The 144,179-nt window shown below is 47.9% G+C and overlaps 1 protein-coding gene across 1 annotated transcript; it reads right to left on the reverse strand.

Annotated features, from left to right (window-relative positions):
- Nucleotides 1-30,481: 30,481 nt before the first annotated feature.
- On the reverse strand, nucleotides 30,482-93,365 carry LOC123067588 (putative cyclin-dependent kinase F-2). The gene is made up of 3 exons (XM_044490325.1): nucleotides 93,354-93,365; nucleotides 93,187-93,245; nucleotides 30,482-31,642 (listed from the first exon to the last, which is right to left on the reverse strand). Exons 1-3 carry the CDS (start codon nucleotides 93,363-93,365, stop codon nucleotides 30,655-30,657), a joined length of 1,059 nt encoding a protein of 352 aa, XP_044346260.1. The 3' UTR covers nucleotides 30,482-30,654.
- Nucleotides 93,366-144,179: the final 50,814 nt, after the last annotated feature.

Consider the following 144,179-nt stretch of genomic DNA (forward strand, 5'->3'; position numbering starts at 1 on the left):
TCAATGTCTTCTATTTCAGCAGGTGCTGTTTCATCTCTAAATTCTTCATATAAGGAGTGGGGAACGGCACTCACACTAGCACCCATGTCACATAAACCATGATAACAATGATCTCCTATTTTAACTGAAACAACAGGCATGCCAACAACTGGTCTATGTTTATCTTTCCCCTCAGTTTAACAATTCTAGCAGCTTCTTCACAGAAGTAAATAACATGCACATCCATATCTTCTTCCAAGAGATTTTTAACCATAGCAATGCTAGGTTCTACTTTAATTTGTTCATCAGGTTTAGATATTCTAATATAGCTTTTGTTAACCATAGTTGAAACTTTAGCATGTTCTTTTATCCTAACAGGGAAAGGTGGTTTCACAATATAAGCAGAAGGAACAACTGGATCAACATTATAAAGTATAGTTTCTTCTTCTTCTTTTTTGTGAGGGAAGTATAGTTTCTTCTTTAGCTGGTACTGGTTCTTTAATTTCATCTTTAATAGGTGGGTGATATTTAACCCACTTCTCTTTAGGAAGTTCAACATGAGTAGCAAATGATTCACAAAAAGAGGCTACTATTTCAGAGTCAAGTCCATATGTGGTGCTAAACTTTTGAAAAGCATCGGTATCCATAAAAGATTTAACACAATCATACTTAAGCTTTATACCCGACTCTTTACCTTCATCAAGTTCCCAATCTTCAGAGTTGCATTTAATTCTTTCCAAAAGATCCCACCAAAATTCAATAGTTTTCTTCATAAAAGAACCAGCACAAGAAGTATTCAGCATGGTTTGATCATTACGAGAAAGCCGAGCATAAAAATTCTGAATAATAAATTCTCTTGAGAGCTCATGATTGGGGCATGAATATAACATCGACTTAAGCCTCCCCGAAGCTAGAGCGATACTTTCTCCTTCACGAGGCCAAAAATTATATATATAATTACGATCACGATGAACTCGATGCATAGGATAAATGTTTTGATGGAACTCCAATTTCAAACGATTCCAATTCCATGATCCAATATCATCGCATAGCCTATACCATGCCAATGCTTTTCTCTTCAAAGATAAAGGGAAAACCTTTTTCATCACTTCATTGCTGGGTAAACCTGCAAGCTTAAACAATCCACAAATTTGTTCCACATGTATCAAGTGCATATCAGGATGTTCAGTTCCATCTCTTGCATAAGGATTAACTAGCAGTTATTCTATCATACCCAAAGGGATTTCATATTCAATATTTTCAGTAGGTGCAGTAGGTTGAGGGGTAACTAATTGCGGTTCCGGACAGGGTGAAGATACCCTGAACAAACCCCTCAAAGGATTATTTTCCATAGTAACAAGTGACAATAAATTTCAGCACACTATATAAATGTTTCCTTACCAAATTTCACTTACCAAAGGCGCTTCACTCCCCGGAAATGGCGCCAGAAAATAGACTTGATGACCCACAAGTATAGGGGATCAATTGTAGCTCTTTTCGATAAGTAAGAGTGTCGAACCCAACAAGGAGTAGAAGGAAATGACAAGTAGTTTCCAATAAGGTGATGTCTGCAAGCGCTGAAACTGTAAGTAGCGAGTAGTTTGATAGCAAGATAATTTGTAATGAGCAAGTAATGATAGAAACAATAAGTATGCAGCAAGATAGCCTAATACTTTTTAGACAAAGGATAGGCCAAAATGGTCTCTTATAACAAGCAAAGTGTTCTTGAGGGTACACGGGAATTTCATCTAGTTACTTTCATCATGTTGGTTTGATTTGTGTTCGCTACTTTGATAATTTGATATGTGGGTGGACCGGTGCTTAGGTGCTAGCTGTTCTTACTTGAACAAACCTCCTACTTATGGTTAACCCTCCCGCAAGCATCTGCAACTACGAGAAAAGTATTAAGAATAAATTCTAACCATAGCATTAAACTCTAGGATCCAATCGGTCCCTTATGAAATAGTGCATAAACTGGGGTTTAAGTTTCTATCACTCTCGCAACCACCATCTATTTACTACTCCACAATGCATTCCCTTAAGCCCAAATATGGTGAGGTGTCATGTAGTCAACATTCACATGACACCACTAAGGGAATCACAACATACATACTATCAAAATATCGAACACATATCAAATTCACATGATTACTTGCAACATGATTTCTCCCGTGACCTCAAGAACAAAAGTACCTACTCACAAATGATAAACATGCTCAAGATCAGAGGGGTATTGAATAATGGATCTGAACATATAATCTTCCACCAAATAAACCATATAGTAATCAACTACAAGATGTAATCAACACTACTAGTCACCCCCTGTCGGTGTCAAAACCGGCGGATCTCGGGTAGGGGGTCCCGAACTGTGCGTCTAGGCGGATGGTAACAGGAGACAAGGGACACGATGTTTTTACCCAGGTTTGGGCCCTCTCGGTGGAGGTAAAACCCTACTCCTGCTTGATTGATATTGATGATATGGGTAGTACAAGAGTAGATCTACCACGAGATCGAAGAGGCTAAACCCTAGAAGCTAGCCTATGGTATGATTGTTGTTCGTCCTATGGACTAAAACCCTCCAGTTTATATAGACACCGGAGAGGGCTAGGGTTACACAGAGTCGGTTACAATGGTAGGAGATCTACATATCCGTATCGCCAAGCTTGCCTTCCACGCCAAGGAAAGTCCCATCCGGACACGGGACGGAGTCTTCAATCTTGTATCCTCATAGTCTTGGAGTCCGACCGACGGTGATAGTTCGGCTATCCGGACACCCCCATAGTCCAGGACTCCCTCAGTAGCCCCTGAACCAGGCTTCAATGACGATGAGTCCGGAGCGCATATTGTCTTCGGCATTGCAAGGCAGGTTCCTCCTTCGAATACTTCATAGAAGATTTTGAACACTAGGATAGTGTCCAGCTCTGCAAAATAAGTTCCACATACCACCGTAGAGAGAATAATATTTACACAAGTTCAATCTGCTGACGTATTTCGTGGCGTGACATCACACCATGGCCAGGCCTTTATTCGAATCGTACCGCGTTTAGCGAAGCGGTTTCCTTGGCATGTCTTGTCAAAGCAGAGATCGTGTCCCCTTATTCCGGGATTCTCATCAATACGGGCGTGGGTAACCCAACTGCGCCATTGATTATGGCGCTTCGGAGATAAGCGAGTTTTACCAGGCTAGTGGGGACACATAGTTTCGTCCGCCCATATAAGGGGATAAGGATCCACCTTTGTACCTATGCCTTCTTCCTCCTTTGCTTATCCATTTCCGCGCACTCGAGCTCCAGCGCCCAAGTCCGCACATCTCGCCTCAACCTTCCCCAGCCATGTCCGGAGCGGGAGGCAAGTGGATGGTTTCCTCCGTAACAGAGGAACAAGTCAAAAAGCTGCGGAAGGCCGGATACTTATCCAGCGACATCGCGCATCGGCTCCCCGACAAGGGGCAGCTCCTTCCTACCCCCAGGCCCCATGAGAGGGTGGTGTTCCTTACCCACTTCCTCCGCGGACTAGGTTTTCCACTTCACCCATTTGTCCGGGGGCTCATGTTCTACTATGGCCTAGATTTCCACGATCTGGCCCCGAACTTCATCCTCAACATCTCGGCGTTCATCATCGTGTGCGAGGCCTTCCTCTGCATCCAGCCCCACTTCGGCTTATGGCTGAAGATTTTTAATGTCAATCCGAAGGTAGTGGGCGGCCGCCAAGCGGAGTGCAGAGGTGCCATGGCGGGCCAGATGGCCAACGTCCTATGGCTCGAGGGCTCCTTCGTGGAGACAATAAAGGGGTGGCAATCGGGGTGGTTCTACATCACCGAGCCGTGTGACCCCAAATGGGCGGCGGCCCCCGAATTCCGATCTAGTTTCCCCACACGACTCACCTCCTGGAAAGAGACGGGCTTAACGTGGGGAGATTTGGAAGAGCTGACCGAACTTCAAGCCTGCGTCCAAAAGCTGGTGAACAAGAATCTCAAGCTTGTCAACGTAGTCCAGGTCATGCTCATACGCCGGATCCTCCCATGCCAACAATGGGCCTTCAAATTGTGGGAGTTTGATCCGGCATAGCACCGAACCTTGAGCAGGCTCTTCGACACTACGTACGAAGATGCCTAGAAGGTGCTGTTCAAGGGCGCCGAGGCTCCCGCATCCCCTACCGAAGATCGCGGATTCAGCTCACAGCGTCAAGCCGGCGAGGTAAGCTATTTTACCCTTTACAGGACACTTTTTTCATAGTCTGACTCTATGTGGGATCTAAACTCCCTTACCATTAACAGGACTGGCTGAGGAAGTCCGAGCAGGTTAACTGTCCAGCTCCTTTGCCAGAAGACCCAGTGGACGCCCGCTTAACGGGGCTGCTAGTTCCGGCACCGCACGTGGTGCCGGAGAAGAAGGACAAGAAGAAGGCCACGGGAACTCGAAAGAGTTCCCGGCGTCAGGTGTTATCAGACTCATCATCCAGCGACTCCGAGGTGGACTCCTCCCGCGAAGACGAGGAGGAGAAGAAAGAGGCTTCTCCCCCAGCAGGGGGAGAGAAGAAAAGGAAGGTCTCCCCCACTGGGGAGGTCGAAGGGTCCAAGAAGGGAAGGACCCTTCCTCCGGACTACTCCACCAACGCCGACGACGGCGAAGAGGAGTGGCCCTCGAGGGCCAAGCCCCTGGCGAGATCGTAAGTGTCCGGATTCCAGAATAACTCATGATTTTTCATTTGTTGCATAGTGTCTTTTAACGCCGAATACAACCATGTAGCCCACCCAAGGATGAGCTTCCCGCTTCGTCAAGCGGCTCCCTGGGTTCGTCGGATATGAATAGCACTTCACTTCCGACGGCCTCCTCCCCTCGCGACGCAGAAGACACTGCGGTGGGGTCCCAAAAGGGGCCCAACCAGGAGGAGGTGGTCCTGGAGGTGCCGCAAGGCGACTTCCCGGACTTTGGGCACGAGGGGGATCAACCCCCAAAGGGTTTTGAGTTCGGCCCTGGGCCGGACTCCGCACCGGAACCCTTAGTGGTTCCGGAGTCCGGCGGGTGGCCCCTTCATAATAAGGGCGAGACTGCGACGCCGGTGACCTCCGTCCAATCACAAGCGCCGGATAATTTGTTGGAGGCGCTCAACGGCGCCTCCATCGACGAGGAGCACCGCACTGTTATGAGTTCGGTGATCCAGAAAGTTCGGTCCGCCAAGAGCGGGCTGACTGAAGCCTGTACCAACCTTCTAACAGGCTTTGAGGTAAGTGTTTTAAGATATGTAAGAATATTACCGCATAGACAGTATCCCCTGATGCTTAGTTCGGTGTTCGGGAAGAAAAGCCGAGCTGAGGATCTAAAAAGATATACGCAGGAGTCTAACATAAATATGTCAATATGGGAATGCAGGCTACGCTGGTGACCTCTGCCACACTCACTGCGGAGGTCAATATATTGAAGCAGAGCCTCGAGCAGTCTGAGAACGAGCTTGGTCGTGCCAAGAAGCAGCTCGAGGACAAGGAAGGTAAGTAATACCTTATTAAAGTAGTACCTTATAAAAAGGATTTGGTTGCAAAAAATGACAGGAATAACATGGGCATTGCAGGGGCCACGAACAAGGTGGCGACCCTGAAGGAGGCGGTGTCCAAGGCCGAAAAAGGTGCGGCCGCGGAGCGCGCCGAGTGAGAGAAGCATGAGGTGCGGGTGGCGGAGGTGCGGCAAGAGCTCCAGGCTCTCGTGGAAAAACACGAGAGTTTGGAGCGTGACTCGAAGACTCGAGAGTCCGAGATCGCCCTGGCTCTTGAGAGTGCCAAAGCCACTAAGGCCGAAGCCCAAAAAGCCCTCCAAGAAATTAAGGCAATAAAGAAGATAGCAGCGGGTAAGACATTCTTCATGCAAAGCAAGCACGTGAAAGTGAATTACTTGGTACTTACTGTTGGGGAACGTAGCAGAAATTCAAAATTTTCCTACGAGTCACCAAGATCTATCTATGGAGAGACTAGCAACGAGGGGAAGGAGAGTGCATCTACATACCCTTGTAGATCGCTAAGCGGAAGCGTTCAAGAGAACGGGGTTGAAGGAGTCGTACTCGTCGTGATCCAAATCACCGGAGATCCTAGTGCCGAACGGACGGCACCTCCGCGTTCAACACACGTACAGCCCGGTGACGTCTCCCATGCCTTGATCCAGCAAGGAGAGAGGGAGAGGTTGAGGAAGACTCCATCCAGCAGCAGCACAACGGCATGATGGTGATGGAGGAGCGTGGCAATCCTGCAGGGCTTCGCCAAGCACCGCGAGAGAGGAGGAGGACTTGGGAGAGGGGGAGGGCTGCACCAGAACTTGGGTAAAGCTCCCATGCGCCTCCCCACTATATATAGGGGTGGAGGGGGCTGGTTTCTTGCCCTCCAAGTCCATTGGGGCGTTGGCAAATGTGGGAGGAAAGAAATCTCATCATTTCCTTCCCCACCGATTGTTATCCCCCTTTTTTAGGGATCTTGATCTTATCCCTTTGGGATATGATCTTATTCCTTCTAAGGGGGAATCTTGGTGCGCATTGACCAGGGGTGTGGGGCCTTGCCCCCACTACCCACGTTCATGTGGGTCCCCCCATGTAGGTGGGCCCCACTCCAGAACCTTCTAGAACCTTCCCGGTACAATACCGAAAAATCCCGAACATTTTCCGGTGGCCAAAATAGGACTTCCCATATATAAATCTTTACCTCTGGACCATTCCGGAACTCCTCGTGACGTCTGGGATCTCATCCGGGACTCCGAACAACATTCGGTAACCACATACAAACTTCCTTTATAACCCTAGCATCATCGAACCTTAAGTGTGTAGACCCTACAGGTTTGGGAACCATGCAGACATGACCGAGACGTTCTCTGGTCAATAACCAACAGCGGGATCTGGATACCCATGTTGGCTCCCACATGTTCCACGATGATCTCATCGGATGAACCACGATGTCAAGGACTCAATCGATCCCATATACAATTCCCTTTGTCTAACGGTATTGTACTTGCCTGAGATTCGATCGTCGGTATACCGATACCTTGTTCAATCTCGTTACCGGCAAGTCTCTTTACTCGTTCCGTAACACATCTTCCCGTGATCAACCCCTTGGTCACATATTGTGCACATTATGATGATGTCCTACCGAGTGGGCCCAGAGATACCTCTCCGTCACACGGAGTGACAAATCCCAGTCTCGATTCGTGCCAACCCAACAGACACTTTCGGAGATACCTGTAGTGCACCTTTATAGCCACCCAGTTACGTTGTGACGTTTGGTACACCCAAAGCATTCCTACGGTATCCGGGAGTTGCACAATCTCATGGTCTAAGGAAATGATACTTGACATTAGAAAAGCTTTAGCATACGAACTACGATCTTTGTGCTAGGCTTAGGATTGTGTCTTGTCCATCACATCATTCTTCTAATGATGTGATCCCGTTATTAATGACATCCAATGTCCATGGTCAGGAAACCGTAACCATCTGTTGATCAACGAGCTAGTCAACTAGAGGCTTACTAGGGACATGGTGTTGTCTATGTACCCACACATGTATCTGAGTTTCCTATCAGTACAATTATAGCATGGATAATAAATGATTATCATGACTAAGGAAATATAATAATAACTAATTTATTATTGCCTCTAGGGCATATTTCCAACAGCCTCCCACTTGCACTAGAGTCAATAATCTAGTTCACATCGCCATGTGATTAACACTCACATGTCACATCGCCATGTGACCAACATCCAAAGAGTTTACTAGTGTCTAAACTAGTTCACATCATCATGTGATTAAGACTCAATGAGTTCTGGGGTTTGATCATGTTTTGCTTGTGAGAGAGGTTTTAGTCAACGGGTCTGCAACATTCAGATCCGTATTTACTTTGCAAATCTCTAGGTCATATTGTAAATGTTGCTTCCACGCTCCACTTGGAGCTATTCCAAATGGTTGTTCCACTATACGTATCCGGTTTGCTACTCAGAGTCATTCAGATAGGTGTTAAAGCTTGCATCAACATAACCCTTTACGTCGAACTCTTTATCACCTCCATAATCGAGCAACATATCCTTATTCCTCTAAGGATAATTTTGACCGCTATCTGGTGATCCACTCCTTGATCACCTTTGTACCCTCTTGCCAGATATGTAGCAAGGCACACATCAGGTGCGGTACACAACATAGCATACTGTAGAGCCTACGTCCAAAGCATAGGGGACGACCTTCGTCCTTTCTCTCTTTTCTGCCCTGGTCTAGCATTAAGTCTTAACTTCATACCTTACAACTCAGGCAAGAACTCCTTCTTTGACTGATCCTATCTTGAACACCTTCAAGATCATGTCAAGGTATGTGCTCATTTGAAAGTATTATTAAGCATTTTGATCTATTCTTATAGATCTTGATGCTCAATGTTCAAGTAGCTTAATCCAGGTTTTCTATTGAAAAACACCTTTCAAATAACCCTATATGCTTTCCAGAAATTCTACATCATTTCTGATCAACAATATGTCAACAACATATACTCATCAGAAATTCTATAGTGCTCCCACTCACTTCTTTGGAAATACAAGTTTCTCATAAACTTTGTATAAACCCAAAATCTTTGATCATCTTATCAAAGTGCATAACCAACTCCGAGATGCTTACTCCAGTCCATGGAAGGATCGCTGGAGCTAGCATACCTTTTAGCATCCTTAGGATCGACAAAACCTTTCTGATTGTATCACATACAACCTTTCCTTACGAAAACTGGTAAGGAAACTCGTTTTTGACATCCATCTGCCAGATTTCATAAATGCAGCTAATGCTAACATGATTCCGACGGACTTAAGCATCGCTATGGATGAGAAAATCTCATCGTAGTCAACTCCTTGAACTTGTGAAAAACTCTTCGCCACATGTCGAGCTTCATAGATGGTGACATTACCGTCCACGTCCGTCTTCTTCTTAAAGATCCATTTATCTTAATGGCTTGCCGATCATCAGGCAAGTCCACCAAAGTCCATGCTTTGTTCTGATACATGGATCCTATCTCGGATTTCATGGCTTCTAACCATTTGTCAGAATTTGGGCTCATCATCGCTTCTCCATAGCTCGTAGGTTCATTGTTGTCTAGCAACATGACCTTCAAGACAGGATTATTGTACCACTCTGAAGTAGTACGCATCCTTGTCACCCTACGAGGTACGGTAGTGACCTGATCCAAAACTTCATGATCACTATCATAAGCTTCTACTTCAATTGGTGTAGGCGCCACAGGAACAACTTCCTGTGCCCTGCTACACACTTGCTGAAGTGAAGGTTCAATAACCTCATCAAGTCTCCACCATCCTCCCACTCAATTCTTGAGACAAACCTTTCCTCGAGAAAGGACCCGATTCAAGAAACAATCCCTATTGCTTTTGGATCTGAATTAGGAGGTATACCCAACTGTTTTGGGTGTCCTATGAAGATGCATTTTATCCGCTTTGGGTTCGAGCTTATCAACCTGAAACTTTCCCACATAAGCGTCGCAGCCCCAAACTTTTAAGAAAACAACTTAGGTTTCTCCAAACCATAGTTCAAACGGTGTCATCTCAACGGAATTACGTGGTGCCCTATTTTAAAGTGAATGCATTTTTCTCTAATGCCTAACCCATGAACAATAGTGGTAATTCGATAAGAGACATCATGGTACGCACCATATCCAATAGGGTGCATTTATGATGTTCGGACACACCATCACACTATGGTGTTCCAGGCGGTATTAATTGTGAAACAATTTCCACAATGTCTTAATTGCGTGCCAAAGCTCGTAACTCAAATACTCGTCTCTATGATCATATCATAGACATTTTATCCTCTTGTCGCGATGATCTTCAACTTCACTCTGAAATTACTTGAACCATTCAATAATTCAGACTTGCGTTTCATCAAGTAAATATACAGTATCTACTCAAATTATCCGTGAAGTAAGAACACAACGATATCCACTGCGTGCCTTAGCACTCATTGGACTGCCACACATCAAAATGTATTACTTCCAACAAGTTGCTTTCTTGTTCCATTTTACTGAAAACGAGGCTTTCAGTCATCTTGCCCATGTGGTATGATTTGCATGTCTCAAGTGATTCAAAATCAAGTGAGTCCAAACGGTCCATTTGCATGGAGTTTCTTCATGCATATACACCAATAGACATGGTTCGCATGTCTCAAACTTTTCAAAAACGAGTGAGTCCAAAGATCCATCAACATGGAGCTTCTTCATGCGTTTTATACCAATATGACTTACATGGGAGTGCCACAAGTAGGTGGTACTATCATTACTATCTTATATCTTTTGGCATGAACATGTGTATCACTACGATCGAGATTCAATAAACCATTCCTTTTAGGTGCAAGACCATTGAAGGTATTATTCAAATAAGCAGAGTAACCATTATTCTCCTTAAAATGAATAGCCGTATTGCGATAGACATAATCCAATCATGTCTATGCTCAACACAAACACCAAATAACAATTATTTAGGTTTAACACCAATCTCGATGGTAGAGGGAGCATGCGATGCTTGATCACATCAAGATTCGAAAACACTTCCAACACATATCGGCAGCTCACCTTTAGCTAGTCTCCGTTTATTCCGTAGCCTTTTATTTCGAGTTACTAACACTTAGCAACCGAACCGGTATCTAATACCCTGGTGCTACTAGGAGTACTAGTAAAGTACACATTAACATAATGTATATCCAATATACTTCTATCGACCTTGTCAGCCTTCTCATCTACCAAGTATCTAGGGTGATTCTGCTCCAGTGGTTGTTCCCCTTATTACAGAAGCACTTAGTCTCGGGTTTGGGTTCAACCTTGGGTTTCTTCACTAGAGAAGTAGCTGATTTGTCGTTTCATGAAGTATCCCTTCTTGCCCTTGCCCTTTTTGAAACTAGTGGTTTTACTAACCATCAACAATTGATGCTCCTACTTGACTTCTACTTTCGCGGTGTCAAACATCGCGAATATTTCAAGGATCATCATATCTATCCCTGATATTTTATAGTTCATCATGAAGCTCTAGTAGCTTGGTGTAATGACTTTGGAGAAACATCACTATCTCATCTGGAAGATTAACTCCCACTCGATTCAAGTGATTGTTGTACCCATACAATCTGAGTACAAACTCAACGATTGAGCTTTTCTCCCTTAATTTGTAGGCTAAGAAACTCGTCGGAAGTCTCATACCTCTTGACGTGGGCACGAGCCTGAAATCCCAATTTCAGCCCTCGAAACATCTCATATGTTCCGCGATGTTTCGAAAACGTCTTTGGTGCCTGTACTCTAAACCATTTAACTGAACTATCATGTAGTTATCAAAATGTGTATGTCAGATGTTCGCAACATCCACAGACTACGTTCGAGGTCCAGCACACCGAGCGGTGCATTAAGGACATAAGCCTTCTACGAAGCAACAAGGACAATCCTCAGTTCACGGACCCAGTCCGCATAATTGCTACTATCAACTTTCAACTATGTTTTCTCTAGGAACATATCTAAACAGTGGAACTAAAGCGCGAGCTTACGACATAATTTGCAAAGATCTTTTGACTATGTTCAGGATAATTAAGTTCATCTCATGAACTCCCACTCAGATAGACATCCCTCTAGTCATCTAAGTGATTACATGATCCGAGTCAACTAGGCCGTGTCCGATCATCACGTGAGACGGACTAGTCATCATCGGTGAACATCTTCATGTTGATCGTATCCTCCATACGACTCATGCTCGACCTTTCGGTCTCTTGTGTTCCGAGGCCATGTCTGTACATGCTAGGCTAGTCAATTTAACCTAAGTGTTTCGTGTGTGTAAATCTGGCTTACACCCGTTGTATGTGAACGTAAGAATCTATCACACCCGATCATCACGTGGTGCTTCGAAACGACGAACTTTCGCAACGGTGCACAGTTAGGGGGAACACTTTCTTGAAATTTTAATGAGGGATCATCTTATTTACTACCGTCATTCTAAGCAAATAAGATGTATAAACATGATAAACATCACATGCAATCAAATAGTGACATGATATGGCCAATATCATATTGCTCCTTTTGATCTCCATCTTCGGGGCTCCATGATCATCGTCGTCACCGGCATGACACCATGATCTCCATCATCATGATCTCCATCATCGTGTCTTCATGAAGTTGTCTCACCAACTATTACTTCTACTATGGCTAACGGTTTAGCAATAAAGTAAAGTAATTACATGGCGTTGTTCAATGACACGCAGGTCATACAATAAATTAAGACAACTCCTATGGCTCCTGCCGGTTGTCATATTCATCGACATGCAAGTCGTGATTCCTATTACAAGAACATGATCAATCTCATACATCACATATCATTCATCACATTCCTTTTTGGCCATATCACATCACATAGCATACCCTGCAAAAACAAGCTAGACGTCCTCTAATTGTTGTTTGCATGTTTTACGTGGCTGCTATGGGTTTCTAGCAAGAACGTTTCTTACCTACGCAAAACCACAACGTGATATGCCAATTGCTATTTACCCTTCATAAGGACCCTTTTCATCGAATCCGTTCCGACTAAAGTGGGAGAGACTAGCACCTGCTAGCCACCTTATGCACCAAGTGCATGTCAGTCGGTGGAACCTGTCTCACGTAAGTGTACGTGTAAGGTCGGTCCGGGCCGCTTCATCCCACAATGCCATCGAAACAAGATTGGACTAGTAACGGTAAGCATATTGACCAAAATCAACACCCACAACAACTTTGTGTTCTACTCGTGCAAAGAATCTACGCAATAGACCTAGCTCATGATGCCATTGTTGGGGAACGTAGCAGAAATTCAAAATTTTCCTACGAGTCACCAAGATCTATCTATGGAGAGACTAGCAACGAGGGGAAGGAGAGTGCATCTACATACCCTTGTAGATCGCTAAGCGGAAGCGTTCAAGAGAACGGGGTTGAAGGAGTCGTACTCGTCGTGATCCAAATCACCGGAGATCCTAGTGCCGAACGGACGGCACCTCCGCGTTCAACACACGTACAGCCCGATGACGTCTCCCATGCCTTGATCCAGCAAGGAGAGAGGGAGAGGTTGAGGAGGACTCCATCCAGCAGCAGCATAACAGCATGGTGGTGATGGAGGAGCGTGGCAATCCTGCAGGGCTTCGCCAAGCACCGCGGGAGAGGAGGAGGACTTGGGAGAGGGGGAGGGCTGCACCAGAACTTGGGTAAAGCTCCCATGCGCCTCCCCACTATATATAGGGGTGGAGGGGGCTGGTTTCTTGCCCTCCAAGTCCATTGGGGCGTTGGCAAAGGTGGGAGGAAAGAAATCTCATCATTTCCTTCCCCACCGATTGTTATCCCCCTTTTTTAGGGATCTTGATCTTATCCCTTTGGGATATGATCTTATTCCTTCTAAGAGGGGATCTTGGTGCGCATTGACCAGGGGTGTGGGGCCTTGCCCCCACTACCCACGTTCATGTGGGTCCCCCCATGCAGGTGGGCCCCGCTTCGGAACCTTCTAGAACCTTCTCGGTACAATACCGAAAAATCCCGAACATTTTCCGGTGGCCAAAATAGGACTTCCCATATATAAATCTTTACCTCCGGACCATTCCGGAACTCCTCGTGATGTTCGGGATCTCATCCGGGACTCTGAACAACATTCGGTAACCACATACAAACTTCCTTTATAACCCTAGCATCATCGAACCTTAAGTGTGTAGACCCTACTGGTTCGGGAACCATGCAGACATGACCGAGACGTTCTCCGGTCAATAACCAACAGCGGGATCTGGATACCCATGTTGGCTCCCACATGTTCCACGATGATCTCATTGGATGAACCACGATGTCAAGGACTCAATCGATCCCGTATACAATTCCCTTTGTCTAACGGTATTGTACTTGCCCGAGATTCGATCGTCGGTATACCGATACCTTGTTCAATCTCGTTACCGGCAAGTCTCTTTACTCGTTCCGTAACACATCATCCCGTGATCAACCCCTTGGTCACATATTGTGCACATTATGATGATGTCCTATCGAGTGGGCCCAGAGATACCTCTCCGTCACACGGAGTGACAAATCCCAGTCTCGATTCGTGCCAACCCAACAGACACTTTCGGAGATACCTGTAGTGCACCTTTATAGCCACCCAGTTACGTTGTGACGTTTGGTACACCCAAAGCATTCCTACGGTATCTGGGAGTTGCACAATCTCATGGTCTAAGGAAATGATACTTGACATTAGAAAAGCTTTAGCATACGAACTACGATCTTTGTGCTAGGCTTAGGATTGTGTCTTGTCCATCACATCATTCTTCTAATGATGTGATCCCGTTATCAACGACATCCAATGTCCATGGTTAGGAAACCGTAACCATCTGTTGATCAACAAGCTAGTCAACTAGAGGCTTACTAGGGACATGGTGTTGTCTATGTACCCACACATGTATCTGAGTTTCCTAGCAGTACAATTATAGCATGGATAATAAACGACTATCATGAACAAGGAAATATAACAATAACTAATTTATTATTGCCTCTAGGGCATATTTCCAACACTTACCCGAATCCGGAGCTCTCCAGGAGCATTCGTAGATCTGCCCCACAGCGTGTGCGACGCTGCCGCATTCTACCGAGCTGAGGAAGGGAGCTCGACGGAGAAGGTATTCTGGTCTTAGTATGCTGAGGCCGGACATCCGGTGCCCCTGAGCGACCAGCTGAAGCAGCTGGTCGAGCTCCACAAGGTGGCCGAACAGGCCATGAAGGGCCTCGTAGTTCGGCTATGGCCCAAACTAGCCATGCCTGGGAGCTACTTCGGTCTGGTGCGGCGGCTGGTGGACGCCTGTCCATGGATTGAAGTCATCAAGCATTCCGTCTGCATTGAAGGTGCCCGTCGGGCCCTTGCCCGAGCTGAAGTGCACTGGGGCAAGATGGACGCCGAGAAGCTTGTGACGGACGCGCCACCGCCGGACAAGGAGTATCGCACGCCCGAGATGTATTATAAGGGTGTCCTGAAGGGTGCCCGCCTTATAGCGGGTGAATGCTCCAAAGATGTAATTTTTTAGTAGACTCGCATTTGTTATTATGTATGCTGAAAACTTTGTTCATATGCACTAAGAAACGCTAGTTAATTTAAAATATTACCTTCTGTGCGCCCGTTTATCAAATTTGAGAGATGGCAAGTCGTTGGCTTCAGCCCCTATGCCTCTAGTGCTGGGGTGTTCGGGATAAACTTGAGCGCTCTTGTTCCCATTCTTGGGTCCTTCGAGGGAGGCGCTCAACACAACGAACAAGGCAACCGGACTTATAATGCTTGAACACTCCCACTTAGCCATAGAATTCTATAATTTTAAATTTCGGCAAAGCCCCTAGTGTTCGGAAGACCGAATTCGGGGCGCTATCCACGCCTGGGCCGGACAAAAGCCAACTCATCGCTCTAAGCGGCATAAGTCTTTAGGGACTCGAAAAAACCTCTCAAACAGCGACCGGCTCTCACCCTATCATGACGGTCAGTTTTAGCTTTCTCCACTGAGGTGCTCAACCTAGCTCAACTGGGGCACAATTGCAGTGGTTCTCCCAGCGCTACCTTAGCCGATATAACGGAACGTAAGGTACCAAAACATGGGAGTCAGGCAAACCCAACTATTGACCCAAGACATGATTCGGAGCCGATGCATATAATGCTATAAGTTCGGGGTGCCGCACTTGTGAAAGTGTTCGGACTTATCACACCATATTTTGGGGAACTTAAGCCCCTGGTGTATTTGGTCGTACCAAAGCGTACGGATGCAACATGTCATAAGTGAACGTGTATAGATAGAAAAAGGAATGCAATAATAGGCAAAAAGCGATGCATTGTTTATTTAAAAAATACTGTAATGAAAGCAGAACGATACAAATAGTGCGATAAGCAAGGGATGGGACTATTTAAAATGTCCCCCTCCAGGGGTAGGCTACGGGATGGTATGTAAAACAGGTATACTGCTCGTAATAGAGACCACCTGGATACTCGACGTAGCTTTTCTGCTTCCCTGGCTGTCGCATCGTGAGTTCGACAATTCTACTGCTGGACAGGGCTTCTGGAAAACGGAGTCCTGAGAATAAGAAAAAAAAAGAATGACACAATTGGGAGCCCCTGGTGTGGTTGAGCCGCACTCTGGGCATGCCGTGGTCGTGCCCCTCCCCCTATGCCCATGGTATCTCGAGAGCGTAATTATGTACGCGTGGTACTAGTCTCGTGATTTCGCGAGGGATGGGGTTGGGGCCGCATTGCTACGCGTGCTCGGAACGTGCCAGGTGGTCTTGTTGTAGGTTACTCTGGGCGCGCTTGACGGTGTACGGCCGCTTAATAGCCGGGCTCGAGAATTGCCTTAAGAGGCTGTTTTGTACTTCCGCCGCGAGAACCGCTGTATGCTCCTCCGTTTGGAGAGAGCGTTCGGTGTTTCCGTTGACCGTAATGACTCCTCGAGGGCCTGGCATCTTGAGCTTGAGGTATGCATAGTGCGGCACCGCATTGAACTTTGCAAATGCAGTTCGTCCGAGCAGTGCATGATAGCCGCTACGGAATGGGACTATGTCAAAGATTGACTCTTCGCTTTGGAAGTTATCCGGGGATCCAAAGACCACTTCAAGTGTGACTGAGCCTATACAGTTGTCCTCTACACCTGGTATGACGCCTTTGAAGGTCGTCTTTGTGGGTTTAATCCTTGAGGGGTCTATGCCCATCTTGCGCACTGTATCCTGATAAAGCAGGTTCAGGCTGCTGCCGCCGTCCATCAGGACTCTAGTGAGGTGAAATCCGTCGATGATTGGGTCTAGAACCAATGCGGTGAATCCGCCATGGAGGATGCTAGTGGGGTTGTCCCTTTGATCGAAAGTGATCGGGCAGGAGGACCACGAATTGAACTTTGGGGCGACTGGCTCCACCACATATACGTCCCTGAGTGCACGCTTCCGCTCCCTTTTGGGTATGTGGGTTGCGTATATCATGTTCACCGTTCGCACTTGTGGGGGGGAACTCTTCTGTCCTCTATTGTTCGGCGATCGGGTCTCCTCCTCGTCATCGCTATGCAGCCCCTTGTCATTGTTTTCAGCAGTTAACTTGCCTGCCTGCTTGAACACCCAACAATCCCTATTGGTGTGATTGGCTGGCTTTTCGGAGGTGTCGTGTATCTGGCACGAGCGATCGAGTATTCGGTCCAAATTGGACGGGCCCGGAGTATTTCTTTTGAATGGCTTTTTCCGCTGACCGGGTTTAGAGCCTCTGAATCCGGCATTGACTGTCGTATCCTTAGTATTGTCGCCATTAATGTGGCGCTTGTGCTTGTTACGACGCGACCTGCCATTGGTGTCCTTGTTTTCCGAATTACCAGGGCTCTTAGTCAGGTTGTTACTGCAAGCTAGCCAGCTGTCCTCTCCCGCGCAAAATCGGGTCATGAGTGATGTGAGGGCTGCCATGGATTTTGGCTTTTCCTGTCCTAGGTGCCGGGCAAGCCACTCGTCGTGGATGTTATGTTTGAAGGCTGCAAGGGCCTCTGCATCCGGACAGTCGACGATTTGATTTTTCTTGGTTAAGAATCATGTCTAGAATTGTCTGGCCGATTCATCTGGCTGCTAAATTATGTGGCTTAGGTCATCAGCGTCTGGTGGTCGCACAAATGTGCCCTGGAAGTTATCAAGGAATGCGGCTTCCAGGTCTTCCCAACAACCAATTGATTCTGCTGGCAAGCTGTTGAGCCAATGTCGAGCTGGTCCTTTAAGCTTGAGTGGGAGGTATTTGATGGCATGTAGATCATCACCGCGGGGCCATGTGGATGTGAAGGAGATAGTCCTCGATCCAAACCACAGGATCTGTTGTACCGTCGTATGATTCAATGTTTACGGGTTTGAAACCTTCGGGGATTTGATGATCCATTACTTCGTCTGTGAAGCATAGTGGGTGTGCGGCGCCTCTGTATTGGGCTATATCATGACGCAGCTCGAATGAGCTTTGTCTACTATGTTCGGCCCGGCCGGAATTGCTGTATCCGGCGTGACGGTTGTCATCACGTATCATGGGGTGCCCACGCGATCCGTAGATCGATCTTGTTTGCCTTGCCTTGTCCTCGAGTATATCCCGCAGGTCTGGCGCATTTTCCCGTGCGTTGGTATTTTTTGAGCGGTGCCGGGGTGCGGCTTGAGTGTAGGGCCGAGAGGCCTCTCTGTCGCGGACACGAGGTGGCCGGTCGGCCATATTATGCGCTGGTGATGTAGGTTTAGGTGCTTCCTCCTCTAATCGGGGTAGCAGCCTACGTTTTGGGTAGCTCTTGGAGGGGCGTTCGAGTTCATACTCTTCGGCCGCAAGGACTTCCGTCCATCTGTTGGCTAGCAAGTCTTGGTCAGCTCTAAGCTGTTGCTACTTTTTCTTGAGGCTTCTTGCCATGGCCATAAGCTTGCGTTTGAAACGCTCTTGTTCGACGGGATCCTCAGGTACGACAAATTCGTCGTCGTCGAGGCTTGCCTTGTCTTCGGAAGGAGGCATATAATTATCGTCCTCTACCTCTCTGTCTGCCGCTCTCTCATGAGGGCTGGTTTCTCCATCCTCCTGCGCTGAATCCTGCTGGAGGGGGTTGTCTTCGGCGTTGTCCGGGGTGTTATTGTCTCCGGTGCCGGAATCTCCATTTTTGTTGTGGCAGGATTTAGAGCGGTGCCGCTGACGTCGGCGCTTAGGCTGTTTCTTGGAGGGGTCGTCCTCCGTTGTTCCATCGCCATTCCCATCCTTTGGGATGTCCACCATGTAAATGTCGTATGACGAGGTGGCCTTCCAGTGCCCTGTAGGTGTTGGTTCTTGGTCGTCTCCTGCATCGTCGTCCATATCGTCGATGTCTTCGGAGTCGAAGTCTAGCATGTCGGTTAAGTCATCGACAGTGGCTACAAAGTGGGTGGTGGGTGGGCGTTGAATTTCTTCGTCATCCGCATCCCAACCTTTCTGACCATAGTCCGGCCAGAGCTCTCCTAATAAAGAGAGAGACTTTAGTGAATTCAGGATGTTGCCAAAGGGCGAGTGCTGAAAGATGTCCGCAACGGTGAACTCCATGATTGGCGCCCGATCGGATTCGATTGGCAGGGGCATGGAAGGTTCGGAGTCCGGAGATGAGTCCGGCACCTTGGGGTCACATGCTTCACAAAGGACAGGGTGGGTATTCGGCTCTATCACCGTAGAGGTAGCAGCCCCCGAGGCGGTGTCTAGCCACCCGTCCTCGATCGGCGCAGTCAGCTCCGAGCTAAGGGTCGGAGTGGACACTTGTGCAGCCTCCAGGGCACTATCCGGCAGCAGATCTAGATCATGCCCATCGTGAAAGTGTAGCACGCTTGGCTGTGGCTCGAACCCATCGAAGATCGAGTCCCCGCGGACGTCAGCCGTATAGTTCAAACTTCCAAATCTGACCTGATGGCCAGGGGCGTAGCTTTCAATCTGCTCCAGATGGCCAAGCGAGTTGGCCCGCAGTGCAAAGCCGCCGAATACGAAGATCTGTCCGGGGAGAAAAGTCTCACCCTGGACCGCGTCGTTGTTGATGATCGAAGGAGCCATCGGGCCTAAAGGTGACGACATAGAGGAACTCTCAATGAAAGCACCAATGTCGGTGTCAAAACCGGCGGATCTCGGGTAGGGGGTCCCGAACTGTGCGTCTAGGCGGATGGTAACAGGAGACAAGGGACACGATGTTTTTACCCAGGTTCGGGCCCTCTCGGTGGAGGTAAAACCCTACTCCTGCTTGATTGATATTGATGATATGGGTAGTACAAGAGTAGATCTACCACGAGATCGAAGAGGCTAAACCCTAGAAGCTAGCCTATGTATGATAGTTGTTCGTCCTACGGACTAAAACCCTCCGGTTTATATAGACACCGGAGAGGGCTAGGGTTACACAGAGTCGGTTACAATGGTAGGAGATCTACATATCTGTATCCCAAGCTTGCCTTCCACGCCAAGGAAAGTCCCATCCGGACACGGGACAGAGTCTTCAATCTTGTATCTTCATAGTCTTGGAGTCCGGCCGACGGTGATAGTTCGGCTATCCGGACACCCCCTAGTCCAGGACTCCCTCACCCCCTAGCACCAATCTATAGTTTCTGTAGCAAGATTGAATACAAGAGATGAACTAGGGTTTGAGATGAGATGGTGCTGGTGAATATGTTGATGGAGATTGCCCTCCCCAAGATGGGAGAGTTGTTGGTGATGATGATGACGATATTTCCCCCTCCGGGAGGGAAGTTCCCCTGGCGGAATCGCTCCGCCAGAGGGCAAAAGTGCTCCTGCCCAAGTTCCGCCTCGAGACGGCGGCGCTTCATCCCGAATGTCCTCTCCTTATTTTTTCTAGGTCAAAATGACTTATATACCAGAAGATGGGCACTGGAGGTGGGCCGAGGAGGGCACAACCCACCAGGGCACGCCTAGGTGGGTTGTGCCCACCTGGTGGGCCCCCTCTGGTAGTTATTTGCTCTAATATTCCTTAAATATTCCATTAAAATTCTCTGTGAAGGCTCAGCTTGTTTGAGTTGTGCAGAATAGGTAGCCTGACATAGCTTTTCCAGGTCCAGATATCCAGCTGCTAGAATTCTCCCTCTTGGTGTGTACCTTGCAAATTATGAGAGAAAAGGAATTAGAATTACTCCAAAAATCATGTTTATGGATAAAAACATTATAAATAACAGTAAGAAAACATGATGCAAAATGGACGTATCAACTAGTTCCCCATCTGGTTGATGGTGGGGTGTCCATCTTACAATATGCTGACGATACTATCATATTCATGGAACATGATATTGCAAAGGCTAGGAGTATGAAACTAGTGCTTTGCCTATTCAAACAAATGTCGGGGCTTAAGATTAATTTTCACAAGAGCGAATTGTTCTACTTTGGTAGGGCCAAAGAGGAGCAAGAGGAGTATAGACATTTGATTGGGTGTGAAATGGGATCATTACCTTTCAGTTATCTAGGGATTCCTATTCACCATCGTGGACTTACTAATAAAGAATGGAAATGCATCGAAGACCGATTTGAGAAAAAACAAAGTTGCTGGAAGGGTAAGCTTATGTCCTATGGAGGTCGGCTAGTGCTGATTAACTCAGTACTTACCAGTATGTCGATGTTCCTATTATCTTTCTTTGAAGTACCCAAAGGGGTGCGGAAGAGGTTAGATTTTTATCGGTGTTGATTCTTCTGGCAATCTGATGAAGTTAAATCAAAATACCGCTTGGCAAGATGGGATATTATTTGCAGACCCAAGGACCAGGGGGACATGGGATCGAGAACCTGGAGGTTAAAAACAAATGCCTACTGAGCAAATGGGTATATAGGTTATCAGCAGAGACTGGTGGTATGTGGGCACAGATTTTGTGCAACAAATATTTACATTTTAAATCTCTAGCCCAGGTTACCATAAGATCTAATGACTCGCCATTCTGGAAGGGGCTAATGAGGGTAAAAGACACCTTCTTTCATAGAGCAGAATTCGTTGTTGGTAGTGGCACCACAACAAGATTTTAGAAGGAAACATGGTTAGGGGAGACGCCGCTAGCCTTACAATATCCCACCTTGTATAATATTGTGCAACTTAAGGATGATTACGTTGCTATGGTACTACAAGTGGTCCCGTTAAATATCCAGTTCAGGAGGTCCTTAGTTAGGGGCCGTTGGAATTCCTGGCTTCACCTTATGCGGAGATTGATGGATGTTCAACTCTCTGACCAGCCTGATTCTTTCCAGCAGAAGTTAACTGGAAGCAGGGTGTTCAAGGTCAAATCTTTATACTTGGATCTAATCAACTCTAGACCAATCCCAAAATTGATTCATATTTGAAAGATTAAGGTTCCCTTGCGAATTAAATTTTTCATGTGGTTAGTCCACAAGCAAGTGATCCTTACCAAAGATAATTTGCTTAACTGAAGATGGGTAGGAAGTGCTCGTTCTTGTTTTTGTGACCGAGATGAAACGATACAACACCTTTTCATTGAGTGCCCTCACGCGAAGTTGCTTTGGTGCACCATTCATATAGCCTTCAATATTACTCCTCCAGATAGCATTGACACGTTATTTGGGACGTGGTTAACTGGAGTAGACTCAGCTATTGTGACACGTATTCGGGTAGGAATATGTGCTCTATTGTTGGCTATATGGAACTGTAGGAATGATATTATCTTTAATAGACAAAACATTTTGAATTTCTTGCAGATCATCTTCTGAGCTACGACATGGATCCGTACGTGGTCGTTACTCACTCCTACAGACTCCAGGGAGGCTTTGGTTACTGGGTGCAACCATTGGGAGATGGTAACGCGGGGTATCTTCAACCGGTTGGGATGACGATCCATTAATAGGATAGGTGTTTAGTCATCTCATCCTATTTTTTATGCCGGTTGTGCCTTTATTTTTTGAGACATTTTGTTTTCTTTTGCTCCGTTTGCGAGCTGAACTAGTTTGCAGACTTTGTATTTTGTTGGCACCTTTTAATAATATGGCCACATGCATCTGTCGGATGCAGAAGCCGGAGATGACCCTCCTTCTCAAAAAAAAGAAAAGAAAAAAGCGCCAATTTGTCAAATAACATTTCTCTTGGACGCGTAGTAGTAGTTGTTACTCAATCCAGTACAATAAAGCTGTTGCAAATGAGGAAAGATAATACACCAAATGTAAATGAGGGCATGCAATCACGAAAAAACAACAACATGAGACCACACATAATCCTTTGAACCAAATAAGGAGAGACTATTAGTAGAACTAAGGGCAACCGTCCAGACCGTGGAAGCCATCCAACGCGGTCTTGTATTGGTCCGCGTCATGGTCCGAACGCGTTTTCTCCCGCAAATCAGACCGTTGTCACGCTCGCTACTGACCGCCTTGGCCCACCCAAAACCCCTCCCCCCGCCCGCACGCTCTTCCCGCCCGTCGCCCAGTTGCCTGGATATATGCCTCTATAGAGCGTGCCGCTCCACATCAAAGGCGGCTCAGGGCGGACGTGACCTCTCATTGCCTCCACCAATGAAGTGGTGCGCCGGCCGAGGGCACCGCCCGCTGCACGCCCGGCTAAACACGTCTCCTCGCCGCATTCAAACACCTCCATTAAACCTGCCTGGAAGTCAAGAAACCTATTCCGGGCACACGTCCGTTCATGAGCAGGCCGACATTAAAGGCAATGCCGACCGAGCTCCTCCCGTCCGCCCTCTATTTAAATGAGGCCAGACACCGGGCAAGACTCACATCACTCCACCGCTCCCCATCTCCTTCTTTACCATTTTCTCCACTCTTTTGATGGCATCCGACGAGTCAGAAGAGTAGTTCTCCGTCATAAAAGCCATCCGGGTGGCCCGCCGAGCCCGCCGGATACGAGCGAAGCCTAGCCCGATGTAGCCAATTGCCGCCTCAAGCCGACGCATGGTTCAGCAACTCGCCGCTCGAAGCCAGCTCGCAGAGGAGTGGTGAGTTGCTCCATCCCGGCACAGCGGCATGGGCATCGCCTCCTCCAGTGCCTGTGATCGCGCCATCCGTTGTCGACGTGCGCGTAGCCGCACCACCGGCTACCATCATCAAGGAGAAGTAGAACACGGGAGGCCGCCACCGCTTGTATCCCATGGAGGCCACCGCCGGCGCGTCGCCAGCATGTACAACCAGTGACCTGTCCTGTCTTTATCTCAGACCATCCTGGGCACACCCGTCTGGGCTTCACGAAAGCATCTTCCCCTCCGGCTGAAGCATCCTCTTTGCCACTCCGATGAGCGGCATAGCCGGACATAGGGAAGATACAGGGGAAGAATATGCCTCCGGGGCTCCCGGCAGTCCGGTTAGTGGGCCGCCGAACATGGGGAAGACAAAGGGATCCGTCGCGGCCGGCTGTAGACTAGTGATCCGTGTCATGGGAGTGGAGCTCCACGCTACTATACATGCACATAGCTTTACCTTTTTAGTTAAAACATGTCCAAAATGTAACCATTCTCGTCCGATTTACATCGAATCCGTCATGTTTATATGAAATCTGGCTGTGTTTGCATGCATTTCATCCGGTTTGTTGAAAAAGAGTTTGAAATGTATGCGGCTAGCGTTGGATCCCCCCCCCCCCTCCCGCGTCCGCGGATGGATACGGGAGGAAATTTGTGGGTTGCCGTTGGAGATGCCAACGGTGTTTAATAGTAAATGGACCAATGCTAACACTAAGGTATTTTTGCTTCTTGCAATGAAAATAATAATACATAAAAGTATTGGAATAGTAATGGCCACAGGGGATGATCAGGTAGCATGTGCTCTTTCCAGAGCAAATGCCATTTAGGCGATACTGTGTGCTCAATTTTTTTCCCTATGGAGTCTCAGGCTGTGTCTACTTACTCAAATTCAGAACATTCTCATGTGCAGTCTTTGTGGATTTACCAGGCCCACTAAGAAATAATGGGAGCAACAAATATTTATAAATTATTACCAGTTCATTTGAAAAGTTGTTTGGATAATCATTCTCAGATTCATATTTGGCATCCCAATTTTCCCAAGCACTAATAGTGAAGGGTCATATGGTGTTTGACAGACCCAAAAGCTGCAAATAGACAGAAGCGAGGACCATTCATGGTTTTAAACCAACTACTCCCTCCGTTCCTAAATATAAGTCTTTGTAGAGATTGTACGACAAACTACATACGGATGTATATAGACATATTTTAGAGTGTAGATTCACACATTTTGATTCGTATGTAGTCCATAGTGGAATCTCTAAAAAGACTTACATTTAGAAACGGAGGAAGTATTATGCATGGTCGTGCACAGACAAAATCAAACATCTTCTTGTGTCACACATGTTTAATCAGTTTTTTACGATTTCTAGAAAACACAAAGTTCTAACATTTTGAAGGGAGAAACATACAAATTCTTCTGATAGTTCTACATGAGTAATTCTGGTCAAAAGACATGCACAATGAACTTTGTGTGCGTTCTTTCCCACATCAAGGATGACGAAAGGGATATTACTCTTTTCTTTTGTTTCAATGAAGCCATCTGCTTTAAGATTATTTAGTGTCAGAGGAAGCAGAACTTCTTTGAATACTTCTTCTGGTATCTACAAAACAGAGCCATCTAATGAGGGAACATTTCAGAGTGGACAACAACACAAGTGGATGAACAAACATTCAGGGTTGTATAGACAATGCCTCCAGTCCTGTTCGTGTCACCATAAGTTCCTTCACCAAGCTTCACTATGATGTCTAACTTACTGTTTCACAAATGTCTTTGTCAACTGATAAATAAAAGCAACAATGCAGGTAAATAAAAGTAAATAAACTCCCTTTCAAATGTTATGACAAACCGATCTTCTATCTGCTCAAGGCCTCAAGCCCAAACAACAGAGTACCAATACACAGAGAGATTGTATAATTGTTAAGCCTACTTCACAAATTAATATAGGAAGGAACTAAACTATACATCGGTTGAATGCGAGCAAAGGATCATCCACTAATACTCCAAATGAACTCCATCCATTCTCATCTCTAGTACTGTATTATAATGGACAAAGAGGCACACTCATGACAATCAAGTGTTCCTACGCCTGCAAGGCACAAGGTAGATTGCATATACATTTCTGCATCACACACAGTACAATTGCTGCCTTCAACTAAAACTTTGGCCCGTACAGCCATGCACCAAAATAGGTGAAGATTCAGTCGCCATCATTATCATAAGATTTAGTCATGATTTGTAATTCACAACCAATTCGAGAGCAGCATAGGATAAAATGATGTAACAACAAGAGCTAGCAAATAGTATATGTTCTTCAGTAGTACAGCAAAGGCTAGACTGCAGAAAATAAGACCCAAACTGTTCGTGTTGCCCACAAACGATTCAATTGCCGAGTATACTTACTTTGAGAAAAATACAGACTTGGATTCGAATTAATTCACCCTAGTGCCTCCAAATAAGCATGACAAGGTCTTCCCTGATTTCAATGAATCATCCCAAAATAAACCCCCAACCATCCAGAAGAAGAAAAGAATTATTGAGTACACAAAAAAAATACTTAAATAAGATTTATATGTTCAACCATTGGCCCTGTTGCCATGAATTTTCTAGGCAGTATGATGTTTCGGCAAAGATCAAGTCCATTTTTTCTCCTCTCTTTTTCCCAAAAGGAAATGCAAGCATCCGTTCTCAACTTAACAATTCAAGACAATTATTGAAGAAGGAGCGGATAGCAAGAAGATGAAGATGGGTTGGGGGCTCCTCCCCCCTTTTTCCATTTATAGACGAAGGAAGGCTAACCGGCAGCCTCTCATGTTCCAAGCAATGATGGCCTCGCTGCATGCACCAGGCAGTTGTCAAGTCGGGCAGTTGCCGAGGCGACGTGGGGAAGCGGGGGCGTCCGCGCCCCATCGAGCGCCACGCGTCCAGCCTGGCCCGCAGGCGGTTGGGGCTTGCGGAGCTTCGCCCTTGCCCTTTGGCTTCGCCTTGAAGCCAAGCCCGAGCACGCCTTGGGCCTGGGGGCTACTGTTGGTGTTCTAGGAACTAGGGTACCCAGACTTGCCTGCCTGCGGCCCACGGCGTGGCTCTCTTGGTGGCCTGGTACGGCCCATCTACAAGACCGCCAAGACAAGACCCTCGTGAGGGCTATCAGTGTCAAAACCGGCGGATCTCGGGTAGGGGGTCCCGATCTGTGCGTCTTAGGCTGATGGTAACAGGAAGCAAGGGACACAATGTTTACCCAGGTTCGGGCCCTCTCGATGGAGGTAAAACCCTACTTCCTGCTTGATTAATATTGAAGATATAAGTAGTACAAGAGTAGATCTACCACGAGATCGTAGAGGTTAAACCCTAGGAGCTAGCGTATGATGGTATGATTGTAATTGTGATCGGTTTTCTAAGGACCATCCTCTCCGGTTTATATAGACACCGGAGAGGGCTAGGGTTTACATGGAGTCGGTTACAAGGAAGGAAATATAATATCCGGATCGCCAAGCTTGTCTTCCACGCAAAGGAGAGTCCCATCCGGACACGAGCCGGAGTCTTGAGTCTTGTATCTTCACGCTTCAATAGTCCGGACGATGTATATAGTCCGGCTGTCCGGATACCCCCTAATCCAAGACTCCCTCAAGGCCCCCCTGGCCTCACGAGGCGGACGACACCAAGACCTCTAGAGGGGGCGGCCTCCCCAGTATGCCTCCGGAGGAGCGGAGATTTCTATGCAGGTACCAGCCTCATGAGGCTGCGATGACACAAGCCATGACGACCAAGGCCAGGCGGGCGCCAGCGGGCGCAGAGGGGGCAGTTTTGTCTTCGGTGCTAAGGAGGCAAGGACAGGCGTGGGTTCCCGAGGAATCTACCAAAGGTTTCCATTCCGGTGCTACAAGACCAAGACCACGCTCGGCAGGACGGATGTCATTGCCGAGCCCACCGATGCGTCACGACCAAGAGCTTTGCAGGCGAAGACCACCTTTCGTCAGGATAAGATGTACTACTTGTCCCCTTTCAAATTGGCCACTATGGGATCCCTTCCCGCCTATATTTTTGGGGAAGAGGACCAAGGCCACTATAAGTATAGGTTAGCCGCCACCGTAGAGAGGGATCAGATCCTTTCCATCCTCACCAACATAGCCATCGCGAGGCTGTTCATCCACTGTACTAGTTCATCCTCAGCCCCTCGTGAGGCCAATCCACCACAAAGCAGGAGTAGGGTTTTACACCGTAAGGTGGCCCGAACCTGGGTAAACTGTTGTGTTCATCTTCTTCCCCGCTCACGCGAGTCCGGCTAGGCTAGGCCGTGGGGCGATGATTTGGTAGGCTTGAGAGGTTGAGTTCTTCGCACACGCCCCAGAGTTCGAACCTTCTTGACTCTACGGAGCCCTAAATCCGACACCCTCTTCCTGCTCGGTGGCCAGGCGATTCGCGGCGATCCGGTGGCCAGGACGGTGGATCCGGTGGGTGGCTCCTCTGGTAGTTCTCTGGCTCCGGTCGTTGCTTGAGGGACGGCCCCCATGGCTCCCTGTGGTCTGGCGTGTGGCTCTGCTTCGCGTCTCAGATCTGGCCGGCTTGGTTTGGTTGGGGTGGCGGCCCTCCCACCACTGCTCGTAGGCGACGCACTTCTTGCGTGCAGGTCGCGGCCGGGGTCGTGCTCCTCTTCTGGCTGCCCTGCGGAGGAGGGCTACTGGGTCTGGCTGTCGACCAGATCTGGCACGCCGCTGGTGCTGCTGGGCAGCTTCAATGGCAGCAAGGTGTGGTGGTGGTCCTGTTCGGTGATGGTGCTGTCGCTATGCAGGGTGTGTGGGTTAGTGGAGGCTCGGGCGATGGAGGTACTGGCTGGCGTCGCCAACTGCGTCGGAGTGAGGTTGTGCTGTTCCAGGCGAAAGTCTGGCCTAGGTTACCGACGGGCGGCGGCGACACCTGTGGGCATCGTCATCCTTCTTGGAGGCGCCGCTGGGGAGATCCGCGCAGCCTCATCTCCTAGATCAAGCTCTTCGGGTGAAAGCCAAGATCGTCTTGTAGGATCGGGCGGCGGTGGCATCTCCAACACCGCTTGCCCTCTTGAGGGCGCCGCCTTGAAGATCGTGATCCCTCTCACTCTTCCTTGAGGCTGGACGTGCACGACATCGTGGTCGGCAGCTGCCCGGCTGGTGGTGCGGTTGTTGCGTTGCGACTTGTGTGGCGATGATGATGGTTGCAAGATGAGCAGGGGCGCGGCTTGCCTTCGTCATCGACCGTCTGGCATGTTCCTGAGGTTGAAGTCGGAGCTGCGGTATTGCAGGGCGACACTGCGACAACGATGCCAAGCAATGGGCAAATTGGACTCTGTCGGTGCAAGGCGTGCTCCTTTTCTCCTGCGAGGCTCGTCATCAAAGTCGGAGCTGCCTCGTCCTCGACGCGTGCGGTCGATTGTTTGGCCTAGGCCGGCAGGGTTCCGTGTACCATTCGTTCGGAGGGGTCTTGACGGGTCGTCAACGACGAAGTCGGAGTCGCTTGCTCGGGCAGAGGTGATGACGATGACATTGCGGGCAGCCTCGACGTTGTCCTTTCCTCGGCGGTGTGTGTGGGTCTCGTGGGTGCCAGGTCGGCCGTGTGCCTTCTCTGTGGGCATGTTGTAACGGTTTTCTCCCATGTTTCAAAAAAGCATGACAAGGTAAATGAACTCCATCCATTCTCATCTGGGCAACTCTCTTCGACCTTTCTTAATGAATTGGGCCCTAAGGCCGCGTTTCAAAAAAATGAACTCCATCCATTCTCATCCCTAGTACTGTATTATAATAGACCAAGAGGCACACTCATGACAATCAAGTGTTCCTATGCCTGCAAGGCACAAGGTAGATTGCATGTACATTTCTGCAGCACACACTCGTATAGTTGCTGCCTTTAAACTAAAACTTTAGCCCGTACAGCCATGCATTAAGATTCAGTTCTGATGAGCCATATATTACCTAAAGTACCAATAGTCGCCATCATTATCATAAGATTTAGTCCGATTCGAGAGTGGCATAGGGTAAAAATGAGGTAACAATAAAAGCTAGCAAATAGTATATGTTCAGCCAGTAGTACAGCAAACGCTAGACTGACTTACTTTGAGAAAAATATAGACTGGGATCAGAATTAATTCACCCTAGTGCCTCCAAATAAGCATGACAAGGTCTTCCCCGATTTCAATGAATCATCCCAAAATAAACCCCAAACCACCCAGAAGAAGAAAAGAAAATTATTGAGTACACAAAATAATACTTAAAAAGATTTATATGTTCAACCATTGGCCCTGTTGCCATGAATTTTCTAGACAGTATCATGTTTCGGCAAAGCTGAAATCCATTATTTGCTCCTCTCTTTTTTTCCCAAAAGGAAATGCAAGCATCCATTCTCAACTTAATAATTTGAGACAATAAAAATAAAAAATGCATGAATAATTCTGAATAATTAGAAAACCTTGCCAAAGGACCAGAAAACTTATGTATGAAGCACATTTGTTGCCATCTTTTCTATCCTTGTATTATCTGTTGCCATCTTATTTTAGTGGAATCGGTTACCACCAGACAAGCTTTGACTGTTGAACAGAAGTAGGCTTTCAAGAATTATCTAGCAACAGATCAAACTGTTCACAGTTCACAGCAGAGAATTTAAGTTTTCATTGGTTATAGAAAAAACTTGATTGCCTGTTTACTGTTGTGCTAATTTCATGTGCGTTGCTCTGAACCGATGAAATTCAACCAGATTTATTGGACTTCACATCTGTTACTCACAACCATATTTTTTTCAACGAGATTCAGAAGCTTAGCAGATTCAGACCAGTTATAGAAAGCCCAACCAGATTCAGAAGCCTAGCAGCAATCACCGTTACATCAAGATCAATTTTTTCAACCAGATTCAGAAGCTTATCATATTCAGACAGGTTATAGAAAAGCTCAACCAGATTCAGACGCACACCCAGACCGGTTATTCAGACGCGTAAAATGGAGCCATTTTAGCCAACTGCATTTCTAGCACGCCATCAGGATAGACATTGTTCGTCCATCAAGTAATTTCCATGCTAGAGTAACTGAATCACTGATTGCTCAAGTCAAAGAATTACATGACCAGGAACACATAACTAAGTTTCCTGCAACTGATTACATAGTAACTTAATAGTTAAGCTAAGTCAGTGCCACTGCAATGAAATAATTAACCAGTGGCACTCCATCTATCAGATGCTACATCAAGCTAATTAACTTATCAGCGACACAAAGCCAGGGTGCTCTGCTCCTTTGGGCTTTCTGAACCACCGGTGCTCGAGCGCTTCTGCCGCCGTGATCCTCTCGGCGGGGTTGAAAGCAAGCAGGCCGGTGAGGACCTCACGCCCGGCTTCCGAAAGCTCCTCGAAGAACTCCAAGTCGAGCTTCCCCGTAGAAGTGATCTGATCTCGCAACTTGTAAATCTCGGCGAGCAGCTCCTCCTCTGTCTCCACCACGAAGAGGGTCCCGCCGGCCAACATCTCCGCCATGATGCACCCAAGCGCCCACATGTCCACGGCCTGGCTGTAGTATCGGTTGCCTTCCAACTGCTCCGGCGATGTGTAAATCAGGGTGCCGACACAGCACTCCTCATAGGGCACTCCGGCCGGCTTCGCCCGGATCGCCGACCCAAAGTCACCAACCTTGAGCCCGCCGAAGAAGCCGACCATGACGTTCTCCAGCTTGAAGTCCCGATGGATGATGCCGGCTCCATGTATCTTCTTTGCAGCATCCAGGAGCTGCTCCATCATCACGCGGGTCACGTCCTCGGATACAGGCCTCCAGAGTGACTCGCGGAGGGTGCGGCCGTCGGCCACGAGCTCCATGACGAGGAACACGTCCCCTGTCTCGGCATCCGTCGCCACATCCAAGATCTCGATAATCGACTCGTGACTCCGGCACGCGCCGAGGCAGCCGGCCTCGCGGGTGATCGCGCGGATGTCGGGCGGGCCGTGTCCGCCGGCCCTGTTGCCGTGGACCCACTTGACGGCGACTTTCTTGCCGGTGCGGCGGTCGCGCGCCTTGAGCACCTGGCCGTAGGTGCCTTCTCCAAGCACCTCAAGCTTCTCGTAGTCGGAGATGCTCCCGAACGCATATCGGGGCTTCTTGCCGCCATGGACGCGCGGTTCCTGTCCCGCCGCTGTTAGAAGGGAGAGGGAGGGATTGTTGCGGAATATGAATACGATGGATGCATTATTGAGCCTTAAGGGCGAGTATATATTGAGTACAAAACTTGGAGGACAAGATGCCTATCCGGGAGATAAGGTAGGAGACGGATTACAAATCCTAGACTACCAAATACATGTATCCTAAATATATCTCTAACATCTCCCGCAGTCGTAGCGGTAGCGTTGCGAACAACAGGAGCGTCGCGGACGGTCAGACTGGAGAGAGTAGCAGCCGACAGGCTGACATCCCCCCGCAGTCGTAGCGGGATCGTCGTGGACAGTGTCGCGTTGCGGACGCGTTAACTGTAGTGGAAGCCGACGAGTTACTCAAGCGGATGATAACCCTTTGTGATGTTGACATAGCCGAGAGCGTAGGGCGGTGTAGCCGTGGTCGAGGTAGTCGTGCGAAGAACGCCGTGGTCGATGTCGAGTCGGGGTAGCCGGTGTCGAGGGAGTCGCCGTGGAGCCGTGGGCGCAAGGAGTCGCCGAGTTTGTCATGGGCGCAGTGGTGTCGAAGAAGTGGTGTGCCGGGAAGGAGAATCGTGTTGACGACGCGTCGCGCCGGGGTTGCCAACCCCGAGGACACATCGTAGATGAAGGCATGCGCCGGTGTTGCCAGCACAAGGCATTCGTAGACGGACGAAGACGAAGTTGACGAAGCGTCGCACCAGGCTTGCCGGGCCCGGTGACACGTCGTGGACGAAGGCACGCAACGGTGTTGCCGGCACCGGGCATGCGTAGACTGGGACCTGCACGAGCTGTATGCCATGTCGAAGAAGTCGGAGAGGCCAGCAGAGAAGGACTCGACGACGGTTGCGGCGCCAATCGGCGCGGAGCCAATGTCACCCGCGGTTGTCGGAGTAGATGAAGCGATCAGGGTAGATGACGGCGACGCTGGCGACGGGCTGGTGCTGGACGAAGACGAAGGGGGTGGACGGGCGGCGATGGAGGCTACGGAGGTAGCGGCGGCAGCGGCCAAAGAAGAGTGGCGGCGGCCTGACGGAGGCAGCGGCGGCTAGGTTAGGAGTGCGGCGGCGATGCTCAAAATAGGCGAAGAACCCTGACAGCATGACGAAGACCGACGCGGACGGTGGCGTTCCCGCGCCAAGGGAGATGGCGCGGCGCATACCACAGGAGGTCGACGCGCGGTGACAGCGAAGTGGACCGCATGTCGCGACGCTACGGCCCGAAGGGACGACGTAGTGGCGGCGGGCAGGTCGGGGCGACGGCGGGAAGACCTCGGGGCGGCGGTGGGGACCGCGGGCCGCGACGCTGCGGCCCGAAGGGGCGACGCAATGGCGGTTCGCGAGTCGGTGCAGCCGCGGGGACGGCCTCGGGGCGGCGGTGGGGACCGCGTATCGCGACACTGCGGCTCGAAGGGGCGACGGAGCGGCGACGCACGAGTCAATGAAGCCGCGAGGAGAACCACGGGGCGGCGGCGCTGCGGCCCGACGGGGCGACGCAGCGGCAGCCCGATGCTCGATCGATGAAGAGGCGCGCTGAACTCGGGGACGATCTTCACGGGACCTGCGGAGGCGCGCGTAACCGACGGGCCAGGTCGGTCGCGCGGCGTAGACGAGGCGGATCGCGGCGGCGAGTGGGTGATCAAGCCGATCGCGCGCGAGGTCGGGGACGCCGCTCGGTGGAGGAGTGGTGGCGGCGGAGTCCGGGATGAGGCCGGCGATGGCGGGCGGCAGGGCAGCTATGATTGGCCGCATCATGACGCGAGGCCGCCGGGTCGTGGTGATGCAGGAGTCCCGGTCGGAGTAGGGCGGTGATAGCCGGCGTAGATCGACGGGCGGGCCGACGCGCAAACGGCGGCTATGATTGGCCGCCGCATGACGCGAGGCCGCCGGGTCGGGGCGACCGGCGGGCAGACGCGCGGACGACGCGCGAGGCCGCCGGGTCGGGGCGACCGGCGGGCAGACGCGCGGACGACGCGCGAGGCCGCCGGGTCGGTGAAGACGCCGGTGTAGTCGATGCCGAAGTCGGAGTAGAGGCGCACGGGGTCGACGGCGGCGGCGGGCGACGCAAACCGATCAAGCAGATCGGAAAACCGAAAAGAAAAACGCCGATCAAAGCGACCGGCGAGAGAAATCCGGATCAAAGGATCGGGAAAAAAGACTCTTTAGGGCAGTCGGCCAACACGGCCGGCGGACGAACCCTAGGTACGGGCAACGCGCCCCCCGGCGGTGGTCATGGAGGCCGACCGCCCCGGGGGCGGCGCGCGGGTGCGGAAGCGGCGGCGGCTAGGGTTTGGATCGTGATTAGGCTGATACCATGTTAGAAGGGAGAGAGAGGGATTGTTGCGGAATATGACGGATGTATTATTGAGCCTCGAGGACGAGTATATATTGAGTACAAGACTTGGAAGGCAAGATGCCTCTCCGGGAGATAAGGTAGGAGACGGATGACGAATCCTAGACTACCAAATACATGTATCCCAAATATATCTCTAACAACCGCCAGGCGCTTGCGGATGGCCGCCGGCATGATCTGAGCTTAGAACGCACGCCGAGAGCAGATCAGAGCAGAGGGGCGGGGATTCGCGTGCGTCGGGAGCAGAGGAGATCGATGTGGATGAGAAGAAGGATCGAGGATGAGGATTGAGGAGGATAAGGATCGAGGACGGGAAGGATCGAGGCTGTTTTATGGGCTGGCGCTGGCAGCGCGCGTCTCCGAGTTGGCGCGGGATTCAGACAGATTTCGTACGCGTCGCGTTTACGCGCGTGACGCTCGCAGTCGCAGGGACAGCTAATACAGGTTTTTTCCCTCAAAAACAAAACTAATTTAGGTTTTTCTTTCCGATCTATCCAGCCGTTCATCATTTATTTTTATTTTTTATTTTCGCGTTTTCTCTCCCTTTTTTGTTCCCTTTTACTTATTTTTTATTTTCTATCGTAACAAATACAAGATTGAAAGAAAATGTTGAAACACTTCTTAAAATTCAAGAATTATTTTAACTGTGTGAACACTTCCTAAAAATTAGTACATGAATATTTCTATAATATACATCAACACTTTTTTCCCATCAAGTCAAGGTTTTTCAAATGTGTGAACACTTCTTTCCCCCTTTTCTATATGAAAATATATGAATATTTTTTAAACATGTGAAAAGTTTTTTTTATGTAATACATGAAAATTTATTTCAAAGGCATGAACACTTTTTAAATTACATGAAGATTTCTAAATGTGAGGATACTTCTTTTAATTATAGAAACATTTTTAAGTACATAATGATTAAACAATAATACATGATAAACATTTTTTTAGTTATACTATGAACATATGAAAATGTGATCAATATTTTCTTAATGCATGCTTGAACATTTTTAATACATGATAAAACATTTTCATGAAATACACTATGAACATTTTCTTAGTACGTGATGACCATTATTTTAGTACTAGTTGAACAACTTTCAATACATTGTAAAAAATATTTTACAAATATATAGTTTGTAGAACATTTCAACAATATATATAAAAAAGGTGAATGAAAGAACAAAGAGTAAATAACCAGGAAAATGTACAAAGCATAGCATGTACCTGTAAACGGTAACGACGAGGTGTTGTTCATAGGCTTGGCCCAACTCCTCACATGTTCAGGGACAAATCACATTGAAATTGCTAGGTCACCCGCAACCCATCTTGGGAGCTCCTACTCGCCGCTCTTTGCGGCAAAGCGACGTAGTTTTACACAGGCGGTCTACGACTGGGCCAGCCCGTGACCGCAAGCGAACCTCTCTAGCTCCAAAAAATAAATACAACATCGCTAGGAATCAAACCAGCGATCTGTTCCTACAGAGCTCAAGCCGCGACCAGCTGACCTAGCTAGTTTATACGCTTAGGCAGCAGCGTCAAGCATTAAATAAACAATAGGCATCGCATATCCGAATTATTTTCAAAATTTTGAAAGCAATTTTTTTTAAAAAGCTGAGTGTTTTCTGAAATGCAAACACTGTTCAAATTTGCTAATTGTTTTACAAAACTGATACATTTCTCGAAATCACATTTTTCGAAAACACGAACACTTTTTCTGAAATTGGGAACATTTTTCGAAATTCCAAATGAAAATTAAGCAAACACGAACATTTTTTAAAACTCTCCACCAGAAATTGAAAACACAAACACTTTTTTGAAAATTTTGAACAATTTTTCAAAAAGATGAACATGAAATATTTATTTGAAATTGTGAACATATTTTGAAAACTATAAATTTTTTTCAAATTACTAGCAATTTACTGAAATTGTACAAAAGAACATTTTAAAATTCCAGAATTCAAATTTTGAAAACATTTTTCTCAAATTTTGAACATGAAAACATTTTTTTAATATGAGAACAAATATTTGAATTTTTCAAACAAAAGAAACACGAAAAATAACAAAAAAAAAGGAAAGAAAAAATAAAAACGAAAAAGAAACAGAGAACATATTTTGAAAATGCGAACATTTTTCAAAATTACGAACAATTTTTCAAAACAAGAAATTTTATTAAATTCCCTGATTTTTTTATTATTTATGAACAATTTTTGAAAACACGAACACTTTTTCATTTTTTCATTTTTTTTTAAAAACAGGAACATTTCGCAAAACTTTGAACAAAATTTCAAAAAACTATAACATTTTCATAAACAGGATCATGTATTCTTTATGTCCGGCTGCGCAGCTCATCGGAGTGGCCATGCTTAAGCCGGTGGGGAAGAGTGTCTACTCCGCTTCCTTATGTTGAATGTTACCTAGCATGTTCTTTGATTATGTAATTCATTTGCTGTATAAATATTGGGAAACGAGTGATTTAAAAAAATAGTCTATCAATTTGACATCAAACAATAATACACCAGAATACTAATAAACAATCATTGCCTTTCAAAATAAAAATGCTAAAGAATGTTATCCCTACACAGTTAATCATGTAAGTATGGCATAGCTCGGTCTTCCTAACACAAAGATATCTATCATGAACACACCGGTGCCAAACCAAGCAATTGAATCAATATTTTTTCTCGCTTCAGTTTTTTCAACTCCCACACAACACTTGAGCTTGAGCCATGGACGTAGCACTTTTGATGGCAAAGAGAATGATGATTGGGGTTTATATGGGAAGACAAAAGTATAAGAAAGTCTCGCATCAACTCGGTGGATCGTTAGGCAATGGAGAGGCCTTACAATCAATGTCGATGCGAGGAGTAGGGATTTCTGCAATGACGCGTGCAATCCCTAGAGAGGCCACGATTTCTTTCTTCAATTCGAGGGATCATTCGTGAACGGTGAGGGAGTCCTGGATTAGGGGGTCCTCGGGCTGCTTACTTATTGCCTATGGGCCGCATTGATGGGCTCCTATGGAGTCGAACTAGGGCGTATAACCGTAACCAGATAGGGGATCTTCGGAGCCATGGTGTGCCCTCCAAGTCAAGATTTAGCATGATCTTTCCTTTGTTGTAACCGATCACGTGTAACCCTAACCCTACTAGTGTCTATATAAACCAGAGGGTTTTAGTCTTTAGGGCTAGATCAACATCCTATCCCTCCTCAACCTAGGGTTTAGCTCGCCTGATCTCGAGGTAGATCGACTCTGTAGCCATACTATACACATCAAATATAATCAAGCAGGACGTAGGGTTTTACCTCTTAGAGAGGGCCCGAACCTGGGTAAACATCGTGTTCATCGTCCCTTTTTCCCCATCGATCCAAGATCCACAGCTCGGGACCCCCTACCCGAGATCTGTCGGTTTTGACACCGACATTGGTGCTTTCATTGAGAGTTTCACTGTTGGGTCGCCGAAGGATCGATGGCTCGCCTGATCATCGGAGATGGTGTCAGCTCGGGGGGCCTCTTTGTAAGTGCATCTAGTGCCACCCCTAGTTGGTTTTGGAGTATTGACGACAAACATGGTTGAGGGACTAATGTGTTTGTGAGAATTGCGGGATAACACAGGTAGTAGTCCCTCATTGATTCAGTTTACCTACCAGAGACGACCCCTAAAAATGTATGAAGACATTAAAGACAATGGTGGTTCGTGAAGACATTCACGTTGAAGATAATGACGATGAAGACATTCACTTGAAGACTATGGAGTGCGAAGACATAGCTTCTTTCATAGTTTCCTTTTCTTCTTTCTTGAGTCATAGGAACCACCGTACTGGTAAGTGGGGTCCAAGTGAACAAAGTCAGATGACTAAACTAATGCTCAACCAAAATCCTATGTCTTTGAACAAAGACTATGAGAGCAAATCTTATCCAGAGTTGGATGAGTTAGCTTTGCTTGTAGCCCAAGCCAAGCTGCCGCGTGTTTGAAATCCGACCATTGGAAACGTGTCGATTCCTTAGTGACCCAGGGTCATTTCGGACATATTATGTCGGGTTGCCTCCTGGCTATAAATAGCCCACCCCTACACCATAAATGAATGGTTGCTCAGAGTTAGTGCATGACTTTTGTCATTTGAGAGCAAACCACCTTCGATGCCTTTGAGAGAGAGAGATCCTTGTGAGGACAAATCCCAAAACACCCAGAGCCAAAGAGTGTTAGGCATCACTGAAGTCTTTCTATCCGCGTGACCTGAAGACTTGTTACACTTGAGGACTGTGCATCCTCCAGCCGGTTAGGCGTCACGTTCTGAGGATCCAAGAGTCATTGTGGATCGCCAGTGAATGGAGTCTGTGAAGGTTTTGAAGTCTACCTTGAAGACTTACCATAGTGATTGGGCGAGGAATGGGTGTCCTTAGCTCAAGGGGAATAAGGTGAATACGGTCTTCTGAGTTCAATATCAGCCACCCTAACCAGACATACAATTGTCACAACAACTGGAACTGGTCTACCAAATCCTTGTCTTCACCAAGCTACTGGTTCTATCCCCTACCTCCTTTACATTTCAGTTTGTCTTCGTGATGTCATTGCTTGCTTACCTGGTCGATTTGACTTCACTGTGTGAAGACTATTACCTGTTTGGCTTCATTCTATCTTCCATTCTGATCCATTCTACCTAGCTGCTATTAGTCTTCGTACTCTCACTACATAGCTTACTTGACTATGACTTCTCTAGTTTAGTTTACCTTCCGCTGCATATCATATAGGCTCATATTACCTGTTTGTCTTCAAAGACCTCGTGCTTTGAATACTTTCATAAAAATCGCCTATTCACCCCCCTCTAGTCGATAACTAGCACTTTCAATTGGTATCAGAGCAAGGTGCTCCCTTGTTCTTTGTGTTGGTTTAACCACCTGGAGTTTTAGCTATGTCGACAGCAGGGATAATCAAGGTCTCCATTGCGTGCCCAGCCTTCGATGGCACTGATTACCCCTACTGGAAGAATAAGATTGATGAGTTGTCGGGAGACTATCTTGACTTGATCCTCCCCAGCAACAGTGCCACAAATTCCTTTGATGTTTGCTTGAACTACGTCGGTATTTCCCCAAAGAGGAAGGGATGATGCAACACAACAGCAGTAGGTATTTCCCTTAGTGATGAGACCAAGGTTATCGAAGCAGTAGGAGAACCACGCAACACCACGTAAACAACTCCTGCACACAAAGAACAAATACTTGCAACCTGACGTAAGAGAGGGGTTGTCAATCCCTCACGGGTAAAAAGATAGGTAAAATTGCAGTAGATTGGATAAATAAATCTCGCGGGAACGCAAGATAAAATAATAAGACATTGCAGCAAGGTATTTTTGTGTCTTTGTATTAATAGATATGAAAATAAAAGCAAATAAAAATAGATCTCGAGGGCAAATATGATTAAGAAGAGACCCGGGGGTCGTAGATTTCACTAGTGTCTTCTCTCGAGAAAAATAGCATATGGTGGGTAAACAAATTACTGTTGGGCAATTGATAGAACTTCAAATAATCATGATGATATCCAGGCAATGATCATTACATAGGCGTCATGTAGAAGATTAGTAGACCGACTCCTGCCTGCATCTACTATATTACTCCACACATCGACCGCTATCCAACATGCATCTAGTGTATTAAGTTCATGGAGAAACAGAGTAATGCAATAAGAACGATGACATGATGTAGACAGGATCTATTTATGTAGAAATAGACCCCATCTTTTTATCCTTAATAGCAACGATACATACATGTTGGTTACCCTTCTATCACTGGGATCAAGCACCGTAAGATCGAACCCATCACAAAGCACCTCTTCCCATGGCAAGAAAAATCGATCTAGTTGGCCTAACTAAACCAAAGATTCGGAGAAGAAATATGAGGCTATAAGTAATCATGCATATAAGAGATCAAAAGACTCAAATAACTTTCATGGATAAAAACATAGATCTGATCATAAACTCAAAGTTCATCGGATCCCAACACATACCGCAAAAAAGAGGTACATCAAATAGATCTCCAAGAGACCATTGTATTGAGAATCGAGAGAGAGAGAGAGAGAGAGAGAGAGAGAGAGAGAGAGAGAGAGAGAGAGAGAGAGAGAGAGAGAGAGAGAGGAAGCCATCTATCTACTAACTACGGACCCGATGGTCTACAATGAACTACTCACACATCATCGGAGAGGCACCAATGAGGATGATGATCCCCTCCGTGATGGTGTTTAGATTGGATCTGGTGGTTCTGGAACTTGCGGCAGCTAGAATTGATTTCTCGTCGACTCCCCTAGGGTTTCTGGAATATTGGGGTATTTATAGAGCAAGGAGGCGGTGTGGGAGGTCACCGAGGTGGGCATAACCCACCAGGGTGCGCCTAGGCCTCCAGGCGCGTCCAGGTGTCTTGTGCTCACCTCGATCCCCCTCTTCGGTACTTCTTTCGCCCACTGGATGTCTTCTGGTCCAAAAAAAATCCACAAAAAGTTTCGCTGCATTTGGACTCCGTTTGATATTGATTTCCCGTGATGTAAAAAATAAGCAGAAAACATCAACTGGCACTTGGCACTATGTCAATAGGTTAGTCCCAAAAATGATATAAAGTTGCTATAAAATGATGGTAAAACATCCAAGAATGATAATATAACAGCATGGAACAATAAAAAATTATAGATACGTTGGAGATGTATCAGCATCTCCAAGCTTAATTCCTGCCCGTCCTCGAGTAGATAAATGATAAAAACATAATTTTTGACGTGGAATGCTACCTAACATGTTCACCACATATTCTTTTCTTTGTAGCATGGACATTTGGACTTTTATATGGTTCAAAGCAATAGTCTAGTTTTGACATGGAGACTTTAATACTCAAGCATATCAACAAGCAACCATGTCTTTCAAAATATCAACACTAAAGCAAGTTATCCCTAGCCCATTATGCTCAACCATTGATCCATTCACGAAACACACTCGCATATTAGCTACACCCAATGCTCAAGTACGATCATAGTGCCCCTTAGTTGGCTCTTTATAAGAGAAGATGCAGACTCAAGTAAAATAAAAATTGCATAAAGTAAATAGAAAGGCCCTTCGTAGAGGGAAGTAGGGATTTATAGAGGTGCTAGAGCTCAAAGCGAAAAAGATAGAGATAAAACATTTTGGGTGGCATGCTTTTCCTGTCAACGAAAACGATCGAGTAGTTCCCAATACTTTCCATGCTAGATATATCATAGGCGGTTCCCAAACAGAAAATAAAGTTTATTCCTTTTTCCATCGTACTTTCACTTTCCATGGCAAACCGTATCCACGGGTGCCCTCCATACCAACACTTTCAAAGGAATTTATTATTTGACAACATAAAGTAAATTCATTTTTCATTTTGGGACTGGGTAACCCTAATACCTTTGCCATACTCTCGTGCAATGACAAGTGAATAAACACTCATCTTGAGAATGACATATCTAGCATGGAAATATATCAGCCACCCCCTACCGTTTCATGAGCAGTACGGGCACACGAAAGAGAAAATTATTTTGAAAATTAGAGATGGCACATACAAATTTGCTTAGAATGGCACAGAAATACCGCATATAGGTAGGTATAGTGGACTCAAGTGGCAAAAACTAGTTTAAAGGATTTTGGATGCACAAGTAGTGATCATACTTAGTGCAAATGAAGGCTAGCAAAAGATTGGGAAGCATCCAACCAAGAAACAAAAAATCTCATAAGCGAGCATAAAGCGTAACTAACACCGAATAATAAACCAAAAGTAGGATGTAATTTCATTGCATAACTGTTGACTTTTGTGCTTGCATAGGGAATCACAAACCTTAACACCAATATTCTTACTAAATCATAATTACTCATCAACGTGACTCACATATCACTATCATCATATCTCAAAACAATTACAAAGAATCAAGTTTATTTTGTCCAATGATCTTCATGAAAGTTTTTATTATATCCCTCTTGGATATATATCACTTTGGGACTAATTTCATAAGTTGCTTTTGATAGCTCAAACAAATCTAAGTGAAGAACATGAGCATGAAAATTTTCTTCTCTCAAAATGATTTAAGTGAAACAAGAGAGAATTTATTAATTTTTAGTAACTCTTGAATAAATCTAAGTGAAGCATGAGAGCATTTCTTCAAAAATAATAAAGCACACCATGCTCACAAAGATATAAGTGAAGCACTAGAGCAATTCCATAGCTCATAAAGATTTAAGTGAAGCATAGAGAGCAATTCCAACAAGTCATAGCATAAGTTTGGCTCCCTCAACTAGGTGTGTCCAGCAAGGAGAGATGACTTAAAACACAAAGAAAAACAAGCAAAGACTCATATCATACAAGATGCTCCAAGCAGAACTCATAATATATGACGAATAAAAATATAGCTCCAAGCAAAATACTGATGGTTGTTAGAAGAAAGAGGGGATGCCACTCGGGGCATCCCCAAGCTTAGTTGCTTGATACTTCATGAATATTATCTTTGGGTGACTCGGACATCCCCAAGCTTAGCCTTTTGCTAATCCTTATTCCTTCATCCATCGCGATCCCACCCAAAACTTGAAAACTTCAATCACACAAAACTCAACAAAACCTTCGTGAGATCCGTTAGTATAAGAAAGCAAATCACTACTTTAAGTACTGTCACCAACCCATTAATATTTTGTTTTTGCATTATATCTATTGTATTCCAACTTTTATATAGCAAAAACTCTTCAAAGGAATCCACAGAATCATCAGAACAAGCACACAACACAAAGAAAACAAAATCTGTCAAAAAACAGAACAGTCTGTAGCAATCTGGGAACTTCATATACTTCTATAAATCCAAAAATTCTGAAAAATTAGGACAACATGGGAAATTTGTATATTAATATTGTTCAAAAAGAATCAAATCAAAATCACTCTTCTATTAAAAATGGGAATTTTTTCCGAGCACAAAAGTTCCTGTTTTCAGCAAGATCAAATTAACTATCACCCAAATCATCCCAAAGGCTCTGCTTGGCACAAACACTAATTTAAACCACAAAAACACACATATATATAAATATAGGCATACTTGGGTATTTTTTTGAAAACAACAATAAAACCAAAAAGCAAAAAAGATACAAGTTGGGTTGCTTCCCAACGAGCGCTATTGTTTTACGCCCCTAGCTAGGCATAAGATTTCAATGATGCTCACATGAAAGATAGTAATTGAAACACAAAGAGAGCATCATGTAACATGTGAAAAACCCATTTAATTATAGCATACTTCCTATGCATAGGAATTTTATAAGCAAACAAATTATTAAGACAAGAAATATCTAACATATGCAAAGAAGAGGAATAGAACATTGACGATCTCAACATAACGAGAGGTAATTTTTAGTAACATGAAAATTTCTACAACCATATTTTCCTCTCTCATAATAATTACATGTAGGATCATAATCAAATTCAATAATATAACTATCACATAAAATATTCTTTTCATGATCCACATGCATGCAAAGTTGACACTCTTCCAAAATAGTGGGATTATCATCAAATAAAGTCATGACCTCTCCAAGCCCACTTTCATCAAAAATTTCACAAGATTGAACACTCTCCAAATATGTGGGACTATTCTTAGCTAAATTTGACACTCTTCCAAACCCACTTTTAATATTATCGCAAGCATATTCATCATGAGGTTTAAATAAATTTTCAAGATCATAAGAATCATTATTACCCCAATCATGATCATTGAAATAAGTAGTGGACATAGCAATATTAGCATCCCCAAGCTTGGGGTTTTGCATATTATTAGCACAATTAACATTAATAGAATTTGTAATAACATAATTGCAATCATGCTTTTCATTCAAGGAGATATCATGAATCACTTATAAATTCCTTCATTTAACACTTCATCACAATTTCCAGATTCATAAATCTCAACCAAAACTTCATAAAGATAATCTAGTGAAATCAAGTTACTAGCAATTGGTTCATCATAACTGGATCTTTTGAAAAGATTAGCAATTGGATGAGGATCCATATCAATAATTTTTTAGCAAGCAAAGGTGCAAGCAAATAGAAGGCACATGGCAACACAAGCAAACATGAGATCTGACGAGAAAAGGGCAAACGAAAAAGAGGGTGAATAAAACGGCAAATTTTTGTGAAGTGGGGGAGATGAAAACGAGAGGCAAATGGCAAATAATGTAGATTGCAAGGAGATGATATTTGTGATTGGGAACCTGGTATTTGTTGATGATGTCTCCCTGGCAACGGCGCCAAAAATTGGCGAGTTGTCGGGAGACTATCTTGATTTGATTCTCACAGGCAACGGCGCCAGAAATTCCTTTTGATGTTTGCTTGAACTATGTCGGTATTTCCCCAAAGAGGAAGGGATGATGCTGCACAGCAATGCTAGGTACTTCCCTCGGTGATGACACTAAGGTTATAGAACCAGTAGGAGAACCACGCAACACCACGTAAACATCTCCTGCACACAAATAACAAATACTTGCAACCTAACAAAAGAGAGGGGTTGTCAATCCCTCACAGGTAAAAAGATAGGTAAAATTATAGTAGAATGGATAAATAGATCCCGCGGGAACGTGAGATAAAATAAGTAAATAAAATTGCAGCAAGGTATTTTTGTGTTTTTTGATTAATAGATCTAAAAATAAAAGCAAATAAGAATAGATCTCAAAGGCAAATATGATTAAGAAGAGTCCCGGGGTCGTAGATTTCACTAGTGGCTTCTCTCGAGAAAAATAGCATAAGATGGGTAAACAAATTACTGTTGGGTAATTGATAGAACTTCAAATAATCATGACGATATCCAGGCAATGATCATTATATAGGCATCATGTCCAAGATTAGTATACCGACTCCTGCCTACATCTACTATATTACTCCACATAGCAACCGCTATCCAGCGTGCATCTAGTGTATTAAGTTCATGGAGAAACGGAGTAATGCAATAAGAACGACGACATGATGTAGACAAGATCTATTTATGTAGAAATAAACCCCATCTTGTTATCCTTAATAGCAATGCTACATACTTGTCGGTTCCCCTTCTGTCACTGGGATCAAGCACGGTAAGATCGAACCCATCACAAAGCACCTCTTCCCATGGCAAGAAAAACCGATCTAGTTGGCCTAACTAAAACAAAGATTCGGAGAAGAAATACGAGGCTATAAGTAATCATGCATATAAGAGATCAAAAGACTCAAATAACTTTCATGGATAAAAACATAGATCTGATCATAAACTCAAAGTTCATCGGATCCCAACAAACACACCGCAAAAAAAGAGTTACATCAAATAGATCTCCAAGAGACCATTGTATTGAGAATAGAGAGAGAGAGAGAGAGAGAGAGAGAGAGAGAGAGACAAAGCCATCTAGCTACTAACTACGGACCTGAAGGTCTACAATGAACTACTCACGCATCATTGGAGAGGCACCAATGAGGATGATGAACCCCTCTGTGATGGTCTTTAGATTGGATCTGGTGGTTCTGGAACTTGCGGCGGCTGGAATTGATTTTTCGTCGACTCCCCTAAGGTTTCTGGAATATTGGGGGTATATATAGAGCAAAGAGGAGGTGCGGGAGGTCACCGAGGTGGTTACAACCCACTAGGGTGCGCCTGGGGCTCCAGGCGCGCCTAGGTGTCCTGTGCTCACCTCGGGCCCCCTCTTTAGTACTTCTTTGGCCCACTGGATGTCTTTTAGTCCAAAAAAATTCACAAAAAGTTTCGCCTGCGTTTGGACTCCATTTGATATTGATTTCCCGTGATGTAAAAACCAAGAAGAAAACAACAACTGGCACTTGGCACTATGTCAATAGGTTAGTCCCAAAAAATGATATAAAGTTGCTATAAAATGATGGTAAAACATCCAAGAATGATAATATAATAGCATGGAACAATCAAGAATTATAGATACGTTGGAGATGTATCAAAGATGCGCATGCATCTTGAAGACTTTGACATTGACCTATGGTATGTCGTCAAGACAGGCGTTCCCAAGGTTGGTGAAGGTGTCACCGCTGTTGATGTCAAGAGGTTTGCGCAATTGGACTCAACCGCCAAGAACATCATCTATGGTTATCTGACCAAAGGGCAGTATGGCCGTGTGTGTGCACTGGAAACTATGAAGCTAGTCTGGGACTGGCTGTCCAAGGTCAACGAAGGCGTCTCAACTCAGAGAGAATCAAGGATTGATGTTCTTCGCAATCTCTTCAACCGCTTCAAGAGGAATGACAATGAAAATGTCCAGCTCACGTGCGACCGCCTCACTGATATCACAAATGAGCTTCACGCTCTTGGCGCCACTGAGATCACCAAGCATGAAATAGTGAAGAAGCTTCTGAGATCACTTGACAGCTCATTTGACACCTTGGCCCCGATGATACAAGAACGTCCTGACTTGAGAGAACTCGATCTGTCTGATATACTTGAGAGGCTCAACACACATGAGTTCCAGCTATCTGAGAAGATAGATATCTATGGCCCCAACTATGGCCGATCCTATGCTTTGAAGGCAAAGGCTGTTTCCTCATCTGAAGAAGAATCTGACTGCAGTTCTGGTGATCCTGAAGACATTGGTAAAGAGCTAGCAATGCTTGTGAGAAAGTTCCAAAAGTTCTCCAAGAAGAATCGCTTCAGAAAGTCTTCAAGATCCAGCTCATGAAATGATGAGGCTTCCCCTCGTGACTACAAGAAGAGAACATGCCACAAATGCAAGAAGCCAGGCCACTACATATATGAGTGTCATCAATGGGAAAAGGAATCTAAGAAGAAGAAGAAGAAGAGCAAGGAATTTGATTCTGATGAGAAGAAGAAGAAGAAATCTTCAAAGTCTTCTTCAAAGCCTTCATCCAAGTCTTCGTCTCACGAGAAGAGCTCATCTGGCAAGGCTCATGCATTTATTGTCAAGGAGATGAATTCAGAGGAGGAGTCTGCTTCTGAGGAGGCGGAGGTGGAGTCTGAGAAGAGTCTGATGCAGGAGTGGCAAGCCTGGCTCTAGCTTCGGCATTCGTCGCCAAGTCCATCTTCAACACTGAAGACAATGGTCACGTCGCCAAAGCTGAAGCCGATGATGAGGATGATTCTACTCCAACCTACTACTTCATGGCACGAGGTGCCAAGGTAAACTCACGTGATGCTTAGTTTCAAACCTCCAGTGAAGATGACTTTGAATGTGAATCCAAACCTAGCTATAAGACACTTGATAAAATTGCAACTGAACAACAAACTGCTATGGAACATATTCAAAAGTTGCTAGACAAAAGGGATGACCTGTTGGACGAGGAAATGAATTGAACTTAGTCCTTAATCAAAGACATCAAAACCCTTCGTGTTAAGTATGAGGAACTTGAAATTCGTCATGAAACACTCTCAGATACTCATGAGAAGCTTTCCTACGTTTATCTTCAAAGGAAGCAAGATCTTGAGAAACTGAGAGCATCTCATGAAGATATTCAAAAGGAGAACGATTCACTACTCGCTCAGCAGATCAGTTCTGTTTAGGAAGGTTTTGTGCCACCATGTTTAAAATGTCTTGAGCATGATAATGTTGTCTCTATTGCTGAATGTTCTACTGCCTCTAATATTGCAATATCTTCAACTGCTGATGTGGCAACTAACCCCTCCACTGAGGATGCCACTACTATTGCTGATGAAAATGCTAGGTTGAAGACATTGCTTGAAACAGGCATGTACAAAAGCCTCAAAGGGCATCAGACACTATGCGATGTCCTCAAGAAACAGATTCTGAACCAAAACCCTAGGAAAGAGGGTGTTGGTTTTGAAAGGAAAATGAATGTTGATGGTTCTTACTGGAAGCCTGAGCAGTACCCCAAAACCATATGGGTTGCTGCTAAGGATCCTTTAGTGGACCCATCCACCTTATCTGGCTTCACTTGTGCTAACCCCATTATCATTGATGAATCCTTTGATGCCAATTATAAGCTTTTTAAGAATTAGAATGGTGAAGTGTTTGCCAGGTTTATTGGTACTAACTGCAGGAATGGGCCACCTTTGAAGAAGATCTGGGTGCCCAAAGGTTGTCTTGTGAAGCTTCCCATGAATATCGCCATGACACCACCTAGGAAGAAGACAAACCCCAGACCAAAGGCGTCATATGGCCCAAAGGCTTTATACAGACAGAGGACCTCACAAGGTCACCCTAACGCCAATGTTTTGCAGGGAAACGATCATCAAACTCATGGATATGAGCGTGTTTCTTATAACTGCTTTGTTCACAGAACAAAGAACTTTTCTGCATATTCTTATGAGTATTATTCACCTCCCGCAAAACTATTTGCTAGGGCTCCAAAGCCAAAGTTCTCAAATGCTGCACTTAGACTTATTGCTTCTAAGCCACCCCTGAGGATGTGGGTGGTTAAGAAGAATTAACTTCTCTTGCAGGGAAAGGTCTCCGGCCGGAAATCAAAGACTTCAGACGCCAATGCTGGGGACCTAAAACATCTTGTGGGATGCAATATAATGTGTCAGAATGGTCTTACCATCTATTTCGTCCCAGGGTTTCTTGACGAGCATCCTAACTTACCAAACTAGAACCTTAACTTTGATAATATGCTTGTTCGCTATATGTTTCTGCTTCACAATACTCTTGGTGAAGCCTATCCCGCTATCTGCACTATAGGGTACGACTCCGAAAGCCACTGAGCGGATCATGGACAGTGGATGCACTAATCACATGACTGATGATCGAAGTCTTCTCATGGATCCAACCCTACATCCATCTACTAAAAGCCACATCATATTCGCTGACACTAGTAAAAGCAAGGTATTGGGCCTAGGTAGAGTTGCTATCTCAAAGGATCAACACATGGACAAAGTGATGCTTGTTGCATCCCTTGGATACAACTCAATGTCTGTCTCAATGCTTTGAGATCTGAACATGATTGTGATTTTTGGAAAGTATCATTGTCTTGTGCTTGTAGAAACTGACAAATCACTAGTCTTTGAAGGCTATTGAAGAGGTGATCTGTATATGGTAGATTTCTCCATAGGACCACAGCTTGCCGTATGTCTTCTAGCAAAAGCTTGAGAGTGCTGGCTATGGCATCGAAGACTAGAACATGCGGGCATGAGGAACTTACACACTCTCATGAAGAAGAAGCACATCATTGGCATCGAGGGCGTCAAGTTCAAGAAAGATCATCTGTGTGGTGCCTGTGAAGCTGGGAAGATGACTGGGGCCAAGCATCTCTCGAAGACAATCATGACTACGTCACGCTCCTTCGAGCTGCTTCACATGGACTTATTTGTCCCTACTCACTACTCTACCCTTACTACCTCTGCACATCTTTATGGCTTCGTTATTGTTGATGATTATTCAAGATACCCCTGGGTACACATAATTCTCTATAAGACTGAAATGTAGGATGTCTTCAGACGCTTCGCAAATCATGCCATGACCAACTATGGCATCGAGATCAAGCACATCAGGAATGACAATGGCATAGAGTTTAAGAACACCGACCTTGACACTTATCTTGATACATTGGGCATCACACATGAGTTCTCTGCTCCATACACACCTCAGCAGAACGACATCGTGGAGTGCAAGAATAGAACCCTCATTGAGATGGCGCACATGATGCTTGATGAATACAAGAGTCCAAGGAAGTTTTGGCCCGAAGCCATTGATACTGCATGCCACATCATCAACAGAGTTTATCTTCATAAGTTCTCCAAGAAGACATCTTATGAACTCCTAACTGGTCAGAAGCCAAATGTCAGCTATTTCAAAGTCTTTGGTGCTAGGTGTTGGATCAAGGATCCGCATCACACTTCAAATTTGCACCGAAAGCACATGAAGGTTTTATGCTTGGTTACAGAAAGGATTCGCACACCTAGAGAGTCTTCAACCTCTTTCACTATAAAGTGGTTGAAACTGTAGATGTGTGGTTCGATGAGACTAACGGCTTGCAAAGAGAGCACCTTCCAAATGTGCTAGATGAAGCTACACCAAGTGAATCTATCAAGCTAATGGGTACTGGAGAAATCATACCCACCAAGGAACAGACTAAAGAGGAAATCATCATTTCTGCACCTAATCAACACGAAGACAATGCTCAGCCTGAAGCCAATGTTGGAGATGAAGACAACAATTAGCAAGAGCAAAATCTTCGTCCAGTTCATCCTTGAGTTGCAAATGAAGTCCAAATTGAGAAGATCATTGATAGTATCAATGCACCTGGTCCCCTTACTCGTTCAAGAGCTACGCAAGTAGAAAGGTTCTGTGGTCACTTTGCATTTATCTCTATATATGAACCCAATAAAGTTGATGAAGCCTTCATGGAACTTGAATGGATTCAAGCTATGCAAGAAGAGCTTCAACATTTTGAGCTGAATAATGTCTGGGAGCTAGTCAAACGTCCTGATCCTCGCAAGCACAATATTATTGGCACCAAATGGATCTATCACAACAAGCAAGATGAGCATGGCCAAGTTGTCAGAAACAAAGCTCGTCTCGTTGCTCAAGGTTACACACAAGTGGAAGGAGTTGACTTCGATGAAATGTTTGCTCCTGTGGCTAGGCTTGAAGCCATTTGTATACTGCTAGCCTATGCTAACCACAACAACATTCTTCTGTACCAAATGGATGTGAAGAGTGCCTTCCTCAATGGCAAAATCAAAGAAGAAGTGTATGTTGCTCAACCACCTGGTTTTGAAGATCCAAAGCATCCTGATATGGTATACAAGCTCAACAAGGCACTGTATGGCTTCAAACAAGCACCTCGCGCTTGGTATGACACACTCAAAGACATCCTGAAGAGCAAAGGCTTCAAACTTGGTTCTCTAGATCCCACTCTCTTCACGAAGACATATGATGGTGAACTATTTGTATGCCAAATCTATGTGGATGACATTATCTTCGACTGCACTCATAAGAGATACATGTTGGGAAACGTAGCATGCAATTTCAAAAAAATTCCTACGCTCACGCAAGATCTATCTAGGAGATGCATAGAAATGAGAGGGGGAGAGTGTGTCCACTTACCCTCATAGACTGAAAGAGGAAGAGTTTGCCAACACGGTTGATGTAGTTGAACTTCTTCTCGTTCCAACCGATCAAGTACTGAATGTATGACACCTTCGAGTTCTGGACACGTTCATCTCGATGACGCCCCTCAAACTCTTGATCCAACAGAGTGTCGAGGAAGTAGAAGAGTTCCTTCAGCACGACGGTGTGGTGACGGTGATGGTGAAGTTATCTGCGCAGGGCTTCGCCTAAGCACTACGTGAATATGACCGGAGGCGTAAACTGTGGAGGGGGGCGCCGCACATGGCTAACAATCGTTGGTGTGTGTTCTAGGCACCCCTCCCCATGTATATATAGGTGGGAGAGGGAGGGGAGCAGTAGGGGGCGCCCCAAGTAGGAGGAATCCTACTTGGGGTTCCTTTTCCAATTCGCCCCCCTCTCCATAAGTGTCGGAGAGGAAAGGAAGGGGGGTGGAGAAGGAAGTAGTACTTCCTACTATTCCTTTCCCCTTCCCCTCTTTCCTTCTCCCCTTTTGGCCGGCCCATATGTGGGGGCGCACCAGCCCCTTGTGGCTAGTGCGTGTCCCCTCTTGGCCCATAATGCCCATATCTTTTGCCGGGGGTGCCCAGAACCCCTTCCATTGACCCGATATGTACCCGGTACTCTCTGGAACACTTCCAGTGTCTGAATACTATTGTCCTATATATCAATCTTTACCTCTCAACCATTTTGAGACTCCTCATCATGTCCATGATCTCATCTGGGAATCCGAACAACATTCGATCACCAATCACGTAACTCATATAATACAAAATTGTCATCGAATGTTAAGCGTGCGGACCCTATGGGTTCGAGAACTATGTAGACATGACCGAGACACCTCTCCAGTCAATAACCAATAGCAGAACCTAGATGCTCATATTGGCTCCCACATATTCTACGAAGATCTTCATCGGTCGAACCGTTATGACAACATACATTATTCCCTTTGTCATATGTATGTTACTTGCCCGAGATTCGATCGCCGGTATCTTCATACCTACTTTAATCTGGTTACCGGAAAGTCTCTTTACTTGTTTCGTAATGCATCATCCTGTAACTAACTCATTAATCACTTTGCTTGCAAGGCTTCTTATGACGTGCATTACCGTGAGGGCCCAGAGATACCTCTCCGATACTCAGAGTGAAAAATCCTAATCTCGATCTATGCACAATCAAACAAACACCTTCAGAGATACCTGTAGAGCATATTTATAATCACCCAGTTACATTGTGACGTTTGATAGCACACAAGGCATTCCTCCTGTATCCGGGAGTTGCATAATCTCATAGTCTAAGGAATATGTATTTGACATGCAGAAAGCAATAGCAATAAAACTGAACAATCATAAGGCTAAGCTAACGAATAGGTCTTGTCCATCACATCATTCTCCTAATGATGTGATCCCATTTATCAAATGAAAACATATGTCTATGGTTACGAAACTTAACCATCTTTGATCAACGAGATAGTCTAGTAGAGGCTTACTAGTGACACGGTATTTTGTCTATGTATCCACACATGTATCAAGTTTCCGGTTAATACAATTCTAGCATGAATAATAAACATTCATCATTAAATAAGGAAATATTAAATAACAACTTTATAATTGCCTCCAGGGCATATTTCCTTCAATACAGTGATGAGTTTTGGCATATGATGCAAGAGCATTATCAGATGTCCATGATGGGAGAGCTGAAATTCTTTCTTGGTCTTCAAATCCGTCAACAGAGAAATGGAATTTTCATATCACAAGAAATATACCTCAAAGATTGCCCGAAGAAGTTTGGAATGCAAGATTGCCAAGGGTACACGACGCCAATGCCAACCAAAGGCCAATTGGGCCCCGACGACAATGGTAAAGAGTTCGATCAAAAGGTATACCGCTCCATGATTGGTTCTGTATTGTACTTATGTGCATCTAGGCCAGATATAATGCTTAGCGTTTGCATGTCTGCCCGATTCCAAGCGGCACCAAAGGAATCGCATCACCTCGCGGTGAAGTGAATTCTTCGATATTTGGCGCACACCCTAACACTAGGATTATGGTATCCAAATGGCTCGGTGTTTGATCTAGTTGGATTCCCAGATGCTGATTATGCTGGTGACAAGGGTGATCGCAAGTCCATATCAGGCACATGTCACTTTCTTGGATGATCTCTTGTCTGTTTGTCTTCAAAGAAGCAGAGCTGTGTATCACTCTCCACTGTTGAATCCGAATACATTGCTGCTAGATCTTGCTGCACTTAGCTTCTCAGGATGAAGCAAACTCTCAAGGATTATGGCATCAATTTGAATCATGTGCCACTCTACTGTGACAACGAAAGCGCCATCAAGATTTTCAACAATCCAGTTCAGCACTTGAAGACAAAGCACATTCAGACCCGTCATCACTTTCTTAGAGATCATGTCATGAAGGAATACATTGATATCATTCACATCAACACTGAAGAGCAACTGGAAGATATCTTCACCAAGCCCTTGGATGAGAAAAGGTTTTGCATGCTGTGCTATGAGCTAAATATCTTAGAATCCTCAAATGTCATGTGGATGGACACACATCCTAATGCTTATGAATATTGATGACTTAGATGTGCAACACACGAAGTAACGTACATCTTCAATTCATGAAGACTTACCCTCTGAGTGTGAATACATTAATGTGGAATTTGAATTCGGAGCGCCATGATAATTCGGAGTGTGAATACATTGTCTGGGTCTAATATTTCCTATACAGTGGGAAACGCCACCACCACATTTTCTTGAAGATTTTCATTTGGCGTCATGACTGATTATCTTCAAATTTGGTTTGTCTTCAACATTGGTTTATCATCAAGGTTTATCTTCGCAATGTTGTCTTGGTGTTCACTGATATATATATGAGTTCTGTCCTCTACATCATTCACTTATAGCCATGTCTTCAAATTTGCTGTTTTCTGAACTAAGTGAATGTGATCGGACCCTAACCCCTTCTGTGCTTATCCCTCAAATTCTCTATGTCTCTTCATATGCATTTTGTTGACACGTGATGTCTTCACTGTGTCCTTGTCAGCTGAAGATACAGAGACACACACTTGAAACCAATTTTCATATTCTTATCCCTTTTGCTTGAAAACCGGAGAAGCAGGAACGACCACCCGACAAACCAGGCGCGCGTGGGATTGTGGCTCAACCCTCGATAAGTCTCATGTAAGCCACGTGCCCATCAGATGTGAACCGCCAGGGGCACCTACGTAATTGCACTGCGCAACCCTCCTCCTTATAAATACATCTCCCCACGCGATCATTATATCTTCTCCCACCTCGCCTTCTTGCTCAAATCCTAGCGCCACCGCTAGCTTCCGTCGATGCCGGAGATGAAGTGCTTTGTTGCCGCGACCTCTCTGACGCCTTCTTCACACCGGCCGCAGACATCATCCTCTCTGCCGCCGCCATAGGTGTCTTCCACCGCCAAGTTAGGGCGCAAGAGATTGGACTGCTCAGCCTCCTTCCGCTTCGTCAAGCAGTTCATCATGCGGTAAATAAGACTCGATTTTTACCATTTATTTGATCTTTTGAAATTGTCCACTTCTTCCAAAAGTTGTTTCCACAGTTCCAAATCTATATCCTCCTGTTTTCGCATCTCATTACTTGCAAGTATGTTCACTTATGCATTACAACTAGTTAGATTCCTCACTTTTACTTATTCATGGATTCGTACAAATCTGGAACCAACTCACAATGATAAGTCAATGTCTTCACAATATGAGGTCAATGTCTTCAATTGATTTATCTTCAAAATCTTCTGAGAATGCATATGACCTCTTCCCCTTCCCTCGCATCTCTAATGCTGTCAGAGGTACATGTCCATGGGGGAATCCCTTCGTTCTCATAGTCTACATTCATTTGCAGAGTTCTTACAACATCATATTGAATCACCTGAAGCCATCTCTTGCCTGACAAGCAGATTGAAGCCAAACACTTTTGTGAAGCCTTTCAGTTTGACTCCAATGGCAACAAGCAAATCTTCAAAGAAGGGTGGCAGACAGTGCCGTGACAACACTACCTTGGACCTGCCCCTGATCTATATGAGATGTAGAAGTCTGATCTAGGTGAATCTTACGATCAGCAAAAATCCAGAATCCAATGGATTTGAAGATACTGGGCAGAGCAATGGTTTCTATATCGCTTCATGAATCCAGAATACTCTGCTAAAAATGCTATATGGCTCCCGTGGGGCGATATCTGATACGTCTCCAATGTATCTATAATTTTTTATTGCTCCATGCTACTTTATCTACTGTTTTAGGCAATATTGGGCTTTATTATCCACTTTTATATTATTTTTGGGACTAACCTATTAACCGGAGGCCCAGCCCAGATTTGTTGTTTTATGCCTATTTCAGTGTTTCGAGGAAAAAGAATATCAGACGGAGTCAAAACGGACCGAAAACAACTGGAGAAGTTATTTTTGGAAGGAAATCAACCGGATGGACTTGGAGTGCACGTCAGGGGAGTCCCGGGATGCCCATGAGGGTGAGGGCGCCCCCTAGGCACGCCCCCTGCCTCATGAGCACCCCGGAGGTCCACCGACGTACCCCTTGCACCCATATATACCTACGTACCCTAAAACTTCCAGAACAGAAGATAGATGGGGAGTTCCGCCGCCACAAGCCTCTGTAGCCAAGAAAAACCAATCGGGACCCTGTTCCGGCACCCTGCTGGAGGGGGATCCCATCACCGGTGGCCATCTTCATCATCCCGACGCTATCCATGACGAGGAGGGAGTAGTTCACCCTTGGGGCTAAGGGTATGTACCAGTAGCTATGTGTTTGATCTCTCTCTTTCTCTCTCTCGTGTTCTCTCTCGTGTTCCCTCTAAGGCACGATCTTGATGTATCCCGAGCTTTGCTATTGTAGTTGGATCTTATGATGTTTCTCCCCCTCTACTATCTTGTGATGAATTGAGTTTCCCCTTTGAAGTTATTTTATCGGATTGAGTCTTTTATGAGAACACTTGATGTATGTCTTGCCGTGATTATCTGTGGTGACAATGGGATATCATGTGCCACTTGATGTATGCTTTGGTGATCAACTTGCGGGTTTCGTGACATTGGGAACCTATGCATAGGGGTTGGCACACGTTCTTGACTCTCCGGTAGTAGCTTTGGGGCACTCTTTGAAGTACTTTGTGTTGGTTGGATGAATCTGAGATTGTGTGATGCATATCGTATAATCATGCCCACGGATACTTGAGGTGACAATGGAGTATCTAGGTGACATTAGGGTTTTGGTTGATTTGTGTCTTAAGGTGTTATTCTAGTACGAACTCTTTTATAGGTTGATCCGAACGAATAACTTTGAGGTGGTTTCGTACCCTACCATAATCTCTACGTTTGTTCTCCGCTATTAGTGGCTTTGGAGTGACTCTTTGTTGCATGTTAAGGGCTTGTTATATTATCTATCTATGTTATTATTGTTGAGAGAACTTGCACTAGTGAAAGTATGAACCCTAGGCCCTGTTTCCTATCATTGCAATATCGTTTACGCTCACTTTTACCACTTGTTACCTTACTGTTTTTACAATTTTAGATAACAAAAACCTATATCTACTATCTATTTTGCACTTGTATCTTCATCTCTTCGCCGAACTAGTGCACCTATACAATTTACCATTGTATTGGGTGTGTTGGGGACACAAGAGACTCTTTGTTATTTGGTTGCAGGGTTGTTTGAGAGAGACCATCTTCATCCTATGCCTCCTACCGATTGATAAACCTTAGGTCATCCACTTGAGGGAAATTTGCTACTGTCCTACAAACCTGTGCACTTGCAGGCCCAACAACGTCTACAAGAAGAAGGTTGTGTAGTAGACAGCAAGCTCTTTTCTGGCGCTGTTGCCGGGGAGGTGAGTGCTTGAAGGTATATCTTTAGATCTTGCAATCAAATCTTTTTGTTTCTTGTTTTGGCACTAGTTTAGTTTATAAAAGAAAACCACAAAAAAATGGAGTTGAGTTTGTCTCATACGCTTCACCTTTTTAATATCTTTTGTGAGTATGATGGAAAGGAAAATTGTGCTCAAGTACTAGAAGAAGAATTACATAGAATTCTTGGCATGAAATATGTGAATGATGAGCATGATTGCAATGTTGTTAGTATGAATTCCCTGAATACCGATGATGCTAATGATATGCAAAGCCACAAGCTTGGGGAAGCTATGTTTGATGGAGATGATATTTTTTGTCCCCCAAGCTTTTATGAGCAAATTTACTATGATGAAAGCATGCCTCCTATGTATGATGATTATTGTGATGTTACATATGCTTTAAAGAATAATGATAACCATGAAACGTGTCATCTTGATCTTAATTTTCAATCACATGATAGTTATTTTGTTGAGTTTGCTTCCACTACTATTCATGAGAAGAAATTTGCTTATGTTGAGAGTAGTAAATTTTCTATGCTTGTAGATCATGAAAAGAATGCTTTAGGTGCTGGTTATATTGTTGAATTCATTCATGATGCTACTGAAAATTATTATGAGGGAGGAACATATGCTTGTAGGAATTGCAATAATGTCAAGTTTCCTCCCTATGTGCTTAAATTTTTGAAGCTATGCTTGTGTTACCTTCCTATGCTAGTTGATTATTGTTCCCATAAGTTGTTTTCTCACAAAATCCCTATGCATAGGAAGTGGGTTAGACTTAAATGTGCTAGTCATATGCTTCATGATGCTCCCGTTATGCTTCAATTCTTATCTTTTATGTGAGCATCCTTGTCATCATTATGCCTAGCTAGAAAGGCATTAAAGAAAAGCGCTTGTTGGGAGACAACCCAATGTTTATTCTTACTGTTTTTGTGTGTACACATGATTATGCTACTGTAGTAATCATGTTTTTTAGATTTTGTTTCAATAAAGTACCAAGTAGAACCTTTGGGAAGACTTGGGTGAAGTTTATATGATCTTACTGTGAAAAACAGAAACTTTAGCCCTCACGAGATTAGCTGCCATTTTTTACTGGAGAGTGCTTTTAGGTTGATTCTTTTTGCAGATGATTAATAGACAAATTTATCAGGTCCAGAAATTTATTGCATAATTTTTGGGATTCCATAATTATACGTTGTATACATATTACTACAGACTGTTCTGTTTTTGACAGATTCTGTTTTCTATGTGTTGTTTGCTTATTTTAACGAGTCTATGGCTAGTATTAAGTGGTATGAACCATAGATAAGTTGTATTACAGTAGATATTACACCAATATGAATTTAGAATGAGTTCATTACAGTACCTAAGTGGTGGTTTTATTTTCTTATACTAACGGAGCTTACGAGTTTTGTCTTGAGTTTTGTGTGGTTGAAGTTTTCAAGTTTTGGGTAAAGATTCGATGGACTATGGAATAAGGAGTGAAAAGAGCCTAAGATTGGGGATGACCAAGGCACCCCAAGGTAATATTTAAGGACAACCAAGAGCCTAAGCTTGGGGATGCCCCGGAAGGCATCCCCTCTTTCGTCTTTGTTCATGGGTAACTTTCCTTGGAGCTATATTTTTATTCACCACATGATATGTGTTTTGCTTGGAGCATAATTTTCTTTTGTTAGTTTTTGTTTGCTGTTAGTTAGAATAATGTTTTTCCTCTTTAGTTTCAATAAAAAAGTCAAGGATAGCCTTTGCCATGCTTATTTTGCTAGTTTGCATGTTGCTGTTTGAAAACAGAAAGTTTACCGCTGTTGCAAAAATTCCCTAGAAAAGTCAGAGCATGGTATAACGTTGAACCTTTTTGCATATTAAGCTCTGATAAATTTATTACATTGGGAATTTTAGTTAATAATTTTTGGGGTCAGGGAAGTATTGATACTCTTGCATTCTTTACAGACTGTACTGTTTTGGCAGATTGCTGTTATGGTTGCATTGTTTGCATATCATTGCTTGTTTAATGATTCTTTTTGAGGATAGGAGTATTAAATATACAGAGGCATTTAGTATTCAATGTTGAATAATTATTTTAGTGATTTGTTACAGTATAAAATGATAAGGTTTTGCATTGGTTTATACTAACCTATCTCACGAGTTCTTGTTGAGATTGTTGTGAATGAAGCTTTTGATAAAAAGAAGAGAAACCATGATATGAGAGGAATTAAGGAGACACAAAAGTTCAAGGTTGGGGATGCCCAAGGCACCCCAAGATAATATTTCAAGAAGTCTCAAGCATCTAAGCTTGGGGATGCCCCGGTAGGCATCCCACCTTTCTTCTTCAACAACTATCGGTTAGTATCGGTTGAGCCTAAGTTTTTGCTTCTTCACATGAGATGTGCCATCCTTGCAATATAGTTTTCTTTAGCTTTGCTTTCTCTTTGAACAAAGTATCAAGATCTGAAATTATTAAATGGGAGAGTCTTCACATAGTTGCATAATTATTCGACTACTCATTGATCTTCACTTATATCTTTCGGAGTAGTTTGTCATTTGCTCTAGTACTCCACTTATATCTTTTAGAGCACAATGGTGGTTTTATTTTGAATAAATATTTGATCTCTCATGATTCACTTAGATTATTTTGAGAGTCGTTAATAGCATGGTAATTTTCTTAATGTTAATATACTTGGTATTCAAGATATGTGAAACTTTCTGATGAGTGCGTTGAATACTAAGATAAGTTTGATGCTTGATAATTGTTTTGAGATATGGAGGTGATAATATCAAAGTCATGCTAGTTGGGTGATTATGAATTTAAAGAATGCTTGTGTTGAAGTTAGCAAGTCCCGTAGCATGCACGTATGGTTAAAGTTGTGTAACAAATTTGAAACATGAAGTGTACCTGGCTTGTGCATCCTTATGAGTGGCGGTCGGGGATGAGCGATGGTCTTTTCCTACCAATCTATCCCCCTAGGAGCATGCGCGTAGTACTTGATTTTTGATGACTTCTAAATCTTTGCAATAAGTATATGAGTTCTTTTGACTAATGTTGAGTCCATGGATTATACACACTTTTACCTTTCCGCCATTGCTAGCCTCTTCGGTACCGTGCATTGACCTTTCTCACCTTGAGAGTTGGTGCAAACTTCGCCGGTGCATCAGAACCCCGTGATACGATGCGCTCTATCACACATAAACCTCCTTATATCTTCCTCAAAACAGCCACCATACCTACCTATCATGGCATTGCCATAGCCATTCCGAGATATATTGCCATGCAACTTCCTTCATCATATTCATGACATACATTACTTTTGTCATATTGACATTGCATGATCATGTAGTTGACATCGTATTTGTGGCAAAGCCACCATGCATTATTTTTCATACATGTCACTCTTGATTCATTGCACCATCCCGGTACACCGCCGGAGGCATTCATATAGAGTCATATCTTGTTCTAAGTTTTGAGTTGTAATCCTTATGTTGTAATCAATACAAGTGTGATGATCATCATTATTAGAGCATTGCCCCCCCAAAAAAGAAAGGCCAAAAAAAAGAGAGGCCCAAAAAAAAGAAAATAAAAAGGGCAATGCTACTATCCTTTTACCACACTTGTGCTTCAAAGTAGCACCTCGTTCTTCATGTAGTGAGTCTCACATATTGTGCTTCAAAGTAGCACCTCGTTCTTCATGTAGTGAGTCTCATAAGTCTTTTTATACTAGTGGGAATTTTTCATTATAGAACTTGGCTTGTATATTCCTACGATGGGCTTCCTCAAATGCCCTAGGTCTTCATGAGCAAGCAAGTTGGATGCACACCAACTAGTTTTCTTTTGTTGAGCATTCATAGCTCTAGTGCATCCGTTGCATGGCAATCCGTACTTCTCATGTTGACATCAGTTGATGGGCATCTCCATAGCCCATTGATTATCCTCGTCAATGTGAGACTTTCTCCTTTTTTTCTTCTCCACACAATCCCCATCATCATATTCTATTCCACCCATAGTGCTATATCCATGGCTCACATTCATGTATTGCGTGAAGGTTGAAATTTTTTGAGATTATTTAAGTATGAAACAATTGCTTGGCTTGTCATTGGGGGTATAGAAGTTGGGAACAGCTTTGTGTGACGAAAATGAAGCATAGCCTAACTATATGATTTTGTAGGGATGAACTTTCTTTTGCCATGTTATTTTGAGAAGACATGATTGCTTTGATTAGTATGCTTGAAGTATTATTACTTTTATGTCAATATGAACTTTTGTCTTGAATCTTTCGGATCTGAATATTCATGCCACAATTAAGAAGATTTAGATTGAAATTATGCCAAGTATCACTCCGCATCAAAAATTCTTTTTTATCATTTACCTACTCGAGGACGAGCGGGAATTAAGCTTGGGGATGCTTGATACGTCTCCAATGTATCTATAATTTTTGATTGCTCCATGCTACTTTATCTACTGTTTTAGGCAATATTGGGCTTTATTATCCACTTTTATATTATTTTTGGGACTAACCTATTAACCGGAGGCCCAGCCCAGATTTGCTGTTTTATGCCTATTTTAGTGTTTCGAGGAAAAGGAATATAAGACGGAGTCAAAACGGAACGAAATCAATTGGAGAAGTTATTTTTGGAAGGAAAGCAACCGGATGGACTTGGAGTGCACGTCAGGGGAGTCCTGGGCTTCCCACGAGGGTGGGGGGCGTGCCCCCCTGCCTCGTGAGCACCCCAGAGGTCCACCGATGTACCCCTTGCACCCATATATACCTACGTACCCTAAAACTTCCAGAACAGAAAATAGATCGGGAGTTCCGCCGCCGCAAGCCTCTATAGCCACCAAAAACCAATCGGGACCCTGTTCCGGCACCCTGCTGGAGGGGGATCCCATCACCGGTGGCCATCTTCATCATCCCGGCGCTATCCATGACGAAGAGGGAGTAGTTCACCCTTGGGGCTGAGGGTATGTACCAGTAGCTATGTGTTTGATCTCTCTCTCTCTCTCGTGTTCTCTCTCGTGTTCCCTCTAGGGCACGATCTTGATGTATCCCGAGCTTTGCTATTGTAGTTGGATCTTATGATGTTTCTGCCCCTCTACTCTCTTGTGATGAATTGAGTTTCCCCTTTGAAGTTATTTTATCGGATTGAGTCTTTTATGAGAACACTTGATGTATGTCTTGCCGTGATTATCTGTGGTGACAATGGGATATCATGTGCCACTTGATGTATGTTTTGGTGATCAACTTGCGGGTTTCGTGACATTGGGAACCTATGCATAGGGGTTGGCACACGTTCTTGACTCTCCGGTAGTAGCTTTGGGGCACTCTTTGAAGTACTTTGTGTTGGTTGGATGAATCTGAGATTGTGTGATGCATATCGTATAATCATGCCCACGGATACTTGAGGTGACAATGGAGTATCTAGGTGACATTAGGGTTTTGGTTGATTTGTGTCTTAAGGTGTTATTCTAGTACGAACTCTTTTATAGATCGATACGAACGAATAACTTTGAGGTGGTTTCGTACCCTACCATAATCTCTATGTTTGTTCTCCGCTATTAGTGGCTTTGGAGTGACTCTTTGTTGCATGTTGAGGGCTTGTTATATTATCTATCTATGTTATTATTGTTGAGAGAACTTGCACTAGTGAAAGTATGAACCCTAGGCCTTGTTTCCTATCATTGCAATACTGTTTACGCTCACTTTTACCACTTGTTACCTTGCTGTTTTTACAATTTCAGATTACAAAAACCTATATCTACTATCTATTTTGCACTTGTATCTTCATCTCTTCGCCGAACTAGTGCACCTATACAATTTACCATTGTATTGGGTGTGTTGGGGACACAAGAGACTCTTTGTTATTTGGTTGCAGGGTTGTTTGAGAGAGACCATCTTCATCCTACGCCTCCTACGGATTGATAAACCTTAGGTCATCCACTTGAGGGAAATTTGCTACTGTCCTACAAACCTGTGCACTTGCAGGCCCAACAACGTCTACAAGAAGAAGGTTTTGTAGTATACATCAATATCCTCTACAAGAAGCTGCAGCTCATGACCAAGGCTAAAGCCATAGCCAAGGGCTTCTATCCTTGCATGGTCAGAGGACCTCAGCCTGAAGATGCCCACCCATCCAGTGTCCGATGGTGTCGCGACGAGGAATTGTTTGAGCAAAATTATCAGTTTGCAAAGGCTTCTGCAGCTAAGACCAAGAAGGAACTCGGAATTAACTTCAACCTAGTCCAGCTGCTCCAAGGCCAGATGGCAGTCGTGAAGCGAATCAAAATATCATTGGCCCCTTCACTATCTTCGATGGGTTTCTCTCCCACATTGTTGCACAAAGAGCCACAATTGATCAACCTGCTGCCGAAGAGGATTCTGAGATGCTTTAGAGTCCCCGAAGCCAAAGAAAAACTCAGAGGCTTCTAAACCTGCCCCTGCACCAAAAGCTTCAAGAGTGAAGCCATTGAAATCTGCACCTCCTGAATCCAGTGTGCAGACTGAGGATCAATCCCGCATCTCCAAGAAGTCTAAGAATCCCAAGAAGATTTCTGGGCATGACCTTACACCTACTAGCATTATGCCCAATGAAGAAAATGTTATTGATCTATCAAGTGACAAAGATCTTGTTGATGATTCTCTGGAATTGCTTATTAAGAGCAAGCAAGAGGCTGAAATCTTCAAGGACCTGCCTCTCTTTGATGCAGATCTACTCAACAACTTCATTGATGAATGGTTTGAAGATCCTTCTCTCACAATTGACGATCTGCAGCTACCCATTGACATCAGTGTCACATTTCAAGGCAGCATAGCCAAGGAGCTTGCTATAGCTCAGAAAATTGTTGAGTTGAAGAACAAAATTGACTATGAGAAGGCCCAGTTCAAGAAGCACATGACCAGTCTCAGTGTTGCTGACATTCAAAAGTTCAAGCAAATGATGATTGACCTCAAGGCTCAGTTCAAGAAGAAGCGTGAGGAAGCCAAAGGCTCTCGTGAGTGCATGAAATCTGAAAAATGAGTTCAGGCTCACAATGAGGCTGTGAAGAGAAAGGCACTTAGGCGACCAGGCATCGACCCTAAGCTGGTTGCCAAAAAGAAGAAGAATCCTGCTGAAGCTGAACCCAAGGCCCCAAGGCAGGAAAGGCAGATCATTGTCTTCCCTACCAGCATGACTGGCTCGAAGCCAAAGGTCCCTTCAGCAGCTTCTGAACAAAAGAATACTAAGCAAGCTGAGGCTAAAGCCAAGAAGAGGAAGCACCAGGATACCTCTGATGCTGCTCCCTCCAAGAAGAAGCTGAAGACAAAATCTTCAAAGTCTTGACGCCAAGCCTGTGCTGCTTCCCAAGAGCCATTAAATTTTGAACCCATTTGTGTTTCACTACCAGCCTACACCAATCACAAGTGTCGTCTCATTGTGCATGAGCCTGCTTCCACAGAGGCTCATGAATCATAAGACATTCCAGCTGCTAACTCCACCGCAGCTGAAGACATTGGTCAGGATGACAATGTTGATGATGAAGTCCTTCCTCAGCTCGAGCCCAACCCGGTATCATCGCCTGCTCCTACCAGTAGTGAACTGATAAGTATTGGCAGTCCCACGACACCAATCACACAAGATGTGTTCTGGGAAGAGCACCACCCCAACTCCCCACTGCATGAAGTCATTTCCCGCACTCCACCCACTCAAGTCACCACTCCAGTGCTTGAGATGCTTCAAGAGACTCCAGAATACATGGAGAAGACCACTCCTTCACCAAAGGCGTCATCCTCATTCCGAAGGCTTCGTAGAGGCCCTAGGCCCCGGGACTCCATGTCCAGCATTCCTGAAGAGGATGTGCAACACACAAGCTCAGTAGCACGTCAAGTGTTTCCCAATGCCATCCCCTTAGAGTCTGTTCAGGAATTTGAAGCCAAAGTGGGTGAAGACATTCCGGCTGCATCAGCCGATGAAGAGAAAGAAGAAGACTGTGAACTTATACCGCCTACAAGTGACCTGTTCTTTAGGAAGAAGATGTGATTGTGCCAGACCCACCAGTCCATGAAGCAACTGATGTTGAGGCTAATGCGGCTGCCACCACCACCAACATTGATGCCAATGACGTTGTCATGGCTGAAGATATTGTGCCGCCTAAAGGCATTGCTGCCACTGAAGACAATGCACTACCATCCATCTCGGATGTGGCCATTCCTCCTTGTGTGCCTCACACCATGGAACATGCATACAATCATGGTGAGCTTGTTATGGTCCGGTGGCCTATCTTGATACCACCCGCTGCTCCTAGTCCACAATATGACTATCATGTGGAGCAAAGGCCTCAAACGCAAAAGCCAAAGCCCAGGCTGCCAAGGCTTCTAAGTTCCTCCCAAGGCTCCTCCAGAGTGCTAAGCTTCAAAGAGCACAACACCTTCTTAGACTCTGCCAAGAATCCGTACAAGAAGTCCAAGATCTCCTCAGATAGGTTCTGGAGCTATCAACAACGCCTCTACTACTCCTGCATATTATACAATCAAGACATGATTTTTCCCCACAAGCATCTTGACTGTGATGCCATTGCTGGGCTTCCATGCCTTGAAGAGGCTCTTGATTGCTTCTGCTAAGTTGGTATACTCCCATTTGTCACTAACAAGGAGCATTGGAATGAAGAGCTTCTGCTGCAGTTCTATGCCACTCTCCACATAAGAGGCTATAACAGGGATATGAAGACTTGGGTCCTTGGGTGGATGACAGGAGATGTTCATCATGAAGCCAAAGCTCATGATATAATTGAGATAACTTCCCTGCCCAGTCCTGGTGATCTGTATGAGCCAGGTTGTCAGCCATATGAACATGGACTGCAATGCATTTTTCAGAAGCCTGAGCCGAACATGAGTCAAATGCTCAGTATGATGAAGCCATTGCCCATTGATGCTGAATATCCGAAGGAATTCTTTGTCAAAGACCTTGAGTACTTGCCGCGCACCATATATCACATTTTGAGGCATACTCTATGGCCTATCAAGGGATATTCTCCTGCGCCAAGCTTGAAGGCACCATGAAGACATTGGTCTTCTACATCATCAATGGCATCAAGTTTAACACTCAAGATTTCTTCATCAGACAGTTGGCAGCTTTAGGAATTGATATTTTTGGCCTCAAGTTCTATGCTCCATGGGTTATGCGCCTGATAAAGCTTCACTCAGCTATCAACTATCAAGCTTCAGCATGCAACCATGTTGTATTCTTGCCTGAAGTGGATATGTGTCATGAAGCCATTTATCCTTAGCCTGCCAAGGATCAAATACGCGAAGACAATGCCGCATTTCAAAGCTTCTCACAGCCAATTGAAGGTGTTCATGTGCCTAACCCTCCTGCTCCTGTTGGTCCTCTTGCTGGTCAGCTTCGTCTACCGCATCGTGCCAACACTGATGCAATAGCTAGCATGGTAGCACAAAGGCCTCAGAAGCGTGCTCGTGTCCTGAATGATAGAGAGCTTCTTGTATCACTTCACCAGAAGCAGGATAGGCATCATGACTCGCTGAAGCACTAGATGTAGAGTCTGCTCATCGATGTCAATCGCATTTGCAATCTTGCAAGCAAGAATTCATTTGTTGCCCATGAATCCTGTTGGTGGTCTTGGAAGAGCCTTACACTGCTCTATTCTGAAGACGATCTTCAAGCAGATGGCTTCACTGAATGCTTCAAGTTTGACTCCAGGCCTCCACAATCTGCAAGCTGGCGTCCAACTCCCTCACTTGAAGATTCTGAGTATTCCTCTTCTGCGCCTAATGTGGTAGCTCGTGTTATAGATGAAGATGATGATGCCACTTTATCAGCGATGGCTTCACTGCATCACGATTCTGCACCAGGCCCCTCTGCATCGCCCAACTCCAACATCGACCCTGCTGCTCCAACATCTTCTCCGACTGGGAACGAGTAGATATTCTATGTCTTCAAACCTTTTTGGTCCTTTCTGACAAAAGGGGGAGAAGCATATGAGTTGATAGTCTTCAAACGGATCCATATGGGTCAGGTGCTTATGTTTGCTAAGTTCTTACAACTCTCGTTCTTGAAACTGTTGGTTTTTGAGTTGTAACTCTTAAACTTGATGGTCGTCTGCCACTTTTGCTGCTACCTTATGATGTGATGATAAATCCCGCATGAAGTCATTCTGTAGACGCCCATTTCTCATTATACATGTCATTATCTTCATTACTTTTATATATGCATGATGAATTGTCTTCATAGTTGAAGAAGAACTCCACAAAGCAAAACCTACCATGTACATTTGCATTCAAAAGCAAATTACTTATATGCACTTCTTCAGGGGGAGCCTCTTTGGACCTATGCAGACAATGCCTATGTACTTAAACTTTCACATACTTTTATCCCCGCTGAAAACATCAAACAGTTTGTTATCAATCAGCAAAAAGGGGGAGATTGTAAGTGCATATAGTGCCACCCCTAGTTGGTTTTGGAGTATTGACGACAAACATGGTTGAGGGACTAATGTGTTTGTGAGAATTGTAGGATAACACATGTAGTAGTCCCTCATTGATTTGGTTTACCTACCAGAGACAACCGCTAAAAATGTATGAAGACATTGAAGACAATGGTGGTTCGTGAAGACATTCACGTTGAAGATAATGATGATGAAGACATTCACTTGAAGACTATGGAGTGCGAAGACATAGCTTCTTTTAGTTTCCTTTTATTCTTTCTTGAGCCATAGGAACCACCATACTGTTAAGTGGGGTCCAAGTGAACAAAGTCAGATGACTGAAGTGATGCTCAACCAAAATCCTATGTCTTCGAGCAAAGACAATGAGAGAAAATCTTATCCAGAGTTGGATAAGTCAGCTTTGCTTGTAGCCCAAGCCAAGATGTCGCGTGTGTTTGAAATCTGACCGTTGGACACGTGTCAGTTCCTTAGTGACCCAGGGTCATTTCGGACATATCATCTCAGGTTGCCTCCTGGCTATAGATAACCCACCCCTACACCATGAATCGGTGGATGCTCAGAGTTAGTGCACGGCTTTTGTCGTTTGAGAGCAACCCACCTTCGAAGCCTTTGAGAGAGAGATCCTTGTGAGGACAAAGCCCAAAACACCCAGAGCCAAAGAGTGTTAGGCATCACTGAAGTCTTTTTGTCCGTGTGACCTGAAGACTTGTTACACTTGAGGAGTGTGCATCCTCCAGTCGGTTATGCATCATGTTCTGAGGATCCAAGAGTCATTGTGGATCGCCAGTGAATGGAGTTTGTGAAGGTTTGGAACTCTACCTTGAAGACTCGCCGAGTGATTGGGCAAGGACTGGGTGTCCTTAGCTCAAGGGGAATAAGGTGAAGACACGGTCTTCTGAGTTCAATCTTAGCCTCCCTAACCAGATGTACAGTTGTCACATCAACTAGAACTGGTCTACCAAATCCTTGTCTTCACATAGCTATTGGTTCTATCCCCTACCTCCTTTACATTTCAGTTCGTCTTCGTGAAGTCATTGCTTGCTTACCTGATCGATTTGACTTCACCATGTGAAGATTATTACCTGTTTGGCTTCATTCTGCCTTCCATTCCGATCCATTCTACCTAGCTGCTATTAGTCTTCATATTCTCACTACATAGCTTACTTGACTATGGCTTGTCTAGTTTAGTTTACCTTCCGCTGCATATCATATAGGCTCATATTACCAGTTTGTCTTCAAAGGCCTTGTGTTTTGAAGACTTTCATAAAAATCGCCTATTCACCCCCTCTAGTCAATAACTAGCACTTTCACTCTTTGTCCCCGGCCAACTCTTCGCGCTTGGAAGCATTGTGCTACATGCCAACCCAACCGGTCATCTATACCAAATTAACAATTTCGCCCCCGAACATCGAGTTAGATTCAACAACCTGGAGTATGTATCGGATGCCCGAGGTGATCTGATTTTCGCCGGATTCGCGGCCTCGCTCGGTATGTTGGGGATACCCATAACAGGTATGCCCACAAAGGGTTGTAATATCATAAAGCATGGGGTCCACACAACATGTGGGTCCAGATAAATCTCATTTGTACTATCCACTCGGATATATCAACGTACCGTCCACTCGGAATACGGTTAACCACTCGGACGTATGGCTCACTTGGAAGACAGTCAATCACTCGGTCATATGGCTCACTCGGATATGTGAAAACCAAACAGTCAACAAGGCATTCCAAGCATCATTCTCATAGTGGAGGTTTCGTAGTGGGCTGACATTATGGCATTCATGCCCCTTTTTGTAACATAGGAGGTGAGGGGGTGGCGCACTCTATATAAGCCACCCCCATCACTAGACTTGAGGCCTTTTTCTCCTCTCATTTCCCCTGGCTCTCTCTCTCACCATTAGTCTTAGGACTTAGCTCAGGCATGGGGATCTGTTCCTCTCTCTCTCTCTCACACACATTGTAATCTCCGGATACATACTCAGATAAAACAAAGCCTCTCCGGAGCACGAGATGTACGGCTGTTATCTCCATCGCGAGAGGCCCGAACTCGCTAAAACCACTACATCACCCATATGCATCTCGATAGATCATGCTCCTTTACCCTATCCCTTATTATTGTCGAAATCATTCCCACGACAGTTGGCGCCCACCGTGGGGCATGGCGTCTATCGAGCTATGATGCAAATGGTCTCTTATCCATTAGTATTTACTGTTCTTTGATATATCACATACTCTCCACAACGAGCTTCTGAAGCATCACAAAAGGGGTAAAGGACAACTTTAACTCGACACTGTGGGCATGCATGGTCGATCATGGATCGAGAGTAAGAAGAAGAGAGGGCACCAGGCATGAAGGAAGACCACCTCATCTTCCCGATGGCCTGACGCGGCATGCTGCAGCGACGCCCTTCATAATGACCTCCTCTTCTTCCAAGAAGTCTCGACCGAGGATCCAGCTCTCGTGCGAATGTTCGGTGAAGTCTACGTCCTCTGCAACCACTCCATTGACTCCATCATCATCGGCCCACTCCTTCCTCCAATCATCCGCTGGACCATGGTCTCTGCGACCAACTGCTCGGCTTCCCGCACGGCAGGGTGCCACATGGATGGTGCGCTCCACACGGTGCATCTGTCGGAGGCTGGTCACACTACCCGCAAACAATGAGCCCTCCTACAGGCGTCGCGGCCCCGCCGTGGCTTCCGTGGTAGTGGCGCTGGCCCGACGCGGCGCATGTGTCAGGGCTGGCCGCACCCCCCATGCGCGGCGACTCCTCCCGTCGGTGGCTACTACCATGCTGCAACATCCGCAGGTGGAGCACAAGGCCACGATGTGGCAATAAATCAACAGGGAGATAAATGGCCCATGGAAGAAGGAAACTTCCCTTACATTCACGTACGATAACGCATCTTGCTTAATTACCGCGAATTAACCCCTCCTACATGCACGTACATGTCCTGGATGTGGGAAACTCCATCAATGCATCCTAACGTCTTCTTCGTCTTTCTGGTGGCCCCGGCCAGTGGTCCGGCTTTTCGAGCTGAGACACGCATCAATCGATAGTGTGGGATTCCTTCGTCGAGTCAGCTAATCAACGACAGCCTTCACGCTGCGGAGACGTTTCCGACTGAGTGCTGCTCTAAAGTGACTCCCGTGGTGAAAGCGGAGGCTAGCCATACCCCCGTAGGCGCGATAGTTCGTCTCTCCTGCACCGGCACTCGGTCGCGAACTGGTGATGGCTCCCATGGTGGAGTCGCAGGCTCGATGAGGCACGGCAACCGACGACCCTACTGCCCCTGTCGACATCAGCACTTGGTCATGGGCTGAACGTCCATCAAATTGGCTGGCGGCCTGGCTCCCACGAGCCACAAAGCATGATAGCCGGCAGCGCTGCTAATACGTCTCCAACGCATCTACAATTTTTGAATGTTCCATGCTATTATATTAAATGTTTTGGATGTTTTATATGCACTAATATGCTATTTTGTATTATTTTTGGGACTAACCTATTAACCGACAGCCCAGTGCTAATTTCTGTTTTTACCTATTTTAGAGTTTCGAAGAAAAGGAATACCAAACGGAGTCCAAACGGAATGAAACTTTCGCGATGATCTTTCTTGGACCAGAAGCAAAACAGAAGACTTGGATATGAATTTGGAGATGCAACGAGGCGGCCACGAGGGTGGAGGGCGTGCCCAGGGGGGTAGGGGCACCCCCTACCTTGTGGGCCCCTCATGGGTCTCCTGACCTAGTTCCTTCGCCTATATATACTCTTATACCCTGAAAACATCCAGGGGAGCCACGGAACCACATTTACACCGCCGCAACCTTCTGTACCCATGAGATCCCATCTAGGGACCTTTTCCGGCGTCCTGCCAGAGGGGGATTCGATCACGGAGGGCTTCTACATCAACACCATTATCTCTCCGATGAAGCGTGAGTAGTTTACCACAGACCTACGGGTTCATAGCTAGTAGATAGATGGCTTCTTCTCTCTCTTTGATTCTCAATACCATGTTCTGCTCGATGTTCTTAGAGATCTATTCAATGTAATATTCTTTTGCAGTGTGTTTGCCGAGATCCGATGAGTTGTGATTTATGATCAGATTATCTATGGATATTATTTGGTTCTTCTCTGAATTCTTATGTGCATGATTTGATATCTTTGCAAGTCTCTTCAAATTATCGGTTTAGTTTGGCCTACTAGATTGATCTTTCTTGCAATGGGAGAAGTGCTTAGCTTTGGGTTCAATCTTGTGGTGTCCTTTCCCAGTGACAGTAGGGGCAGCAAGGCACGTATTGTATTTTTGCCATCGAGGATAACAAGATGGGGTTTTCATCATATTGCTTGAGTTAATTCCTCTACATCATGTGATCTTACTTAATGCGTGACTCTGTTCTTTATGAACTTAATACTCTAGATGCAGGCAGGAGTCGGTCGATGTGTGGAGTAATAGTAGTACATGCAGAATCGTTTCGGTCTACTTGACACGGACGTGATTCCTATGTTCATGATCATTGCCTAACATATCGTCATAACTTTGCGCTCTTCTATCAATTGCTCGACAGTAATTTGTTCACCCACCGTATTATTTGCTATGTTGAGAGAAGCCACTAGTGAAACCTATGACCCCCGGGTCTCTTTTCCATTATGTTGAATCTATTTTACATCATACTAGTTTCCGATCTACTATTTTTCAATCTTTTACTTTCCAATCTATAAACCGAAAATACCAAAAGTATTTACTTTACCGTTTATCTATCTCTAGCAGATCTCACTTTTGCAAGTAACCATGAAGGGATTTACAACCCCTTTATCGTGTTGGGTGCAAGTTGTTGATTGTTTGTGCAGGTATTTGGTGACTTGTGTGTTGTCTCCTACTGGATTGATACCTTGGTTCTCGAACTGAGGGAAATACTTACTCTACTTTGCTGCATCACCATTTCCTCTTTCAGGGAAAAACCAACGCAAGTTCAAGAGGTAGAAAGAAGGATTTCTGGCACCGTTGCCGAGGAGATCTATGTCAAGTCAAGCCATACCAAGTACCCATCATAAACTCTTCTCTCTTGCATTACATTATTCGCCAGTCGCCTCTCGTTTTCCTCTCCCCCACCTCTAAAACGATTTTCGAAAAGATTTGCCTTTTCTTCGCCCCTCTTCCGTTTGTCTTTTTCGCTTGCTTCTTGTGTGCTTGTGTGTTGGATTGCTTGCTTTGTCACGATGGCTCAAGATAATACAAAATTGTGTGACTTTTCCAATACCAACAACAATGGTTTTATTGGCACTCTGATTGCTCCTACTACTAATGTGAATCTTGTGAAATTAATGTAGCTTTGCTGAATCTTGTTATGAAAGATCAATTCTCTGGCCTTCCTAGTGAAGATGTCGCATCCCAACTAAATAATTTCGTTGATTTGTGTGATATGCAACAGAAGAAAGATGTGGATAATGATATTGTTAAATTGAAGCTATTTCCGTTTTTGCTTAGAGATCGTGCTAAAACTTGGTTTTCATCTTTGCCTAAAAATATTATTGATTCGTGAAATAAGTGTAAAGATGCTTTCAACTCTAAGTATTTTCCTCCCGCTAAGATCATATCCCTTAGGAACGATATTATGAATTTTAAGCAACTTGATCATGAGCATGTTGCACAATCTTGGGAGAGGATGAAATTGACGATACGTAATTGCCCTACACATGGTTTGAATTGTTGGATGATTATACAAATTTTTTATGCCAGATTGAATTTTGCTTCTAGAAATATTTTAGATTCAGCCACGGGAGGCTCTTATATGGAAATTAATTTAGGAGAGGATACTAAACTCCTAGATAATATTATGGTTAATTATTCTCAGTGGCACGCCAAAAGATCCACTAGTAAAAAAGTTCATGCGATTGAAGAGATTAATGTTTTGAGTGGCAAGATGGATGAACTTATGAAATTATTTGCTAATAAAAGTGTTTCTTTTGATCCTAATGATATACCTTTGTCCACTTTGATTGAGGATAATAATGAGTCTATGGCTGTGAATTTTGTTGGTAGGAACAATTTTGGTAACAATGGTATAGAGGCAAGTTTAATCCTAGGCTCTTTCCTAGTAATTCCTCTAATAATTATGGCAATTCCTACAACAACTCTTATGGAAATTTTAAAAATATGCCCTCTGATTTTGAGAGTAGTGATAAAGAATTTATGATTTCACAAAAGAATTTCAATGCTTTGATTGAAGAAAAATTTCTCGATTGATGATTTGGCTAGGAACGTGGATAGAATTTCTCTTGATGTTGATTCTTTGACACTTAGATCTATCCCACCTAAGCATGATATCAATGAGTCTCTCAAAGCCATGAGAATTTCCATTCATGAGTGCAAAGAAAAAACCGCTAAGATGCGTGCTAAAAATGATTGGTTTGTAAAAGCGTGTTCTTCCAGTTTTCATGATAATAATGATGAAGATCTAAAAGTGATTGATGTAACTCCTATTGATTCTTTGTTTTCCAATATTAATCTTGACAAAGATGGGACTGGAGATGAGTCAACTTTAGTTAAATGGTATCCCAATGATTCAGAGTTCTTAGATCTAGATGCAAAAATTGATAAAAGTGGGATTGGAGAGGTCAAGACTTTAAGTAGCAATGAACCCACTCTTTTGGATTTGAAGGAATTTAATTATGATAATTGTTCTTTAATAGATTGTATTTCCTTGTTGCAGTCCGTGTTAAATTCTCCTCATGCTTATAATCAAAACAAAGCTTTTACTAAACATATCGTTGATGCTATGATGCAATCTTTCGAAGAAAAGCTTGAATTAGAAGTTTCTATCCCTAGAAAAATTTATGATGAGTGCGAACCTACTATTAAGATTAATATTAAAGATTATGAATGCTATGCTTTGTGTGACTTGGGTGCTAGTGTTCCCACGATTCCAAAAACTTTGTGTGATGTGTTAGATTTTCGTGAATTGATGATTGTTTTTTAAATTTGCATCTTGCGGATTCCACTATTACGAAACCTATGGGAAGAACTAATGATGTTCTTATTGTTGCAAATAGGAATTATGTTCCCATAGATTTCATTGTTCTTGATATAGATTGCTATCCTACATGTCCTATTATTCTTGGTAGACCTTTCCTTAGAACGAGTGGAGCAATTATTGATAGGAAAGAAGGATACATTAGATTCCAATTTCCATTAAGGAAAGGCATGGAACACTTTCCTAGGAAGAACATTAAATTGCCATATGAATGTATCATGAGATCCACTTATGGATTGCATACCAAAGATGACAATACCTAGATTTATTCGTGTTTTTATGCCTACTTATGGGCATTAAACAATAGCGCTTGTTGGGAGGCAACCCAATTTTATTTTTGTTCTTTGCTTATTATTCCTGTTTAGTTATATATAATTCATCTAGACTCTAGTTAGATATGGTTTTATGTTTTAATTAGTGTTTGTGCCAAGTTAAACCTTTAGGATAGCTTACGGTGATAGTTGTGTTGATCCTGCTAAAAATCAGAAACTTTTGCACCCAGTAAATTAGTTTTGATAATTCACAAAAATGTGCTTTTGATCTGATTCTTTTTTGCTTTAGATTTCTACACAAATTGCTCAGGTTTTCCTAATTTGGCTAAAGTTTTGGGGTTACATGTTGGTGTTCTGGATATGGGGGTATGCAGACCTGCCTGCTTGCGGCCCACCACGTGGCTCCATCGAAGGCCTGGTACAACCCAACTTCAGCATCAACAGCTCAAGACCCTCGCGAGAGGCCAAGTCGCGAGGCGGACGACTCCAAGACCCCCAAGGGAATCGACCTCTTTAGGCTGGCTCCCAAGGGGCGGAGAGTTCTATGCAAGGTTTACCTCACGAGGCTCAGCTGATGTGAGCCATCACGACCAAGGCCAGGCGGGCACCAGCGGGCGCAGAGTGCAGGTTTCCTCTTCGGTGCAAGGGAGGCATGCCACAGGCGCGGAGTCTTGAGGAATCAACCAAAGGTTTCCATTCTGGTGAAACAAGACCAAGACCGCCAGGACGGCAGGACGGAGGTCATCACCGAGCCCACCGCAGTGTCACGACCAGGGGCTTTTCGCAGGCGAAGACTACTTTTGTCAGGATAAGTTGTACTACTTGTTTCAAATCCGGCTGTTGTGGGATACCTTCCCGCCAACATTTGGGAAGAGGACCAAGGCCACTATAAATAGGGCTTAGCCACCACCATAGAGGGCATCGAGTTGACATCCCCTCAGCTCTCTTGAGCTCAAGAACACCTCACCTCCTAAAGCCAGTTCATCCACTGTACTAGTTCATCCCCAGCCCTCTGATGCAGTCCACCAAAATGCTGGAGTAGGGTATTACACCGCAAGGTGGCCTGAACCAGGAGAAACTGCTGTGTCTCTTTGTCTCTTTGAGCTCGTCGCGCTAGGGTTAGGAGGATCGCGAGTACGCAGGCTGGGTAGGTTGAGATCTCTGCATGCACCACAGAGTTTGAACCTCTCAAGGGTTTGTGGAACCTGTAATCCGACATTTGGCACGCCAGGTAGGGGTGTGCCGGATCTTCTCTTCCGTCGATCGATCCACCGCCACCCCGACACCTCCATGGCCGACACACGCCGAGCTCGCGCCGAGCACCGGGCCGCAGTCACCGCTCGCGTTGCTCAGACGGCTCCGATGAGCAATGGTTGTGCTCGCCATGCTCCATCTCCGGTGGCCAACGCCGCCACGGGCCCTGCCGGCCACGAGCAGCAAGCTTCTTCGCTGCACCCGTCGGTGCACCGTGATGGGCGCGCCGCTACTCCGTCACTAACTCCAGCAGCTTCGTCCTCCCACGCGCGTCACGGCACGGGAGCTCCTTCGCTACCACCCGGTCGGCGACTTCTACGAGGAGTGGCTCAAGCGGATCACTGAGCTCGTCAGTGTGGCCGGGGGCTCCATCTCCCCGGCCCGCTTGCTGCCTCAGCAGCCTCCTGTAGCGGGCGACGTGGCTCACGGGGCTCCTCCACCACCTCCGGCCCAGGGCCCATCATCGAGCCAAGGCATGTGGCACCACGGCGCGACCCACCGCGCCCTGCGCTAGCTCGGGAGGATGTGAGCTGCCAGGTGGTGCAGCAACCACAAGGTGAAGCGCGCGTACTTCTAGCACCCCCACCCCAGGCCCGAGTACCGCCGCAGGAGGTGGCGGTGCGCGTGCACCAGAATCAGGTTCCACCCCCTCGACGGGCTCTAGTGGCCACGACAGGATGCCACGCGTTCACTCCGGAGCTCCGCAACATCGTCCGGCCAAGCAAGTTCAAGCTTGACCTGCCTCCACGCTATGACGACACCGCCGACCCCGCCGAGTTCCTGCAGCTCTCACTACAAAAAAATATAGTTCCGTGATGATACATGTTTGTCACAGTAGGTCGCGTTTTTTGTCATGCATGTACATCCATGATGATTTTATGACAGAATCAAGATAGTCATACATATGTTGTCGTAGAAGTGTTCCATGACATTACCAAAATTATCATCACGGAAGTGTCCACTTCCATGACGATAAATCACGCGGCATAGAAGTGCTTTCGTCAAGGGTGACCGACATGTGGCATCCACCGTAACGGAACGTCGTTAAGCTATTGGGTCGGGTTTTGGATCCAATAACCCGTTAACATCCCGGACCAATGGGAAATTTCCACGTGTAAAATTCTGATTGGCCGGAGGGAACACCTGTCAGCTCGTCAGTGGGCCAGATGCCCGTCCATTGGAGGAGACATGCCTATCATACGTCGACATGTGGTTGGGCCCAACAGAGGCCCATATAGGTTAAAAAGGCTGGCCCAGTCAAAGGACCATAGTACTTACTTAGGTACTAGTGGGCCAGCCCAATAACGGCTTGCTTAATAAAGGCCCATTTACAGCCCGAAGCCAGATCTGGCCCGTTAATTGTTCGCTAAATATTTGGGCACATTTACGGCCCGAAGCCAGATCTGGCCCGTTAATTGTTCGCCGAATATTTGGGCCCATTTATGGCCTGAAGCCAGATCTGGTCCGTTAATTGTTCGTCGAATATTTGGGCCCAATTACAGCCCAGTGACTTTCGTCCTGTTAGAGGCCCGATGTAGACATGGGCCCATTTCAGCCCGATGTGACTTTCGGCCTGGGAATGGCCCATGTTGCCAATGGGCCATATATGGTCTGACGGGACATCGGGCCCACTAACGGCCCGTGATAAAGGTGGCAACAGTTAAGCCCAACGTGACTTTGGGCTTGTTAAAGGCATGTCGCATAATTTGGCTCGTTGATGCCTGTACTAAGATTTCGGCCTCTTAAAGGCCCATGATATCAGTGGGCCAACTAAGGCCTGAGATATGTTTCGGCCTGGTAATGGCCCGTGACCTAACTGGGCCCAAAAAGGCCCGGTCTACATTTCAGCCTGCTGAAGGCCCGTCGATGACTAGTGAAAATGGAGGCCCAACATGCATTTTGGCCTGCTAAAGGCCCATGGTTTCATCTGGACCGTAATAGGCCAGTACAATATTCAGCCTATTAATGGCCCAACGCTACCTGGGCCAAACTAAGCGTTGGGTCCACAAAAGGCCCAACTAAAATATAGGCTGGTATAAGTTGTGGGCCTGGCGCAAAGTGTGAAGGCCCCAGTCATTCGGGGCCAAGAAAGATGCAGGCTGGCCCAATTGTGGCCCGCTAAAAAACAGGCCTGTTAGAGTCAAATGTTTCGGCCCGGTCGACTACATCTGATTTTTTTCAGATAGCGAATGATGGCAGTAACTAGTAGGAAATAAGAACAAACCTACTCTATACAATAAAGAAATTACGGCATAGTAACTAAGAATAAACCTACACTATACAATAAAGGATTTAAGGTATATTACATCCACTAGGCATCGAAGATCGCCACCAGTGATCATAAAGCGCAACGAAGAAGCAGATTACAAACACTGGGCACCATTGTAGCGTAACAAAATAATACTGAACTGAGACCACTTCCAGGACAGTTCAGGAAAGGTTAGCCTTGCGGGGGAACTGCTGTTCAGGCTGCTGAGCAAGGCTATGAGACCGGCCTAGCATGTCGGTCATGGCTTCCAGGTGTAGCTGTTTAGTGATGAGGTTATCATTGGTGTTCTCCGCAATCTTTCTTAGAGATAGGACTTCAAGTCGAAGTTGAGTTGCAGAATGCCTTTCTGCTAGAACTTGGGACTGAAGAAGTCGAACTGATTCAGACAAGGAATTCGGTCAGCTTGTCTGACTGCTAGTCTCAAGTAACTTGAACACTGCATCAAGACAAGACTTTGGGGTTGTCTCGCTATCTTCAAGATGTTTTGCCTTCTTTGCTGCAATATATGTTGGGTTTGTCTCACAGCCTTCAGCAGACTTGTGCATGCCATCAGGCATATCACGCTGAAACAAAGCAGACAGATGACAGGTTTTGCACGTGTATAAACAAAGATGATAACTGTGCTGTCAATTCCATCCAATTTCAAATTAGAAAATAAAGAGTAAGTTCAAATTATCAATAGCATAATTTGGTATTGTTCATAATGCGGGGAGCTTCACCACACTACTTGATTACCATGTCAACATAACAAGCATAGATGAAGGGCAAAGAAAATCATTGTATCTATTTTGGTTAATGTGCATGGCATGTTGTTCATATCACCAGCCACATCAATAAGATAAAACAGGAGATGACAAGGTGCAAACGTGGGCTGCTTCACCACACACTGAATTATAGATCCACAAAAACAAGCATACATATAGGGAGTATTGGGTAATGTGCATGGTATGAATAAGGAATTTGGTTTTACAAGTAAAACTTATAACCTACGGTTCTTGCAAACATGCATTTTTGTAGAAACAGCAAACTAAACAGCAGTAAACGATAGGGAGTATGAGCAAATTAAACAGCAGTTGAGGACAAAGGCTTTAGAAGGACTTACTTACATTAACAGTTAACACTGGCTTTATAATGCCCTTCTCCATGTCAAGGGAAGGATAACTCAAGAATGTCAGCACAGAATCTTCTTCATAAGCATTGCCTGTACTCTACATTTTGTAGAGAGTAATTATAGATATGATAATACTGGAAGGGATAGAGGATAATGAAGATAAGATGCAGATTGATGCTACATAATCAACTACCAATCCCTGGAAGTACAAGCGTTACAGGACAAAATGTACTGACAAGAGCAATGGGCTACACTTCTGCACTGGCATTGTCTGTATATTCTACTTGTTGGTAAGATTAAATATAGATCTGATCTTTTTTAGTAAATGGTGGGCGAGGGAGATAAGATGCAGAATGTTACACAATGAACCAATCCCTCTTCCCATAATACAAGAGTGTTTTGAACACTGGTGTACTGTACAAAATGTTCTTATATTATGGGATGAGGGAGTAGCTGTTAATGTAAGTACAGTGATAGACGATGTTCAGTCCTTACAAGAGGACTGCAGAGCTAAACCTCTTCAAAAGCATTGGGTTGATTCTAAATTTATGTAAGAGTCCATACGGATCTTATAATGACCACCAAATGGATGATTACGAGGCTAACATGTGCAGTGATGCTACATAATCAAACAGCTATGAAAGTAAGTATGGTCATGCAGGGCAAGAGGTACTCACAAGAGCAATGCAGTGTCCAGTATAGTTGTGAGATTCTGTGGTCCCTTGAGAATGAATGTTCTTCTGCTAACAGTTTTTGTACAAGTGAGACATTAAGGCAAATGCAGAAATGTAGTTCAAATTGTGATGTGATATCATAGACAGTACCTTACGCTGCAACCCATACCAATGTGTAACAAGATTATTCCAGTCACCGTCGGATAAATGTAGCACCGGAGACTTTACAGAAAATTTGTTTAGAGGCTTGCCATCGAAGTGCGCTTGCCTGAGGTAGGAACGATACTTCATCAATGAGTGCTTGAAAAGCGCAACCAACCCTTGCTCGTCTTCACTATCCAGTTTGCTCCTCGCCTATTTAAAAGAATGAAATCTTGTGTCTTCTGTCAGCAGAAACATATGCAATAATGACCATGAATAACATTAGTACATTACTTACGCGTAAGTTGCGGAGGAAGACTGGAAATTGTTCTGTGTCTGCAGTATAATCTTTCCATGAAGGAAAGCTGCGCACAAAGTTCCTGACAACAATATAAGCTTCATCTTCTAAACTGGGAAGAAATGGAATAGGGGTCCTATTTGCTGCAATTGGGGCTCTCTTTGGTTCGAAAAGGGATTTGGCAACTGGATTTGGTGTACTCTTTGTTGGAATGGGGGTTTTGTGTCGTAGAGCTGGTTCTATGTCAACTGGCATAATCATACTGTTTGCTGTAGTTGGGGTCTGCTGAGTTGGGGCATCAGAAATGACCAGTGTAGTAGGGCTAGAGTCTGCTAGAGTTGGGGTGTTTTGTGCTTCAGGTGATATTGCAACTACACCTAATGGGCTATTTGATTTATCAGGTGTCACTACCTTTTCCAAATACTTCGCTTGTGCTCCTCCACGATCAGCAATCGCCCTCTTCCTTTTAAACGTCTGATACACAAGAATAGCATTTGAATGGATAAATATGGTATGATGACAGATGGAATATGTACTGACTACTGAAAATGGATAGGCAGGGCGTATTCACATACACGATGTGTAAACTAAGCTAATGGCAGTTCAACAAAGTAGAAGCAATGCAAAGCATCAGTTGCAAGATATGTGCGACCAATGTAACCTTGGAAAGTTAGAGCAAGCACCTTGATGGGCGAATAAGATAGGGCATCTTCCTCTGACTCCTCCACTAGGGAGCTACATTGACTTAGGTCTCCCTCTAGCTCAGAATCATTGTTAGGATCATATTCTGAGCATGAATCTGTAGGTGGAGAGCGTTTGCATTGCATTGCATCCAGACTTGATTTCAGTCCCTTAATGCCAAGTTTGACAGCCATGGCATTGTTCTGCTTTATTCTTTTCATGCGCGCAAGCTCATAATCATTATGATGCTGTTCAGAATCTGAGATTCATGAAAACATAAAAAGTAGTCAGATTATCTATGGAATGCATTGCGGATTCAACTCAAAGAGTGTCTCCCTATAAACCCCTGCATATGCAAAGTTCACCCCCCAACCGTGCTGACCAGACCACACACAGAAATACAAACCCCTTATGTCTCTATAACAGGCAGACACACATTTCAAAACTGAAGTAGGAACATTAGAATCATATGAAATTCGTATTTGAACAAATAAACTAAGGAATTATGAGTGGCATAATGTTTAGCTTCAAGGGTGGAGTGTTGGTAGTGCGACACAAAGCAAGTAGGCAGATTGTATTCCATGTAAAAGATCGAAACCTATGTAAAAGCTGGAAATGACACTTTCTTTCTATACAATGCAGTGTTCGTTGCCCACACATGATGGAAGAGATCACATAGAGAAATACTATTCACTCATGTCTATGGTTCCAGTATTTAGAAACAGGGTGGTCCACCCTAAAAGAATATTGACAACAAATATGACAAGGCAAGCATAGATGTAGTGAATCAATCATTTACTTGTGAGCTTACTAGGACAAGTATGCAGAACTGTAACAGCAGTAACAGACCGTCCAAAATCTGAATCAAGATGTTTGTCTAGCACTTACTGTTTGCAACTAATCGACGTGAATAATTGGATATTATATCGAATGAGTAAGAAAGACAAGTAAAATTGTCAACAAACCTGGCTTGAAGTAGTAATCTGGGTCAATGTCACTACGACCAACAATCCAAAATGACTAGTGTCTGTTCGAGGGCTGGAATTTTGAAAACCCTGTGAACTTTAGAGGTACTAAAGATTAACGAAATACATCTAAACCATTAAGTATAGGTAGCACTGAGCACACGATAAACTCTAAAGACAGTCTTGCCTAATGAGTAATGAATCAATTAGAAAATGGGTGATGAGGAGTGGCTGCTAGGTGTTGAGGACGTATCTCAGGATAAATCGGGTTGGCTTGGTGGGTGCTGCACGCCTGAGCCCTGGACGGACTGGGAAGGTAGGCACGGTGGTGCGCCCGGGCAGCGGTGACACTATTGGGCGAGCGGCTCCTGACCTCCTGTTAGTCTGGCCTCTCCTCCTAGAGTCATGCCGTCCGGGGACGACAAGTCGTCGGCGAGGCAGGCGGCTGAGGGCGAGTAGAGATCGGAAGCGCGCAGCAGAATAGAGGGGAATCGGGGCCTGGGACGACCCAAAATCCCAAGGAGGGCCGGCCCACCATGGGCACCCTGTAGAGATACACACCCGAGCAGTGAACATGCATTTTCGAAACTAATTTAGGAACATTTAGCTGACCAATTAAACAACTCTGTTTTAATAATATCAGATTCATATTTGAACAACTAAGCTTGTTTAGCTTGATGGGTGGAGCAGTGCTATTATGACACGAAGCACATATTCTGATCGTATAATGGTCATAAAAGGGGGAAACTCTAAGCATATTATTTTTAGCAAGATAGGGTTTCCCATCCGATTTGTATTAAAGAAACCACCACGGAACCAACATGATCAACTAAACCCGAAGCATGATCAATTGAACCTATTATGACTGTGCCATGGCAGATTTGAAGCTGCAAACTGGAGAAATGATATTTAGCATCCATTGTTTCCTTAGAACTAAAACCTAAATTCTAAGAGCTGAAAAGGAAGTAGAGTAACCAAGTTAAGATCTATTTTCTGGTTGAGATCAAAAAGTTGAGGAGATATGAAGTACCCCCTCTCTTGCGGCGTCGTGTAGGCATCGGGGGTGCGATGGCTGTCGGTGGCGTTGAAGCAGATCTGGGACGGTAGACGGGTGCATCGAGGGATAAGTCCTGTTGCGGTGGAAGAGAAGGTCGTGTGAGCAGCCCCGGCAAAGAGGATGACGGCGCCGATGAAGTGAGAGGACGCGATGCAAGGCTATTGGTCAGTCGATGTGGAGGAGAAACGTCCATCTCTAGAGTGGACGACGCGGTCTTGGTAGGCGCTCCGACATGGTGGAGGACGGTGGCAATGGATGTGGTGGAGGACAACGGCGATGGATGGGGTGGAGGACGGTGGCGATGGATGGGGTGGCGGGCGGAGGCTGGTGTGAGGATGGTGTTCTAGCGCGGACGGTGTATAAATGGGAAAATGGAGGGAGAGGTACGGGGAACCATGTTTTGGGACGAGCATGTCTGAAATATGGGAAAGTTACGAACTTAGCCCCCATTTAAAATTTGTACGTCTCATTGGTTGGAGATAGGACGGTAATCTCGCATCTCGCCAATATTTGCCTAGAGCGATTTCGGGCGACGAGAGGGTGGTTGGCACCCATGGTTGGCGCCCACGGTGTATGAACGGAGCTGAAAGGTAGGGCAGTTGTGTCACGTCTGAGTGAAGTTACAAACCTGCCCCTATTGAAAATATTTGCCTACATCGATTTCGGCCGAGTCGAGTTTGTTTTGCCGCCCACCGTGTATGAATGGGGAATGGAGGGAGAAACAGAGGTCTTTCGGACGAGCTTGAATCAAATGTGTTTTGCCGCCCATGTTTGACGCCCACCGTGTCGGAATGGGCTCAGAGGCGGTCGTGTCACGTCTAATTGAAGTTACTAACCTACCCCTATTTAGAGCAGTGGAAATCGGGCCGATGGATTGTCCGTGTAATGGGTAGACAGTAATTTCCATCTCCCAAACACTTGGCTTCGGGCAGCCGACGTGGGAGTGGACATTTTGCCGCTTCTTTCGAATTTTGGGACAATAAGCATCCACGTTTACCCTGGCAACTAAATTCGAATCCATTTTGTATTCCTATATGAATCTTTATAAATCATTCTATGTGTTTTTATATATCTTCAAAAGGACGACAAAGATGTATTCCACTGTCATATATGAATATGGTTTACAAATGCCGATACTCAAATTCAGAAGCTAGAATCCAGTTTAAGGTGAATTCGAATATTTGGAACACTTCATGTCCAACTCAAATGTCACACGCAGCATAATGTGTACTCCCATTTAGATATGTACACAAGCGATGTATCAAGATTCAAATACCGAGTCAATCAACCAAGAATGTACAGAACTAACAGACATATAAACACTTATAGAGTATATGGATCAATAATATCAACTAACATACATAAGCCAGGCCGCTGTACTTTTTTTGGCTACAACAACATCCTTTTTTAGCCAGCATCTTGGCCCTTTCCGATGCGTGCCACTTATGGTCCATCTATACTACTACTATTGCTGAATGCACATTCAGCCCGATTGGCATATTTGTAGGTCTGGCACAGCAATCCAAATGAAATGTCTCCGAGTCTTATCAATTAATACAGACTTGTGCTCAAATAAAATTACAAACCAAAAAACAAAAAAAAACAATTATTACATGATCTCTAAAACAAATGGTTTGATTGATTACATGAACAGACAACACAAAGGTTATTCAACGATGGAAAGAACATTTCACCTATGATTTACCAAGTAGGAATTTAATTTCCTTTTTTCCTTCAGGACCTTAACAATCTGGTCAGTCTCAGCTTGCTTCGTTTTGAAATCCACCAAATATTTAATGGTTGTCTTGAGTACTGCTTGTGATTGTGCTGTTTGCTTCCTCAACATGTCAACTTCATCTCTAAGTGCAGAAGCAGAATCTCTTTCTACCACTAGTTTAGCCTCTAGAGCATCAGCAGTTGGCAATTCATAATGCACGATTGGGCCGGTGCCACTGCTGTGGGATGATGCAACGTCCATGGGGACCTCGCTCTTTGATCTTGGGCTAACCTGTTTTGCCATTAAAGTTCCGATTGGATTCAGAAAAGTTGAAGTTAGCAAAACATCTCAACTGGGAGTTATAACAGCAAACCAGTTAAACAAACAAGGAATTAAAGAGTTTCAATTGGATGCTGAAAAGTAGTTATTAACATCATTGTAACCCGCTGTTGCAGCAGCAAAGCAGTTAAACAAACAAGTAGATATTTAAGTTAAGGCAAACAGGTAATTCTTAACAGTAAGTATCAAACACATAGATAGGCGCAGTCTACAATATGATTAACAGGCTGTGGCATTATGTAATCAGTAGCAAACTAAATTAAGCCAAGCAACGTAATTGAACAATTTTGCAATAAGTGGCTAACTAAAATTCCGAGAAGCAGGTAACTGAACTTATGCTAGTTCTTTGTACAGGCACACTGCAACTTCTTTTTCGCTTACAAGGTTGTACGAAGGAGTCCATGGCATCAATTGCTTGGATACGCAGTCCCAATACTTCTTTCTTCCCACACTGCATTGGTAAGTCGAATGGTTAATCTGGTAAGATGGTGCGTCCTTGATATGTTATATGAGGACGTGTAGTCAGACTAGTTGTAGCCACACACATCACACTGGCTTTTACTGTATATTTCATGCGATTACTTTTGGCATATCGAGATCTAAGCAATCTACAATAGGATGAAAAGACTGGCATCCTTCACATTATTGGCGAACTCAGTTCATAGAAACAAGCAATTCAACCATTCTGTGGGTAAATCAAAAGCGCCACTGGAATATTTTTCACTACCCAATCATACACGCAAAAAGGGGCGACGCCACCATAGGGGCTGGTATGGGCGGCCGCCTCAGGTGGCTGGAAAGTGTGCACCTAGTTTGAGTCGTCCAGGTTGGCCCAGCTAGTTTTGTTCGTCCCAACGCACGAGCAGGCAATGTAAAAAATGAAGAAAAATGTTTCAATTTGGATGGGCCAATAACATAAGTGCAAGGCAGGCCCTATAGCAGGCTCGCGGCCCAAACGAGCGCCTCCCATATCGATCGACAGCAGGAAAAATCCCAATTCATTCGCTCCAGCCTCCAGTCTGGTTCGCTCCTAACCTAGCCGCCGCTGGACAGACCGACACAACACTTCCTCGCGCCCTCGTTGGAGGGCGGTCGCCGGGCTTCAAGCGAACGGAAGGACAAGAAGATGAAGATCCAACCCTGGGTGTAGCCTGCGTGGGAGGCAGCGGCGGCAGCACGGGCATGGCATCGAGCTTGCGCAAACGGACAGTCGCAGCTTGCAAGAGTAGCATGCGCAACGAGCAGGTACATCACATCCCTGATTATATCTAATTCAACTCTTCAATTTCTGGCCAATAGTTAAACCTGACGGTGTTGTAAAACTGCTTGTATGTAGGGAATCTATGAGAAAATGAAACCAATTTCTACTTATTTTATAACTCCCCCAATCAATACTGAACTGACTGAATCTGATGTATCTAATCAAGTTTCCGGTGCAAACATACAAGCTCATGTTGTTCTTGAGCCTGAAGTGTCTAATGAACAGACTGCTAATGAAGGATTTGATGCAAACATTTTACATGCTCCTGGTGATGAACATATAGTGTCTAATGAGGGATCTAATGCAAGCATTTTGCAAGCTCATTGAAGGATTTAGTGTCTAATGATGATCTGCTATGTTGAGAGAGACAGAGATTTGCAGGCATTGATGACAAGCAAATTATAGTGCATTTTCATAGCTTGAGGAAACGTCGAGGCCATCTACCAGAAAGTCCCCGTATCATGACAACATAGCATAAATACTTTTCTAATCTGTTGTTTGAAACTATTGGCATACTTGTGCAGGATAGATATATTGATATGCAGTTTGCGCACTGGTTATAGGTGCAATTACACTTCGATATTTTCAGCCAGAGAACGAATAATTCAAGCAGGTACAGACCATGTTTGTAGTCCTTGTACACCATGTTGCATTTTGTGTTTTTTGGTGCTTGCATCATTTAGTGTTTATAATCTGAACTACTTTGGATCATTAGCTGGTTTTCAAAGTGCATGTAGCTTCACATTTCTCAAGTTATGTTGATTTCCGGAGTGCAAGTGCCTTCGTATTTTTTAAGTTAAATGTTCGCCCCTGGTAACTTGAATTCGTGGATCCGCCACTGCACACAAATCATACACGAATGCCAGTACGAATTAAATGAAATGCAGGGACTTACGCTAGCTCGTTGTACAGGCTCACTGCAGCTCTGCTTGCGCTTGGGATGTTCCATGTACAAGTCCATGTTACCACTTGCTTGGATGTGCAGGCCTTGTGCTCCTTGCATCCCCCTCTGCATTTTTGACACGGCGAATGGTTGATCAAATAAGAGGAATCGACCTTGATGTTGTACCGGAGGACAGATACTTACAAGGTTATACGGGTGTGCAGGATGTGTACCAGATCCCGTAGCACCGTCATGCTTCGCTAAAAAATGGATTTGCTTGTTTCAGATGATATCTCCAGAAGAAATAAGAGTTAAAGTCAGAGTTGCATAGGCGTGTAAGCTAAGAGAGCAGTGAAAGGATATCCAAACATCGTCGGAACAGTGCACAAGGGAGTGATGTGTGGATACCTAGTTCGGGCCGGCGTTTGGGCATGCTCGCCTAGCTAGAGTGCGGGTCACTTTAGAGCCGTTGAGGGTGATGCGCTGGCGTTGGCTGGCCGCGCACGGATGCAGATCTTGAGTGGCAGCGGAGCGCTACGATGCGGTGGACGAGACCGTTGGTGAAGCCCCAACGGCCTTGGGGGGCAGAGATACGATGATGTGCTCGGTGAAGTAGCCCTGGTGAGCTAGGAGACAGCGTCGGTGAAGCGCACCTGATGTGATGGAAGTTGGTGTCTGTGAGGCACGTCGGTTGCGCGGCCGACGTTGTCGGTGGACCACCCGGTGCGGTGGACGAGGGGTAGATGGGGTAGCTCCGGTGCGGTGGTGAAGCGCGACCGTCGCCTTCGTCGTTGTTGTTCGGCACAGAGGTGGGGAAAGAGACAAGATGAGGGGCGATTTGAACTTTGCTTGGGTTGGCGGCGAATTAGGGATTTGAGCAATCTGGGCGCGGAAGGGGACGATGGAGAAGAGAGATTTTGTAGGGCTGGAATTGGGGCCGCCAGATATTTCAATCCGAAACATGGAAGCGTGAACTTATTTTGTCGTCGTCCTTTTTTTGGGGGGGTGGGGGGTGGGGGTGCGGGGAGTGGGGGAGGGAGGGGGTGGGTGGCTAGGTGCTACGCGTCCGTCCAACACACGCGACCACCCTGACAGGACTATGCTTCGGGCCTTAAGGTACCTGCCTTTGTGTCCATGACATGTGGGCCCAACAGGTGGCTGGCCCACATGTCAGTGACCCAAAGGTAGGTGCCTTTAAGGCACCGAAGCAGCATCCACCCTGATACGACCCTGGTCTGCGTGGTGCGCCTACATTTGAGAATGCAAACGAATCTATATGTATTACCATGCCCATGTTTTCCTTGCAATAATTAGTCATTCGAAACGAGATACTCCCTCCGTTCACTTTTGTAAGTCGTTTCAGACAACTTAAAATGAACTATTTTGCACATTGTCTGAAATGTCTTCAAGGTCTTATAAAAGTGAACAGAGGGAGTAGTATAAATTAATTAATGATGAGTTATTTGAAAAAAAATCGAAACGGTATCCACGGTATCCACGCTAATGTGGATTAGAGTGTGTGTCACATAATTAGTTATTTGAATTAGAGTGTGTGTCACGTAGCGATCTCCAAATCTAACGTGGATTTCGCATTTCACTGTATCCATGCTACTTTTTAAATACAAATTCATATGTATATGATGAACACCATGGTAGTGAGAAAACTTTTGGATGGATTCAAACATATGACCTACAAAAAAGCACAAAAAATTGAGTCAATGTCAACTTTTCGAAACTTAGTATGGCATGAATTCGAAATAATTACCCGTATGCAAGGTACTCAGTTCAAATCTTACAATGTACACCGAATTGAAACATCGTTATTAAGTCTCGTACTATGTACATTCAAATGTTGTTTTTAGCCCCGCCCCCCCGCACACACCCTACATACTTCCTATATCGGTCAATCTTCCTCTCCTAACCACCTTAGGAAGCTATCGGTTTCCAACACATGTTCATTCTTTCTCTCCATGTTTCAATCTCTAAGTCTGTGAACTACACAACCCCTGTACCTCACACACCTGCCATTGCACCCCATGCCGAGCTCTCTCTCTCTCCCTCTCCCTCTCACCCTCTCGCGCTAAATACATGCATTGCCTATCTAGCCCCCCAACCTCTCGTGAGCACGCACACACGTTGCCTATCTAGGTCACTCCCTCGAGACTGTCTCACTCTTTATTTCGCACGATGGGCCACACTCACTCAATCTCGCTCTCTTTATATGAGTCTCGTTTAACCTCATTTTCTCTCTCACACACAAATGATATATCTCCTTGTTTGGGCCTCGATCGACACACTCTATACTCTCTCACGCAGATTGACTATCCAGGTCAGTCCATCCAAGCCGCCCCCACTCTTTCGACCTCATGGCGAGCCACGCTCACTCAATCTCTCTCTCTCTCTCTCACTCGCTCTCTCTCTCTCTCTCTATCTCTTTCTCTCTCTCTCTCTCTATCTCTCTCTCTCTCTCTTTGTATGTCTTGATTTACCTCGCTCTTTCTCGGACAAAAACGATATATCACCATGTTTGAGCCTAATTCAACCTATTCACATTGTATACTCTCTCACGCACATTGTCTATCTAGGCCACTCTCTCCAACCCGTCTCACTCTTTCGATCGCACGCCAACCCTATGTGATCAATTGACCTTGCTTCCTCCCACACACAAAATATATCTACACGTCTGTGACTGGATCATCTCTCAAGGTCTATCTTACAGCCCTCACCCTTGCCAAAAGCTCAATCGGACAATATCTGTCCAGAGCATATATATCTGTTTAATGAATGTCGGACCACACTCACTTTGTCTCTCTATCTATATGTCTCTCGATTGACCTCGCTTTCTCACACCGTATCTTCCATGCATTGAAGGTACCTCTCCATCCCTCGCAAAGCTGGAGCTATTTACATTGCAAGGGGCACTCCAACCTTGGATTAATTTGTGTAGGCATTTATTCCGGTCGGTTTATATTATATTTTGGTAGCATTTGGCCCACAACTACTCCAAACACCGTTGCAACCTCCGCAACTCCCTAGTTGATTTCCCTCTGGCTCGGTCATTGCTCTCTCGCACGTCCTTTCTCGCCTTCAACGTTCGCACCATGGTATTATTGCAAAAAACTCTGTTCTTCTCTTTAATTATTATAAATAAGCTACAAAACTACACACGGATAGTCCACTTGGAATGGAACAAATTTCGACCCACAAATTAAAGTGCTACAAACTACACACTGAGGGGCCCACATGTCATGAAACAAATTTGGACCCATATACCAATTAAAAAATTAAGGATGAGGATCGAACATGCGACCGGGCCTTAAAGCCGCACACCAATAGGAAACATACGTAGAACAACAATGTTTGTTGTACCCCCCTTTGTTCACATAATGTTTTTATATTACCACAGGCTATTTAATGGATAACATGTAATATTATTTACTATTCGCCTTCACTTACTGGTGCGTTCCATGTGTGCTCTCTCTCTCTCCTTCCCTTCTGCGTTTAGATGCACGGGCAAACACGATGAACTCACGGGCGATGTTGCCGTTGACCATATCTGGACGCGTTCACCAGTTACGGCACCAGTTTCATTTACTAGCAGCACTAGTCAGTGTGTACGTGCAATGCACGTTAATTTGGAAGTATATTAAGTGCATGCGGATATTAAGTAGGATATTATTTGCGTATTATTATGTGATTAGCACTATTTTTGGCATGAAATTAACTGCACGCTAAACATATTGAGCGCTCGACATCGAAGCAATCTAGGTCATTGGATGACAAGGAATACATGTGGCTTGATGACGTTTTATATTTAATTTGATACGGCTCTAGCAGAACATTCAATAGATCAAACCATAGATTTCATTCAGTTTGACTCCGACTTTAAATTATACGATGATCGATATAAAATAAACGGAAATGATAAACGTTCAGATTTTAAGCATGGCAATCCGAACGTTTTCATGGCAAATTTAGATTATGCGGCGGTGGTAGCGGCGTCTTGCGGTGGGAAGCGGCTCCTCTGTCGTGCTCTGTGTGTCGTCGGGCCACTGACCGACGGCGAAGGCGGCGTCTTGCGCCGTTGTTGGCGTACTCCTTGACGTTGGCCTAGCTTCAAGGAAGGCCAAAATGTTCTCGACTTCAGAGCGAGTCAACTGGCGGGAGGAGGCGACTGGCGTTGGTGCAAGGAAGCGGTCGACGGCGGCCATACATGCCACTGAGGGGGGCACTGGCACCTGCGCGGGGACAAGCGCTGTCAACGGCATGGCAGTGACATTCCTGTGCATGGGCACCGGCAGGGGCGTGCGCGTTAGTGCACGCACAGGCGCATGCGTTGGTAGGTGCACAGGCACCGGCACGGGCGTGCGCGTCAGCGCACGCGCCGGCGCATGCGTTGGCAGGTGCACGGGCGCGTGAAAGTCGGGGGGGGGGACTGAGGGAGTCCTAGATTAGGGGGTATCCGAACAGCCGTACTATATACTTTGGCCGGACTATTGGACTGTGAAGATACAAGACTCAAGACTTCGTCCCGTGTCCGTATGGGACTCTCCTTTGCGTGGAAGACAAGCTTGGCGATCCAGATATTATATTTCCTTCTTTGTAACCGACTGCATGTAAACCCTAGCCCTCTCCGGTGTCTATATAAACCGGAAAGTTTAGTCCTTAGAGACAAAATCATAATCATCATAGGCTTGCTTCTAGGGTTTAGCCTCTACGATCTCGTGGTAGATCAACTCTTGTAACACTCATATCATCAATATCAATCAAGCAGGAAGTAGGGTTTTACCTCCATCGAGAGGGCCTGAACCTGGGTAAACATTGTGTCCCTTGCCTCCTGTTACCATTAGCCTTAGATGCACAGATCAGGACCCCCTACCCAAGATCCGCCGGTTTTGACACCGACATTGGTGCTTTCATTGAGAGTTCCTCTGTGTCGTTGCTGCAAGGTTCGGAAACCTAAACTACAGGCCGATATCCGTGGAGACTTGATCTTCAATGGATTCGGGCCTATGCCAGGAGCGCGGGACAGTCACGATGAGCACGGCTTAGACTTGCTGTCGGACAATGCTCGAGATATCGCCCCTGCAGGAGCCCCGGACCTAAATTCGGGGCAGGTGGCGTCGCCCGAGGACGGGTGGATGGACCCCGCCCTAGAGGCTGCACCCTTATCAGCGATAGAGCCGAACACAGACTTCACCCCAAGGAAGCCTGTGACTCCAGACCCCCGGACTCGTATCCGGTTGTAGGTTCCAGTTTGCGCACCCCCGTGCCCGCCGAATCTAGTTGGGCCCCGGTAATGGATTTCACTGCTGCGGATATTTTCCAGCACTCGCCCTTTGGCGACATGCTAAACTCGTTAAAATCTCTCTCTTTGTCAGGAGACTCTTGGACGAACTATGTCCGGCTCGAGTGGGAAGCTGGCGACGAGGGAATTCATTGCCCACCCACCACCCACTTCATAGCCACGGTCGATGATTTGACCGGCGTGCTTGATTTCGACTCCGAAGACATCGGCGGTATGGACGACGATGTGGGAGAAGAACAGGAACCACCACCCACGGGGCGGTGGACAGCCACCTCTTCATATGATATATATATGGTGGATACTCCGAAAGAAACCAATGGCGAGGAGGCAAAGGAGGATAACCCCTCAAATAAGAAAGCAAAGCATGGGCGTCGACAGCGCCGCTCCAAGCCCGACCATAGCAATACCAGCACTGGAGACGAAAACAATCTGGACGGTGCCGAAGATGAATACAACCCCGATCAGCCTGCCTTCGAGCAGGCCGAGCCAGAAGACGGGCAGGTCATCCAAGATGAACAGGCGACGGACGGATATCCAGAGGAGGACAACTACATGCCCCCCTTCGAAGATGAGATTAGCCTCGGCGACGACGATTTTGGCGTACCTGAGGACCCCGTAGAGCAGGAGCGATTCAAGCACCGGCTTGTCACCACTGCGAGGAGCCTGAAAAAGAAGCAGCAGCAGCTCCAAGCTGATCAACACCTGCTCACAGACAGATGGACAGAAGTCCTGTCAGCCGAGGAATATGGACTCGAGCGCCACACGGCTGACCGTCCACCTCATAGCCGGGATAAAATGACATATCAGCTCGAATACTAGCCCGCACCCCCACGCCAGTTCACTACGGCCCGGGGCAATACGCAGGACATGTGAGACATATTGGAAAACAATGCAGGATAACCAAGATCGATCTACAAATCATGGGGGCGCGCCACAGCACATGACGATGACTGTCATGCCGGATACACTAACAATAAATCAGGCCAGGCCGAACACAACCGACCAGACTTAGTCGGACTGCATCGCGACATAGCCCGGCATAGAGGTGCCGCACACCCCCTTTGCTTCACTAACGAAGTGATGAATCATGAATTTCTAGAAGGGTTCAAACCCGTAAACATTGAATCATATGATGGCACAACGGACCCTGCAGTTTGGATCAAAGATTTCCTTCTCCACATTCATATGGCCCGCGGAGACGATCTACATGCCATCAAGTATCTTCCCCTTAATCTCAAAGGACCAGCCAGGCACTGGCTCAATAGCTTGCCGGCAAATTCCATTGGCAGTTGGGAAAACCTGGAGGACGCTTTCCTCGACAACTTCCAGGGCACATACGTGCGACCACCGGATGCTGATGACTTGAGCCACATCGCCCAACAGCCCGGAGAGTCAGCCAGAAAATTCTAGACTCGGTTCTTACTAAAAACAACCAAATTGTCGATTGTCCGGATGCCGAAGCCCTGACAGCCTTTAAGCATAATATACACGGCGAGTGGCTCGCCCGGCACCTCGGCCAGGAAAAACCAAAATCCATGGCGGCCCTCACGACACTCATGACACGCTTTTGCGCAGGCGAGGATAGCTGGTTGGCTCGCAGCAGCACCACGCTAATAAACTCCGGCACTTCAGACGTCCGCGACAATAACGGCAAGCCACGACACAACAGACATAAGCATCGGAACAATGGCGACAACGCTGAAGACATGGCAGTCAACACCGGATTCAGTGGATCAAAATCCGGTCAGCGGAAAAAGCCGTTCAAAAGAAACAATCAGGGACCGTCCAGTCTGGACCGCATACTTGATCGCTCATGCCAAATTCACGGCACCCCAGATAAGCCAGCAAATCACACTAATAGAGACTGCTGGGTATTCAAGCAAGCCAGCAAGATAAATGCTGAGAACAAGGACAAGGGGTTGCACATCAACGATGAAAAAGAGCCCCGCGTCCGAACATGGGGGACAGAAGAAATTTCCTCCACATGTGAAAACGGTCAATATGACCTACGCCACCCACATCCCCAAACGGGAACGCAAGCTAGCACTACGAGACGTCTATGCGATGGAGCCAGTCGCCCCAAAATTTAACCCATGGTCAGCCTGTCCAATCACCTTTGATCGTAGGGATCACCCTACCAGCATCCGTCACGGCGGTTCGGCCGCATTGGTTCTAGATCCAATCATTGATGGGTTTCACCTTAGCGAGTCCTTATGGATGGCGGCAGCAGCCTGAACCTGCTTTATCAGGACACAGTGCGCAAAATGGGCATTGAACCTTCAAGGATCAAGCTCACGAAAACTACCTTTAAAGGTGTAATTCTAGGGGTAGAGGCCCGTTGCACGGGCTCCATAACACTGGAGGTGGTCTTCGGATCTCCGGATAACTTCTGAAGCGAGGAGTTAATCTTCGACATTGTCCCTTTCTATAGCGGTTATCATGCACTACTTGGACGAACCGCATTCGCTCGATTCAATGCGGTACCACACTATGCATACCTTAAGCTCAAGATGCCAGGACCTTGCAGGGTCATAATAGTCAACGGAAACATGGACTGCTCTTTCCGTACAGAAGAGCATACTGTAGCCCTCGCGGCAGAAGTACAAAGCATCTTCCTCCGGCAAACCACCAATCCGGTGACAACAACTCCGAACACCGTCAAGCGAGTCCGAAGTACCCCGCAACAGGATCGTCAAGCACTCCAACAGCGCGACTAGCAGTCCGGCCTCTGCTCCAGCCCCATTAAGGCAACATTTGTGCCGCGCGTACACAATTACACACTCGAAATACCATGGGCATAGGCGGAGGCGCAATAGTGGCACAGTCAACAGTGCAGTTCAGCAGCAACATACTTTAATAACCCCCTTTATCTTTCAGGACCCTGCTTTGGGGCGGCCTCTTCAGAAGAGCCGGATTATTGGACTTCGACAGGAGATAAATCCAAGGAGGCAAAAGGCGTCGCGCACAAAGGGAATACCTAGGTGGAATCTATTCACGATCGTTATACCTATTTTATATACCCATATGCGGCCCGCCCTTGGATAGGAGGTGTCAAATAGTCCTATTTAATTACCTCTGCTTAACGCATTCATTGTAAACATACCCTTAGACGTATTATACATCAATGAGAGATTATATACAGGGACAGCTTGTTATTCCCATCTGCACATTTTTTCTATAAATGTCTATTTACTATTGCATCCGTACACTTTGGTACGTATAGTTTGCCAGGGGCTTCTTATGGCGCCCCGTAATACAGCAAGACAAGTCTGAACACTTTAAATAGTGTGGCACCCCAAACTTATATCATTATATGCATCAGCTCCAAATCATGTCTTGGGTCAATAGTTGGGTTTGCCCGGCTCCCTTGTTTTGGTACCTTACATTCCGTTATATCGACTAAGGTAGCGCAGGGAGAACTACTGCGATTGTGTCCCGGTTCTTCCGAATGAGCACCTCAATAGAGAAAGCCGAAAACTGACCGGCATGATGTGGCGAGAGCTGGTCGCTGTTCGAGAGGTCTTAAAATCCTTCAAGATTTTTTCTGCTTTAGGCGAGGAATCGGCCTCGTCAGATTTAGGCGTGTATAGCGCCCCAATTTGGATTTCCAAATTCTAGGGGCTTCGCCGAAATTTAAAATACTAGACTTCTATGGCTAAGTGAAAGTTATAAAGCCGCATAGTCCGATTGCCTTGTTCACTGTGCCAAACACCTCCTTCAGGGACCAAAAATTTGGATAAAGAGTGTCTGGGTTTTTCCAGGAACACCCCGATACTAGTTATATGGGGGCGGAAGCCGATGACTGGCCTACTTTCAGAATTTTATAAACAGCCGCACAAAAGGTAATATTTTAAATAAAAAAGCGCTATATAGTGCAAGTAACTTCGTCTTCATATTACAAAAATGACATAAGTACATTCATTCCAAGATTGTGTCCTTGGTACATTCATCGGCCATGAGACGAGCGCCTTTCATAACGCCATCATAATATTTTTCCGGATAGCGATGCGCCTTGCCCTCCGGCGGTCCATCCTTCACCAGCTTCTCCGCGTCCAGCTTGCCCCAATGCACCTTTGCACGAGCAAAGGCTCGGCGGGCACCCTCAATGCAGAAGGATCGCTTGATCACTTCAAGCCGCGGACACGCATTCACCATCCACTTTATCAGGCCGAAGTAGCTGGCGGGCAAGGGCTCACCAGTCCACATCCGGACTATGAAATCCTTCATAGCCACTTTGTCCGCCTTGTGGAGTTCAACCAGTTGCTTTAGCTGGTCACTCAGAGGCGTCTCATGTTCGGCTCCAGCATACTGGGACCAGAACAACTTCTCCGTTGAGCTCCACTCCTCAGCATGGTAGAACTCTGCAGCATCAGATACGCTACATGGAAGATCTGCGAATGCCCCTGGAGAGCTTCGAATTCGGGTAAGTAAAAGAAACGCCTCCTCCACATGCTTGCTTTGCATAAAGAATGTCTTACCCGCTGCTATCTTCTTGGTCGCTTGGATTTCCTGCTAGGCCTTTTCGGCTTCAGCCTTGGCGTCTTTCATGCTCAAAAGGGCCTTCGCAAGCTCAGACTCCTTCGTCTTGAAGTCACGCTCCAAGGACTCAAACTTCTTGTCGAGCTCCTGGAGCTCTTGCTGTACCTCGCCTACCCTAGCATTTTTCTTTTCACACTCAATGCACTCCGTGGCCGCCTTGTTTTCGGCCTCGGATAGCGCTTTCTTCAGGGATGCCACTTCGGTTGTGGCCCCTATTACAAAGCCACGATGCTTTATCATTAGAATCACCAATTTTGTCTATTCTTTATGATATGTGAACGGGGTATCACTCACCTTTGTTCTCTTTGAGCTGCCTCTTCGTGAGGCCGAGCTCTCCCTGGGCCTGCTCCAGGTCCCATTTGAGTCCGGCGACCTCGGCCGTGCGGGCAGCAGTGGCAACCAGCACCGCCTGCATATTCACATAAGGCACCTAATATTAGAATCCTACGGATTAAAATTGACCCTCCGTTTGGCTTTTCGTTCCGAACACCAAAAAGAGTATCAGGGGCTACTACCTATCGGGTGATAATTTCACAGGTTTTTGATTACTTACCTCAAAGCTTGTTAGGAGGCTGGTGCATGCTTCGGTTAGTCCGCTCTTGGCGGACGCCTTCTGAATCACCGCACTCATAAGAGTACGGTGCTCTTCATCCATGGAAGCGCCGCAAAGCGCTTCCAGCTGACTATCCAGCGCCTCTGGCGTAACAAAAGTCATCGGCGCAGATGGCTCTCCCTCCTTAGTGAGGGGCTGCCTGCCCGAATCCGGAACCTTTAGAGGTTCTGGTACAGTGTCCGGCTGGGAGCCCGATTTGCTGCGGCTCCCATCGGCATGATCTGCAGGGATCTTGCGCCTCGTGTGCCTGGCGTCTGGGATTTTGCCTTGGGCGTCTCCAGAGTCACCTCCCCTTGCTCAGGGAGCCTTTTGGACAACACCTCTGTGTCATCCGCAGGCCGAGGGGATGTGGCTGTTGGGAGCGAATTCATCACCGAATCGCTCAAAGACCCATCCGAGGAAGATACCTCGGGATGGGCCCTAGCCGGACTGCATATGCGTGTTCGGCATTATAACAAACTATGAAACAAAGTCGCACTAAGGTACAATGGAAGTATGGATACTTACGATCTTACTAGGGGCTTCCCCCTGGGCAGCCACTCCTCCTCGCTGTAGGCGGCTGTGGTGGAATAATCCGGAAGGGACACCTTTCCCTTCTTGGGTGTCCTAGCCTCCCCCTCCGGGGCGGCTTTCCTTTTCTTCTCCTCCCCAGTGCGGGGAAGTGGCATTTCTTCATGATCCTCCCCGCCTCCGCGGGAGGAACCTGCCTCATCGTCCTCGAACGACAAGCCTATGCCGACCTTGCACCGGGGACCTTTCCTGGTCCCCTGGGCCGCCTTCTTAGACCCTTCGGCCTCCCCGGATGGGGCGACCCTTTGTTTCTCCTTCTCCTCCTCCCCTTCATGGGAGGAGTGTGCCTCGTCGTCTTCGGACGAGGCGTCCAGTGCGACCTTACGCCAGAGACCCTTCCTGGTCCCCGGGGCCTTCTTTTCGGCCTTCTTCTCTGGCACCTTATAGGGTGCCAGAACTAGCATCTCCGTCAAGAGAGCGGTCATTGGACCTTCTGGCAATGGAGCCGGACAGTCGATCCGCTCCGCCATCTCTACGTACTCCTGATTAAGTACACACGATGACTTGAGATTCCCCCATGAGTACATTGGGAAAACTGCATCTGGTGATGGTTAGAAAAACTCACCGGATGGGGGGGGGGGGGAGGGGCGTGCGGCGTGGAGTCCACTGTCCTCGGACGTGGGAGGAGGTGTTTTGGAGCCCTTGAACAACACCTTCCATGCGCCCTTGAGCTTCATGTCGTAGAGCTCTCGGAGTGTCTGGTGTTCGGCCGAGACGAACTCCCACAGATTAAAAGCTCGTCTTTGGCATGGAAGAATTCGTCGGACGAGCATGACCTGGACTATGTTGACAAGCTTGATGTTCTTGTCAATCATATTCTTGATGCTTTTCTATAGTCCGGTCAGCTCCGCAGCCTCGCCCCAGGCCAGGCCCTTCTTTTCCCATTGGTGAGCCGCATGGGAATTCCGGATCGGAATCCGGGGGCCGCCGCCCAGTTGGCGTCGCGTGGCTCGGTGATGTAGAACCACCCCGATTGCCACCCTTTCACGATCTCCGCAAAGGAGCCGTCAAGCCAGGTGACGTTGGGCATCTTGCCCATCATGGCACCTCCGCACTCCGCTTGCTGGCCGCTCACGATCTTCGGCTTCACGCAGAAGATTCATAGCCACAAGCCAAAGTGAGGCTTGATGCGAAGGAAGGCCTCACACACGATGATAAATGCCGAGATGTTGAGGACGAAATTTGGGTCTAGATTGTGGAAATCTAGCCTATAGTAGAACATGAGCCCGCGGACGAAGGGATGAAGTGGAAATCCCAGTCCACAGATGAAGTGGGAAAGGAACACGACCCTCTCGTGGGGTTCCAAAGTTGGAATGATCTGCCCTGCGTCCGGTAGCCGGTGCGCGATGTCTACGGCCAAGTATCCGGCCGCGCGGAGCTTCGTAATATGCTCCTCCTTCATGGTGGAGGCCACCCACTTGCCTCCTGCTCCGGACATGTTTGGCTATGCGGAGAAAGGTGTGAACTAGGGCGCTGGAGCTCGAGGATGCGAGAATGGATAAGCAGAAGAGGAAGAATGCGTGGGTGAAAATGGGGAAACCCTTATCCCTTGATAGAGGCGACGTGAGCGGTGTGCCTCCCCACTTGCCTGTTAAATATTGCTTATTTCCCAGGCGCCGTGATTGATGGTGCGGTTGGGTTACCCATGCCCGTATTGATGCGAATCTCGTGATAATGGGACATGATCTCTGCTTCGACAAGACATGCCGAGGAAACCGCCTCGCAATATGCGCTATGGCTGGTTGTGGGAAAATGGTTTGAATAATGACCCTTGCCTCCTGTTACCATTAGCCTTAGACGCACAGATCGGGACCCCCTACCCGAGATCTGCCGGTTTTGACACCGACAGGGACCTCGTGGAACCCCGTGGGGTCAAGCTCGGCAACAATGTGCGGCTCCCAGCCCATCAATGGCACGGGGATGGGCGCTGGCGCAGTCGGGGCGACGGGAGCCAGAACGGGAGCAGGGACAGGCGTGATGTCTTCCCGCAAGGCCAGTTCAAGCTCGTCCCAAAGCATCTTATGTTCTTGAGACTCCGGCTGGGTGTCTTCTTGAGGAAACTGGAAGACTAAGGGCAGACCATCGTGATGCGGTATGGCGTACGTTTAGGTCTGGCTAGTTGGAGGTAGATGACAGGAGAATCAGAGAGGAAGAGAGAAGATTGTAGCGATATCGGGTAGTGCAGGGTTGATTTTCAACTGCAGCGCCGGCGACATAAAAGCGGGAGTAGTTGGGACGAAGGTGGGCGGCGGAACCTGGTCAAAGGGCTCACCTCCCGGTGAGCCTGCACAGCAGTCTCCTTGCACGCCTCCCTGTCAGCCGGTGCAGCGGTCTGCTCGCACGCCTCCCGTCGACTCACATGCTTGCTCGGACTACACCTGCTGATGAGAAGCAGGGACTTGTGGCGGCACGTAAACGCCCATGGTTTCAATAGTGAAAGCGTTCGCCTTAACGTGATAGGTCTTTGTTCCGAAATACCTTGGCTCTTCATTTGTGCAACTTGTCATAAGCAGCTTGTCTCAAATTGAAGAAAATACTTACGAAGTAATATTTGTGCCATATCACGTGACCATGCTCAGTTTCAAGAATTTATGCTCACTTTTGGATTTTCTGAAATTTAAGATCCAGGATTCGAAACAATATCATAACCTGCAGCATGCAATAAATTTTCAAGCCGTACATCTGTCCTGTTTTTTTCTTAAGAAAGGATTTGGTCAAACATTTTTCTTAGTTAGACTTCAGATAAGTTATATATGTAGAGTAAAAGGATAATCCCTCCGTACCAGTGCATTGCCTGATATATTAACTCCAGTACTAGGAACAAACAAACGGGCTCAATTATGTGCTCATCCTGGTGTAGTAGTAGTAGGACTAGGCAATGGAGTTGACGGGTGACCTTGATGAGCGGCGACCGAGGGAATTGAACCATGCTCGGCACGGTAGGCAACGTTGTCTAGTTACTAAAGCATCCCTCTGTTGTTCATCGATAGTCATTATGGACCGGGGACATGAGGGAAATTTCCTAGGGCTGGGATTCTGGCCGCCAGATATTTCGACTGGAAATGCCGAGGCTCGATTGGTTGGTGTTGCCTAATGTGCGTACCACGCACGCCACCAAAGGACACGAGCCCGGTTTTTTATTTTTTTTATTTTTTTAGGATCAACACGAGCCAAGGTTTGGCTGGTACGCCGTTGGGTCCTACCATTCAAGAATATGAAAGGAACCTTTTAAATTGCTGAACGAATCTATGTGTATTACAATGCCCATATTTTCCTTGCAAATACTAATCTCAACGTGGTAACTGATTTATGACGAGTTGTTGAATTAGAGTGAGTTTTTGATATAGTGATCTCAACGTGGATTTCACATTTCATGGTATCTCTAGTAAGTTTTCCAATGCAAATTCAAATTTAAATTAAAGATGAACAATATGGAGGTGAGAAAACTTTGTATGTATCAAGCATAGACCACACACACACACAGAGAGAGAGAGAGAGACACGCAAGAACACAACAACAATCCAATAAGTATAGTGCATCTATTTTTCCAAACCATGCATGTATGACACGAATTCAAAAATACTCCTTCTACTCCTAAATATTAGTCTTTTAGAGAGTTCAACAAGTGACTACATACGGAGCAAAATGAGTGAATCTAGACTCTAAAATATGTCTATATACATCCATATGTGCCAGTCCTTTTGAAATCTCTAAAAAGAGTAATATTTAGGAATGAAGGGAGTAAAATGTAAGATATGCATGGTCCTCAGGTCAATATTTAAAATGAACATGAAACTGAAACATGAATATTAAGTCTAGTACTACAGTACATGCAAATGTTGTGTTTAGGCGGAGCTATGATTGTCGGGGGTCAACCCCTCGACCTTAGATAAAATTGTGGAGCTCTATTTAGGGTTGTTTAGATTATATTTGTCCCCACCCTCCCAACCACCGATTGGTTGTGCACCCCCCACCCCTCCTCCCCGGGAGAATATCATGTGCCCCCATACCTTAGATGCTATATGCCGATATGAGTTGCTTGGAGCTTGTAGATCTGTGATATAGCAGCTCACATGATGTGTCTTAATATTTTTACAGGAAACCTTGATGAGTTTGAGAATTGCACACAATTCATACAAAAACTACTCAGATGCCCTTGGATCCCATGTCCAATGACCTTGAAGCTCGTATCACCATAGCATCTAAGATGAAGGAGGACATCATATTCTCCTGCATGTAAGAATATCATGTGGTACCACACCTTAGATGCTTTGGTGATACAAGCTCTTCGGAGCCGTTGGATTTGTGACCCAACACCTCCTCGGTGGTTTGAATGGTTTTTTGCAGAAAATCCCCAAAAGAGTTCGGCCACTGCTTACAAGCACAAAGACTGCTCAGATACCATTGGATCTCAGATCAGACGACCTTGAAGCTCTTATCACCGTAGCATCCAAGCTGTGATAGCACCTTATGTTTTCTCGCACAGGATAATATGAGGTGCTCCCGCACCATAGATTCTATGGTGATACGGGTTCACTAAGATCTAACGGCCCACAGTAGGAGGTTTGAATGTTTTTGCAATATACGCCAAAGAGAGTTTGGGAAATGCGCAGAAAGTACAAGTACTACGCATGTGCCATCTGATCACTAATCATACGACCTAGATGCTCATATCACCGTAGCGGGTAATTAAGCTACGGGGAGCACCTAATATGAGCAACGGGGAGCCGTTGGATCGAAGATGTAGTGGCACACACGAGGCCTGAATGTTTTATTTGCAAAAAAACCTTTGGAGAGTTTGGAAATTGCACATAATTACAAAGACTACTCCCAAGCCATTGGATCTCACTTCCAACGATGTAAAAACTCGTATCACCATAGCATCTAAGCTGCGGGGTGGGTGTGATATTTGTCGGGGGTTGGGTGCAACATATGCCAAAGGATGGCTTATCATGGCGAGAGCGAGTAGAACGTTGCCGGTGCCTGGAAGCGGGATGAGGCATAGACATGAACGCCGGCGCACTTTACCCAGGTTCGGGGCTCTCCTAGGAGATAACACCCCTAGTCCTGCTCTGCGGGGTCTCCGCATGATCACTAAGGCACTAGTGAATACAATGGTGCTCCTCGAGCTGTATGCTAGAGGCAGAAGGAGGCAGGGCTAGCTCCCTTCTTCCTCTAGGGTGGATGCTAGTTCTAACAGGTTGGGAACCCTTTGCATGGGTGCCCTGGGGGGGTTTGTATAGGTCTACCCCCAGGGGTACAATGGTAATCTGGACGAGTGCCGGTCCCAGCTGTCAGTGTCTTTGGTCGCCGGCTTCTCCATTGGCAACTTGGGCCCGCCGCCTGGTGGGCCCCGCCGACTGGTCTGGTACAGAGCCGACAGGCCGCCACCACCGCTGGCGGGTCTGGTTGGGGGCTGATCACTGTAGCCGTGATACTAATGACGCAGGCTTGGTCAGCGGAGCGTGGCTATAGTCCCGCCGCCTGGTGGGAGATCACTATAGCCACACCACGTCTTATCTGATTAATGGTGCACGTGCCTCGAGGGAGGAACTAGCCACCTGCTGGAAGTCGGCCTCCCTTAGGTCCGGCTGGTCCAACCTTCACCGCCTTCCGGGCTCTCACTGCCTGGTAGGGCCCACCGCCTGCGGGCCGTACCAACAGATCGTCATGGGAACAGGGCTCTGCCTGTCAGGAATGACGTCAAGGGGGAAGTGGCAACAGTGCCACGTTGTGCGAAGATCTCCACCTGTACGGGGCACTGTAGCCACGCCAAGCCCAGGATTCGAGGGTGAGGGGCTACGCTGTAGCCTCACCCAGTCTTGTCCTCTTGACGAGGGGCGCAGACTCTAAGGGCGCCTGGTGGCCGCCTGCTAGAAGCCGGCCTCTCTAGAGGCCGTCTGCTAGGAGCCGGCCTGTCTTGGTGCCGTCTGCTGGTGCACAACCGTCTTCAGGCAGCCGGTCGTTGAGCCAGCTGGCCACCGGAAGGCGACGCTTTATTCTGAAGTCCTGTGGGGCGGAGCCGGCCCAAAGTCTGGAAATGCTTAGGGACTCGGGTGAGGCTACCCGTGGCCCATTACTCCGTCAGTAGTCCCCGAAGCTGGTGAGGCGTCGTGGTCGACGGGTCGTGAGGTCTCAGCAGCTTCATCTTTTGCTATGCTCTGTGCGAACACTTGGTCCATCTTGTGACGCGCTGAATACCGGAGTCGATTTGACAAGGCGGGCTCGTCCGCCAATTTCAAACGCCTAGGCGGGAAACGGGTGGCGTGCCCTCTAAGCTTCCCTAGGCCTGCCGCCCGCCATGAGCACACCACGCGGCGCGTGTCAGCCTGGCCAGCCTGCCACCCCATGCTCCTGGTGGGACGTGACAGTGGGCCAGGCCCGCCACTACCGGGCCTCGGCACACGGGCTGATCTGCTGCGGCCGAGGTGGATGGTTGTGGTTCCCACAGGAGTTACTGTGCAGTAACTCTGTGTAATAATCGGGGGGTCATGGGTGCAGTTAATCCCATGATCCCACATCCCGTCCCCTCGGCTTCGCAACCCGAGGGCTATAAGTAGGGGGAGGCAGGGGAGCGGCAGAGCACGCGCCCCGTCCTCCCCACTCTTTCTTCCTCCTCTGTCTCTGCTACTGCCGCTTCGTGCCCGCCGTAGCACCACCGCAGCTTGCAGTCGTCGAGCTCCTCCTCCCCACGCAGCTCCGCTTGGACGTCATGGCACGCGAGAAGGGAGGATACTGGGACGGCTCAATGGTGATCGAGGATCGCCTCTCCTTCCTCCGGGCGACGCGTCGGATGCCCAACACGGCTTTCTTCAAGGTGCGGGTGCCACCGCGAGAGGAGATCTCGCCGGCGCCGCAGGGGGATGAGTGGCTTGTCTTTCGCTCGCACTTCCTCCGCGGCTTCGACCTCCCGGTGAGCGGGTTCCTCCGCTCGTTCATGGACTTCAACCACATCCAGCCGCACCACTTGATGCCCAACACCGTGACGCTGCTATCTGCCTTCATCATGGCGTGTGAGGGCTACCTCGGTGTCCTCCCCTCCATCGAGTTGTGGGGGGCCTTCTTCTACGCCAAACTAGGCACCTCCACCAAGGAGACGGCAGTCGAGTGCGGCGCCTTCGTCGCCGTGCACCGGCCATCAAAGAAGAACACCTTCCCGGTCATCAAGTTGTCATAGTCGGTGAAACTGTGGCAGCAGTCATACTTCTACGTGGAGAACATCGACCCAGCGTCGACTTCATCAACCTGCGGGCCTATGAGGCCGTCCCCCCTATTGGGCTTCGGCCCAACTGGGGCTACAAGCCAAAGCCTGTGTCGGCCGACACGGCCGCCGCCATCAGCCGGCTCCGGGAGCTGACGGAGGCAGAGGGTCTCGTGGCGTCCGACCTGCTGATCGCCTTCGTCGAGTGCCGGGTTCTTCCGCTCCAAGGCCCGCCCTCATCTGATCTGTTGGATGAGTGGGCACCGCGACCCGTGACGGATGTGCATGAAGGAGATGCCGACTGCCGAGGTGGCAAGGATGGTGAATAAGATCGCCGACCTCAAGGTGTCAGAGGGATCCTGGCGGTTCGGGAAGCGGCCGTACTCCCGTGACAACCCGCCGCCTGCCGTAAGTCTCTTAGCTTCTTCTTTTCAGTTCTTCCTTCAGTCTTGATTTTGGTATGAAGTGGTTCCTTCTCTAGAGCGCAGATCTACATGTCTGCGGCGACGGCCGCCATCGTGGGGCCGGGTGGTGACTACCAGCTGGAATGGGAGGTGAGCGACAAGGACGACCCCGACTTGGGGGCGGCCGCCTTGGAGGACGACGCCATAGGCGGTGGCGATGGAGCAGGCAGCTCCGAGGAAGGAGGCGGCGTGGAGACCTGGCCCGACGACGACGACGATGAGGAAGACGAGCCGCGCCCTGCCTGGAGCACTGCCAACACAGGTGCGGGCCCCTCCGCTGGGCCGTCTGCTCGAGGTGGCAAACGCAAGCGGAAACAAGGTGCCTCCCTGTTTGGTAGCGCGCCTAAGAAGCCCAAGAATCCGGTCGCGGCGACTAGGCGAAAAGAGGCCGCAACGAAGGTGGCCAAGTTCCAGAGGCAGCCGAAGGCGCCGCCCATGGTGTCGGCGTAAGTATTTCTCTTACGCCTCCCCTCTCTTGCCGATCTGGCCTAAGAAAACTTCTTTGCCTTGCTCTCTTGTCTCAGGGCCCCGCTTACCCTCAACAAGGCGGCCACCGCCTCGGTCATTAGGTCGGCGGATACCTCTGCCACCACCCGGCGAATCGATCCGACCGCCGACCTCCAGGAGGTGCAGGAGCGAAATGCGCGGGAGGTGCGCGAGGAGCAGGAAGCCGCCCGCCTGGAGAAGGCGGAGGCTGACAAGGCGGAGGCGTTCGTGCTGAGGAAGCTGGCGTAGGCGGAAGCAGACGCCGCGGTGCGGGAGCGGCTTGCGGAAGCCACGCGCCACCAGGGGCCACTGCTCGTGACTCCCCTGAACTCCACACTGCCTCTGCTAGAGTTTGTGGCGATGACTGGGGGAGCTGGCGACGAGCATTCGGTCATGGAGAGGGAGGGAAGCGACATAGCCATGTCAGATGCCATCGTGCCTCCGCCACCGCCGACCAGCAGGACGCAAGACAGGCAGCCGACCGCCCCGCCAGCGCCACCAGCCGGGAAGAAGGTGGTGACGGGCCCAACTCCCGAGGCCCACACACCCATGCGCCGCCGTCTAGCGAAGGAATCTTCGGTGCCACGACCACTAGAGGCCGGTGCCGCGAGCTCATCGGTCCCGGACACCGAGGTGACCAGCGCCGCGCCCTCTGGCTGGGTGCACGGAGGCGGGACGGGAGCCTTGAACCAGGCGTCCCTCGACGTCCAAGCCAAGCTCCGGGCTAAGGCCGACACCCTCAAGCAGTGCAACGAGGCATTTCTGAACTCGCGAGCAGCCATCCAAGTAAGCTTCTCTCTTCTTTATTTGTGATCTTCTTATTTCTTGGTGGGGGCGCACCAGCGCACCCACTGGGTGTAGTCCCCAAGTTTCGGGTCGGCTGTTGAGCAGGCGGTCCGAAACTTTAACTTGCAAGCATCGAATGCTAACTCCTTTGGCATCCCTATTACAGGATTACCACAACCTTCGCGCAGCCACCTTCAACTCCGGAGTTCGGGAGCTGGAGAAGCAAACCACCAACTTGTCCGAGAGCCGGAGTAAGTTTTCACTTCCTTTCTCCGCAGGGGTGCGCTGGTGCACCCGCGGGCTGTAGTCCCCGAGATTCGAGCCGACTGCTGAGCAGTCGGGCCGGATCTTCTCGGTAACTGTATTTCTCTTGTTAACTGTTGATAGCTTCTTTCTCTGCGGGGGCGCGATAGCGCACCCGCGGGCTGTAGTCCCCAAGATTCGGGCCGACTGCTGAGCAGTCGGGCCGGATCTCCCCGGCAACTGCGTCCCTCTCTATTGATTGATTGATGCCCTTTCTTCTTTCCTCTTTGCAGAAGCCAATGCCGCTTTGCAGCAGCATCTGGGCGAGGCAAACACCGCGCTGCGCGGTAAGGAGGCGGAGTGCGGCAAACTGGCCAAGGAGCGTGACCGACTGGTCATGCAGCTCGCGGAGTAGTCGGAGCGTCTCAAGACGGCTGAAAAGGAGGCGAAGACAAAGGAGACCGACCTCCTTGCTGAGTTCGAGTTCGAGCGCTCCGCCTGGGCCGACAAGGAGTCGCAACTAACTGCCTGCTTTGGCAGCATTGAGGACTTGGTCGACGGTAGGCCTCCTCTTTTCTTTCTTTCTTTGAGTCGCCGGCTCCTATTCAGGCCGACTGCTAGCTTCTAACCTCTGGCTCCCTTGTCCTTCATCCAAACAGACTTCTTCCCAGGCCACTCCATCACCGTGAACTAGGCTATTGAGGCTCATCGTCAGGAGCAGAGGGCAGAAGGCGTGCAGATTGTCGCCGATGCTCCCCGAACCCTTAACGAGCATCTTGTCAGCATCCAGGCCCGCCTTTGACCGGCCCATCAGATGCTGCACCATCTTTAGCACGTCAGGGCCCAGGCGATCTTCGCCCTCTAGCCAGGCATGCAGGCTCCGCGCACTCCTAGTCAGACTGCCAACTGGCTGGAGGTGGCGGCCGGCCGCCTGGAAGCCTGGAAGGGCTCCTCGGCCCGAGCTAGGGCGCGCCGGGCCCTGGAGTTTGTCAAGGCGTGGTATCCTGGGCTAGATCTAGCCTAGCTGACCATGTTTCGGCTGGAGGGGCAGGAGGAACTGGTGGCGGTGGAGGACGACCTTATCAGGAGGGCGGCGGCAATCGCCGACTACACAGACACCAACGTCTTCATCCCGGAGCTAGTTGACGAAGGCGCCGAGGCGCCACTGGAGTGGTTCGGGCTGAACCCAAAGGACGGCAAGGACTCGGCTGAGGTGATCGATTCCAGCGACGAAGGGGAGGAGGCGGAGGACGAGGAAAGCGAGGAGGATGCGCCGGAGGTCAGAGCGGATGGCCAGCCTCAACCTGACCGCGCCTTGAGCAATGACCCGCGCTCAAATGCGCCGACTACTGCTAGAGGCAGCCAGGCAGAGACTAACCAGCCGCCCGTTCCATCGACTGGCACCGCCAAATCTGCCGTCCAGCCGGCCACTGCTCTGACCGGTGCCACTGACTCCGCCATCCAACCGGAATCCTCTGCTGCCCCGACCAGCGCCGCCGACTCCATCGTCCAGCCGGAACCCTCGGCTGCCCTGACCAGCACCGCCGACTCCATCTTCCAGCTGGAACCCTCTGCCGCTCCTTAGGCTGTTGCCTTTTATTTTCCTGCTTATTAGTTCTCGACAAACTTTGATTAAATTTGCGCAATTCCACCCGCGAGGTGTATATCAAACTCTGTTTAATGCTGGCCAACGGGCCTTTTGCTATGTAAATATCCTTTGTCGCAAATTATGCTTTGTTTGCCGACTTCTGAATTTTCTTGCTTTCTGCTCCTTGCTCTTTTCCTTTGCCGCCCTCCCTTGGCTATCCTCTTGCCAGCCAGACAGCCGCTCTGCGGACTGCGGCTGGATTGAGTACTTAGCTATTTATGAGAGGGCAAGTACTTAGCCGCTTGGAGTGTTGGCAAGGTAAGCAGAAGCCGACCGGCCGGCTGCTCGGCAGCCGACTGAAGAGATGGGATGCCGGCCCCAGCTATATGCACATTTTTCCTTGGCCATTTTTCATGTGGGCATCGGTTTGCATCCCCTGTCCACCGTACAGTCACTCTGCAAGCTGCGGCTTCTGACAGGAGAAGTCTTTTGGTACCGACACACTACTTGTCCGACTGCAGGACATGGCATATAGCAGAAGGCGGCGAGCCTCCGGGTCGACTGGTCGAACCTGGTGCTAGGAAAAATAATAAAATAACACATTCGTAGGCATAACCCTTATCATAGAGATAAAAAGGGTAGTGCCCGAGCTCTTCTCGGGGGACCCAAAGTCTTCGTACTTAATATGAAAGGTAGCATGATACATACTGCTTTTAACTGTAAAATCTTTGGATGAGGTTTGTGTTCCATGGCCTCTCCATCTCCTTGCCCGAGTCATCTCTTTTGCGTGCTCTGGGCTTCTGAGCGTCGATCAAGTAGTAGGAACCATTGCCCAACACTTTGCTGACGATAAAAGGGCCTTCCCAAGGTGCCGAGAGCTTGTGCTGGCCGCCTGTTCACTGGATCAGCCGGAGCACAAGGTCTCCCTCTTGGAAGGATCTTGGCTTCACTTTGCTATTGTAGTATCGGCACAGACTCTGCTGGTAGATGGAGGACCGGCTGAGTGCCAATAGCCGGCCCTCTTCCAGCAGATCGAAGTCGTCTTCTCGTGCTTCCTTGGCGTCCACCTCGATGTACATGGTTACTCATGGGGAGTCGAATTCTATGTCCGTCGAGATGATGACGTCAGGGCCGTAGATGATGAAGAAGGGTGTGAAGCCAGTTGACTTGTTCAGAGTTGTGCGCAGGCTCCAGAGGACGGCCGGCAGCTCATCGAGCCAGCAGCCGGCCGAACGCTCTAGAGGTTTGACCAGTCGGGGCTTGATGCCGGACAGAATGAGCCCGTTTGCTCACTCCACTTGGTCGTTTGACTACGGATGGGCAACAGACGCTAAGTCCAGTCGGATGCCCTGTGTCGCGCAGAAACGAGCCAAGGCTCCTTTGGCGAAGTTTGTGCCGTTGCGGTGATGATGTTGTGTGGTATGCCGTACCGAGTGGTGATGTCGGCGATGAAATTCACGACAGTCGGCCCATTCCGTTTCTTGATTGTCTTTGCTTCTATTCACTTGGTGAACTTGTCCACATCGACAAGCAAATGAGTCATGCCGCCACGAGCCGTCTTGAATGTCCCCACCATGTGCAGCCCGCAGACAGCAAAGGGCCAGGCAATGGGAATGGTCTTGAGCGTAGAAGCCGGCAAGTGTGGCTTGGAACGGAACTTTTGGCACCCTTTACACTTCTGGACCAACTCCTTGGCGTCTTCTAGAGTAGTCGGCCAAAAGAAACCATGGCGGAAAGCTTTGTCCACAAGCGATCTTGAAGCCACGTGGTGGCCACATTCGCCTTGGTGGATATCTTTGAGGATTGCTTGACCCTGGTCCGGCTCCATGCAGTGCTGGTACACACCAGTGACACTGTGCTGCACCAGTTCTTTGTTGACTATGGTATACGCTGCTGCCCGCCGTTGCACTCGTCGGGCTAGGATCTCATCAGTCGGCAACTCTTTGTTCACCAGAAAGTTGAGGATGGGTTGAGCCCATGAAGGTGCTGCTATTTCTTCGACTGCCACGACTGCAACTTGTATAAGGGCGGTTGGGCTGGGATGCGGCGGGTTGGAGTTTACTGCCACCTGCTGAGTTGAAGAAGTCCTCGGGCCGACTACTGCAGTCCCCGGGCCGGGCTCTAGAGTCCCCGGGCCAGGTGCGACGGCAGCAGTCCCCGGGCCGACTGCTGCAGTCCCCGTGCCGGGCTCTGGAGTCCCCGGGCCAGGTGCGACGGCAGCAGTCCCCGGGCCGCCTGCCGAAGTCCCGGCGCCGGCTTCTGGGGCCCTCAAGTCGGATCCGACTGCTTCAGGAGGGGCTGGCATGAAGATGGAGTCGGATTCTGGTGACGGCTTGACGGACGGCTTGAGGAGGCACTGTAGGGCGACGCCGGCTGGTATTGGTTGGCGGGTGGAGCCAATCTATGCCAGGGCATCTGCTTGCTCATTGTCATTTTTTGGCACATGGAGGAACTCGCACCCGTCAAAGTATCCACTAAGTTGTTGCACAAGGAAGCGGTAGCTTGCCATATTTGCATCCTTGGTATCCCAGTCGCCCGACGACTGCTGGACCACCAAGTCGGAGTCACCATAGCACAGGATCCGGCGAATGCCGAGTTCCTTGGCAAGCCAGAGCCCGTGTATGAGTGCCTCGTATTCAGCTATGTTGTTGGAGGCGGCAAAGTGGATTTGCAGCACATATCTGAGCTTATCGCCCTTGGGAGAGGTGAGGACAATGCCGGCTCCCAGACCGGTGCGCATCTTTGAAACATCAAAGTGAATCCGCCAATGGGTAGAGTCTGGCACCGGCGGCAGGTACTGGGTCTCGGCCTAGTCGACGAGGAAGTCGACCAATGCTTGTGACTTGATGGCGGTGCAAGGCTGGTAGTAGATGTTGTATGGGGCCATATCTATGGCCCATTTGGACACTCGGCCAAAACCATCTCGGCTTCCAATGATCTCAGCAAGCGGAGCCGTGCAGATAATAGTAATTGGGTGCTCTTGAAAGTAAGGCTTCAGCTTCTTGGCGGCAAAGTACACACCATAGCACATTTTCTGATAGTGGGGGTAGTTTTGCTTGGAGGCGGACAACACTTCACTCAGGTAATACACCGGCCTCTGGACCGGCTGTGCTCTTACCTCCTCCTTGCGCTCCACTACCATGACTGTGCTGACCACCCGACTGGTGGCGGCGATGTAGAGGAGCATGGGCTCCTTATTAGTTGAAGCCGCCAAGATAGGTGGGGTGGTCAACATCTTCTTGAGCTGTCGGAAAGCTTCGTCCGCCTTGTCGTTCCACTCGAAAAAAGTGGTCTTCTTCATGAGTTGGTACAGGGGGAGAGCCTTTTCGCCCAGCCGACTGATGAAACGGCTGATTGATGTCAGGCAACCGGTGAACTTCTGCACGTCCAGCAGTCGGGTGGGCACCTCCATCTTCTCAATGGCCTTGATCTTCACAGGGTTGCACTCTATGCCGTGCTCTGAGACCACTGGAAGCCAAGAAGCTGGCCGGCTGGTACTCCGAAGACGCATTTCTCCGGGTTGAGCTGGATCTAAAATCGGCGCAGGTTCTCAAATGTCTCTTTGAGGTCTTCTAGCAGCATGCCACGCTTCACCGTCTTCACCACCACATCATCCATGTAGACATGGGCGTTTCTGCTGAGTTGCTTGAGGAGACACTTCTGCATGCAACGCTGAAACGTGGCGCCGGCATTTCGCAAGCCAAACCTCATGGCCAGGTAGCAGAAGGCTCCGAATGGCGTGATGAAGGCGGTTTTCAGCCTGTCGGCCGGGTTCAGCTTGATCTGATGGTACCCTGAGTACGCATCCAGGAAACTCAACAGCTCGCATCCGGTTGTGGATTCTATCACTTGGTCGATTCTTGGCAGAGCAAAGGGATCTTTGGGGCAAGCTTTGTTGAGGCTGGTATAATCAATACACATGCGCCACTACTTATTCTTCTTCAGCACAAGAACTGGATTGGCCAACCATTCTGGGAAGAACACTACCATGATGAAGCCGGATGCTAGAAGCTAGGCTATTTATTCTCGGACAACTCTTCTCTTTTCTTCTGACAGGCGGCGCAAGGGTTGCCTGACCGGCTTGATGTCAGGTCAGACATGTAGCTTGTGCTCGGCGAAATCCGTCGGAACACCCGGCATGACTTTGGGAGACCATGCAAAGATGTCCCGATTCTCATGGAGGAAATCAACGAGCTCGCTTTCCTATTTGCTATCAAGGTTTGCACCTATGACAGCGTGCCTCTCCGGGTGCTCCGGATCCAAGGGTATCTTCTTTGTTTCTTTTTCCGGCTTGAACGAGCCCTCAACTTCCGATTCCTTAGGGGTGGGTGACATTTCCGGCTGCTTGCCTGCCATTTCCACAACCCGTTCAAGGAGCCGCTTTTCATCTGCAATCACAAGGGACTCGGCCAGCCGGCTGCTGTCTGCAGCGCAAGCGGATGACTTCTTGTAGTCTCCGACTATGGTCAGGATTCCCTTGGTAGTCGGCATCTTCATCTTGAGGTAAGCATAGTGGGGGACCGCCATGAACTTGGCCAGAGCTGGTCGGCCAAGTAGCGCATGGTAGGGGCTCTCAAGGTCCACCACCTCAAACCAGACTAGCTCTCGGTGGAAGTGATTTTTGTCCCTGAAGAGGACATCAATCTGGGTCTTGCCGATTGGTGAGCAGGAAAGGCTAGGGACTATGCCATGGAATACAGTCCGACTGGGGTGAAGCTGCTTCTGCTTGATTCCCAACTTCTCCATTGTGTCACAGTATAGGATATTGATGCTGCTGCCGCCATCTATCAGGACTCTGGAGAAACGAGCTGCCCGCCTCTTTGTTGCGAAGGTGTCATCTAAGACCAGGGCATACGAGCCAGGGGAGGGCATCACCTTCAGGTGGTCGGCCCTGCTCCAACTGATGGGCTTCTCAGACCAGTGCATGAACTCTGGAGTATTTGACGCCACTGCTTGTACTTCTTGCTGTTGCTACCATCTGCTGCGTCTGTCATCGGCCACACTGGTGAACACAACAATGGCTCCGTGCTCCTCTGGATACTCATCTTGTATGGCGCCAACTGGCCGAGCCGCCGGCTGCTGGGGCAGAGGAGGCGGCGGGCCGGCAGGCGGAGGAGGCAGGAGTCCATCTCCCTTGGCGATTCTGGTGAGCCAATGTCACTTTAGAGTGGTGTGGTTGGACGGCTTCGCACCACTATGGAACTTGCAAGGTGCATCAAGAGGTTGTTCGTACGAAAAGGCGGGCAACCAATTAGGCTTGCCTCCCTTCGGGCGCTTGGGCGGAGGCTGCCCCTCAGGCTACTGGTCTTCGACGCCACCTGCCGGCTGGTGGGAGCCGACTGAGTGGCCTTGCGCTTGTTGTCGCTTGGTTTCTGTCGCCGACTGGTGTCACCAGCCGGAGTCCGAGGAGCCTGTGGGGCTACCTTGCTGGTTGCGTCGACTTGGATCTCTGCCTTCATGGAGGAGTCGGCCGTGGCGTATTTGTCGGCGATGATCAGCAGTTCGTCGAGCGTTGCCGGCTCGTCGCAGAAAAGCCGGTGCTTGAGGAGGGTGCCCTCTCGGCACCCGGTGGTGAAGTACTCGATGGCCTGCACCTCGTGCACGCCTTCGCAGGAGTTGTGCAGCTCGGCCCAGCGCGTGAGATAGTCGCGAGTCGATTCACTGGGCCCTTGGACGCACAAGGAGAGCTGACGAGGCTTGGGAGGCCACTTGTATGTGCTGGTGAAGTTGCGGATGAAGGCTTCGGTGAAACCGACCCAACTGTTGATGCTGCAGGGCTTCAGGCTGTTAAGCCACATCCGGGCTGTGCCTTGGAGCATGAGCGGGACGTACTTCGCGGCAACGCGCTTGTTGCCGTTCACTATGCTGACGGCCGTGGAGTAGTCGACGAGCCTTTCCTTCGGCTTCACGGAGCCGGTGTATTTGGGCGTATCTCTTGGGAGCGTGAACCCCCGAGGGAAAGGCTCATCTCGGATTCATAGGCCGAAACAAGGCGGGCCCAATGCGTCTTCTGTTGGAAATATGCCCTAGAGGCAATAATAAAATGGTTATTATTATATTTCTTTGTTCATGATAATTGTCTATTGTTCATGCTATAATTGTGTTATCCGGAAATCGTAATACATGTGTGAATATATATAGACCACAACACGTCCCTAGTGAGCCTCTAGTTGACTAGCTCGTTGATCAACAGATAGTCATGGTTTCCTGACTATGGACATTGGATGTCATTGATAACAGGATCACATCATTCGGAGAATGATGTGATGGACAAGACCCAATCCTAAGCATAGCTCAAAGATCGTGTAGTTCGTTTAGCTAGAGCTTTTCCAAATGTCAAGTATCATTTCCTTAGACCATGAGATTGTGCAACTCCCGGATACCGTAGGAGTGCTTTGGGTGTGCCAAACGTCACAACGTAACTGGGTGACTATAAAGGTGCACTACGGGTATCTCCGAAAGTGTCTGTTGGGTTGGCACGAATCGAGACTGGGATTTGTCACTCCGTATGACGGAGAGGTATCTATGGGCCCACTCGGTAATGCATCATCATAATGAGCTCAATGTGACCAAGTGTCTGGTCACGGGATCATGCATTACGGTACGAGTAAAGTGACTTGTCGGTAACAAGATTAAACGAGGTATTGGGATACCGACGATCGAATCTCGGGCAAGTAACGTACCGATTGACAAAGGGAATTGTTTACGGGGTTGATTGAATCCTCGACATCGTGGTTCATCCAATGAGATCATCGAGGAGCATGTGGGAGCCAACATGGGTATCCAGATCTCGCTGTTGGTTATTGACCGGAGAGGCGTCTCGGTCATGTCTGCATGTCTCCCGAACCCGTAGGGTCTACACACTTAAGGTTCGGTGACGCTAGGGTTGTAGAGATATGAGTATGCAGTAACCCGAAAGTTGTTCGGAGTCCCGGATGAGATCCTGGACGTCACGAGGAGTTTCAGAATGGTCCGGAGGTGAAGAATTATATATAGGAAGTGCAGTTTCGGCCATCGGGAAAGTTTCGGGGGTCACCGGTATTGTACCGGGACCACCGGAAGGGTCCCGGGGGTCCATCGGGTGGGGCCACCTATCCCGGAGGGCCCCATGGGCTTAAGTGGGAGGGGAACCAGCCCCTGGTGGTCTGGTGCGCCCCCCTTGGGACTCCTGCGCCCAGGGTTGGAAAACCTAGGGGTGGGGGGCGCCTCCACTTGCCTTGGCGGGCAAGCCACCCCCTTGGACGCCGCTCCCCCTTGGAGATCCCATCTCCTAGGGCCGGCGCCCCCACAGGGGGCCTATATAAAGAGGGGGAGGGAGGGCAGCCGCACCCATGCTCTTGGCGCCTCCCTCTCCCCTTGCTACACCTCTCCCTCTCGTAGAAGCTTGGCGAAGCCCTGCGGAGATCGCTGCTGCATCCACCACCACGCCATCGTGCTGCTGGATCTCCATCAACCTCTCCTTCCCCTTGCTGGATCAAGAAGGAGGAGACATCTTCCTCAACCGTACATGTGTTGAACGTGGAGGTGCTGTCCGTTCAGCACTAGGATCATCGGTGATTTGGATCACGACGAGTACGTCCCTCAACCCTGTTCTCTTGAGCGCTTCCGCTCACGATCTACAAGGGTATGTAGATGCACTCCTTTCTCTCGTTGCTAGATGAACTCATAGATTGATCTTGGTGAAAGCGTAGAATTTTTTATTTTCTGCAACATTCCCCAATAGTGGTATCAGAGCTAGGTCTATGTGTAGTTCTCTTTGCACGAGTAGAACACAGTTTGTTGTGGGTGTAGATGTTGTCAACTTTCTTGGCACTACTAGTCTCATTTTGCTTCGGTGGCATCGTGGGATGAAGCGGCCTGAACCGACCTTACACATACGCTTACGTGAGACAGGTTCCACCGACTGACATGCACTAGTTGCATACGGTGGCTAGCGGGTTCTTGTCTCTCCCACTTTAGTTGGAGCGGATTCGATGAAAAGGGTCCTTATGAAGGGTAAATAGAAGTTGACATATCACGTTGTGGCTTTCACGTAGGTAAGAAAATGTTCTTGCTAGAACCCTTTTGCAGCCACGTAAAATCATGCAACAACAATTAGAGGACGTCTAACTTGTTTTTGCAGCATGTGCTTTGTGATGTGATATGGCCAGAAGTTGTGATGAATAATATATATATGTGATGTATGAGATCATGTTCTTGTAATAGGAATCACGACTTGCATGTCGATGAGTATGACAATCGACAGGAGCCATAGGAGTTGTCTTAATTATTGTATGACCTGCGTGTCAATGATTAAACGTCATGTAATTACTTTACTTTATTGCTAAACCGTTAGCCATAGTAGTAGAAGTAATAGTTGGCGAGCAACTTCATGGAGACACGATGACGGAGATCATGATGATGGAGATCATGGTGTCATGCCGGTGACGAAGATGATCATGGAGCCCCGAAGATGGAGATCAAAGGACCTATATGATATTGGCCATATCATGTCACTATTTGATTGCATGTGATGTTTATCATGTTTTTGCATCTTGTTTACTTAGAACGACGATAGTAAATAAGATGATCCCTCGCAATAATTTCAAGAAAGTGTTCCCCCTAACTGTGCACCGTTGCGAAGGTTCGTTGTTTCGAAGCACCACGTGATGATCGGGTGTGATAGATCCTAACATTCGAATACAACGGGTGTAAGCCAGATTTACACACGCAATACACTTAGGTTGACTTGACGAGCCTACCATGTACAGACATGGCCTCGAAACACGGAGGACCGAAAGGTCGAGCATGAGTCGTATAGAAGATACGCTCAACATGGAGATGTTCACCGATGTCAACTAGTCCGTCTCACGTGATGATCGGACACGGCCTAGTTGACTCGGATCATGTTTCACTTAGATGACTAGAGGGATGTCTGTCTGAGTGGGAGTTCATTGAATAATTTGATTAGATGAACTTAATTATCATGAACTTAGTCTAAAATCTTTACAATATGTCTTGTAGATCAAATGGCCCACGTTACCCTCAACTTCAACGCGTTCCTAGAGAAAACCAAGCTGAAAGATGATGGCAGCAACTATACGGAGTGGGTCCGGAACCTGAGGATCATCCTCATAGCTGCCAAGAAAGATTATGTCCTAGAAGCACCACTAGGTGAAGCACCCATCCCAGAGAACCAAGACGTTATGAACGCTTGGCAGTCTCGTGCTGATGATTACTCCCTCGTTCAGTGCGGCATGCTTTACAGCTTAGAACCGGGGCTCCAAAAGCGTTTTGAGCAACACGGAGCATATGAGATGTTCGAAGAGCTGGAAATGGTTTTCCAAGCTCATGCCCGGGTCGAGAGATATGAAGTCTCCGACAAGTTCTTCAGTTGTAAGATGGAGGAAAATAGTTCTGTCAGTGAGCACATACTCAAGATGTCTGGGTTGCACAACCGCTTGACTCAGCTAGGAGTTAATCTCCCGGATGACGCGGTTATGGACAGAATCTTTCAGTCGCTTCCACCGAGCTACAAGAGCTTTGTGATGAACTTCAATATGCAAGGGATGGAAAAGACCATTCCTGAGGTATATTCAATGCTGAAATCAGCGGAGGTAGAGATCAAAAAGGAACATCAAGCGTTGATGGTGAATAAAACCACTAAGTTCAAGAAGGGCAAGGGTAAGAAGAACTTCAAGAAGGACGGCAAGGGAGTTGCCGCGCCCGGTTAGCCAGTTGCTGGGAAGAAGTCAAACAATGGACCCAAGCCTGAGACTGAGTGCTTTTATTGCAAGGGAAGTGGTCACTGGAAGCGGAACTGCCCCAAGTACTTAGCGGACAAGAAGGCCGGCAAAACCAAAGGTATATGTGATATACATGTAATTGATGTGTACCTTACCAGTGCTCGTAGTAGCTCCTGAGTATTTGATACCGGTGCGGTTGCTCATATTTGTAACTCAAAGCAGGAGCTACGGAATAAGTGGAGACTGGCGAAGGACGAGGTGACGATGCGCGTCGGGAATGGTTCCAAGGTCGATGTGATCGCCGTCGGCACGCTACCTCTACATTTACCTACTGGATTAGTTTTAAACCTCAATAATTGTTATTTAGTGCCAGCTTTGAGCATGAACATTGTATCTGGATCTCGTTTAATACGAGATGGCTACTCATTTAAATCCGAGAATAATGGTTGTTCTATTTATATGAGATATATGTTTTATGGTCATGCCCCGATGGTCAATGGTTTATTCTTAATGAATCTCGAACGTGATGTTACACATATTCATAGTGTGAATACCAAAAGATGTAAAGTTGATAACGACAGTCCCACATACTTGTGGCACTGCCGCCTTGGTCACATTGGTGTCAAGCGCATGAAGAAGCTCCATGCTGATGGACTTTTAAAGTCTCTCGATTATGAATCATTTGACACATGCGAACCATGCCTCAGGGGCAAAATGACCAAGACTCCGTTCTCCGGAACAATGGAGCGAGCAACCAACTTATTGGAAATCATACATACTGATGTGTGCGGTCCAATGAGTGTTGAGGCTCGTGGAGGATATCATTATGTTCTCACTCTCACTGATGACTGGAGTAGATATGGGTATGTCTACTTGATGAAACACAAGTCCGAGACCTTTGAAAAGTTCAAGGAATTTCAGAATGAGGTAGAGAATCAACGTGACCGAAAGATAAAGTTCTTACGATCAGATCGTGGAGGAGAATATTTAAGTCACGAATTTGGTACACACTTAAGGAAATGTGGAATCGTTTGACAACTCACGCCGCCTGGAACACCTCAGCGTAACGGTGTGTCCGAACATCGTAATCGCACTTTATTGGATATGATGCGATCTATGATGTCTCTTACCGATTTACCGCTATCATTTTGGGGATACGCTCTAGAGACAGCTACATTCACTTTAAATAGGGCACCGTCTAAATCCGTTGAGACGACACCGTATGCATTATGGTTTGGGAAGAAACCTAAGCTGTCGTTTCTAAAAGTTTGGGGATGCGATGCTTATGTCAAGAAACTCCAACCTGAAAAGCTCGAACCCAAGTCGGAAAAATGCGTCTTCATAGGATACCCTAAGGAAACCATTGGGTATACCTTCTACCTCAGATCCGAAGGCAAGATCTTTGTTGCCAAGAATGGGTCCTTTCCGGAGAAAGAGTTTCTCTCGAGAGAAGTAAGTGGGAGGAAGGTGGAACTTGATGAAGTAGTACCTCTTGAACCGGTGAGTAGCGCAGGTCAGGAAGATGTTCCTGTGGTGCCAGCACCAACTGAAGAGGAAGTTAATGATGATGATCAAGGTACTTCGGATCAAGCTACTCCTGAACTTCGTAGGTCCACGAGGACACGTTCCACACCAGAGTGGTATGGCAACCCTGTCCTGGAAATCATGTTGTTAGACAACGGTGAACCTTCGAACTATGAAGAAGTGATGGCGGGGCCAGATTCCAACAAATGGCTTGAAGCCATGCAATCCGAGATAGGATCCATGTATGAAAACGAAGTATGGACTTTGACAGACTTGCCCGATGATCGGCGAGCGATAAAAAACTAATGGATCTTTAAGAAGAAGACGGACGCGGATGGTAATGTTACCATCTATAAAGCTCGACTTGTCGCTAAGGGTTATCGACAAGTTCAAGGGGTTGACTACGATGAGACTTTCTCTCCCGTAGCGAAGCAGAAGTCCATCTGAATCATGTTAGCCCTTGCCGCATACTATGATTATGAGATATGGCAAATGGACGTCAAAACGGCATTCCTTAAGGGCCATCTTAAGGAAGAACTGTATATGATGCAGCCGGAAGGTTTTGTCGACCCTGAGAATGCTAACAAGGTATGCAAACTCCAGCGATCCATTTATGGGCTGGTGCAAGCATCTCGGAGTTGGAACATTCGCTTTGATGAGATGATCAAAGCGTTTGGGTTTATGCAGACTTATGGAGAAGCCTGCGTTTACAAGAAAGTGAGTGGGAGCTCTGTAGCATTTCTCATATTATATGTAGATGACATACTTTTGATGGGAAATGATATAGAACTTTTGGACAACATTAAGGCCTACTTGAATAAGTGTTTTTGAATGACGGACCTTGGAGAAGCTGCTTACATATTAGGCATCAAGATCTATAGGGATAGATCAAGACGCCTCATAGGTATTTCACAAAGCACATACCTTGATAAGATATTGAAGAAGTTCAATATGGATCAGTCCAAGAAGGGGTTCTTGCATGTGTTGCAAGGTGTGAAATTGAGCATAGCTCAATGCCCGACCACAACAGAAGATAGAGAAAAGATGAGTGTCATCCCCTATGCCTCAGCTATAGGGTCTATTATGTATGCCATGCTATGTACCAGACCTGATGTAAACCTTGCCGTAAGTTTGGTAGGAAGGTACCAAAGTAATCCCGGCATGGAACACTGGACAGCGGTCAAGAACATCCTAAAGTACCTGAAAGGACTAAGGATATGTTTCTCGTTTATGGAGGTGACGAAGAGCTCGTCGTAAAGGGTTACGTCGACGCTAGCTTTGATACAAATCTAGATGACTCTAAGTCACAAACCAAATACGTGTATATTTTGAATGGCGGGGCAGTAAGCTGGTGCAGTTGCAAGCAAAGCGTCGTGGCAGGATCTACATGTGAAGCAGAGTACATGGGAGCCTCGGAGGCAGCGCATGAAGCAATCTCGGTGAACGAGTTCGTCACCGACCTAGGAGTCATACCCAATGCATAGGGGCCGATCATTCTCTTCTGTGACAACACTGGAGCTATTGCACTTGCCAAGGAGCCCAGGTTTCACAAGAAGACTAGGCACATCAAGCGTCGCTTCAACTCCATACGTGAAAATGTTCAAGATGGAGACATAGATATTTGTAAAGTACATACAGACCTGAATGTGGCAGATCCGTTGACTAAACCTCTCCCTAGGGAAAAACATGATCAACACCAGAACTCTATGGGTGTTCGATTCATCACAATGTAACTAGAATATTGACTCTAGTGCAAGTGGGAGACTGTTGGAAATATGCCCTAGAGGCAATAATAAAATGGTTATTATTATATTTCTTTGTTCATGATAATTGTCTATTGTTCATGCTATAATTGTGTTATCCAGAAATCGTAATACATGTGTGAATATATATAGACCACAACATGTCCCTAGTGAGCCTCTAGTTGACTAGCTCATTGATCAACAGATAGTCATGGTTTCTTGACTATGGACATTGGATGTCATTGATAACGGGATCACATCATTAGGAGAATGATGTGATGGACAAGACCCAATCCTAAGCATAGCTCAAAGATCGTGTAGTTCGTTTAGATAGAGCTTTTCCAAATGTCAAGTATCATTTCCTTAGACCATGAGATTGTGCAACTCTCGGATACCGTAGGAGTGCTTTGGGTGTGCCAAACGTCAGAACGTAACTGGCTGACTATAAAGGTGCACTACGGGTATCTCTGAAAGTGTCTGTTGGGTTGGCACGAATCGAGACTGGGATTTGTCACTCCGTATGATGGAGAGGTATCTCTGGGCCCACTCGGTAATGCATCATCATACTGAGCTAAATGTGACCAAGTGTCTGGTCACGGGATCATGCATTACGGTACGAGTAAAGTGACTTGCCGGTAACGAGATTAAACGAGGTATTGGGATACCGACGATCGAATCTCGGGCAAGTAACGTACCGATTGACAAAGGGAATTGTTTACGGGGTTAATTGAATCCTCGACATCTTGGTTCATCCGATGAGATCATCGAGGAGCATGTGGGAGCCAACATGGGTATCCAAATTCCGCTGTTGGTTATTGACCGGAGAGGCATCTCGGTCATGTCTGCATGTCTCCCGAACCCGTAGGGTCTACACACTTAAGGTTCGGTGACGCTAGGGTTGTAGAGATATGAGTATGCCGTAACCCGAAAGTTGTTCGGAGTCCCGTATGAGATCCCGGACGTCACGAGGAGTTCCGGAATGGTCCAGAGGTTAAGAATTATATATAGGAAGTGCAGTTTCGGCAATCGGGAAAGTTTCGGGGGTCACCGGTATTGTACCGGGACCACCGAAAGGGTCCCGGGGGTCCACCGGGTGGGGCCACCTATCCCGGAGGGCCCCAAGGGCTGAAGTGGGAGGGGAAGCATCCCCTGGTGGGCTGGTGCGCCCCCCCTTGGGCCACCCTGCGCCTAGGGTTGGAAACCCTAGGGGTGGGGGGCGCCTCCACTTGCCTTGGGGGGCAAGCCACCCCCTTGGCCGCCGCCCCCCCTTGGAGATCCCATCTCCTAGGGACGGCGCCCCCCAGGGGGCCTATATAAAGAGGGGGGAGGGAGGTCAGCCGCACCCATGCTCTTGGTGCCTCCCTCTCCCCTTGCTACACCTCTCCCTCTCGTAGAAGCTTGGCGAAGCCCTGCCGAGATCGCTGCTGCATCCACCACCACGCCGTCGTGCTGCTGGATCTCCATCAACCTCTCCTTCCCCTTGCTGGATCAAGAAGGAGGAGACATCTTCCTCAATGTACATGTGTTAAACACGAAGGTGCTGTCCGTTCAGCACTAGGATAATTGGTGATTTGGATCATGACGAGTACGACTCCCTCAACCCCGTTCTCTTGAACGCTTCCGCTTTGCGATCTACAAGGGTATGTAGATGCACTCCTTTCTCTCGTTGCTAGATGAACTCATAGATTGATCTTGGTGAAAGTGTAGAAATTTTTTATTTTCTGCAACGTTCCCCAACATGTTCTTCTTTTAGCGCCAGGGATCGATTGAGGTGATCAATCCGATGATAGGGGTCATTCTCTCTGACTCCTTCTCGGCGGCCAAGGCGGTCACCGAGTGTCGGGTGCGTGACAGGCGGCGGAGTAGGATGCCTTTCCCTGCGGGGCGGAGGGGGAAGCAGGGCGCCTTGTCGCTCCACAGCTCGGGGACGGCCGTCTGCGTCACGCTCGATGGAGAGGTGAGTCCGACTAAGGCTGGCAGCCGGCTCATCGCCTCTTCTACCGCGGGCACCACCAGTCGGCGTCCGGGACATCGCGCCATGATCTTGGCGAGGAGGCGGTTCGTCATTCCGCCGGACGGGCACTTTGGCGCGGCAGCCGACTTCGTGCTACTCGGCGGCTGCATCAAGGAGCTGCTGGACTCGCTCCGTCATGTGGCGATGCTCATCGCCCTCGTATTTGTCTAGCTCATCCGTCACTGCCTGGGCAGCTCGGATGTTCTCTGTAGGCGTGGCATAGACGGGACGATCCGTCCCAAACATGCCGGCGATGGTCGCGCCACGCTGCCGGATCGAGCTGATGCGGCTAGGCCCCTCAGGAGCCGGCGTGCCACCGACAGCTCGGTCCATCTCGCGCCGGTAGGTTTCCGAGAAGCACCGCATGCTAGCAAGTTGGTTGGCACTTTCGACGAGCTGGACGCGGCGTGCCTCCAGCGTCTCAGCATCCGCGTCTCCTGGGATGGGCGCTGACAGGTCTCGCAGCGCCACATCGAGTGGGTCTCAAGCGCCTCCGTCCGAGTGCTCGCCACTATGGATGACAAGCACCTCCGTGACGGTGCTCCCGCCGTTGTGCTCATGAGGAGGCGGCTCATCGTAGATCACCATGTTGGTGGGGAATGCATCAAGCGACGCTGTGTCGGAATCGACGATCATCGGGTCGGTGGAGCCAAGAGACTCCAAGTCCACAGCAGGCTCGCTGGAGACGTGAAGCTGGTCGAGGAGGCTGATGAGGTGGCTCTCGGGGCAGTCGGTGCCCGCATCAGATGCGGCTCGTCAGAGAGGAGGATCTCTCCAACAAGGTCGGCGAGGCAGCTCGCCGTGCAGGCGATCTCTGCACCGTGCAGCATGCCGAGGCTGATGCTCTCGGGCATGTTGGGCTAGCTACGCTTGCCAGGAAGGAACAAGGTTCCCGTTCAGAGCAGGTCTCCGGACGATGGTGCACCTCGCCCCACGGTGGGCGCCAAATGTCGGGGGATGGGTGCGACATATGCCAAAGGATGGCTTATCATGGTGGGAGTGAGTAGAACGTCGCTGGTGCCTGGAAGAGGGATGAGGCGTAGATATGAACGCCGGCACACTTTACCCAGGTTCGGGGCTCTCCTAGGAGATAACACCCCTAGTCCTGCTCTGCAGGGTCTCCGCATGATCATTAAGGCACTAGTGAATACAATGGTGCTCCTCGAGCTGTATGCTAGAGGCAGAAGGAGGCAGGGCTAGCTCCCTTCTTGTAACACCCTAGATCTGATGCGCTAGGTGTCTTCCAGTTATTTGTCGTTAAGTTGACTTTGGGCCTGTTAAGTTGACACGTATGCAAGATTTTTTTAGTTATTATATACGTCAACAAACGATTCTAGCAGACGTAACCATTGGATGTCAATCCAATGGCCGTCGTGTTTCTTCAATCTCTGATCTTCTTGCTCCAGCCGCCAAAGCAGCGCTGGCAGGACCGCCTGCTCCCACCTCCCGTGGCCGGTTGTGCTGCCGCGCAGGCCTCAACGCCCCCTACTACTCCCACCGCTGGCCAGGGCATCCCTCTAGTCACCCACACCCTCTGTTATTCTGCGGCGAGGACAACCTCACACCACAGCCGAACCAGTGATCCCTCATACTCCTCTTCGTGCGGGCTTCCACTGCCACATCTTCCCCGGCTCCGCGTCGTCCCCTTCCTAGGCCTCGCCGTCATCCACCGTCATGGTGCTCTCGGCGCGGCATGGTCAATGTGGTCAACGAACGACTTCCATCGGAAGAGTGCTGTATGTGGAGAGGCTGATAGCTGGGTCCACGGCAGCCGCAAGGAAGTGCCTCCTTCTTACGCACAAAATAATTATTCCTCCACCTGATAGGAGGGACCCACTGGACGGGCCACCAGTATTTAGCGAAAAAACATTTCCCCCTGACTGCTGGGACCCACCGGATGGGCCACCGTATTTCGCGAAAAAAATGTTCCCCCCGCTATCAGCTCAGACCCACCGGAAGTGCCTCCTTATTACGCACAAAAAAATGAATACCCCCTGCTAGCTGGGACCCACCTTGGTGGGAGACTGACTTGTGTTCCTACTAAGTTGATTGGGACAGAGGCCTTTGTCAACTTTAGTCAATATGAACGATTCTAGCTCCAGTGACCGTACGATGTCCATCCAACGGCCGTAGTGCTTCTTCAACCTCTGGTCTTCTTGCTCCAGCCGCCCAAAGCAGCGCCGGTCGTGCCGCATGCTCCTGCCTCCCATGGCCGGCTGTGATGCCACGGAGGCCTCACCACCCCCTACTACTCCCACCATTGGCCAGGCCATCCCTCTACTCACCCACACCCCCTGTTATTCTGCGGTGACGGCAGCCTCACACCGCAGCCTAACCTGTGAACCCTCATACTCCTCCACGCGTGGGCATCCACTGCCGCGTCGTCCCCGGCTCCGCGTCGTCCCCTTCCTAGGCCTCTCCGTCTTCCACCGCCCTGGTGCTCTCGGCGCGGCGTGGTCAACATGGTCAAGGAACGACATCCATGGGACGTAGACTGTACGTGGAGAGGCTGACAGCTGGGTCCACGGCCGCAGCAAGGAAGTGCCTCCTTATTACTCAGAAAATAATGATTCCTCCACCTGACAGCAGGGACCCACCGGACGGGCCACCATATTTCACGAAAAAAACGTTTCCCCCCTGACTGCTGGGACCCACCAGCTACATCTTCGCACGCAAGGAAGTGCGTCCGGGCAAGAAAAACAATTCACCCCCTGACTGCTGGGACCCACCAGCTACATCTTCGCATGCAAGGAAGTGCCTGATAGTCAGGACCCACCTAGTCGAAGCGTATGTCGCGTTGTTATTCTGGTCATGAATGTGTACGTACATACTGGTGGATGTAGAGGCACGCACGTGTCATAGTAGAGGCGCGCACGTAGCATGTACACGTACATACAACGTCCATTGTGCAAGAAAGAAAATACGGCCACGTACGTACATACAGGCGGGGTCTCGAACGCCTACTCACGCACACGTACGGCCAGGGCTCGTGTACATGGCTGGGTCGGATCAGAGAAACATCGTCATCGTCGTGTTCACGGGGAGCCAACCGGCTGGGTCGGAACGGAATGCATCGTCGTGTTCATCGGGAGGGCTTGGATGGAACCGGCGATGGAAACAAGGCCTGGTGTACCATAGAACGAAGGAAACGGCCTTGTGTTCGACCAGCCACGTTCAAAACGGGATCCTGTTCAGCGGGAGGGGTTTGGCGTACCGCAAAATGTAGGAAACGAACCTCCCACAGTCGAAACGGGGGTCCTGTTGATCGGGAGGGGTGTGGCGTACCGCAAAACGGATGAAAAGGACTTGTGTTGGAGCGCTACAGTCGAAACGGGGGTCCTATTCATCGGGAGGGGTGTGGCGTACCGCAAAACGAGACTCCACGGGATACTATTCATCTCCACCGTCAACCTCCTCTAGCCTCCACGGTCTACTGTTTATCCACCGTCGACCTCCTCCAGCCTCCACGGGCTCCTGTTCATCCAGCCTCCACCGCGCGCTACTCCACCGGCTCCTGTTCAACCACCCCACCATGGGCTCCTGTTCAACCACCCCTCCACGGGCTACTGTTCATCCACCCCTCCATCGTCTACTGTTCATCTAGCCCTCCACGGGGTCGTCCTATTCATCCAGCCCTCTGCGGGGTCCTGTTCATCCAGCCCTAACCGGCTCGATCGATTGGGGTCCTGTTCATCCAGAGGCAACGCCACGGGGTCCTGTTCATCCACCCCCACCACTCACTGTTCATCCAAACCCCCTGCAACGCTCACTGTTTATCCAGAGGCAGCATCGATCGGCTTCAGTTAGCAGCAGTAGCGAAGGAATCGCTCGATCGGGTTCAGTTAACAGCCATCGATCGATCGCTCGGGTTCAGTAACGCGTAGCCTGCAGTGCAATCGCTCGGGTTCAGTTAGAGCCCAACGCCTCGCTCGGGTTCAGTTACAGCCAACGCCTCGCACACACGCACATACGTGTACGAGAGAAACGTGCATTGCTCGGCCCCCGGACTCCCACCGTAACCGGGAACTCACCGAAATTTTTCTCGCCCTCGCTTCTACCATGGTTTTTTTGTCATGGACAGTCCAAAGAATGTCATGCAGCTGCGTCTCCGGCCCGCCCAGGACGAAAAGCCCATTTTCTGTCATGATTTTTTGTCATAGAAGTAGGAGCCCACCACATCTATGATGATTCCGGGTTTTGTCACAATTATCGTCATAGAAGTGTCATAAGTATGACATAAATTTTTTTCGTTCGGCCCAAGATGTCACGGATGTGTCTTTTTTTGTAGTGTCTACGAGCTGAGCATCAAGACGGCTAGCAGTGACGAGAAGATCATGGCAAACTGGTTCCTAATGGCCCTCAAGGATGGCGCGCCTTCTTGGCTCCTAAACCTACCCGAGGGGTCGGTCTCTTTCCTAGGAAGAGATCTGAGGCTGCTTCATCGCCAACTTCCAGGGCACTCGCGACCATCCGTCGGCCGCGGGTGACCTACGTCGCATCAAGCAGCAACCTGGAGAGACCCTGCAGAAGTATATCCAACGCTTCAACAACGTTCTCCTCAAGACTCCCAAGGTGTCGGACAAGGCTATCATCTCAGCGTTCACCGATGGCATCCCTAATGTCAAGATGAAGGAGGAGCTCCCATCCATGAGGATATATGCACAGCCCTGGAGATGTTCAACATGGCGAGCAAGTGTGCAAGGGCTAAGGAGGGGCGCCTCTCCCTTCTCGAGCTCCCTGATGCTAACCCAGAAAACAAGAAGGCCAAGGCCAAGGACGTGAAGTGCAAGAGGCCTGCCGTGCTTGCATCCGGGCCAGAGGTGAAGCGCGGCTGCGACCGCCCCGAGTCATCCAAGAGAAACCAACCATTCTGCGTCTTCCACAATGTTCACAACCACAACACCAACGACTGCCAGGAGCTCAAGCTCCTCCGCGATGTGCGCCTCGGTCGACGCCCCGAGCGCAACGATCGAGGCTACTGTCGTGGAGGTGGCCGAGGTGGAGGATGCTGGGACGGATGCGACCACCGTCAGGAGTGGCGCGACCAGCCCCGGGAGGACTGCTGGCAGGGCCAACCTCGCGAGGGAACCTGGAGAGAGCAGCCTCGTGAGGAGCGCCCTCAGGGCAATGCAGCTTTGCCTCCACTACATCCACCGCCAAGAAGGAATGAAGATCACCACCAGGACGAGGGGGCTGGGGGCTTCCAGGAGCCCCAAGCCATTGCCTGCATCTTGGGCGGCTCATAGGCCCCAGCTTCCCGTTGCTTCTTCAAGCAGTTTGCATGCGAGGTGAATGCAGCGCTCCCCGAGCCCGAAGCAACTCGCCCTCTCAGGTGGTCCAAGTGCGCCATCACCTTCAGCTCCTCAGACCAGCTCAAGTGCGTGGCCACTGCTGGTGCACTCCCCGTGCTCTGCTCTCCCGTCATCAGCAACGTGGTCGTCACCAAAACTCTCATCGATGGCGGAGCGGGGCTCAATGTCCTATCTGTTCAGATGTTCGACAAAATCCAAGTACTGTACTACCAGCTTCACCCAACCAAGCCCTTTTTGGGAGTGACCGACGGTTCCACACACTCGATCGGGCAGGTCCACCTCCCTGTCACCTTCGGCGAGCGCAACAACTACCACGCCAAGCTCATCGACTTCGATGTTGCCGACATCCGTCTGCCCTACAATGCCATCCTTGGGTACCCATCATTGGCCAAGTTCATGGCAGCTATGCACCATGGCTACAACGTCCTCAAGATGCCAGGAAGTGGCAGCATCATCACGGTCACATGTCAAGAGAAGGATGCGGTGTGCTCCCTCGAGCGCGCCTTCCAGGCTGCAGCGGTCCAGAACCTTGAAGACGAGGGCGGTGCCCTCCCTCCTGAGGTCGCCCCCAAGACGAAGAAGCTGCAGCTGGGTCAGGGATCTCATGAAGAAGCACCGCCCGAAGACGCGGCGCTGAGTCTCGCATCCCCGAACGCGGCGCCTTCACCCATCGCATAGAAAGGCACGCCCGATGCCCCTCTCAGGCTGGGCTCGGGAGCTCTCCTCGGGAGGGACTCAGACCTAGCCAGGGTCACCAGGGAGGCGCTCGGGCACCATGTGGAGGCGCTCTTCAGAGCATGCTTCCCAGGAGAAGGCATCAGGAGGGAGGCGCCAGACGTTCAGGAGTTCATCGGCAAGGCAATCGAGGAGATTCAAGAGGCAAGGGTTCTGCAAGGTGATCGTCGCCTGCCACGAGGCGTGGCTCACTGCCCCAGCGAGAGTAAGGAGTTCCTCATCTGCATTGACATCCCCGGGCTCAACATGGCCGCATCTCAACAGCTCCTCTGGCCGTCTCGTGTCGGCCGATGCGAGGGTCCACCCCATAGCTACTCTGCATGCCCGTCGGCCTGCCTGGCGCGGCTGTGGTGTTCCAGCGCTGCATGAGGGATGCCTTGGCGGCTCGCAAGGTCAGGCATCAGGCGATCCTGGCGGAGATAGAGGAGCATCTCTAGGAGCCTCCCGGGTCCTCTAAGCCTCCCGAGGCTCGACACCAGAGCGGCTCCTAAGGAACGACTCCGGCAGCGCGCGTTTTTCGCTACCTCAACACCTCTTCAGTGATGGTACCAGGTGACATCTCTCTAGTTCGTTTAGTCTGGGGGTGCCCCTCGGGCAGCATCGTCCCCTGGCCGCATGGGCCTATCCCTACGGCATGTGTCGTTTTGCATTCACCAGGACCATCTAACCGTTTCCGTGACTTTACCTATGATCATAACTTTACGGCCGCGAGTCTTAGCCACCTCGCACCCCCCTTGTGTTTACTAGCTTGTCCCTAGCCTGCATCGCTGCATGACAACTCACGTCGGCACGGCGCTTGTGCTCGGGTCCATCCCTGCAACGCTGATAAACCAGAGGGTCGAGCTTTGGTTCACGACCCGCATTGCGCACACCACCTCACCAGGTCCTCGGTGCCTTCGTCCGGTACCATGGGCCCTGGGCTGCAAGCCCATTCCGCAAGGCCTCTTGGCCTTTTATGTCACCTAACCTGCAGGCTCATCTAACGGTGGTTCACGAGTCAGCCTAGACGACTGCCATCTTGCCTCATGAGTCGCTTGCACGCTAAAGGGGGACCTCCCGAGCATCGTGCCTTGGGAGTTCCTATTGGCTCTCCAGCTCTCACCCCCTGGCCTTGACCACAACACTGCGACCTGGCATACCAGCGGCGGCTGAGCTCACTCAAGGGCCGGGTCCCGAGGACCTAGAGCACCTTGACAAGCAAGGCAAGAAGGTGCCTGTTGCGGGCCACGCCCAATGGGACCACCACGGGCGCAAGAGCAAACACCCTCTTCCTGATGGACCAAGACACAAAAATATAAGTCACAATTCATTGTGGCACCAGCTTCACTCCCTGCACACCCTGCCTCGCAGTCCCATTCCGGCAGTTTCGCTCCCCTTTTCGATTCTCTAGGCGGCTGCTTGCACGCCAAGGGGGACCTCGTGAGCATCGCATCTCATGAGCTCTTACCAGACCTCGGGTTGCTCACCTCCTAGCCTTGACCTGGCATACTAGCGACGGCTGAAGCCTGCCTAGGGACTGCGTCCCGTGGGCGTAGAGCGTCGTGTTGTCTAGGGGAAAGAAAAGGGAGGAACCGTGCCGGACTGGGATACGCGAATTCATCACGAAATCAAAGAAAGCAGTGCTGATATTGAATACATTCCGATCCTTACAAACCCCACGAGGGCTGATCCTCATTCCTCATAGGGAAAACAAAAGAAGGAAGCTAGCTACTAAGCCCTAGGGCATCACTGGCGACGCCGGGCGGTAGCCGCTGCCGCACTCTGACTTCGACAGGAGCTCGGCGGCACGTAGCTGTCGTCGCTCGACTCCGGAGACTCACTAGGCTTAGGAGAGTCGCTGGATTCCCAAGGGTCATTGCTGCCGTCGGACGAGGCGCCAAGGGGGACGACAGCACGCCTAGTGCCCGCTGCAGCACCCCACGGGCTGCATCTGCTGGAGCAGCATTCCAGCCGTTCGCCCTCCTCATTGAAGACCTTGAAGAACAGAGTAGCAACATTGTCATACTTAAAGTGAATCGCCAGGGTTCCCTCTGCGCGGCAAGCCCGGGAAACCTCACCCCATCAACGCGTCTTGAAGACGTCTCCAGGGGGCACCACCTCGACTTCAGCTCCGGTGGCCAAGCTGCAGCAGCCAGCATGCTGCAGCCATAGCTCAAGTGCCCCCCTCGGAGGTAGCTCGCTGGCGAAGAACCTTGGGAGCCGGGTCCAGGTGTCAGGAGGCATCACCGCCCACACCATAAATACACGCGAGCTGCCCTCGGCGTGGGCCCGTGTCACGGTTGGCAGGGCAATGGCGGCCCTGCCACCACCGTCGAGGACCGCTCAACAGTGCACATCCTCATCTTGAGCTCGGGCATACAAGGGGAGAGGGGAGCCAGGCGGAGCCCTCGATTGCCAAGGCCTGGTCACCTCTCGCCCTGCGCCAACATCGTGATGGAGGCAGATGCGCTTCTTCAGCGGGAGAGTGTCACATCCTAGTTAGCCATGCATTAGAGTGTTGCATCATGTTTACTCTTTCATCAGAAACCTGAAATGGGGATGACAGAACCCCCAGTCCCCTCTGAATCCAATTAGGGTTTACTAAAAAACTTTTTCAATGAACCTGAAATGCCCTTCTAAAATGCCCATCATTTTTGTCTTGGTTCAGAACCTCTGCCAAAAGTGGTGCACATTTTCCTAGGCCAGCTTAGGGTTTTTGAATTAAATCATAAATATTTGAATTTGGGCATTTAAAATTATATAAAATATTTAAATGCTCAAATATCTCCAAACTAAAATGTTTCATGTTGGAAATAATCCAACTATGGACCAGGAGTAGTTTGGTGATTTTAGGAGTAGCCTAAGTATTTTATTTAATTCAACAAAGTTGCAGAAGTATTAAAAAAACAGAAAACAGAAAGAAATGGAAAAAGCTTACCTGGCGCCTGCTCCCGGCCCACCTGCCGGCCCAGCCCAGCGCCGCTCCAGCGAGCTGCTTGCCAGCCAGGCAGGCAGGCAGGTGCCCGCCGGCGACCGCAGCGCGCGCCACGCACCTGCTCGCCGCCTCGCTGCTCCCCGCGCCCGGTGACGTCGTGGACCGGCCTCCCTCGCTCCCCCGAACCTCCCAGACACCCCCTCTCCTCTCCAGCTCCTCCCCCTCGCGCTCCCCCGCCATGGCTGACGCCACCATCGCCGTACCTTCGTCGTAGCCGTGCTCCCCGCCGCCCGTGCGTCCTCTCACCGTGTCCAGGAGCTCCGCCGCTGTCCACTCCATCGAGCAAGCCGAGCCCCGAGCGCTCGCAATGCCCGAGTCCACCGCAACGCCCTCGCCCGAACCGCCGTCGCCGGAGATCCCCTTCAACGCCGTCGTCGCTCCGGTCCATCTCCGGCCACACCAAGGGCTTCGTCGCACTCACTGTGAGCTTAGCCATCTTCCCCTTCCTTCCGTTCTTGCTCCTGAGCCGTGTAGCAACCTCCCGGAGCTCAACCGCACCCACCGCCGTGGAGCTCGTCGCCGACGTGCTCCCGGTCATCCTCCGGCCACTCCACGGTGTCCATCATACTCACCGTGTCCGTAGCACCTAGCTAGCTACTCCCCGAGCCTCACCGACCCCTCTAGCGTCAAGTTCGTCTTCGGCCGAACCCCGGTGGCCGCCAAAGCCGTCGCCGGCGCCAACTCCGGCCACCCCGACCCCAACGGACTCCACCAAGAGCTGCGGCTTGTCCTCAGCTCCACTCCGGTGGTCTCCGCGACCCATTTGGTGGCCGAAACGGCCAAAACCACTTCCGCCGCCGCGTCGGGCTCGCCGGCGGCTAAACGCCGGTGCAGCCGACCCGGGTTTGACCACGGGTGGGCCCTGGTTGACTCCCCTGAGTCAATGACAGGTGGGGCCCAGCCCTGTTAATTAAACAGGTTTAGTTTTAATTAAACTTTAATTAATTTAATCACCCTGACATGCGGGACCCACTGTCAGGTTTGACCCGGACGTGTTCTGTTGACCTGCTGACGTCACACTGACGTCAGGCTGACGCAATAATTGCTTTTCTGGAATTATTCTAATATAGGAAATTCCAGAATATAATTTAAACTTCAAAAATTCATAACTTTTATTCTGTAACTCCAAATCAGACAAATTATATATGAAAAATGATCAGAAAAATCCAATCTATCCATCTGTACTATCTTCATGCATGATTAAACAAGTTAACTTGATGTTTAATACAGAACAAGGAAAAACACTTTAAAGGGCCATGTTTGAGTTTGAAATTTGAATCTTTGATTCAAATTGGTTCAAACCCTTCTGGTCTTAGTTGCATTAGCCCAACACACTCATATTGCTATGTTTCATGCATGCATCATATTGTTGCACATTGTTTGGTGATGGTTGTGTATCGGTGTTCTTTGCGGCAGGTTCTGCCTCCGAGGAGTATCGTGATTACCCTAACGAAGAACCGTATCAGTGCATCGAACCATCAGGCAAGCAACCAACCATTTGATCATATCGATACAATCCCATGTTCTCGCTCCTGCTCTCTTTTACTGCATTAAGACAACGCGTTTCAAACTGCTGTGTGCTACGGTAGTTGAACCCACTTCCTCTGCATGACCTGTCATTGCCACAGTAACTAGATGAAACCCACTAGCATGTGTAGGAGTTGATTGAGCCATATGTATGTGTTGTTCCTACCTTGCTATGCCTGCTATGCTTAGAGTCGTGTCAGGTCTGGTTCATCTGGGTGATGGGCTAGAGTGAAATGATTATGTCGGTAATAAGAGTGGTGTGGTGAACACGATTTGGTAAAGGTATCGATGAGAGGCCATGTAGGAGTACATGGTGGGTTGTTTCATTGAAGCCGACCTTAAGCACTGAGATCTGTATGTGTGATTTAAGAATCAGCTACTACCATGCATTGGGCCCGAAACCAATGGACCCTCTCGGCTTCTTATTCACCCTAGTTCTCCGTCCAGGAGTTGCAAGTAGTTTCTGGTGTTTGTAGCCTACTGGAGGCCGTGGACAGCGCTGACCGTAGGGGTGGGCTGTGATGCGGTAGGTACGTGGCCGGGTGTACCGAATACCCGTTAGGTATCTCGGGAACCCTGTTCACATCGTTCGGGGCCGTATGGGAAACCTCGGCCGGACTCCCTGCGGATGGAACCTGGATAGGCGATAAACCTGGACTGGAGGCTTAGGTGGTTAGGTAGGTCGTGGCCGACACCCACGTTGGGCTTCCGCTTGAAGGTTGCCGAGTACATGTCGTGTAAACGACGGTAAGTGGTGAGAGCGTGTATGAAGAAGTACACCCCTGCAGGGTTATCATGATCTATTCGAATAGCCGCGTCCGCGGTAAAGGACTACTTGGTTGCCTATACAGTTCATAGACAAGTAAATGGAAACTACTAAAAGCCTCAAGATAAGTGTGAGTGCCGAGGATGGCTCTTCCGTAGGAAGACGGAGGTGGATCCTCGGTAGTGTATTGAATTGGTGAGTAGTGGACTCGTGTGCGCAAAACCATTTCGAGTTGGAGTCTCGTAGGTTAGCCTAGCCAAGAGTCAAAGCTGGCTTGCTGCAACAACTCCACCAACCCTTCTTGATAATATGCATGTATGTAGGATCTGATGTAAGTCTTGCTGAGTACCTTTGTACTCATGTTGCTATAATTTACATTTTTACAGAAGACGCTGCAACCCCTTCTGATGGGTTCTACGTAGACGTTGACATCAATGAGTAGGCTAAGGCCCAGGTGGTGATCCTGAGCTTGTGAAGGACCTCGTAGTATAGCTAGGCTTTCCAAGCCTCTTTTATTTTACTAGTTGTCTGTACTCAGACAAGTTACTTCCGCTGCTGGTTTGTATGACTGTATGACTTGAATGCTGGGTCGTGTGACCCGTACCTTTGTGTATGTTATGTATGGCTCTCTGAGCCTTAAATAAAGTACTTGTGTCATAGAGTCATGTTGTGATGCCTTGTTGTATTTGCACATATCGAGCATATTGTGTGTATGTTTGAAATGCTTGGTATGTGTGGGATCTGACTATCTAGTTGTTTATCCTTAGTAGCCTCTCTTACCGGGAAATGTCTCCTAGTGTTACCACTGAGCCATGGTAGCTTGCTACTGCTCTGGAACACTTAGGCTGGCCGGCATGTGTCCTTCTTCGTTCCGGTGTCTGTCCCTTCGGGGAAATGTCACGCATTGAGTACCGGAGTCCTGTTAGCCCGCTACAGCCCGGTTTACCGGAGTCCTGCTAGCCCAGTGCTACAGCCCGGACCCACTTGCTGATGACCGACACGTTCGATGCTGGGTCATGGATGCCTGTCCCTGTAAGTCTGTGCCACTTTGGGTTTACGACTAGTCATGTCAGCCCGGGCTCTTTATCATATGGATGCTAGCGACACTATCATATACGTGAGCCAAAAGGCGCAAACGGTCCCGGGCAAAGGTAAGGCGACACCCGTGGGGATACCGTGCGTGAGGCCGCAAAGTGATATGAGGTGTTACAAGCTAGATCGATGTGACATCGAGTCGGGGTCCTGACAGCGTTGGCATCAGAGCCGGACTGCCTGTAGGTTCTCCAAGCCAAACTGGTCGATGTTGAGTCTAGAAATTCTTTAGTTATATGTAGGGGAATTGTTTGTGGGTTGGAACGTAAGGCTCTTTTTACTCCTTTATCTTATGACATTCTGATCTGAGTCAGCCTATTCTTCCACCGGGGGTTAAGGAATTAGGATCTATCCTCTCTATCAGGATCACGCGTTACTAATCAGTAGTACCTTATAGGGTTGATGGATACAAGCCTAGTTCAGTTCGTCTACCACGTTATGTTGCTAGGATGGATTCAGAACTTTGATATGATGATGTTGAGTGTGTATGAAATCCTTTGTCAAATGTCTCAAAATCCTTCTTGAGCATTTACAGCTGTTATGCTGCCGAAATTTTGCTAGAAATTCTAATGCCTTTGCATTATGATTGTGCTTTTAGATGGCCACTCGCGACCTTAATCAAGTGGTTCGCCTGACTCGATGCCTAGATGTACCCGGCCATACTGCCATGTTGGTCAGGGTAATGACTGAGGCTGGATACCGTTGGTATCCTGAGTACACGGTCGAAGAGCAATTCCGAGACTTTAATCAAAGCCAGTATCTCTGCACTGTCAGGATATTTCCATCTTATCCTGGGTCCACCGAGCCCCTTCACTGCTCCTATGGACTCGGGGTTACTATTGAGATGGCTGTGCAGGACGCCGCCTACTCTATGATGACCATCATGCGAGTCAGATCTGGTCTATTTCGGGACTCTGATTTCCGGTATATGCCAGGATCACTTCCGGGAGCACAAGGGTATCTCCAGGCTATCTATGCTGACCCCACCCAGGAGGATTCACGGACTCGCACCACTGCTGAGATGCTCGAGGATAAGGACCGTGAAAATCGGGCCTTGAGGTTAGAGCTCTTCAATACCCGTGCTGACCACTGGGCCACATTGACTCGGTTTGCACCGGCGGTGCAAGCTGGATATTCGGATATGCGCGATCTCTATCCTGTGAGATCTGCTTTGCCAGACGTGATGGGTTGGCGTGATGTAGGAGGCATCACCCCACCTCGCGGTCCCCGCAGGCCACCGTCTGTTGGTCCAAGACCTCATCCTAGCCCCTATGGTCCACAAGCTCCGCGAGATCGTCTGTTTCCGGATGATCATGTTGAGCTTCCAGGCTATGGAGGTGACTTCTACGAGGACTACTACGGATCGGTCTGAGTTAGTGGTAGTATCACTAGTTCGTGTTAGCTGTGTCGTCTATCGTCCTGCGTGACTCGTGGGATATGACCTAGTTTGTATCGCCTTCCGGAGGTGTAGAAAAATAATGTATAGGAGCTTGGAATGCCTCCGATGAGATGTAATCCTCTTTTCACCGTAATAGTACCTTGTTTGGTCTTGTACTAAACCCTGTATGGTGTGTATGACGATGGAATAAAGAAGCAGTTTCTGTATCTACCATGTCATACGGATGATCATCTTGCATTCCGAGTTATTCCTTACATTCTGTATCCTATGTCGGAATTTTATCATCCTGACTAAATCATTGTCTTGTTTACCTAGGATGGTCAACACGCGCACTAACCCTGCTCCCCAAGAGCAGGCCGAAGGCAGCGAAGTCAGGAATGCAAATCTGCCTCATCCTCCTTCCCTAGCCGAGGTTATGATGGAAGCCGAAAGAAACAAGCGGGAGACCAACCGTTTGTTGGAGCGTATTGAACAGAACACGGCACACCATCAGAGGACTAACGTGGTGTCACTCAGTGATTTTATCAAGTTACATCCACCCACGTTCCACCACTCCGTCGAGCCTCTCGACGCTGATGATTGGCTTCGCAGTATTTCTCACAAACTGCGTTCCGCGCTGGTAGCGGAGGCTGACAAGGTCACCTTTGCTGCATATCATCTTGAAGGCCCCGCCAGTCTATGGTGGGAGAATTATGGAGCTATGCGCCCAGCGGGCCATGTCACTACTTGGGCTGAATTCAGCGAGGCTTTCCGTGAACATCACATTCCGGAGGGTCTCATGGACCGTAAACGTGAGGAATTTTGCAGTTTCACTCAGGGCCGACTCTCTGTGGATGCTTACAGCAGGGAGTTCGGTAACCTCGCACGATATGCAACTGAGGAAGTTTCTACTGATGCCAAGAAGCAAGCAAGGTTCCGTAAGGGGCTTAGTCCTGAGCTTCGCCGCGACCTCCGTCTGCATGAGTGCACATCTTTTCAGAAACTTGTTAACAAGGCCATCAGTGCTGAAACTGGTCAGACTGATTATGATGCAACACGCAAGCATGGCCGTGACATGGGTTCCTCATCCGGTGCTGGTCCTCAGAAGCGCCGCGTGTGGGTGCCCAACACCGCCCTGCCACCCAGGTTCACACCGAGGCCATCCTTCCAGGCGCCTCGCCCCGTTCAACAGTCTGCACCAGCCAAGCCCTATGGGGGTCCAACCAACAATGCTCCTCCACGTACCAGTTCCGTGACTTGTTTCAAGTGTGGGGAATCTGGCCACTATATGCGTGAGTGTCCCCAGACCAACCCCAACCAATCTGCTAAAGCTGTTGGCCGTGGCAAGCCGACAGGGAAAGTGTTCCACGCCAAGCCGGCCACCGCTACACGTGGCCATGTCAACTGTATCTCTGCCGAAGAAGCTCAAGAGGATCCCAACGTCGTTCTCGGTACGCTCCTTGTTAATTGCCACCCGGCATCTGTTCTTTTCGATACAGGAGCCTCTCATTCATTTATATCCGAGAACTATGCTCGTTTGCATAACACCGCATTCTGTGACATGCCATCCACTATGGAAATTTCTACTCCTGGTTCTAGATGGCAGACCTCCAGGGTAAGTTATGGAAATGAAATCCAAGTCGACAGACTTGTTTTCCTTGCATCTTTGATAGCTCTCAAATTTTCAGATATTAATATCATTTTGGGTATGGACTGGATGTCAGCTCATCATGCCAAAATTGATTGCTTCTCTAGGACTGTTCAACTCACTCATCCTTCGGGGAAGATAGTCAATGTCTTGACCCGATTAGCCAAGCGACAATTATATTCTCTTAACGCCAGCCCTTTGCCAGACCTTGAGGACGTTCCGGTAGTCCGTGACTTCCCGGATGTCTTCCCAGAGGAATTGCCAGGTGTTCCACCTGACAGGGATGTTGAGTTCGTAATAGACCTCATTCCAGGAACCGTTCCGATTGCTAGAAGACCCTATAAGATGGCACCACTAGAACTAGCCGAGCTTAAGAAACAACTCGATGAGTCCTTGAAAAAGGGTTTCATCCGACCTAGTTCATCTCCGTGGGCTTGCCCCGTCCTCTTCGTCAAGAAGAAGGATGGTACGGACCGGATGGTTGTAGATTACCGACCGGTCAATTTGGTCACAATCAAGAACAAATATCCGCTCCCTAGGATCAACGACCTGTATGATCAGCTCGCTGGATCCTCAGTCTTCTCCAAGATGGATTTGAGGTTGGGCTACCATCAAATCAAAATCAGAAACGGGGACATTCCTAAAACGGCCTTTGTTACTCGTTATGGCCAATACGAGTACACCGTCATGTCCTTCGGTTTAACCAACGCTCCAGCCACCTTTTCTCGGTTAATGAACTCAATCTTCATGGAGTATTTGGATAAATTCGTCGTAGTTTATCTCGATGATATACTCATCTACTCCAAGAACGAGGAAGAACATGCCGAACATCTAAGGCTAGTGTTGAAGAAACTTCGAGAGCACCGCCTTTATGCCAAGTTTTCCAAATGTGAATTTTGGTTGTCAGAAGTGACCTATCTGGGTCATGTAATATCTGGTAAAGGTATTGCTGTTAACCCTGAGCGAGTTCAAGCCGTCCTTAATTGGACTCCACCTGAATCGGTCAAGCAAGTTCGGAGTTTTCTGGGCTTAGCGAGCTATTGCCGTCGCTTTGTCGAAAACTTCTCCAAAGTTGCTAAACCTCTAACCGAACTCCTCAAGAAAGATAAAAAGTTCGAATGGACTCCACAATGTGAGCACAGCTTTCAGGAACTGAAAAGACGCCTGACTTCTGCTCCCGTTCTGGTACCGCCAGACTTCTCCAAGGACTTTGTTATCTACTGCGACGCCTCGCGACAAGGACTAGGTTGCATTCTCATGCAAGATCGACACGTAATTGCTTACGCCTCACGGCAATTGCACCCACATGAGGAGAATTATCCTACTCATGATCTAGAGCTTGCAGCCGTAGTCTATGCATTAAGACCTGGCGACATTACCTCCTCGTTAACCGTTGCGAAATATTCACTGATCACCAAAGTCTGAAGTACATTTTCACCCAACCGGATTTGAATCTCAGGCAAAGACGTTGGGTTGAGTTGATCACAGATTTCGACTTAGGAATAACTTACACCCCAGGGAAAGCCAACGTCATGGCTGATGCGCTAAGTCGTAAATCTTATTGTAACAACCTAATGTTACAACAAAGTCAACCGCTTCTCCATGAGGAATTTTGGAAGCTTAACCTTCACATTGTTCCTCAAGGTTTTCTTTCCACCTTGGTGGCGAAACCTACCCTTACGGACCAGATCATCAAAGCACAGAAGGTAGATCCGGGAATCTCCCGCATCAAGAGAAACATCAAGAAAGGAATTGCGAATTGTTTCTCCATTAATGATCAAGGGGTCGTATACTTCGGGAATCGACTAGTGGTTCCCAAAGTGCGAAACCTGAGGCGATTGATCCTTAAGGAGGCTCATGAATCTCCTCTCACCATTCATCCCGGTAGTACTAAGATGTATCAGGACCTACGCCAGAGGTTCTGGTGGACTAGGATGAAGAGAGAAATTGCTCAGTATATTGCTAATTGCGACGTCTGTCGTCGTGTAAAAGCAGAGCATCAACGGCCTGCTGGCACCCTTCAACCCTTAGCTATTCCTGAATGGAAATGGGATAAAATTGGTATGGATTTCATTACCGGTTTTCCCAGGACCAAGAGAGGGAATAATGCTATTTTCGTCGTTGTCGATCGTCTTTCCAAAGTAGCCCATTTCCTACCTGTTCGTGAGAGTATAACCGCTAGTCAGCTGGCAGACTTATACATCTCCCGAATAGTGTCTCTCCATGGTGTTCCTTTGGAAATTAACTCGGATCGAGGAAGTATTTTCACCTCTCGATTTTGGGAAAGTTTCCAAAATGCTATGGGAACCCGTCTCTCCTTTAGCACCGCTTTCCACCCTCAGTCGAGTGGTCAAGTGGAACGCGTCAACCAGATTCTAGAAGACATGCTTCGAGCCTCTGTTATCTCATTCGGAATGGATTGGGAGAAGTGCCTTCCATTTGCCGAATTCGCTTACAACAACAGCTATCAATCTAGCTTGGGTAAAGCCCCTTTTGAAGTTCTCTATGGACGACGGTGTCGAACACCCCTTAACTGGTCAGAGACCGGGGAAAGACAATTCTTTGGCCCGGATATGATTCAGGAAGCAGAAGAACAAGTTCGCATCGTTCGTGAAAAGTTGAAAACAGCCCAATCTCGTCAAAAGAGTCAATATGACCGAAAACATAAGGCTATGACTTTCGAGGTTGACGAGAAGGCTTATCTTCGGGTTACCCCTCTGAAGGGAACCCATCGTTTCGGTATCAAAGGCAAATTGGCTCCTCGTTACATTGGACCTTTTCGCATTCTCGCCAAACGAGGAGAAGTTGCCTACCAGTTGGAACTACCTCCGCACCTCTCCAGAGTCCACGATGTCTTCCACGTTTCTCAACTCAGGCGTTGCTTCTCGGATCCTATCCGTGGAGTGGACCACGAAACGCTTGATCTCCAAGATAATCTTACATATCGAGAGTACCCCATTCGTATCCTCGATCAGGCCGAGCGTACCACTCGACGTCATAATATCAAGTTTCTCAAAGTACAATGGTCGCACCATTCTGAGGATGAAGCAACTTGGGAAAGGGAGGATCGTCTTCGACTTGAGTATCCCGCCTTCTTTCCGGAGGAACCCAAATCTCGGGACGAGATTCTTTTGAGTGGGGGTGAGTTGTCACATCCTAGTTAGCCATGCATTAGAGTGTTGCATCATGTTTACTCTTTCATCAGAAACCTGAAATGGGGATGACAGAACCCCCAGTCCCCTCTGAATCCAATTAGGGTTTACTAAAAACTTTTTCAATGAACCTGAAATGCCCTTCTAAAATGCCCATCATTTTTGTCTTGGTTCAGAACCTCTGCCAAAAGTGGTGCACATTTTCCTAGGCCAGCTTAGGGTTTTTGAATTAAATCATAAATATTTGAATTTGGGCATTTAAAATTATATAAAATATTTAAATGCTCAAATATCTCCAAACTAAAATGTTTCATGTTGGAAATAATCCAACTATGGACCAGGAGTAGTTTGGTGATTTTAGGAGTAGCCTAAGTATTTTATTTAATTCAACAAAGTTGCAGAAGTATTAAAAAAACAGAAAACAGAAAGAAATGGAAAAAGCTTACCTGGCGCCTGCTCCCGGCCCACCTGCCGGCCCAGCCCAGCGCCGCTCCAGCGAGCTGCTTGCCGGCCAGGCAGGCAGGCAGGTGCCCGACGGCGACCGCAGCGCGCGCCACGCACCTGCTCGCCGCCTCGCCGCTCCCCGCGCCCGGTGACGTCGTGGACCGGCCTCCCTCGCTCCCCCGAACCCCCCAGACACCCCCTCTCCTCTCCAGCTCCTCCCCCTCGCGCTCCCCCGCCATGACCGACGCCACCATCGCCGTGCCTTCGTCGTAGCCGTGCTCCCCGCCGCCCGTGCGTCCTCTCATCGTGTCCAGGAGCTCCGCCGCTGTCCACTCCATCGAGCAAGCCGAGCCCCGAGCGCTCGCAACGCCCGAGTCCACCGCAACGACCTCGCCCGAACCGCCGTCGCCGGAGATCCCCTTCAACGCCGTCGTCGCTCCGGTCCATCTCCGGCCACACCAAGGGCTTCGTCGCACTCACTGTGAGCTTAGCCATCTTCCCCTTCCTTCCGTTCTTGCTCCCGAGCCGTGTAGCGACCTCCCGGAGCTCAACCGCACCCACCGCCGTGGAGCTCGTCGCCGACGTGCTCCCGGTCACCCTCCGGCCACTCCACGGTGTCCATCATACTCACCGTGTCACTTAGCACCTAGCTAGCCACTCCCCGAGCCTCACCGACCCCTCTAGCGTCAAGTTCGTCTTCGGCCGAACCCCGGTGGCCGCCAAAGTCGTCGCCGGCGCCAACTCCGGCCACCCCGATCCCAACGGACCCCACCAAGAGCTGCGGCTTGTCCTCAGCTCCACTCCGGTGGTCTCCGCGACCCATTTGGTGGCCGAAACGGCCAAAACCACTTCCGCCGCCGCGTCGGGCTCGCCGGCGGCTAAACGCCGGTGCAGCCGACCCGGGTTTGACCACGGGTGGGCCCTGGTTGACTCCCCTGAGTCAATGACAGGTGGGGCCCAGCCCTGTTAATTAAACAGGTTTAGTTTTAATTAAACTTTAATTAATTTAATCACCCTGACATGCGGGACCCACTGTCAGGTTTGACCCGGACGTGTTCCGTTGACCTGCTGACG

This window comes from Triticum aestivum, chromosome 3B (genome assembly GCF_018294505.1).
Source record: "Triticum aestivum cultivar Chinese Spring chromosome 3B, IWGSC CS RefSeq v2.1, whole genome shotgun sequence".
In the NCBI taxonomy this organism is placed as follows: Eukaryota; Viridiplantae; Streptophyta; class Magnoliopsida; order Poales; family Poaceae; genus Triticum; species Triticum aestivum.

What these genes read in the sequence shown, in the direction of transcription:
- LOC123067588 (XM_044490325.1), bottom strand. An exon ending in CTGCTCTACGGGGTCCTCAG is followed by an intron (nt 31,643 to 93,186) that starts GTACGCCAAAAT and finishes CTCGCCCTTAAG; the next exon opens with GCTCAATAATGCATCCATCG.